The 137628-nt window shown below is 38.3% G+C and overlaps 3 protein-coding genes across 12 annotated transcripts in view; 2 read left to right on the forward strand and 1 right to left on the reverse strand.

The window, feature by feature from the left end:
• The window catches only part of LOC115430987 (uncharacterized), a 13612-nt gene extending 1926 nt beyond the window's left edge, over positions 1–11686 (reverse strand). Inside the window, exons 1-5 of the mRNA XM_030151207.1 lie at positions 11465–11686; positions 9197–9292; positions 8229–8341; positions 3033–3156; positions 693–865 (exon numbers count right to left, since the gene is read on the reverse strand). Of these exons, the coding sequence (XP_030007067.1) occupies positions 693–865; positions 3033–3156; positions 8229–8341; positions 9197–9292; positions 11465–11504 (546 nt within the window). The 5' untranslated portion in view covers positions 11505–11686. The remainder of the gene's footprint in view (positions 1–692; positions 866–3032; positions 3157–8228; positions 8342–9196; positions 9293–11464) is intronic.
• An 11337-nt stretch (positions 11687–23023) lies between these two features.
• usp32 (ubiquitin specific peptidase 32) lies at positions 23024–116654 on the forward strand. 10 transcript variants are annotated; one of them, XM_030152186.1, is made up of 34 exons: positions 23024–23241; positions 51785–51912; positions 64156–64261; positions 67278–67396; positions 71618–71777; positions 87247–87378; positions 87540–87647; positions 87915–88030; positions 89954–90016; positions 90980–91063; positions 91150–91211; positions 91812–91914; positions 93819–94038; positions 94726–94907; positions 98028–98168; positions 100111–100276; positions 102471–102625; positions 102888–102969; positions 103097–103171; positions 103346–103484; positions 103569–103674; positions 104302–104475; positions 105546–105720; positions 105797–105948; positions 106531–106642; positions 107279–107481; positions 108443–108627; positions 109822–109908; positions 109993–110113; positions 111449–111640; positions 111716–111941; positions 112709–113160; positions 113881–113973; positions 116164–116654. In XM_030152186.1, the coding sequence occupies exons 1-34, from the start codon at positions 23184–23186 to the stop codon at positions 116335–116337; spliced, it is 4851 nt and encodes a 1616-aa protein (XP_030008046.1). In that variant the 5' UTR covers positions 23024–23183; the 3' UTR covers positions 116338–116654. The 10 variants fall into 10 exon arrangements, with proteins under 10 accessions (XP_030008046.1, XP_030008048.1, XP_030008047.1 ...); XM_030152188.1 differs by having other exon boundaries at positions 94729–94907; XM_030152187.1 differs by having other exon boundaries at positions 23025–23241; positions 107282–107481.
• Positions 116655–136882: 20228 nt separating this feature from the next.
• LOC115432269 (tyrosine kinase receptor Cad96Ca) overlaps positions 136883–137628 on the forward strand; it is a 35200-nt gene continuing 34454 nt past the window's right edge. The window contains exon 1 of the mRNA XM_030153166.1: positions 136883–136888. The gene's annotated coding sequence lies outside the window, so the exon portion shown is untranslated. The remainder of the gene's footprint in view (positions 136889–137628) is intronic.

Consider the following 137628-nt stretch of genomic DNA (forward strand, 5'->3'; position numbering starts at 1 on the left):
GTTTTTTTGGTGTAAAAAAGTAAAATTACCTGAAAATGTTTACATTACCAAACTCTACTTTTACAAAAAATGTGAATAACCTGAACAAATACGATCAAACGGAAATGTCTTAAGAAAAGTAAATGCAATTTGACCAATATTCTGCCTGTTAATAAATGTTTTATGCGATTGTAACACACGTGTAAATGATAAACTGATAAACCGAGGCAGATTATTGTTAAAATTGCTCATGTTTTTCTTCAGACAATTCAAGTTGTTCATGTTACTCAGATTTTTAAGGAAACTTTGTAGATGTAAACCTGATCATAATATAACTTTACTTTTTTCACTTTTATTATTTGACTGGTCTGGCCCACTGCAGATCAGATTGGACTGAATGTGGAACTGAACTAAAATGAGTTTGACACCCCTGTTGTAGAAGATGACGGTGTTTCCATGGTAACTACAGAGCCTCTGAACGTCCAAATGGGTCATATCTGATGACCATGAAAAGAGGAATAACTGCATTTTACATCCATTATTTACATGTATTGATAGGATCAGTGGATCAACTATTAAACAGTTTACATCAGTAGTTGGTTTTGGTCGACGGTGGCTGTTTGAGTCTTTATGGGTTAAATTGTGAGGAAAATATCCAAGTATTTGTGCTTCGCTGAACTAGAACTTTTGATAAAAATGTGAGAAGCTTGTACCTCTGCTGAGAGGGCCAGCAGGCGGCCGGCCGCCAGCATCACCGTCCCCTGAGTCTGGATCCACAGAGGCACATCCAACCAGTGGGACAGTAAACCCCTCTGGAACCCATAGAGCCACAGTGGGAGGAGGTGCAGACCACTCACCACCCAGAGGCCCAAAGGGGTCCGAAACCCTGACGGCAAAATGTGCTCATCAAAACAGTGTTACACCACAGTAATAACACAACACTGTAACGTTTAGGTTTTATAGTGAATTTGAGTTAAGGTTGTGTGGTATGACGATAGACAGTATAGGTCAGTGGTTCTCAACCTTTTTTGGCTCATGACCCCATTTTAACATCACAAATTTCTGGCGACCCCAGATTTTCAAAACAGAGACGATTTTTTTATTTTTGCTCAAATTAATTTGTTTTTGATCATGTAATAGTTTGCTATACTATGTTTCAAATAAACGTTAATTTTAGAGGACATTTAGTCTATATAATGTCTATTATTATGGACAGAGGCAGTAAATCCAGGTGTAGATTTCTGCACAAAATGAGACTGTGATTTTCCTTGGTCAGGATCTGTCCAGTCAGTCCAGCTGTGATTTACAAGGAGGACAATTAATAGTGAACAAACAAAAGTGAAACTATGAATTATGAAAGAGCTGCAGCATCTGAAACTGACCACAATGAACATTTGACAGATAAACAGAAGCACAGTACCACTGGTAAACAGTACCAGTATGTAGTGTGATCGTCTCTCTCAATTCACCATATATTTTTTATTAGTACTTTTTTTTTTTTTATCAATTACTAGAAATTTCAGGCGACCCCATTTGAATTCCAGGCGACCCCACAAGGGGTCCTGACCCCAAGGTTGAAAAACACTGGTATAGATATACACAACACAGTCAGAATTTTTCTAAAAATGCTGTGGCGACTGGACTTTCCTGTCTGTAATCAATATCTGGCCAAACATCTCTACCTGCTTATGCATAGTAGGTATGAATTTAAGGTTTAGTAATGACACACTGATACAGTAAACACATCAGAGGTACTTTGGGACCTGTTATACAAGTAACATTGTTAAGATACCAACATTATGACTTTCCTATGATAGTTATCCAAAGTATCTCGATACTGGAACTAAAACAATACCACAGCAAAAACCAGGGAAAGTACAGGCATGACAGAATATGGATCTTTTTCAAATAAATAAAAAAAAAGTGAAACATTTATTCTGAGTAAATCTGCTTTTTGGACAGTCTGTTATCATTAATATTCATTTTCTAATTAAATTCCTCTATAAATGCATTCAATAGAGTGCAGAGCTCTGCAGAGGATGTCTGCTGAGTTGAGTCTGTTCAGCTGACCTCGCTTTGCCTAATGCCTACACATTTCCATATTACACAGTTCTTACACATTAGTATAATGCTTTGTCTTATTGTGTATATTTTGGAAATCTCAGATCTCCACAAAGACCATAAAAAGGAGATTTTGTAACAGTTAGGTAGTACGGTCATAGTACTGTTCTAATATTCTGTGCAACACAATGTAGAACTAGGCTTTAAAGCACAGGAGTCAAACATGTGCACAACAACACACCAAAGGTTCTGATCCAGTGGGATGAATTTGTGAAATGCAAAATTACACTGAACATATTAACAATCAAGGATGTTAAAATCATTTTAGGTCACTTCAATCTAAAGTGGATCAGACTAGTAAAATACTATCATAATAACCTATAAATAATGAAAACCACAAATTTTCCTCCTTGTTTTAGTGTAAAAAAAAAAAGTCACATTACATAAAAATGTTTACATTTACAGACTAGCCTTTTACAAAAAATGTGAATAACCTGAACAAATATGAACAACCTGGAAAGTCTTAAGAGAAGTATGTGGTATTTTTTCCTATTACTAAATGTTTTGTGTATTTGTAGATCCACTGTGATCTGTACGTTGTGATGCACATGTGTAAATTATTGACTAAGGCGTAATACTGTTAACATTGCTCTTATTTTTCAGGTTGTTCATATTTGTTCATGTTATGTTCAAGTACAGTTCATAGTAAACATTTTCATTATGGAATTTTACTTCTTCACTTAAAATCATACAGGAAACTTTAGAGTTGAAATTATTTATAAGTTCTTATTCTATTTATATTATTTTACTAGTCCGGCCCACTTTACATCATATTAGGCTGCATGTGGCCCTGAACTAAAATGAGTCTGACACCCCTGCTTTAAAGAAACTAAAACCTGTTTGATATGACTGATGTTGGGATGCAGGAGTTTGCTCCTATCACACAGGCCTGTACTTAGTGCCACTGTGTGTGATGCAGACTTGTGTGTTACCGTTGGACATGATGGCTTGTATGAGTGGAGGACTGGTGCTGAAGCTGTTCTTCCATCTGTCACCTCTGGCGCTGTGGTTACACACAAACACACACCACTCCACCGCAGACACCAGCCAACCCCACTGCAACACAACACAAAGACAACCCCACACACAGTAAATACAGGACTAATACACACTAACTGTGGCACATGTACAGGGAGGGGAAGCAAAATGTACAATATTTTGAGGCAGCGATTGAAAGACAGTGTATGACCAGTTAGTTTACTGAAAGTCATGAGAATTTATTTCCCACAAGAAAATGTCCATAATAGAAAATGTTTTTATTCTATGTGTCCTCCTTCTTTCTCAATAACTGCCTTCACACGCTTCCTGAAACTTGCACAAGTGTTCCTCAAATATTGGGGTGACAACTTCTCCCATTCTTCTTTAATAGTATCTTCCAGACTTTCTGGTAATAGTTTTGCTCATAGTCATTCTCTTCTTTCCATTATAAACAGTCTTTATGGACACTCCAACTATTTTTGAAATCTCCTTTGGTGTGACGAGTGCATTCAGCAAATCACACACTCTTTGACGTTTGCTTTCCTGATTACTCATATGGGCAAAAGTTTCTGAAAAGGTATGGATAATAGTGTTAGGTATGATTATGACATCAGTATATGTTTGGTTTCAAAACAATTGACGTAGTGCCTGCTGAGAATAAACAACTAAATGTTCATTGTAAATTTTGCTTCCCCACCCTGTAGAGGTTAAAAAGCACGAGACATGTTAACGTCAAACGGCTTTTCTGACTCACTGTGATTTTGCAATTTATAAATATCAGTAATCGTATACATTTGTATTTTAGTGTTGCTTGTTGATATTCTAAGCTAAACCAGGTAAAAAGTGATGGAGTATTTTTTTGTACTATTTTTTCACACAAACACTTGATGATGAAACCAGATGTTCTCATTAGAATTGTTAGGAATGTGACTTCTGAATAGTCCTGCTTGGCGTTTGTCATGTTCTGATCATAATGCAACCATAAATAACCATCTTGTTTTGTCATTTTCATGTTGAATAAAAGCTTTTATTGATTTTTATTTAATTAAATCAAAACAAGGAAATCAGAGAATATAAGTGTGTTTTTGCATTGTTATATCTTTTACTTCCTTCTTGTCTGGCCTCATCTTTTACACTGTTTTCTTGTTAGTTTGCCTTTTATGTTTTCTCCATACACATTTTATGAATAATTTAAAATGACAAATATCTGTGTGGTTTTATCAGCATTTACTTGAGACTAAAAATCAGCCTTGAAACTCATTCATTAATTTTGTCCTCCAGAGGGTGGTGGAGGCGCTGCAGCCTCTGTCAGCTACCAACAGGTGAAGGTTCGGTCCAACCTGGACATGTTAGCAGTTCATCACTGGACTGACATATACAGACAAACAACAACTCACTCTCACATTCACACCTACTGGTGAAGTAGATTAACCAGTTAACCTGTTAAAAACATGTCTATGAACGGTGGAAGGAGGCCAGAGTAACTGAGTATTGATTTGACATCATTTATCATGGTTATGATCAATATTGGCTGATATGAACATTTTTATCATGATATAATTTTTGGTCATATAGCTCCAACTTACTTTTGGTGTTCAATATTTAAAGGTGCGGGAGACTTTCGTGACCAATTTTTCATCAAATCTGTCAAACCTCAGTCATATCCTCAGTATCATGAATCTGTACGTCTGTCTGTCATTACTCAGCTGAATCTCTTCCCTCACAGTGAACAGTTTCTTAGTGCCATCCACCATAAACAGACCATGTGTTTACAGAGTTGGGAGGTAACTCGGGCATCTTCGGAATTTTGTCGCAATGTGCATTGTGGGAAGCGAAGGCTCACGCCGCTGCCTGACAGTGGCAGCGCAACCATATGATATTATATGGATGAGAAAAACGCTTGGAAATGGCTGAAACGTGGAAACAGCTGGAGGAATATGCATAGAGGGAAAGGAGCTCCTGCCGTTTCCGCATCGTGTCTTTAGCAGCTGCCGCTGTCAGGTGGCTGCGCGAGCCTCGGTTTCCCACAATGCACGTCACAACAAAATTTTGAAGATGCCCGAGTTACCTTCCAACTCTGTTTGTAAACACATGGTTTGTTTATGGTGGATGGCACTAAGAAATTGTTCACCATGAGGGAAGAGATTCAGGTGAGTAATGACAGACAGACTTACAGATTCATGATTCTGAGGATATGACTGAGGTTTGACAGATCTGATGAAAAATTGGTCATGAAAGTCTCCCGCACCTTTAATAAATGAAATAATACAATTCTCCCAGACTCTGTAGAAGTACTGCTTCCTCCCACCATCCAAACATACACACCACAGTAGATTAACTGGTCAATCGAAATCACCCGCAAGTGTGAATGTGAGTATCAATCATTTGTCTGTATATACATACACATTTAAAAAAACATTTTTATCCACATAGTCAACATCCTAAATTAGTACCATCATGAGAAAATGGGCTACATCTACGCAAGCTAAAGTGAACAGGTCTACAAGTCTACGACTGCACCGTAAGTTTAGTTACTGAAATAAAAACATCACCTGCATCCAGTTTGCAGTTCACTCGTAACAGTTTTATTAAGACATCTGTGGCTGCCTCATAAAACAAATGAGGTGTAATAATGCAAACTAAGCCCAGATTCCGCTACATTAACTTCACATTTCACACCAACAGTCATGTCCATATTAATCTGTCAAAACATATCAGCATATTGGACAGCTGTGGCATAATGACAATGTGCATCCTGTCTGTCATGTTTATTGTTAGTTTTAGTGAACTGTGGGCAATATTGTCACCGCAGTGAACTGAGGGATGGCCTTCTGTCATCTATGGTGGAGGATAGTTCTGTGTATCCTGTGCTAAAAGACGTACTAAAGGAAGCACTGAAACTCCTTTCCTTTGCAGTTGTAGAATATGGACAGCTCACTCTTATCACAGCTGACACTAGGACTATTTGAACCCATCCATGTGTGTAGTCTAATGTGTTTGGGCTGTGACAGATGACGCTGTTCTTACTGCAAAATACTCTATAGTCCTATACAATTAACAATAGAAAAAATAGGACCAATGGCCCTATATCTCACCAGCATGTTCTATCCAGAATCAATACCAGTTGAATTTGCAAGGTTGTCACGTTCTGCTGCTATGTTAAAGTCCTGTGGTTTTGATGCAGGAGCTCAATCTCCCAATAGAAGTGGGTGGTACTTTCACTGGAGGAGAACTCAATTAATTAAATAACAGTCCATATATAACTTCCTGTCAGTGCTCGATAGTAACAATACTTATATCTCTAACCATTTTCATGTTATTAGACATCAAATATCAATTACGAGGGGAACATAACTTCAAAATCAAAAATAGGACCAATAGCCCTGTAGCTTACCGGCCAAATTAAAAGCTTTGAGAAATGTATCCAGATGCCATTTATTATCACCCAGTTCTGTGTATTTATTCTATTACAGAAATAGCCCATGTTTTGGTCATATTCCAATCAGATCTGTAAAAAATTAAATTTCCAACTTGATATCATTGATACTGAGTTATCGCATCGATCCACTTCCTATCTCTTATAATGGGGAAATTTTTCAAAGTCGCACCAAATCCAGAATCAGATCCGGATCCAAATAATTTCACTAACTTTTGTTGACACAGTCATAAAGAAGCTGTATACCAAGTTCGAAGTCAATCGGAATTGTAGTTTCGGAGAAGAAGACGATTGAAATTTTTGTAACGGACGACAGATGACGCTGACGGACGCTACATGACGACAACAGCTTACGGCCTGTTGGCCGGTAAGCTAAAAACAGGACAACAACCTTAAAAAGCTTTTGTTTGTCAATTTCTGGTGTTAAGCTATGGAACAATCTAAGTGAGGAACTCAAGCAAAGTCTAAATATTATCCAGTTTAAGAAAATGTACAAAAATATTGTGTTTAGCAGTTATAATTGATAATTCTCATAACTGACTATTGTCCTTTACTTATTGATATGGCATAGGGATTAGAGGCAGAGAAGCCTATGGGAATGTATATGTGTATGTATGGAACAGTGTATATATGAATTTGTACATGTATATGTAAGTGTATGCGCATGGGTATGTATATGTGCGTATATGCATATATGTGTGTGTATGTATGTACATGTAGGTGTATGTGTATATGATATGTGGATGTGTATATGTACGCATGTGTGCATTTATGTATGTATATGCATGTATGTATGTGTGTGTGGGAGTATATATATATATATATATATATATATATATATATACACACACACACACACACACATATACATACATACATGTGTATATATGTATGTGTATAGATGCATAGATGTGTACGTATATGGGTGTATATGTATGTATATACGTACATATTGTTGGTTTAGACAAAGGGGTCAGAGCTAACAAGTTATGCTTCTTCTCACTCCTTTTCGAATATGACTTTTTTTTTTCTTTTCTTTTTGCGTGTATCATTATTTTATGCTTCCTTGAATTTTCATTTCTATGTTATGTTGTGCAAAGAAGTCAGATAGTAGTAATCAGGAAGCTTGTATCGTATCCATATTCAAATAAATAAATAAATAAATAAATAAATAAATAAATAAATAAATAAATAAATATGGTCCATTATAAGTAAAGGCACATTTTGAATATTTCAAAAACTTGTTAAATATTCAAAAATCTAAAATTTCTGAAAACTTTGAACAAACCAAGGAAGCTACATAAAAAATTTGAAAATAATCCGACCAGTAGTTTCATCAGAGAAGAGGTTTGAAGAAACTGCTAACGAAGACGACAGAGAAGCCAGACACAGCGCCTTCACCACAGCTCATGGCCTATTGGCCGGTGAGATAAGAACAATACAAACTAAACACATGGGCTAAATTTAGTGATCCACAACAGCAAGATGGAAGAGGACAGCAACGGGCATTAAAGATATGCACCTCAAGAATACTTACAGCATTTCATTTCCCACTATGGCCGATTACTTTTCTCTACAACATAAGACTTTTCAAATCTATTGTGAATTAAAAGTTAAAAATCTTTGTTTCATAATATTACGGACCCCTCTAAAGCCTGAAGCGGTAATGCAGTGTGTGCATATGTCATGGGTGGGAATGCTGAAGCCACCAGACCTTAAACAGCAGGCTCCACAGCATGCCTCGGCCCAAGTTGTCCACAACTACATCCAGCCACGCTCCAAACCTGGAGCACTGGTTCAGCCTCCTCGCCAGCCAGCCGTCCACTCCTGCACATGAAAAAACACCACATCCACACTTTGTCTGAATACAAAAACCCCCCACAGGTCAACATTTGTACTTGTTTAGAATTGTAGTTATTTCAACAATGCATTTGTACAATATTTACCTCCGCCAAGGAGGTTATGTTTTTGCCAGGATTTGTTTGTCTGTCTGTCTGTCTGTCTGTCTGTTTGTCTGTCCGTTAGTGTGCAACATAACTCAAAAAGTTATGGACAGATTTGGATGAAATTTTCAGGGTTTGTTGGAAATGGGATAAGGAAGAAATGATTAAATTTTGGTGGTGATCGGGGGTGGGGGGGCCCACAGGGGGGGCCACTGATCAGCCTTGGCGGAGGTCTGCGCTCTCCGAGTGCTTCTAGTATCAGTATTTTATCATTAATGCATACAACAGATACAACGGAGAAGATAAATGGGACTTGATAACTACATTTGGTGTTAATTTAAGTATCCTTTAGACAAATGATCCAGTTTTTAACTACAAATAACACACCGAAAAATACCACATTACAAAGTGAGGGTTCTGTATTCAACAGTCATGCATCATGTTTTGAAATATTACCAAATGTTTGTAGTATCATTGTCCTATGAGAATCACTCAGCTCTCGTGAGCTCAGACAAAAAACAAAACAAATTAAAAAAAAAAAAACAGGTCTGCTTTCAACTCTAAGTGGGTTTTTCACAGTTTGTTCAGTTTAAGGCGCCAGAGAATTTTCTCCCCCCATAAAGTACCAAGTCATCCTTCAGATTTTCACAAACATACATAGATACATTTGGAGATATGCGGTTTTCACTATAAAAGTCCTATATTCTACCAGTGAATAAACAAACCAGTCCTTTGATACCATCAAGCAGGACAGATGATGAGTACAGAGGGACAAATAGTGATGGTGTCTCATATGCAGCCCAGGCAGCCAACACCAGAGCTAATCTGATGTAACCTGAAACAGACAAACAAGGACATTCAGACATTATTACAGCTGTCACATGTATATGCTATTAAACAGAAATAACACATATTCACCACTTAAACCCCAGGATCTGATGTTGTTATGAGGTTTTAGATGTGTTAATGATAGAGCTCATTTCCAAGATGATGACTCAGCATCTCAAAATGATAAGATACTTTAAAAACAATTACTCAGTATCTCAGAAGACTTGGGGCCTCAAACAGTGACCTGGTGTCTTAAAGTAAGCACCTAATGTTTCAAAAATAACATTACAAAATAATATGATTTTTCCACATGAGATACTATCATTTTGAGAAAATCATAATGATCTCATTATTTTGGGGAAAGTATGTTGTTTTGACAAACGTTCATGAGATATTAGATCCTTATTTCACCATACAACGTCTCTGTTTAGGGCACTGTCATTATTTTTCAGATACTAAGTCATTGTTTTCAAAGATAAACTCAATAGAATGGGCTAACCTCTGAAAACAATGACTTGTGTCTAAAACAGTGACTAAAAATAAGGTCCTAGCTAACATCTCAAAAATAACACTTCTAAAAAATAATACGCCCTACTTTCTAAAATTATGAGCTCATGATGCAAATGCATTGAGTAATCAGACCACTTTCATATTTTGGTATGTGTAATGGGAGATATTGTTGATGGGTTTATGTAGTTTAGGGCTTACATATTATACCCTGTATAGTTTAGTCTCTATTTGTTTATGTTTATTTCTGGCAGAATGGTTGCACAATGGTGATATAACCAGTACAAAGGTGCTATAACTAGTTATTCCTTGTTGTATAATTTAATGTGATAAATAACTGATGAAGGAAATATATTTGGTTATGAATCTGACACTGAAATTAAGGAAGGGGCAGGACTAAGCCTTTGCTTCTTTCTGTCCCTTCTCAAACTGTGTTTATGAGTTGATTCATATGTGCACTTCTGTTAAATTTATTGTATTTTATTACTTTTTCAGTGATTAATGACCATTGATGGGTACATATTGGCTAAAATTTGCTTAGAGGTCTTATTTGTGTCTTTGTGCAGAAGAAATCAATCTCAGTGAATCCCCAAAGGAACTTTGTGTTGGTAAATGACAGTTCTGCAAATGGACAGGATTTCAGTTCTGTTCAACATGTTGATGCTCATATGAACTATGTTTTCAGCTCAAAAATGAACAATTTCAGCACAATTAATGCTATATTTTCATGTCACAAATGGACAAGTTCTATTTGAACTGAATTGACCTGAAAAACAAATCTTCTATTCTTTTGGATTCCCCAGTTTTTCTTCCCAGATTCTCTCCTCCATATCACATGTTTTATTTGTACAGGTTCAATCTGGAGTATGGTGCTGATCCATCCTGCTTCTGTTCCACCAATACATACATGAAGAATGGCACACAGCACTGTTTACATCAACAGTTTTACAATAAGAAGCATTTTTATACAGAAAGAACAATTCTATATTGTTCTTTCCTCTTTAGTCTGATGCTAAACTATCCAATAAATAATAGTGCTCCTAGTTTTTGCACAGGGATCATTAGTGTAAACGCTGACATGGCTGCAGAGCATCAGTATGATGGGATCCACAACAACCATGTCACATCCGTCCACTGACACATTTAGTGTTTTTGTGTCAGCTGGGATTGTTTTAGATCCACAATACCAACATTTATGAAGAAGAGCACAATTAGCAATAGTAAGTCTATAAGTTTATTCCTAGTAAAGTACTGGTACTGCCCAGAGCATCATGGGTAATGTCACGTCCGTCCACCAGCAAAAGTTTTCACATCCACGTGCTATTCCAAATCCAATATTTATGAAAATAGAGCTTCCACTGTCAAATAATATCAGTAGTCTGTGCACAAATGGATTAGCATTATTTACACACACTTCTATGCATTTATGACAACTTTTTTTTTTTTTTTGACAGAAATGGACACTCATTTGACCCCCTAAGGAAATTTTAGCCGATATGTAATTGAGTTCTTGCTTTTGTTTTTTTTATTTCAGTTCTTTTTTTCCTTCAAACTTTGAGACAAATAAACAAATAAAATGAAATAAATAATAATGATGACTTTTTGATCAGAGTCAGTTTCCATATGTTCCTCTAAGCTAACATTTCCATGTTTGTTCTCCTGTGCTTCTAACCTGTGATGTTGGCCCAGTACAGCAGAACCTGAGCACCCATCCGGACTGATCCTCACCAATCACATCCCGGGACAGAGATGACGCAACCAGCCGCCTTCCGTCGACGTTGTGTTTTTCAGTGGAGACTAACCCTGCATTTGACCACAGTTTATGGATTTTTGCCCTCGTGTTTTCTTGTCTGTATCACCTCGGGTGTCAAATGCTGTGGTAGTGGTTCCTGTGAGCGTGCGTCCGCCGTCAACTCACTGCTTCCTGGTCTTCAACCAATCAACAGCCGTGTGACGTAAGCGGCTTTTAGATAAAACGTTGACACGCGCACAATAGGTTAATACTGACTGAACTTTCTATTGCATTTATTTATTTATTTATTTATTTATTTTTGTCAGAATTACTATTTTTTTTAATTTATTTACTTTTTTACCATTATTTATATATTATGTTTTGTATTTTTAAATCTATGCATTATTTTCTTAAACTTATAGGTTCAAATGCTTTTTCCTTTTGACATCTTGTTTGTTTAAAATGTTGTACTGTATACTCAAATGTTGTTAATAAAGTTGAAAAAACAAAAAACAAAACAGAACAAAACACGCGCACAAAAGAAGAACGACAGACTCCACTGAAGCAGATTTAACATCACCAAACAGTATGGTACATGTTCAACAACTATGAACACAAAAACAGCTGGTTACACTGGTCTACAGTTTTTAATTTAATTTAATTTAATTTAATTTAACCCTTTGATGCATGAATTATGAGGACCTTACTCAAGAATTTTTTTCCTGAGTGTTTTTATTCCTCTTAAGGCATGAAAAAAACAATGTGATTGAGTTTTTTTTTTTTTTTTTTTTTTTTTTTTAATAAACCTATATTTAATGGAGTTACAAAAATGTCCACTCAACTAGACACCATGGGTTGAATTTTTGAAGCAAAGAAACATGTATTTAAAATGCAATATCAGAAAGTGATATACTGTGTGAAAACTATGAAAGATTTTTTTTTTTAATTTTTTTTTTTTTTTTATTAAATGTAGCTAATCTGATGTTTTCTCACATTTTATCATACTTAAAGGAAAACTGTTAATTTCAGTCTAATAACAACTAGCAATTGATTTACACTCAAACATGTTACTGCAGATCAGGTTAATCAAGAACATCAAAATTACAATAATGGTATGAATCGCAATGTATGAGATGGTGCGTAAGTGTCCACTGTGTCGGCTGATATGGAACTAAAACAACAAAACCCATGAATATACCAGAGAACAGCTGTAGATTAACTGTCCACTGTAGTGACTGCTATGCATAAAAGGGTTAATTTAATTTAATTTAATTTTAACAAATTATCTGCCTCAGAGATTAAATGTGCTAAATCGTATGTTTTAATACATTTTTCTGATTTTTCTCCCTGTTTAAGTCCCTATTAAGTTTTTTTCTTAAGTGATTTATCACCAATTATTATAATATTGTCCTCTGTAGTTTCCTTTTTTTTTCCAATAAAAAGCAGGTATTTTCCTGTATTGTATTTACTGATCATATGGATGTTCATAAAAGGTCAGATTAAAGTTGAAGGTTAACTGAAATAGAGAAAACTGAAGAAAATGTGATCTTTTCAACAAAGATAACAATAACTGAATATAAAACAAACGTGTTCAGCCACTGTTATTGATCCAACTCCATGGGTTTTACTGGTGAATCAGTGTTGTAGAAGATGACAGTGTTTCCACATTCACTACGGAGCCTCTGAACGTCTAAATGAGTAAAATATCTGATGACCATGAATAGATGAATAACTGTATTTCACCAGAATTATTTCAATGTATTGATAGATTTAATGGTTCAGATGCTGTTAAACATTTCAGATCAGTAAATGACTTTGGTTGCCAGTGGCCGCTTGGATGTTTGAGGGTTAAAGTGATGTGTTATTACAGCCATTTATTGGTTTATGTACATTTATACAATAGATTTATAAGTCTTCCATTAGAAAGAACCTGTAAAGTGAATATGTTGTAATGTGTAGACAATGTGGTGAAGTAGATCTTGTAGTTCGGAGGCAAATATTCCCTTTGAGTAAAACTCATTCTCATTAATTCCCAGTATTTCACAATTTGACTCAAGACTGTGTGTTGGAAACTACAGCCAACCAGTACTTTTTTTTTTTTTTTTTTTTTTTAAATACATTCTTATTTATTTTAGTGACCCAAACTTGGTAGAGTTTAACTGCTTTTATTCTGGAGGCATTTTACTTGTGGACCAGTGTTACTATGATCACATGTAGAGACTGATCTGCCACCCTGTGATTGAAAAAATATCTAGCAGAATAACAAATTAACCTATGAACAGTTCAATATTATAATCCATCACCTGAAAACAATTCTTAATTGTCTTTTTGTACATATACTGAAATTTAGAATCTATTAATATAAGTTGCCTGACTTATGAAATTACAAGAATAAAGTGTTGCATCTGAGCACAGAGTTTGAAAAGTGCATGCTGGGATGTCATACTCAAATGTCATTTTAAAGAACTCACATTATCCGGCTACTTCTCCCACCACTGTTATTAGTACAATAATGCATATTGCACAAACCAAAGAAGATATAAACGTAAGAAAAAACTGTGAATTAAAAAACACAAGACCAGTGGTGAAATGTGTGCTTTACAAGTGTTGCAAAGACAAATATATAGTTTTCAACTCAGTATATTTACTTATAGAGAATTTGGAAATACATACCCCTGGGATACACCTGGGGTTCCCATCTGACAAGGAGATAGAGCAATAGTTTTTTTTTTTACTTTAAACAAATAAATACATGTGACAGCGAAGGCGGGGTACACCATGGATGTGTCACCAGTTCATTACAGGGCTTGTGACAACATTTTAAGTGCAAAATATTAAATACAATGTTTTTGTTTTTTTTGTTTTTTAAGTTCATCATTGCTTTTGATGTAACCTAGATTATTAAATGTTTTTTCAAAAATAATTACCATAACTATGATGCAGTCTTAATAATTATTAGATGATAATTCCATCATACCTGGATATTTAGACCTTAGGTTAAATTTAAATAGAGGGACGGACGGACGGACGGACAGACAGACAGACAGACAGACAGACAGACAGACAGACAGATAGACAGATAGATAGATAGATAGATAGATAGATAGAGTAACTAAACTGTAACATGCAAAGTAAAGAGTAATGTTCAGTAGGATGAAGGTGCTAAATGACATTTAAGTGTACTTTTATGTAGTTATTTAGATTGAATCAAAAAAAGATCTAAATATTTTTGATGTATTTAACCCTTTCATGCACACTGGTCATTACAGTGGACAGCTATTCTACAGCTGTTCTCTTGTATATTCATGGATTTTGTTGTTCTTTTTGTTGTTTGTTTTTTTGTTTTTTTACACATATCTTTATTAAAATTTTAAGACACTAATATCTTTTCTGACATGAATTGGTAACATTATGTAGCTCTCTCCTGAGCATAAACCCCCAGAATCACAAGCCCTCCCCATAGTTTTCACACAATTTATCAGTAAATACATGTTTCTGTGCGTCAAAAATTAAATGCATGGTGTCCAGTTCAGTGGACATTTTTGCAACTTCATGAAAAATAGGTTCATAAGAATTTTTCTTTTTTTCATTATTATTATTTTCTTTTCAAATGTATTTTTAAAATTTTTAAAATTATTTTTATTTTATTATTATTTTTTTAATTTACTTTTCAGAAGAAATTTTTCAATCGCATTGTTTCTTTTCATGCCTAAAGAGGAATAAAAACTCAGGAAAAATTTTTGATCAAGGTTCTCATAATTCGTGCATTAAGTCTGGTTTAAGTTGGACTAATTCTGCACCACTGTAATGGGACTAGTACAAATGCTGAACCCAAATGCAAGACCAGAACACAGATGACCAATTGAGAGTGTTTATTAAACACAATCACGGTAGTAAAAACACAGCACAAAATTGTTAACACGTCTATGAAGGCGTGTGATACTGGACTCTTCGTCCGGGCTGTGAACGGAGAATATGGATGGTCAGCACGGCCGAGCCGGAGGATTCCCGTCAACACCCCGACTAGGGCAAAACAGAGGATAGTCAAAAAACAAACCAGGTCATACACAGGAGGACAATTCAGGAGGCAACGGGACATGAGGGAAAGGCTACTCACGGTCAGGGTCCAGGCGAGGGTCGAAACACAAGGTAACACGTTGGAGGCTGAGGTAGTCAGGGATTAGGCAGAATCAGAAGTCGATGTACGAACCAGGTCAGAACCAGACGAGCAGGCAGACGAGGAACAGGCAGGATCGGTGGTCGGAAGGCAAAACGGGTCAAGAACGGGCAGACAGACTGACAGGTATCCAAAAACGCTGGTAAGTGAGCACACAAAGGTAGAACACAAACTGGCAAAGAAACAGGGGAAAACACAGGGTTTAAATACACAAGAGGGAGGGAAGACAATTGGACACAGGTGGAGATAATCAGGGAGGAGTCAGGTAATCAGGAGCAGGTGAAACAATCAAGGAGGGGAAGTAAAGACACCAGACATGACACAAGAGGGAAACTTAACAAAATAAAACAGGAAATGACAGAGAAAACAGAAAAGACAGACACAGTCTGGGAGCAGACATGACAGTACCCCCCCCTCTAGGGGACGGCACCGGACGGCCCAGGAACCTCCGGGTGGCAGCGATGAAAGTCCCGGATCAGGTCCGGGTCCAGGATGTAAGAGGCAGGCACCCAGGAACGCTCTTCAGGGCCGTATCCTTCCCAATCCACCAAGTATTGAAATCCTCTTCCCCGGCGACGGGCCGCTAGGAGCCGGCGTACAGTGTAGGCTGGACCTCCATCAATGATCCGGGGTGGCGGTGGTGGCTGGGTGGGAGGAACTAACCGGCTCTCCTTAGCCGGTTTAACTTGACTCACGTGGAAGGTCGGGTGTATCCTCATGGTCCTAGGTAGCTTCAGACGGACAGAGACAGGATTAATAATTTTTGAGATAGGAAATGGGCCCACGAACCTGGGTGCCAATTTGCGGCTCTCCACCCTCAAGGGAAGATGACGGGTTGACAGCCACACACGTTGGTCGCGCTGGTAGACTGGGGCTGGAGTCCTGTGCCGGTCTGCAGCTGTCTTGTAGACCCCCGAGGCCTTTAACAGAGCTTGTCTGGCGCGAATCCAAGTCCTCTTGCATCTCCTTATCAGCGCCAGAGCTGAGGGGACACTGGCGTCCTTCTCCAGGGCCGGGAACAGAGGAGGTTGATAACCACAAACTACATGAAAAGGAGACAGACCAGAAGAAGCACAGGGCAGCGAGTTGTGGGCATATTCAACCCAGATCAGCTGGCGGCTCCAGGAAGCAGGGTTCTGGGAGGCCAAAACTCTAAGACCGGCCTCCAGCACCTGATTGAGCCGCTCAGTCTGACCGTTGGACTGTGGGTGATAGCCCGAGGACAGACTAACAGATGCCCCAATAAGGGAACAAAAAGCACGCCAAAAACGTGCGACAAACTGAGGACCTCTGTCCGAAACAATGTCTCTGGGAAAACCATGTAATCGACAGACATGATATAACATGGCCTCTGCTGTCTCCTTAGCAGAGGGGAGCTTAGGTAGTGGAACAAAGTGAGCCATCTTCGAAAAACGGTCAACAATGGTCAACACAGTGGTATTTCCATCAGACGGGGGCAGCCCCGTCACAAAGTCTAGTGACACATTAGACCAGGGTCTACTGGGAACAGGTAGAGGGTGTAATTGACCAACCGGAGGTTTATTGGAGGTCTTACACGCAGCACAGACGGGACAGGCAGCGACATACTCCGCCACTTCTTTCTCCAAAGCGGGCCACCAGAAACGCTGTTTAATAACGAAAACAGTCCGCTGAACTCCCGGGTGACATGTCAGCCTGGATGTGTGAGCCCAGTGGATGACCTGCGGGCGGAGGTGATCAGGGACAAACAGACGGTCTGGCGGAACGCCAGCCGGGATATCACAGTCTTGTAAAGCATCAATAACAGATTTCTCAATCTCCCACTGCACCGCCCCCACCACACAGGTCTCAGGGAGGATAGGTCCCGGTTCAGAATCAGAGTTGACGGGCATGAAGAGTCTAGACAGAGCGTCAGGTTTCACATTTTTAGAACCAGGCCGATATGACAGTGAAAAGTTGAATCGTGTAAAGAACAGAGCCCACCTGGCCTGACGGGAGTTGAGTCTCTTAGCCGACCGCAGATACTCTAGGTTTTTGTGATCCGTCCAGATCATGAATGGTATTTCGGTCCCCTCCAGCCAGTGGCGCCATTCCTCCAGGGCCACCTTGATGGCTAGCAACTCCCTGTTGCCGATGTCATAATTACTCTCTGCTTTCGACAGTCTCCTGGAGAGGAAAGCGCACGGGTGAAGTCTGTTGTCCTTTGGGGAGCGTTGCGAAATGACTGCCCCAACCCCCAGATCAGAGGCGTCCACCTCCACAACGAACTGACGAGCTGGATCCGGAACCGACAGAATGGGGGCCGAAGTGAACGCCCTCTTCAGCTTCACAAACGCTGCGTCAGCTTCGGGATTCCATCTGAAAACGGACTTGGGAGAGGTTAGAGCATGCAAAGGGGCAGCCACACTGCTGAACCCCCTAATGAACTTCCTGTAGAAATTAGCGAATCCAAGGAACCTCTGGACATCCTTACGACTGGTGGGCGTGGGCCAATCCCTGACAGCACTGACCTTGTCTGGGTCCATCTGGACACTCCCCTCCGCGATGATGAAACCCAGAAAGGAAACAGACGGGCGGTGAAACTCACACTTCTCAGCTTTTACAAACAGTTGATTCTGGAGCAGTCTTTGGAGCACCTGGCGGACATGCTGGACATGTGACCTCTCATCCGAAGAAAAAATAAGAATGTCATCCAGATACACAAATACAAAAACATTGAGCATGTCACGTAACACATCATTGACTAATGCTTGAAAAACAGCGGGGGCGTTAGTGAGACCAAACGGCATCACTAAGTACTCATAGTGTCCACTTGGGGTGTTAAAGGCAGTCTTCCACTCGTCCCCTTCTCTGATTCTCACCAAGTGATATGCGTTACGGAGGTCTAACTTGGTGAATACTTTGGCCCCGTGTAATAGTTCGAAGGCTGAAGACATGAGGGGTAACGGATATCTATTACGGATGGTAATGTCATTAAGGCCACGATAGTCAATACAAGGGCGTAGCGTCTTATCCTTCTTGTCGACAAAGAAAAACCCTGCCCCAGCTGGAGATGAGGATGGTTGAATCAGGCCGGCCGCCAGGGACTCATCAATATATTTTTTCATAGCAGCCGTCTCCGGACCAGACAGAGAATACAGCCTCCCCTTAGGGGGGCAGGTACCAGGACGCAAATCAATGGCACAGTCATACGGTCTGTGAGGGGGCAGCGCAGTAGCGCGTGACTTATTAAATACCTCTTTAAGGTCGTGATAACACTCAGGTACCTTACTAAGAGCAGGAAACACCGTCTCCAGCTCCTCCGGAGAAATGACAGGAGCCACAGTGACCTGGACTGGCTTGGACAGAGGATCAGGATCCCGGACCCCCTCACGACAGGAGCCACACCTCTCTCCCCAAGCTTGGACCTCCCCCGTTTGCCAGTTAATACAGGGGTTATGGAAAGAAAGCCAGGGGTGACCTAATATGAGAGGGTGAGAGTCAGAGTGGTAAATATGAAAACTGATTTCCTCAGAGTGACCATCTTTGAACCGGACAGTAACTGGTTGAGTCCGTTGAGTCACTCTACAGATAATGTGATTGTCTAAAGCCCTCGCCTCCAGGGGCTTCAGAACCGGGAGCAGACTGAGGTGGAGCTGCTTAGCTAATTCTTCGTCCATAAGATTAGCGTCTGACCCGGAGTCTATCAGGACTGGAAGCTGCAGAGACACAGAGTTAGAGCACACACAGACCAAGGGCTGAACACGAGAGGCGCTGGACACACAGAACGTTCTGCTCAAAAGAGAGTCCTCACCTGCCATCGTTCTAGGCTTCACTGGGCAGTTGCTGACTCGGTGCCCCTCCTGACCACAGTATAGGCACAGACCAGCCACCAGACGGCGATGACGCTCCTCTGCTGACAGACGAGTCCGACCCACTTGCATCGGTTCCACCTTCGAACCCCCGCTGGACTCAGGTACTGGGTGAGGGGGTTCTGAGTGGGGCTTACTCACAGAAGGCTGGCGGTTCCATGATGGTTCTGGCTGCCAAAACGCCGACTGGTCAGAGACCCGAATAGCAGCCTCGATGACCTCATCCAGTGAATGGAGTTCCTGCCGGAGCGCCATCTCACGACCGATAGTGCGGTTAAGACCGCTCTGGAACGCAGAGATCAGAGACTTCTCGTTCCATTCAGATTCTGCTGCCAACGAACGAAACTCACTGACATACTGCCTAATGGGGCGATCTCCCTGCCTCAGCCTCATGAGTCTTTGACCGGCCTGTGGTCCACGGATAGGATGGTCATAAATCCTTTTTAGCTCAGCCATCAAACTCGAGGCTGACTGAGTGATGGGAGACCTTTGTTCATAGGCTGCGTTGAACAGGCTTAAAGGAGGGCCTTCCAACAGGCTAGCAATATATGCAACCTTAGCTGACTCATTAGCAAAACGGCGGGGCTGGGAATCAAAAATGAGCTGCAGTTGCGTACAAAAATTACGGCAAGTATCAGGGTTACCTGTGTACTTAGATGGAGGTGGGATGTTAGGTTCCTCCAAGACTTTAACGGGTGAGACAGAGTTAATGTTCTCGACTGGCGGGACCGGAGCAGAAGCCTGGTTACCAGAATACTGGGAAAACTGAACGGACAGCTGATTCATCTTATCCATTAGGGAGTGCAAAATCTGTTCATGTCCCCTAAGCGTTGCCCCTGGGACCGAACTGCCTCCCGGACCTGGTCTAGGTCTGCTGGGTTCATCTTATTGGCCAGTTTGTACTGTAATGGGACTAGTACAAATGCTGAACCCAAATGCAAGACCAGAACACAGATGACCAATTGAGAGTGTTTATTAAACACAATCACGGTAGTAAAAACACAGCACAAAATTGTTAACACGTCTATGAAGGCGTGTGATACTGGACTCTTCGTCCGGGCTGTGAACGGAGAATATGGATGGTCAGCACGGCCGAGCCGGAGGATTCCCGTCAACACCCCGACTAGGGCAAAACAGAGGATAGTCAAAAAACAAACCAGGTCATACACAGGAGGACAATTCAGGAGGCAACGGGACATGAGGGAAAGGCTACTCACGGTCAGGGTCCAGGCGAGGGTCGAAACACAAGGTAACACGTTGGAGGCTGAGGTAGTCAGGGATTAGGCAGAATCAGAAGTCGATGTACGAACCAGGTCAGAACCAGACGAGCAGGCAGACGAGGAACAGGCAGGATCGGTGGTCGGAAGGCAAAAACGGGTCAAGAACGGGCAGACAGACTGACAGGTATCCAAAAACGCTGGTAAGTGAGCACACAAAGGTAGAACACAAACTGGCAAAGAAACAGGGGAAAACACAGGGTTTAAATACACAAGAGGGAGGGAAGACAATAGGACACAGGTGGAGATAATCAGGGAGGAGTCAGGTAATCAGGAGCAGGTGAAACAATCAAGGAGGGGAAGTAAAGACACCAGACATGACACAAGAGGGAAACTTAACAAAATAAAACAGGAAATGACAGAGAAAACAGAAAAGACAGACACAGTCTGGGAGCAGACATGACAACCACATAGTACTCCTCAATTCCACTGGTCAATAACAAATTTATTGTTGAATTTTTTGAGCTGATTTAGGATAATTTTGGTGCTGAATCCAAAAATCACATTAATTTTGCTCAATCAGGTCAACTTTCTGAACTATGCTACATATTGGCTTTTGAACATTTTTGCTTACATTTATGGGCATTTTCACATCATATGATACAAAATTCTTTCATATTTCTTGCAATAAACGAGTTCTGAAGATTTTACTTTTGCCAATTTATGATTAATGTTTTTTTTTTAATATTACAGGTGAATGAAATGGCTTCAACTAGAAGATCTTGCAAAAATAAGCCTGACGTATTCTGCTACATCTGCGCTGAATACACCATTGTACCTAACAGGAATCCTGTTAGAAAATGATTTTTTTTTCTCTTAAAACCTATTTTGGGTGAGAACTACAGGGTGGGGAAGCAAAATGTACAATGAACATTTCATTGTTTTTTCTCAGCAGGCACTACGTCAATTGTTTTGAAACCAAACATATACTGATGTCATAATCATACCTAACACTATTATCCATACCTTTTCAGAAACTTTTGCCCATATGAGTAATCAGGAAAGCAAACGTCAAAGAGTGTGTGATTTGCTGAATGCACTCGTCACACCAAAGGAGATTTCAGAAATAGTTGGAGTGTCCATAAAGACTGTTTAGAATGGAAAGAAGAGAATGACTATGAGCAAAACTATTACGAGAAAGTCTGGAAGTGGAGGAAGCAACAAAAAACGTACCAAAGCTTTTATTAAAGCTCTCAAATCCAAAATCCTAAAGGATCCAACCAAATCCATGAGAAAAATGGCAATTGAACTTGAGGTAGACAACAAGACTGTTAGAAATGCAGTAAAATATGATTTAAAGTTAAAATTTTACACAAGAACACCAAAACACTTGTTGACAACAGCAACAAATCCAACTTTAGCAATTTTTGGGAATCATGTTTATGGCCGCCTTCTAGCCCAGATCTAAACCCTCTGGATTCTGCTATTTGGGGCGTTTTAGAACATGCTACCAACAGAACATCACACAGCAATGTGGACTTTCTTAAAGATACTATTAAAGAAGAATGGGAGAAGTTGTCACCCCAATATTTGAGGAACACTTGCGCAAGTTTCAGGAAGTGTGTGAAGGCAGTTATTGAGAAAGAAGGAGGACACATAGAATAAAAACATTTTCTATTATGTACATTTTCTTGTGGCAAATAAATTCTCATGACTTTCAATAAACTAATTGGTCATACACTGTCTTTCAATCCCTGCCTCAAAATATTGTACATTTTGCTTCCCCACCCTGTATATAAAAAAATCAACTGATAAAGTCACAAAAATGTAATCAATTTTGTGAGAAGATCAAATTTTTCAAAATCAAATTATCAAAAAAAACCCTGACCTGATTGAGAAAAACAGATGTCATTTTTGGGTTTAGCGGTGCAAAATGGTCCTAATTCAGTTGAAAAAACCTAGACAACTTGCAAAAAACATTTTTTTGTAACCCAGTGTCATTCTACTCTTAGTGTAGTTTGAGATGGTGGCCACAAGATGGGGCTACTGACTTTGGTAAGTTTTGGGCTCAAACGCAGACTCACACAGTTTGTGTGACTGGACAAACACAACATTTATCTGTGGTTTACTGGAACAAAGGGGTGACACACTGCAGCTGTCTGAACACTGGGGTCTAAACCCCAGAGTGCTTCTGTCCTGTGTTTGTGTTTACAGGCGGAGCTGATCAACTGACCTGTAGAGTCCGATCATGTGACAGAATGGAGGCGTCACTGAAAACATCCACCCTTCACCACACACACATACACACACATATACACACACACATACACACCACCAGGAACCCATTTCACAATTAACGGATAAGGCGACAAACACTTGTCAACAACTCAGCTCGGAACGTTTATTTCCTCACATCGCAATGAAATGAGGGGAGCATGGGGGCCAAAGAGTCGAGGATAGGATTCCTGTCGTATGACGAGGCCGTTAAGAGAGGTAAGCCGAAAAGCAACGGGCTAAATCCAGCTTGTGTGCGCTAGCTTAGCCCAGTGTCTGCTCTGAGGCTAGCCCGGTGCAGAGGACCAGGACATGCTGACCACCACTGAAAGTCTACCCATTTAAGTGGCCTTATTTACCACACAAGGCAGACGGCTATCAAAAACCTAAACACGCTCTGTCTGGGACCGCCCGGCTCTAAGGTGGAATTCGGCGTTAGGTTTATTACAAAGGCTAGCTGGATTTTTAGCAAATAGTGAGTTTTAACAATAACTACCTCTGTGTTTTCCCGCAGTCAAATAAAGAATGAAGGATCTCAGAACACCTGAATCCAGCATAGATTTCAGTTTATTAAAGCTTTGTCATTAGTATGCATCTTGTATGTGATTACTGGCCACAAACATACAGTGTTATTAGAGGTGGTTTCTTTTGCTGATAAGGAAGGTCACATAAGTACACATTTGCTGGTTCGTGTTTGGCGTGAGTGACGTTTTGTGTATTGCTATCAAAGCGTTGCTAGTGTTGCTAACAGTGGCTAAAAATAAGGCTGTGCTAGCATGTCAGTATTTATCACAAGTGTTTGCTAACTTTCTGTGGCAGACACTGTGAGCTCTCTATCACCTTAGCTTGCTAACGTTGAGTAATGTCTGTGTTGCTACTAGCTAACTGCTCTGGTAGCCAGACCGCTAACCTAGCTGTCTTGCTACATCTGAGCTCCCAGAAGGGAATGCCTTCAGACCTCTGGGTTTAGCCTCCGTCTGGTGGAGAAAGCCAAGCCATGTGATAAAGGCTAAGGGTAATTATCGGAGTGTGTTTTAGTGGACTGTCAGGTGGCGTACACAGAGGAGCTAGCTATGTGTCAACAGCGGTGAAGGAAGTATTCAGGTCTTTTCTTTTCTATTATTTGTTTATTTCGAACATGCAAAGAAACAAAACAAAACAAAATAAAACATTTAAATGAACAGAATCTGTCTCCAAGCACATACAAGTCTGAATTTTGCATGGTCGAAAAGGAGTAGGAAGAAGTCTAAACTTATTTAATCCAACCCCTCTGTGCTTTTACACCTTTATCACTAACTTAATACAACAATCAAACAATACTATTTTCCTAATTTTAGCATCGAACCACAACAAATACATAATGCAGTAACTGAATTATACACAACAGTATGTTCATGGCAGGACAGTCATACGAACAGACCCAACAATTCAACCATTTTCTTCAATAATTACAGCAGATTTATCAGTACAACATCAAAAACTGGACAAATACTGGACCTCTAAAGCACAGGTGTCAAACATACAGCCCGGGGGCCAAATCCGGCCCCTGGGATGAATTTGTGAAATGCAAAAATTTACACTGAAGATATGAACAATCAAGGATGTTAAAATCATTTTAGGTCATTTCAATCTAAAGTGGATCAGAACCAGTAAAATACTATCATAATAACCTATAAATAATGAAATTTGTCTCTTTGTTTTAGTGTAAAAAAAAAAAAAAGGAAAATTACACAAAAGTGTTCACATTTACAGACCAGCCTTTTACAAAAAATGTGAATATCTGAAATGCCTCAAGAGAAGTATGTGGAATTTTAGTAATATTCTCCCAGTTATTTAATGTTTTGTGTATTTGTAGAGCCACTGTGATCTCTAAGTTGTGATTTACATGTATAAATGATAACTAAGGTGTAATATTGTTAACATTACACTTATTTTACTAAAGAATTTTCAGGTTGTTCAAATTTGTTCATGTTATGTTCAAGTACAATTCGTAGATGTAAACATTTTCATTATGGAATTTACTTTTTGCACTCAAAAGTTTTTATCCTATTATTAAATTATTTTACTGGTCTGGCCCACTTTATATCATATTAGGCTGAATGTGGCCCCTGAACTGAAATGAGTTTGACACCCCTGCTCTAAAGAATCAATTCTTTATATCTTTTTTTAAACTGAATTATGTTTGAAATTTGTTTTATCTCCACACACAATTTGTTCCACAATTTCACTCCACAGATGGTGATACAGAAACTTTTTAACATAGTGCGTACTTTATGAATCTTTAAATTTAACTTTCCCCTTAAATCATAGCCTCCCTCTCTTTCACAAAACATTTCTTGAATATTGCCCGGCAGTAAGTTATTCTTTGCTTTATACATTATATGAATTGTTTTGAATTCCACCAGGTCAATGAGTTTTAAAGTTTTAGATTGTAGAAATAGTGGATTTGTGTCACGAAAACCAACATTGTAAACGATTCTTATTGCTCTTTTTTGCAGTATAAAAAGTCTTTGTAATGAACTTGTGTATGTTCAGGTCTTTTACTGGAATAAATGTAGAAATAACTGAGTGTAAATTCTCTCATACTGTTAATGTCGCAGGTGTAAACTTCCTTTACTAAAAGTAGCGGTAAGTAAAAGTGCCCAATTGTCCATTTCTGGATAATATATAGTATTGGATTATTCGTCAACAGTGTTGTAATTGGTAAATATGTGTGTACTAATATGTGCAGTATTAGAGATCGACCCATGCTTGTCTTTTAAAGGACAGTATAATCATAGATAGGAACATCAAAAACCTTGATGGCAAATATTGGCTGATATTTGCCTGATTTTTGGGGAAATGGTCAGAAGTTAATTATTTTATTTAGCCAGAAATGGGATAATTGCAGAGCTAAATATTTAAGTAGAAGTCATGGATACCTAAATAAACAAATATATGTCACTTGACATCAAAATCAAACCAATTAATCAATGCATCTAAAACTGATTACTAAACTAACTGTAAATAGGTCATCCTGGGTTCAGTCGAAAACGATTTAACTGTTCTGTAATTCCAGCAAAGATGTCCAATATTAACCACTGGCTACTTAACTTAAAGACAAATTCTACATGTATCAATCTATTAAATGCTTTATATTGGTCTATCTCTAGTACGCCTATGTATGTATGTCCAAAGGTGGCTTATTATGGCCAGGCCCCAGCACAACAATAAGAAAATGATAATAATAATAATAATAATAATAATAATAATAATAATAATAATAATAATAATAATAGTAATAATAATAATAATAGTAAGACATGTATACAAATGTACAACACCCTCATCCCTGCAGATAATGTGAAAATAAATCAAAAGATAAAACAATTAGTGTAATCCACGAGGTACTGCTGGGTAGCTTAATTATAATAATACTTTGTCAAAAATAGAAATAGTAAAAAAAAAAGTACAAGTACCTTAAATTTGTACAGGAGTAATTGTACAATCATCGATCTGACTCGTAACGTGATGTGAATGTATGTATTTTCCTTTACATGGAGTTGGGTGCATTTATTATTGTTACACAGTCACATCAGGTCATATGTAGGTATGAGACAGCAGACAAATCTTAGCAGTTTAATTGTTTACAAAGCTTATGTGCTCTGAATGTGAGATGAGGGAAGCATTCATCAGGAAACAGAAGATCTTAGCCTTGATAGCCCTTTAGATCCACCTGTGGTTGGCAACAGCTGAACTTTGTCAGTTTGGATTCTTTGTCCGTCTGTTCCACAGTGAGTAAAGGGCTGGTTCTATAACTTAAGTCTAGCCTTAATTTAGCTCTAAGATCAATCTTATGCAAGTGTTACAGAAAAAACAGAAACTAAATTTGAGTGAAAGAAACTTACCCCACTTAACTTCAGATGAACAAAGACCTTTGTCACTATAGCAACAGTTAGTTACTGTGTTAACTAGTGCCATGAACATGGCTCATAACTTGTGATTTGTTGGTAACATTGTGGCATGGGCCATGAATAGAGAAAGTTTTGGAGACTGTATTAACTTGCTGGAAATATAGAGGGATGAGAAGATTTAAATGTTAATTTCCCCCAGATTAGATTGAAGTTGGGCCAAACAATGGTTTAATCTGCGTTTTCACGTGTTTAGGAAAGTGTTATAGGCCACAGTCTCAGGTTTTTCTGTCCATGCGATTTCTAGATAAAACAAGATCAAATGTTGTTTCCTTCATGAAGTCCATATGTAAATGTGCACTATCAGCAAACAATAACAAAAAGCAACATTTTGAAGGATGTCTGTGTCCATAATTTCTTATAAGATAAGTTAAAATCAAATAAAGTGCAATGACTGGACGCAAAACATATTCACAATTAATATATATAAATATATGTGTGTGTGTGTGTATATATATATATATATATATATATATATATATATATATATATATATATATGACAGTATGACACTTAAAATGTGTGTGTGTGTGTGTGTGTGTGTATATATATATATATATATATATATATATATATATATATATATATGAATGTGTGTGTGTGTGTGTGTTTATGTATGTATATGAATGTGTGTGTGTGTTTATGTATGTATATGTATGTGTGTATATATATATGTATGTATGTATATGTGTGTGTATATATATGTGTATATATATATGTATATATGTGTGTGTGTGTGTATATATATATATATATATATGTATATATATATATATATATATATATATATATATATATATATATATATGTATATATATATATATATATACATACATATAAACATTTGAAGTGTTTACAAGTGACTTGTAAGGGGAGTGACTTTGAACAGGTGGCAGTCAGACGTGCCGTGGGTTGCAAATGTTTTAATTTACCCAGAAGTCAAAGTTAAACTGAACATATTTGCATCATATTAATAGACACTTCCTTTGAAGTTTGATGTAAGTCATCGTCAGAATCCTAAATGGAAGAGAACTGTCATTATGTTCTCCAACTACAGTGTAAGTTATTTTTAGTCTCTTTATTATTATTTTGGTGCAGAGTGCCCAGAACAAGCTGCAGTTTGATGGCTGGAATCGCATGTTTCCAGTATCCACCCCCCGGTGCGGTAATATGGGCATTCCTCGAGCTGATTACCATTCCCACTCTGGTGATCACATGTAACCAAACACATACACACACAGAGGCAGTGGAATTATCCAGCCATCTAGCCTTATCTGACCGGTCACATGGCAGCATTCCTAATTCCCACAGCAGGCTGGTCTGCAGCAATTATGGGGTCGGTTTTCATGGAAGCTCAAGAGTAGGATAGCGGCCTGGAAGCATCTTTTTGGGAAGGTTTTGATCTGTTTCCTTTTATGAGCTCTGGATGATGTAGACTTTCTTCAAGTTGAATTCTGCTGCGCTGATTGCATGCTCTCTGTTTACATCATCTGACTGCAACAAACTGACTGCTAACACATGGTTTGTCTTACATTAGTATTTCTCTCTATAAGAAGGATATTCTAGTTGATTTTAGATTCAAAATAGCATCCCAAGTTCGCATAAATGTTTTTTTTTTTTTTTACATCCTGTACCATGGGCATATTGTTATTGAACAATTACATAAATGCAGAGTTTGATTTAGTATAATGCATATTATTAGATTTTGTAAATGGATAATGTCATTTAGACATGTACATTTTTAAATGTCCTTCCAATGACAAATGTTCCCATAACCTCTTTCATGCTTATTAACTGATCTTAGGTCCTGAGTGCATCATGAAGAAATATGGTTACTTGGAACTTAAAAAAAGGTTTAAGACATTTAACTGGACCAAAATGGCGATGATGAAAATGACTTGTAAGCTACAATGGAACAAAAATGACAAAACTTGTGAAAGACATAACAAGGCTAAAACACACCTGTAGTCTCCTATTTCGTGAATTAGTGCTTATTTACTTTATTTTATTGATGATAAAGCCAGCTACATTAATACTTTAGTTAATTAAAGAAAAAAAGCATTGTGCCCTGAGTTCTTATTCAACATGATAAACAGTGTAAAGGGTTATTTGTCTTTTCAACATCTTCTTTATGGTTGGAATATGACAAATGCTGACCATGCAGCAGAACACTTCAGAAATCTAGATGTATAACACAAAGATTTTCAGACAAAAGATGAAAGAGTTTACTGTATGAATGAGTCTTTGCTCAATTCACTGATTATTAATAGCTATTTTTTGAAAACTGTTTGTTCCATACCAATCAGATGACCTCTGTGATGATCCGTAACATTTTGTCCATAGACTAGCAAATTACAGTGTCGCCTGATAATGTCTCAAACTACATGGTTTATGACAGAAGTGACAGTTCGAGGTGTTTCTAAGTGAAGATGAACACACATTCATTTTTATACCTTATTTTATACCTCTATCAAGGACTGGAATCTTTTGACTTCTGAAAAAATACCTTTTAATAGAATATTTCAACATCTGCATGAGCAACATTAAACAAAATAGCAAGTGAGAAATATTTAAATTTACAGATAGGCCTATTTATTTCAGTAGATTAATGTATTACTTATGAAAAGTAGGTACTAAACACTGTGCATGTATATGTGGGGTGCTGATAATTAGTGGTTGAATGTAGTGATGTTTACGACCCAAACCGTTTCCATGTGTCCATTAGCTAACTTCATGTTCATTTTTCTCCAAGATCATTTGTGTTTCTTGTAAATTTCCCACCTGTGGCCATGCTCTGTGGAAGAATATGCCATCCAAATGACATGTGAAGAGGATGACTTACAATACAATGAAATTAAAGATGGATAGGACAGTCTGAATGAAGTGTCCTATTGTCATATTGCACAGCCCTAGGGAAAAAAAACCCTGCTTCAGATTTCCAGAGGTAAAAGTCCTGTTCGTGTGTTATGTAATCAGAGGTGAACATTGACTTCTTTCCTGGCTAATTATTAGTACAAAAAGTTAAAAGGAACAATATTGTGTGCAGAGTCAAAGTCATTTCCCAGTCTTTATCAGGTAGCATGCAAATGCACAACTGTCAAAGTTTGTGTATTTAAGTTTTGAAGCCGTATAAATAAAATGTTATTGACACTAATATCTGCAGCTATTTCAGTCTCTTGAGTGTTGAGTGGAGCTAATGAGGTTCATTGTATGCGTGTACAAGACGTGTACGACTTTGCTTAACCTTAAGTTTATCATATATGGGTTTATGGTGTATAAGGATTTTCAACAGGCCGTTTTTTACAAAATGCATAATACACAATAGGAAAACTTAGAATATCTAGTGCAATGTTGTGTACAGATAAATTCATAACAAAACTGAGTAATGTTACATTTTCATATGTGTTGTAAATAAATAATAGATTTAGAATGAGCTGATCGCACTGCATGATGGTTTGACTGCACTGAAAAAATGCAGTCGAACTGAAAATCTTTGTCCATGACCCACATATTGCACCATATTCCTGTGAAATTATCTACTGTAATTGTACTTGAGTAATTCTGAGGTTAAGGTTTGCAGAAATGTGTTCTTAAAGGAAATTTACAATAAGGAAATATCATATTCTCTCGAGCAGCTGATTGTAAATATACTAACTTGAGCACATTCATTCAGCTAACTCATCTGTGTCCTCGTGGCAGGTGTGAACTCATCTCTGGTTCTTATGAAGTCTTAGGGCCTGATTTACTAAGATCGCAAATAACGGGCGCAGATTTGCTCACTCGTGCTAAAAAATGCATGTGCTATTGATCTGCGTGTCATGGGTGATCAACTAAGATCGTCTGCACAAATAACGCACAAAGTATTGGAGACCACCCTGTTTAAATGAGGATTTTGCGTGCGCTACTGGTTGTTGTCATGGAGACAGTATGTTGGAAAAACTGTTCTGGGATACAGCAGTACTAATGGCAACAGTGTGCCGGAATGATCCAGACACAAGGAAATGTAACGTTGGAGGAGTTTATTCAGAAGGTATTGCATGACTCCTCCTTGTGACTGGACCCAAATCCTCCCCTAGTTCATCTGGAAGTTCTGTAATGGAACTGCTGGGTAGGCGTTACGTTTCAATTATTTTTTCTTTCGTCATTCCAAAAATGTTGACGCAAGCAGGGCAGATTGGTTCTCTGCGTTGCCTTTGGTTGAGCCTATGCAGTCGCCTCACCACAACTACTGCAGCCAGGTTTGCGCAAAGCTGTGCCAGTTAAAACCTGCCTTTCAGATGTGCTAAATAGACACAAAATCAGCCACCGCAATCAGTTTCAGGTTTGGTAAATCCTATTCCACGCGCTAAATAAATATTTGCATTTACTCCTCTCAATAATTTTGTGCGTTCTGACAGAAACGCCCATATTGCATATTCATCAAGGCAAACATGCTTAATGGGTTGCGTGAACTAGTTTGACCATTTGAGAAACGCAACCCTTGGTGCGTCCTGTTAGTAGATAAGCTTCAACGTGTTTTTGCACAGTCAAGTTTGCGCATGTTTTTACACGTGCAAACCTTTAGTAAATCAGGTTCATAGTGTTGAGTGGTTGTACTGTGTGGAAATTAATTTGTTCAGTGGGAGGCAGCTAACGTCTGCACAGAGAAACCCTGGTTAATCTGTACAGAGTGATAATGTGAATACAGGATAACTCTGTTGACATTATTCTGTGACTCAGCTGTAGAAGTTATACTGCAGGGTGTAATACGTGTGTAATATAGGGTTAAAACTAGAACTAACTGTGGAAAAGTTTCTTTAACTAAAACTTGAGCATTCAAAAAGTTTTGTTTCATTGCCCAGCCCTATAAGTAGAAATACAACTATTTGTTATGCATCAGTATTTGTTCTCCTGTAGACTTTTTATCTCACTGGCTGATGAGCCATGAGCTATTGTGAAGGTGCTGTGTCTGGTATAATCGCCTTCATTATCGTCATCGTTATCTTTGTTAGCAATTTTTTCAAACATCTTCTCTGATGAAACTACTGGTCGGATTCATTTCAATTTTTTTTATGAAGCTTCCTTGGGACAATGTCTACAAAGTTGGTCAACAGTTTTGAGAAATTTAGATTTTTGCATATTTGATGAGTTTTTGAAACGTTAAAAAATTTGCCTTTATTTATAATGGTCCATGTTTTGATGGCTTCTAACATACTCATTGTTATATATATCAATATAGTTACTACTGAGCATTGATAGGAAGTCATATATGGACTTTCATGTCATTTTTTGAGTGCTCCTCCAGTGAAAGTATCATCCACTTCTAGTGGGAGATTGATCTCCTGTATGTAGACCACAGGACTCCTACACAACAGCATAACCTGACAACCTCGCAAATTCAACTTGTTATTGATTCTTGATAGAACATGCAGGTGAGATACAGGGCCATTGGTCCTATTTTTTTTCCCAAGAGAGTCCCAGAAACCTTGACAGAATGACTCTGACACTCAGCCCTGTAGCCACCTGAGGACAGTGCAGCCTTGGATTTCTGCTCCACGTCAGCAGACCTTATCATTGGAGGTGACGGACCGTGCTGTTTTGCATTCTCACCTTGTGTTCCCTGTTTTGTGAACGTTCATGTCCGCTCTCGCTACGATGGTTGTCACATGGAAATAAGTTCATGCGCTATAAATACAGCTGTCTCGACAACCAGCTGTATTCTAATGCAGGCCATATAAAATAACTGGTTTCTAAACTTTCCTGCACCTTTGATATTAATTTTTAATAGTGTATTTTTGCAGCGACTGTTGCATTGTGGATTGTTTGTAGCATTAATGTCTCTAGGCTAGCAAGGATGTCTATTGATAGTGATTCTTCAGAGTCTGACTGCATTTGAAGTGTTCAGTTAATACACCTTAAGCCACAGGAGTTTGTGTAATGTGTTGTTCTACTGCTGATGAAATACAATTGTGCACAGTGCTACAGTGAGCTATGGTGACTGCAGCCATCAGAACACTGATTTCACACATGCTTTGCTGATGCACTGGTGTAACACGCATTAGAGATCTTGATATGTGTAATTTTGATTGATTGTGAGACTGCAGCGGGCCTCTGTCTATAACAAGCCAAGTGAAAGTCAAGCTGTTTAACCCCAGCTACACAGTCAGTTTTAGTATAACTGAATTATTACTCAAACTTATTTTTTCGTAAGGTTTTTGCATCATAAATGATTCATTGTAGAGCTGTACTACAGGCCCTGAAGGCACCACTGTAATAATTATGTGATTTATGTAATTAATTAATAATATTATTTATACTAAAGAAATCGCTTGAGGTACAAATAATTAAAAACCTGTTGTATCCAAATAAATGTACCCTCATATCTATTTTTTAAATTAAGAAACACATTTCATAAAGTTTGTTCATATAGATTATTTTCACAGTGTTTGAGGTATTTCCTTTTTCATTCCTCTCACAGTTAGTTTTGTGGCTCCCAAACTTTTCAGATTTCAACCCAAAAGACGTTTATTCTGGATCTGAGCTTAAAAAATACATCATGAGTTGCCATAGCTCTACATTTTTATTGACCCTCCTACACTTGTACTTTGAACAAACTGTTTCTAAAGCCTCTTCGTGGGACTCGAGGGACTTTTTAAATGTCTCTCATTACGTTTTGATCTTGTTGCGTTTGATATATATATTTTTATATTGTTCCACTTTTTACATTGTCTTTCATTTTTTTTGTGTCTGTTTACATCATTTGCATTTTGTTGCCTGTTTCACAGTTTTCTTATTGAATATTTATATAATTTTCATCCTGTTTCACGTTTTTCCAAATTTTCACCTTATTGCATCCTTCACATTGTTTGTCTTGTTAAATCTTTTCCAACTGATGCCTCCCAGTCTGCATTTTGACGTTCATAAACTCTTCCAGTGGCCCTTTTATTTAATTAGAAAAATGAATTCACATAATATTGCTACACATTTTCCTCTGCCAGTCTCGACCAAATAAAAATAACTTTGCAATTCATTATGTGAAGCAACCCTAACTTTCCAAAACGGTGTATTTGATAATTGGCTTATTGGAGGGATTTGAGCTAACTACAGTGGGTTTAACGATGAAAATATACCAGTAAACACAGCTTGATGAAACAGACAGCTATTATTTATGTCAAATGTGCCCTGTGCAGATTTTGTTTATGAAGCCTAAGAGGCAAACAGAAATTAATTATCTTTGTATTCCAGTGTTCAATTCCAATGAATGGTTCTTTTTCTTCATCAGGTGTACTGTATGTGTATGATAATGTGATGGTGGTATGGGATGAAATGAACAGAAAAAGACTAATTATCAGTTGTGATTCTTTTTATGGGCAAAAAAAAATTGTGATACAGTGATGGTGAAAACCATAGAGTCACAACATTTTCATAGAACTGTTCAGTGAGCTCCCCCATATTTATGGATGGGGGTTAGGCATCCTGAGGAGTCCACGTTCATCAGGGTTTTCCTTTCATTTGTCACTCTCTGTAGTAATGTGCTTTTAAAAATGACTGGAGTGTTGACTTTTCCGTGAGGACTGACTGTAAGCTTTAACAGTTAAGCATCTGATCCGCAGTTGGACAAGCTATTCGGCACTTAATCTGAGAGTTACCCAATCCTTTTGGTCCCAGACTTCTGCCACTGCAGTGAATCAATAACAGTCTAAGACTCTGGAGTAAGAGCTACAAGGGTGTATATTGTCTGCTTCCCTTTACCCTCTGTTCAGCTAGGTGAAGTGAGTCACTCATTAACACACATACCAGTGCACACGGACGATACTGTACTCAGGCCAGTTGTGCTAATACAGACACGTCCTTACTTCAAAAAGCAGCAACCCAGTGTTTTGTTGGATGTGTCTCACGTGTCTTGTCACAGTAGTGTTACAGATGTTGTGCATAGCTGTGGGCCTGCTTTAACCTTATTGTAGTTGCTTTGGTGACTTCTATGTGTGCTGCTGTCACTGCTGCTGTGAGTTATCTGTAATGAAAGAGACCACCGCAAAGTCATGACAGAACTCACATTGGACAAGAGTTTTTTTAAAAAATTATTTATTTTCCTAATCTTGCAGTGTGGTTTTTGATTTCAGTTTAGTTCGAATTTGACAGAAATACATGAATGGTTTGATATTTATTTTGAGGAATTGACTGTAGTTTCAGATTAGGTTTTTTCCCCTCAGCCAACTTCTGGCTTAAGGGGTATTGTAATCGTTTTGTCGTCTGTCTGTCTATCTGCCCGTCCGTCTGTCCATTCAACGACATAATCACATTATCTAAAGAATGCATTGAGATATCTGCACCAAATTAATACTGAGGATGCCTCTTGGCATTGAGCAAAAGCCTATTGAAAATAGGTGACCTTGACCCACTTTTTCAAGGTCAAGTGGCCTTGTACCTTATGCAGTTATAGTATCTGAGTACTTTCAAATATAAATATTTAAGTTTTACACAAAGACAATCTAATCTAAATTATAGGGCAGTAACTTTCAACAGAATCTTACACTATATTTGGCTGAAGGTTATTAAAAGTGTGCAGTATGTTATGTTCTTTGGATTTAGTGTCTGAGGTTTTTGGGTATTATGAGGCTTGATTTGTAGAAATCAAAATGTTTTGACAGCTGTGCTTTCTAATTTTATTTAATTTTTTCAGTTAACAAAAATCGTTTTTCTAAGTCAGATCTGCTATCTGTAGTCACTTGTTTTGGTTTGGTCTTTTAGTTTTCTTTAACTGTAACAACTCTCCACTAAATTTGTCAATACTTAAGTGTTGTTTACATTATCAACAATCTATGATTGTCTTGTATCATAAGGACATACTAGAAGTGTAAGTGTATATTTTAGGTGGAATGTGGAGGTTCCTACCTAACCTGAGGTAACGGTTGTAGTAGCATTATAGGATTTGTTGAATCTATTTCTAAGCAGATCTAGAAAGAAAGTGTTGTTGATGCTTGTCTCATTAAACTGCAGGCTCATGCTGAGCATTTTGATGTCATACCCGCAGGTGAAAAGAGCTTTTTAAGAATAGCACTTCCTGTAAGTCTGTGCCTGGCGCTTCCGTCGACGGCTTGCCATGACTGAAAGGTCACTGGGGGTCATGTGACTTGAGTATTTGTATGCTGCAGTGCTCCAGACGCTTCGGTGCTCCCTCCCTGCTGCTGTGTGTACAGTCTTACTGATAGCAGCAGGGCCCTACTTACTTCATAGGACAGCAAACACTGAATCACAGCTGGAGGCTTTGCCAGCTGCTGCTTTGTTGCCACGTTAATGTAGCAAGGTGGTCTGATGCTAAAAAAGTGCTGTGTGTGTGTGAGAGAGAATACAGATGTATGTGTGTACAGTTTTAGAAGCAGAGAAAAGCTGAGCATGCAACGATTGTTTTAGTCCCAGAGCATGTCTGAAGACTGAGCATATGCCAAGGCAGTGGCAGATATCAGACCCATTGTTTGCTATGGATTTGGTAGCCATTGCATTTAATGCAGCCCCGTGTCCAAGAATACACCCATTGCATCACTGCTTTACAATACACTGAGTGTTCTCCATTATGTGCACGGCTTTGTTTGGCCTCCACAGTTGTACATCTAATGGAAACAATTTAGCTACTATCAGGCAGCTCTGTTTGGTCTTCATGCTGGCACACTAGCACAGGACACATAGTAAACATTTTCTTTATTTACTGTTTGCGTGCTGAGAAGCTGTGCAGGGATGCGTTGCTGTCACAGCCCTGTACACTGTAAATGAGTGAGATGACTGAAACAGAGGTTTGACAAAAGCATCAGAGATCATACAGCTCTTGGAGTAATCCATATATACCGATTGGGTGTACTGATAGGACATTATTAAAACAGTATCAGCAGGAATCGGCTTTGATAGTGGCTAATGGCTAATAACGTGTTTCTCGGGCTTCTCATTTGGAATCACTGACAGTGACAAAAGTTAATAGCTAAAAAAATATTGCAAAATTAATATTCCAATTTGACTTTGTATCAATCAGTGATTACTCCTGTTAGAAACTGCTGTGATCATACAGGCTTTTTCAGAAATTGGTGAATATCACTTGAGAATTCACTAAATGTCATGTAGCAAGAATAATTTTAACCTTTAGATGAAACTCAGGCTGACATTCTTGAATACAATTATGCTGCATTTTCACTATGTGGAACTAGCTTGACTTGACTCGGATACCAAATACTATTCCTGGAGACCGTTTCCATTGTAGGATACTACAGACTTGCCAGTACCTGGTCGTCATAGCAATGTGGTGCGTTACTTCCGTGTTGTCTGCTCAGAGAGTCACTTATAAACTCGCTCGTTGTGTGTGGTCTCGTCAAACTCATGCGGAATTTTTACGTAGGACACCAAAGACTGAATCTGCTGACTGAATGGTGCAGTTTTGCGGGCTGTCATTATGTGGATTAACCTACTGCTATATTTACTGTAAACTTCCATATCTGTTTTTTGTAAAACGGCGGGTCACAGAGATGACCAATCAGTGGTCTGCAGTGTTTACACGTCACGTTTTAGTATCTGTTCCCCAGTCCTGGAACCTCGGTGGAGGTGATACCAAAAAACTAGCACCGGGTACCAGATTCCAGGTCCTTTTTCGTAATGGAAACGGAAAAACGCCGAGTCGAGCCGAGCCAGTACCACGTAGTGGAAACGCGGCATTAGTGTATCGCTTATTGTACTTAGGATGGAGTAAATGAACAGATCACATCTATTTCTTTGTTTGGACACTTTGCTGAACCCAGGCCATAACACTGCCCCCACAGGCTTGTACTGTATTCACTAGGCATGATGAGCAATCACTTCATCTACCTCTCTTCCCACCCTGATATGCCCATCACTCTTCCATTGAAACAGTCCAGTCTTTATGCTCTCTTTCTAACTGATGGCTGTTATACTCCAGCCCTGTAGTATTAAGTATATACCAAGTGTATTCCATCTGTCTGTCGTGTCTGTCCGAGATTTTTGTGCAGTGCACAGTTTGACTGAATTCCATTTTTTTTTTTTTTTGGTGGTTTATGAATTTTTAACAATTTAAACCCAGAAAATTTGTTTGACTGATTTCTCCAGGACTGTTCACCCTGTTCAGCAGACAAAGTGTGATCAGATTTAAAGTCAAGACTTGGACAAAATATTGTTTGTTTTGGTGTGACTGAACTACCCAAAAAGGCAAGTAATTTAGTTGAACCTAGTTTGCAATTGTCTTTAATTCAAAATTCAATATTAGATAATTAAATAGTAAGTGTTGTGCAGTGTTAATAATAAGCTCTGCCTACCTTTTCACTTGTTGAATTGAGAAGGTACTCACGGCATCATTTAGGAAGCCCAGGTAAATGAAATGTATTAAAGGGTGCAGTAATTATCTAAGGGAAGTATTTTACCCATTTGCTTATTTAAGTCCTGGTGATGACTGTTTTTGTGGTTTTTTTTGGCCAGGCAGTGTCGCTTGTGTTGTGTTTTTAGTGCAACGTGTTTCCTCTGCTCAGAGTGCTCTTCATCACAAGCATGGCTCAGTGTTCTGGTCATCTTATTAGTAACTTGTTATTATATTTACACAGAGCCTGGAGCAAAGAGCATGTCAGTGACAGCTCACTATCTTTTCTTATTTCATTACATTGTTGCATCAGTTTTGTTGGCTCCATTTTCATTTAACTTTGATATACATATTCAGAAGTATAAGGCCTACTCTTCATACCAATGAAAAAAAATTAATTTTCTTAACCTGTCGCCTAATTTCTGCAGTGTTATTCATAGTCTGTGTTCCTTTTTTATTGTATATTTTGATAGATGAGTGTTTTGGAGACATTGTGTGTGGCTTTGGAATACCTGTTGGGGAAAATTTGGTTTCTTGCCATTAATTTAGTATAGCTTATTTCTTTATAAAATTTGTGTGTTAAACATATCATATGTCTGTGAGTGCTTTGCAATTCACGTTTATGACACATTGTTAAATATATTGCCTAGTGTTGAAGTGGTGAAAATAGTGTGATAGTTGCTGTGTGTGTGTGTGTGTGTGTGTATATATATATATATATATATATATATATATATATATATATATATATATATATATATATATATGTATATGTATATATGTATATGCATAAATAAATAAATAAAAAAAAAAAATATATATATATATATATATGTATATGTGTGTGTATGTATGTATGTGTGTGTGTGTATATATATATATATATATATATATATATATATATATATATATATATATATATGTATATGTATAAATATAATTCTGCTGGGTGGATACAAACTGTGTCAGTAAGTCAGTCATCTTCTCCGTGCTGTCTGACAGCTGAGTTGATGGAAGGGAATTTCCACCTGAATCTGCCTGCTCCTGCTCTGTGGAATGTCTGTAAAGTCAGGCCTTTGCTTTTCACCTCTTTTTCAGCTATTCAGCACCAGTTACCCCAAATGTCTTCACAAATATGGCATCCAGCACAGAGCTGTTCTGAGTAGTGGGTTAGGTGGCACACAACACATATCTCCATTTGTGCTCCTGGATTTTCTTTTTTCAGTGGCCTTCATTACTCTTTTCAGTCTTGAAACTTACAAACTAACAGAAATTCTATTTTTCGTCACTGTATCTGCTTTGTTTTCGTTAAATGTTGAGCATTAAATGTCAGTCTGGTCATGTTATGCACCCTTCCTCTGCTTATGGTTGAATGGCACCCTGGGGAAGAAATAGCACCCAGTTTATGGCCTTTTGGTGACACAATTTGTTCGATTATAGTTTTGTAGATTCAGAAATTAGAAGTTACTATCTATGTCATGTAGGACTGCAACTAACAGTTACTTTCATTGTTCATTAATTTTTTGGTTATTTCTTCAAATAATTCATTAATTGCTTGGTCTGTAAATTGTCGTAAAATGGTGAAAAGCTGTTTCTCAAAGGCAAGACGACACCGTCATGTTGTTTGACACAATCCTAAGATAGTCAGTTAACTGTCACAGAAGAAGAAAGAAAGCAGAAAATATTAGCATCTAAGAAATTGGAATCAGAGGATTTGATTGTCCTCACTTTTTTGTCTTTTGAAAATGAACCAAACAGATTATTGATTGCAAAAATTGTTGATGGATAATTTAGTAACTGTCAGTACATTTTCTGAATGGTCATTGTAGCTCTAATGTCAAATCGGGCTTGTGCTTTATCTACAAAACTCAAAAGCAACCAGTAATTTAAATTAAATGTTTTTTTTTTTCTTTTACTACCAATAAACAGCTGTTCTTTATAAAGTGTCCTATTAAAATTGTATTAGTTTTAAACTACAGTAGTGGCATAAATGAAAAGAAAAGGACAAATTGTTATCAACAGTCAGTTGTAGCACAGTTAACCATCCACTCGACCACGACGGCCCTAACTGAGGCAGGTTTCATGTCTGATTCTTGTGCTCATTCAGTTTCTTTTCCCATCACACACTGCTTCTCTTCACTGTTGGAGAGTGGGGTTGTTCCTGCTAGAACACCACCCTGCATTAAAGGACAGCTTTGGGGCTGTGTCTTTGGCGTTTGGTCCTTGCTGATGGACGGTTAGCTGAGGATGAGCTGTCAGCAGGCTGTCCATTAACCACTGTAGCACTGTGGAGACTGAGGCTGCACAGGGTTCATGTGAGTGAAGGTTATGCACTCCAGATAATGAGCCCTTCGACCGCGCCCCTTGGCTGCATCTTATTTATGATACATGCACAACATGCTCAGATGCATCACCAAACAGCTGCCATAGACGCTTGATTAATGGATACAATGTGGTTTTCATGCAAAGTCGGTGTTGGCTTGTGCTGTAGCCTGTTAATCATAATCATGTCATTTGATGATCATATTTAGTGTCATGCGGCACCTCGCTGCTATTTTAGGAGTTGTAAATATTGTCCTCATAGATGGTTTGTACAGGTCTGAATGTTTGTGTGAAAGCAGCAGTCTGTTTACAGATGTGGAACTTCTCCAAAACACTGAAAACCAGCTGTGCAACCAGTTTGAGATAAATGAATCCATGTGAGATTCTACAACTGGTGATTCAACAGGCTGAGTGAGTGGAACAAAACTTTAAGTTGCAGCTTGCATACATGCTTAATGTACCTTATACATCAAATGAAATGATGATCATGAAATGTTCTTTATATCAGCCAACACTAACTAGGCTAATAACTTAAACGTACACAAGATGAAGATGAGAAAAATTTCATGACTGGATTGATATTTACTGGAATTTTATTAATTTATTTTATTTTTTTATTTTTTTTTGGATGAGATCTAAAAAACCACCCAGAACATACATAATGCTAAGGAGATCTGTGCTTGGTTTATTAACTGATTGAGCTCTCTGTGTGTCTTTCATAAGTGTGTATCGGCTAAAATTTCCTTAGGGGGTCAAATGAGTGGCCATTTTTGTCAAAAAAAAAAAAAAAGTAAGAAATGCAGAGAACTGTGTTGAAATAATGCTAATCCATTTGTGCACAGACTACTGATATTATTTGACAGTGGAAGCTCTATTTTCATAAATATTGGATTTGGAATGGCACGTGTATGTGAAAACTTTTGCTGGTGGACGAACGTGACATTACCCATGATGCTCTGGTCAGTACCAGTACTTTATTAGGAATAAACTTATAGACTTACTATTGCTAATTCTCCTCTTATTCATAAATGTTAGTATTGTGGATCTAAAACAATCCCAGCTGACACAAAAACACTAAATGTGTCAGTGGACGGATGTGACATGGTTGTTGTGGATCCCATCATACTGATGCTCTGCAGCCATGTCAGCGTTTACACTAATGATCCCTGTGCACAAACTAGGATCATAATTATTTATTCTATAGTTTATCATCAGACTAAAGAGGAAATAACAGTATAGAATTGTTATTTCTTTATAAAAATGCTTGGCGTAACATAAGCAGGATGGATCAGCACCATACTCCATATTGCACCCTGTAAAAATAAAACGTGATATGTCGGGTATAATCTTGTAAGACAAATTGGGGAAACTAAGAAACTAGACTTGGCAACATCACTAATTTGTCAGTTGAATTTAAGGGAGGGGTCCATTTTAACACCCAAATTTGACATGACTGGCTTAACAAAGTGTGATAAGGAACCCAGGTCAATAAGAGAAGTGTGACTAGAAACACTAGGGCCAAAAACCATAACTTCTGATTTATCTTAGTAAAGATTCAGGAAATTCAATGACATCCAAGATTATTCTACACTTTTCATTATAGATATACCAGGCCTAATTCTTTTTTAAGTTAACAGTCGGCCCTATTACATGTTGAACAGTTGAACATTCATCTTTAATGCAAGTGTTTAAGGACTTGGAGATGGGTATTACACACCCCAAAATGTCCATGTGCCGTTTTCAACACTTCAGCTCTAAACTCGGTAGGAACCATAACCTGAAATACAGCTTCACCCATCAAATCACCTTCACATCCACTTACCAATCAACAGCTCATCATGAACAAAATAACCCTGAGCACCATCTCCAATTTGGTCATGTGGCACAATCATTGACGGGGTTGTGTCGTCCGTCCGCCCCCGTCCCCCCCCCCCCCCCCCGAAGGATGGAATTCATGCAGCAGAAGTAGGGATGTTAAAATCAAAGGGGGTTCACAACCCCCCCCCCCCCAAGTACCACACATTTTTTTCAGGCATGAGGGGGTGCCAGTACGCTGATGATGCCGTTAGTGGGGTTGGTTCACGAAAAGGTTAAGAAACCCTGGCGTGGACTGAAAGCCAAGGGTTTTCAAGTGTATGCATGTTATGTTTATCATTTATCATCACATTTTTAGCCTATTTGGATATTTGTGTAACTGATATGACACTAATAAAATGGATATATTGGCAAATAGGCAAATATCCATGTTTCAGAAGTTATGACAAGCAGAAATCTGCTTTTTTGTCTTAAAAATGACAAACAATTGATCCATTTTCTGAATAGGAGCAGATTTTCCAATATCAGAAATGTTTGCTAATCCAGACAGTGAGCTGTTACAACCTTCCATAAGCACAGTTCAGCAGGTTTTTGTGCTCTGTAAGAAAGGAGTTTTGGCTTCAGATAACAGAGGCTTTTAGAGGAGGAAGGAGTTCTACTTATTGTCTTGTGAATCCGTTCGGCTGCTACCTTACATGACACAAGGGTGCTGTGTTTTCTCTTGGTGGAGCTGTGTGGTGTGCTGTGCTGATCCACGTGTGTGATTGGCTGCCCGCAGGGCTGCTGAAGCCTCTGATTCAGCACTTAAGCTATTAATCACTTTCACACAACAGCAAAATAAGCCACCTGCTCATAGATAGGGTGGTCACAATGATGAATTTTTCATTGGTGATTAATTGTTGATTAATATATTTTTTTCCTGCTCATTTCATTTTATTTCATGTCACAGTTATTGTTTATTGTTGAATGTGAATTTAACCCTTATCTTAGTAATAATAATGGATTTTCTATAGTGCTTTTCAAGGCACCCAAAGCACTTTACATCATTGATCTGTTGTTCATTCACTCTCACATTCACACTCTGGTGGTGGTAAACTACATTTGTAGCCACAGCTGCCCTGGGGCATACTGACAGAAGCCTGGCTGCCAGTTTGCGCTGAACAGCCCCGCTAACTACCACCAAACAAAAATCTTGAAATGATTGTAATGATCTGCTTGGTATATGAATAGTAACTCAAATAGACAAAAACAAAGCTGAAGAATCCAGATAGTTTCTTTCTTGTTTTAAACAATTCTATCCTGTTGAGCCATACATTTCACAAGTGTTGTCGTCTTCTGCTTCTATGGTTAAGTAGAAAAGATGACTACCTTTTAATGAGCTAAGGCCAAAACAGGGCATATTCTCGTCATCTACAAAAGCAATCAAGTCCGATTGGAAGTTAAGTAACTCAAGATGAACAGATGATGGTGCTGATTGATGCCTTTAAACTGTGGCAGATGAAGGGTGGTGAGAATGAGTCAAATACAAAAGATGAGCAATGATGTGGAAGTAGGGATAAAAATATGACATTTGTGTTGGATTCATCCAGCTGTTCCTGTTGAGGTGAATGTGACAGATGTACACTTAGACAGGGTTCAAGATTATGTCAGACTGGCTGCTTCTCAGATGTTTTTTTGCTTCAGCATTTCATTCACACCTGGACGCTGACACAGTCCTGCTGTGGTCTGCTGCCCACTGTGGGTGTGATTAATTCAAAGTGCTGGGTCTTGTTGTCTCTTCCATGATGGAGTTGCTAATATTGCTGTGCATCACCACCCAGTTGTTTTAATGGAGCACAGTGGGGGTGATTTGGACAGCTGTTGTACCTGGAGCACAGAAACAAGGGACTGCACATGGATCGGGATAATAATGTTGCTGTTGTTATCCATCATCGATTGCCCATGGATTACTCACTGTTAATGAGTTTTCCTCCTTTCTACTGTGTGGCATCTGTCTGTCCTTAGTAACAAACAGCTGTACCTATGCTTTGCTTTGTGTAAAACCTCCAGTTGACTTTGAGTCTGACTTTTCTCTTTTTTTTTCCTTCCCTTTTCTCCCTGGGAGCCATCATCAGACGCAGCAGTCACTCCTTGTAATTCAATTGTCTCTCTGTAACCATGTGAGCAATATTTGCTTTCCTACTCATACAGGCGTTTAATAACTCCATAACTGCCCTCATTCGTCTTCACAGAGGTGTTGTGTTGAAGATGAACCTCAGAAACAAAGTGACTTTTAATGAGCCCGTAGAGCAACAAAGAGTTGGTGCAAACCATAACTTCATAACAGTGATGATTGATATGATGGAGTTACTGCGCATGTGGTACAGGAAAATGGCCTTTTCTTGTTTGGTCATTGGCAAGGGCAGTTCTGTGTGGACCCTTTGAATCTGCATAAATGCTAGTTTTGTGACATTGCAGTTTATGTGCTCAGTGGACACATTTAGTTTTGCACTTTTAATATCTCGCTAAATAAAATGCTTCATTCACATGTGTACAGTTCTTTTTCTACTTCATTAAACTGGTTTGATATGGAAGACTGGACCCAACTGGTATACCAGATTTTACTACAAGGTTTCTGCTTTCAGTGAAGAGATACAGATGAGCACCCTCTCCACCACACACTGGACAGACAACAGAGCACCTTTTCAAACGGACAGTTACAGCTGTGCTGTGGAACAGACAGATACAGGAAAATATTTTCTGCCACATTTTATTTCACTCTACAATAACTCACTCCCATCTGATGTCTTTGGCCATAAACCTATTTGTACTTAAATGTCATTTTGCACCTTCCAATACTGAGCATTCCAGTTTAGTTTGCACCTTACAGTTTTATTTTGGTACGTTACAGTTAGTATACAGGTTTTTACCCAGATCTTTTTTATACTTCTAATTTATTATATACAGTGTGTAGTGTTTGCTCTTGTGTTCTTTTTTTTTTATTATGTGTCATGCTGTTGCACTGTAATTTCGCAGTTTGGGATAAATAAAGTACATCTATCTATCTATACATCTATCTATCTATCTATCTATCTATCTATCTATCTATCTATCTATCTATCTATCTATCTATCTATCTATACATCCATACATCTTATCCATCCATACAAAAAACTGAGTGAATGAATTGAGACTGTCAGAGCCTGTGAATGACAGTGTAGTGACTCCAACCCTTATGGTGGTAATAATGCACCTCTATACTGATTTGACAACTGCCCATAGGAGGAGGCAGTGGTAAAGTGGCAATGTCTCCAGTGCTGGCATAGCTCCAGTAAGAATGGATATGCAGTTTAATGCGGCATTGTAATCACTTTTGAGACAATTTCTTTTCCTGTTTCCATGCTGCTCATCTACATTTCTTTTGCTCTCCTCTTTTGTCCTATTCAAATCCAATACATTGCAGTGTTGATACAGTGTTAGTTTTCTTTGACACTGCCATATCACATCATTCTCACCTAAAAACATATGAACTTTCTTACTTTCTTCTTAAGTTTAATACGATCTTCATGTTATCTCTTCAGCCCCAGTAAACTCCTTCTGTCTACTTGCAGCTCTATTTGTAACATAATGTAATGTAACATGATTTTCATTAGGTTGACTGTGGTATTGCTCATTTGTCGTGATGGTGTCTACATCAAGTTTCTGATGTAGGACACCATTTAATGTGACACAGACTGTCATAATGATAAATGATGGTGCAGCCAGTCTGAATCACTTTATCCAGTTTAAGCTTGACCGGACCAGCAAAACTGGAAATTGGCGAAACTGTAATGGGGAGAAAAGGTATAAGTATTTACATCACTAAATTAATTATCCTGTTATGTATTCGGTTATGTCACAGCTTTTAGCCAATGCTTTGTCCATGATGGGCTTATTAATAAGAACTCAGCTTTGACTGCTATCATTCCACTTCATTATTAACAGAGGAACTGAAATATGCTTCTGTATGTTTTTTCATAAATAAACAATGTGGACGATACATTGAAATGTTTGATTGTGCAGTTAAGGATTTTTATTGCAGTCAAACTTCTTCCTACAGCCTAAGCTCAGACTTGTTTGTTAGTTGCTATATGACATATCCAGTGATCCTTTAACTTCTGTTTTAGCTTCACTCAAGCCTTCCTTACAGTGTGTAAAGTAGTGTGTATACAGAACAGATACAATGTACCTCTGTGCAGTTCACCTCCACCTTTGCCATGATCTAATCTAAGGGTCTAATAACAGTAGAATCACTATGCTGATAGCTTGCCATCACAGAATCATGTAAATTATCCACTGAAGTGGAGATGTTTTCAACACCAGCCTCCTTACATCATTTCCCATTGCACTTTGCCCCACCTCTTAAATTTGCTTCACAGTGCGTGAACTCAACTGGAGCAAATGATGACGTTTTGAAATGTTATTTAAAGGTGCGGGAGACTTTCGTGACCAGTTTTTCATCAGATCTGTAAAACCTCAGTCATAGCATAAGTGTCACGAATCTGTAAGTCTTTCTGTTATTACTCACCTGAATCTCTTGCATTACGGTGAACAATTTCGAAGTGCCATCCACCATAAATAAAACCATGTGTTTACATTCAGAGCCGGGAGGTAACTCGGGCATCTTCTGAATTTTTTGTCTTGACATGCATTGTGGGAAATGGAGGCTCGTGCTGCCGCTGCAGGGAGGTTCATGCAGCCTCACGCAACTCTCTGACAAACGAGTGGTCTGCAGTGTTTTCACATCACATTTTTAGTATCTCTTCACCCGTTTTGGAATCTCGGCTGAGCAAGTACTAAAAAAATTGTACCGGGAAGTAGATTCCAGGTTCTTTTATGTAATGGAAACACAAAAAGGTTGAGTCAAGCTGGTACCATGTAGTGGAAACGCGGCATTAGTCAAACGTAATATACACCTGAAGGCTGAGGAATGTACAATATTCGAAAGCCCCAGAGGAGTGCAGGCTATGACTCCCACACCAGACACCATCACTGCACCTGCAGCAGCCGGCAGCTCCTCACCTACAGCCAGCTTTGGGGGAGAAGAAATGGCGTCAAAAAAAAACAAAAAAAACAATCAGTGTGGTGCGGGCTCAGCTCTTGCCAGAAACAGCAGATATGTTGGTGTTCCTGAGAAAGAACTGTTGAACATGTGCAGTACAGTTCATGCTAGAGGGAGTGGTTTGTTTTAGTTTGTAATACTTTAGTTTGAAAAATGTTATATATGTTATATTTATTTGAAAGTTATTTGCCCTCCCCCCCACACACTTTTCTCAAGTTTTATGTAATGTTATTTCACTTCTGATGTTGTGAAATATTCGGAATTCAGAAGTTTTTACAATTTTTTTTAATAGACAAAATGACTTTAATCACCACACATACACACAAAAAGTACAGAAAACAGGCATCGTTGTATACCGGTACTGGTTCCCAGGAACCGAGTATTGGTACCATATCGGTTTAAATGTGAAAGGTAGCCCTCATTACCCAGAGGGCCTCTTCTACAAAGACGACTTCTTTAAGAGCAGACTCAGCTGACAGCCAGAAGTGTTTTGACAGTAACCAAACTGAACTGATGTAAGAGACACACATCAGACTGAGCCATGTGAGTGGTTAATGGTTACTGTAGGGAGGAAAAGGTCACTGGGCCAAGAAACGTGTACCTCTGATGGATCTGATTTGAAGGGGCCCTAGAATTGTGTGTGTATACAGGTGTTATTGCTTTACTTTGAAATCATAAACTAAACTGCTAGCATGCATGTGACAGGTGGGACTTTAAATGGATGTATTACTCTTCAATCTCTGCACATCCTGCCTGTCTCATTCATCTTTCCTTACTGATTTAGCTTTTTAGTCATATCAGTGCACTTGAGTATTTTAGCCTAGAGCTATGTCTGGCTGCTTCCTCCTTACCTTTGAAGTCTGAATATACTTTTGTTACATCACAGCTTTGGTCTGGATACAGTTTTCTGCCCTTTCTTTTTCTATGAAAGCAATGAAGTGTAGTAGCCTACTAATGTGGCCTTTAAATAAAGCTCATACCTCTGTATTGGCAGGATCTTCCTTGGTGTGTAATCATTAGTTTGCCTTAAGGTGTTGCCACCCAGCATATGTCTATGGCCACATGGAGTGTGTTGCCCTCTACAGGCTGGTATCAGTATATTTCAAAATCAGACATACCCGATCCAAAGTTAATGTCTGTGTCCTAATAACTAAAGGTTCACTCAGTACTGGACAGTTCCTGCAGCTCGGTCGTAGAAGGCTGCAATTAAGCCATTAACTGTGATTATTTAAATTCTTAAAAGATTCTTCCCAATATCGCTCATCTGTATTAAGAAGCTGATATTTGATGTGTTTGCTGAGTTAATCGATTATTAGAATAATTACTGGCAGTCAACTGCAACAATTAGACAATAAAATAACACATCATACATCCAGTGGTTTCTGCTTAGTGACTTTTACATTAAAATAGCAGTTGTCTGTATTAAGGGACTTTGACTCCAGCCTGGTTTATGCCTGCTTTCAGTTTCCAGATGAAAACTCACTGCAGCACAATGCAGATGATACAGCTGTATCTGGAAAGCTCCATGAGTGTTTGATGTGTTCATAGAGATAATAAAGCGGTGTGCGTTTGACTGCAGCAGCAGAGCAGCAACCAGGTGGGACTCCATCATAGTGTCAGTGCTCTGAGTTTGAGTGGGAGCCTTTAGCGGAGTGTAGCGCAGGACCTAAAGCCCCAGTTTCACTGTGTCTCAGCAGGATCTGCTTTTGTACTCAAGCAAAGGGCATCCACCTAAAACTATCTATTCTTTTGAGCAATTTAACAACAGAATAAAAAGTGTTGGCAATTTTAAATGTCAAGCAAACACACATTAGCATCAGTGTCATTTAGTGCTATGTATATGTTTGATGACATGAATAAATGTAAATAAAAATGTCTTCAGGTTAGATTTTTTTAGGGAACTGTCTGTACAAAGTACAATGTATATGGAGGTTGCCTGCACTTGTTCAAACATCACTAATAGTAGGGGTGTAACGGTGCACTCGTTTGTACTGAACCATTTCGGTTCGAATCGGATGCCTTCGATACAATACAGAGGTATACCGTATAAATACATGTAGCCTATGTGAAGAACGCAAACACTCAGGAAGCAGGGTGGCTGCAAGCAGAACCCATGTGCATGGTTTCCTCTATATACATTCTCAGCGCCGCTGCAAAACACACACAGAAAAAAAAAAAAAAAACACTTGGCTGGGGTGCCAATAAGGAGGGGTAAACATGACAACAGAGAGTATAACAGAGGCGCAGAAGCTGGGTCGGATGTTCAAAGTGTGTTAAGTTTCACTTTGGGTTTCACTGGTTTCCTTCACTTTACCTAAAATGTATCGGAAATGTCTCGAACTGAAGACCCCTGTACCGAAAACATACTGAACCAAAATTTTTCTGTACCGTTACACTCCTAACTAACAGTGACACTGTATGTTGACCCCATGGTGGGTAGGGCATGAAAGGTCATAAACACCAACTGCCTTTTTTATCGGCAATGCAAGGGGTCATTTTCACTCATCTTGAATAAGCAAACGGTGCCGGATTGACGGTTGTAATGAACACCCGCTGTCCAAAGGGAGGCTTTTTCATTGGTTGGCTGGTTTAGCTGATGACCTGCCCCCATGAAGTGCTCTTAAGTCACTGAAATGTTAATGGTGTCTTTGAAATTTTAGTTAAGTGTGTTTTACATGGACCTTAATATTCCATAGATGATTATAATAGCTCAGCCTTACGCAGTTACTACACTCAGAGAGTGGCCTGATCCAGCCCAATTGGAAGGAATTAAAGAGGGGTGTTCAATGCAAAAGAGTAATCCGGTTACTTGGACGGAATGAACATATTCTTTTGCACATCTTTCCCCACATGGTTGTAATTAGTTGGTGTGACAAGTTTCCATTAGGTGGCAGAGTCAAGGCAGAAGCACATCAAAATGGATTTGTGTGATACAAATCTTTTCTTTTGTGGAGACCTTAAAGATTTTGAGATTGGTAAATGCCTTTATGGTCAAGAGGCTTGAAGTGATTGTTCAAACAAGTGTTTGAAAGACGAAATGAAGCTGAAAAAAGACACTAAGTAGAACTGCTTTGTGGATCCAAAATTCTACTTGGAGAAAGTACTTTGTGGCATCTGAAGGCACATCTTACTGGACATTTATTCGAGCTGGAATCTCTTATCAGAATGATTTCAGTTGGGTTGAAGAAATATTATCCCTGTAAGCAGCTCCTGAAGAAAGTCCTTATCAGCAATTAAAAAGTACAAAAGTCCTTTTAGTAGGATTGGTAAAACACAGTGGAGCTGAGATACTGTGGCTGCATTAGCTGATTGGCATCAGCTGTTTGCTTCGTGCTGCATCATTAGCTCGGTCATCAGCTGATCAGACACCAGCTGACTGTCATATCCACTCACGTTCACAACATCACTCTCTTACTCTACCCGCAAGGATATCTCTGCCAAATCTACCAGTATCAGTATTATCATGAAATCCTATTATGTAATGTAGTACTGGTATGAACTGAAGTTTTAGGATCATTCATTACTATTACCTGCAGCGGATTAACGGTTCACATATCAGCTCTTGACTGACCTTGGGGTGGCTTGTTGATCATTTATCTGCAATGTGGAGTTGATCTGTTTTACTCATTAGTCATCTGTGTCCACAGCAGCGATACGGTGTTGATGAGTTTGAAATCATTTACATTTTCCATATTTGACCTAATGAAGTGTAAATACATTAATTTCTGTACTTTACCTTTGTGTAACCAGGTGGGTCAATCATGAACCATTTCTTTTGACGACCTGGCCAAAAGAGAGGAGTCGGATGCAAGACAATAAATTAACACCTAGGGCTGTGACTTATGGCCAAACATGGTGTTGTGAAAAAATGTTCAGTTCCAAGTGAATGATTGAGAAAACAGATGGTTGATTTGTTTGTGAGTTATTTGAAAAAGGCAGACAGAATATTTGGTTTTGTGATTTATTCCTTACATTGTTCAAAATATTTAGTTTGGTTTAACTTTTCTGTGTTTTTTTTTTTTATTTTTTAAACTATTCTTTATTATAAGAACATGATGAACACCCATGCAGTGAGTATTTTACAAATCTAGAGGTAGAATATTCAATACTGTAATGTGCACCAACTAAACTGAAAATTAAAACAAACCCTGAAGACAAAAGAAAAATGTACATCATATAAAGTATAATTATAACAATATAAAATGATAATGTGATCAATATGTGTTAGATAACTGTCTTGATATTCTTGTCTTTCTGTTTTTTCAGTCACTGATGTGGAGTTGAAACGGCTGAAGGATGCCTTCAAAAGAACCAGCGGTCTCTCCTATTATATGACCCAGCAATGCTTTTACAGAGAAGTACTGGGAGATGGAGTTCCCCCTAAAGTAGCAGAGGTAAGCCGTGTCACGCCAAGTGCAGTTAAATCGTAGGACGATTGCCTCTTCTGTTTCAGTGGCAGCCTGCACAGCAGACACCTTTTGACTTTTGCCAAGTTAGTTCTAGTACTAACACAAGTACTAACATCAAACTGAAGCATTAAGCCAAATGAAGATTAGTGCCAATGTGATGAAGTTTGATGTGGAACTAATGACTAGTAGCAGAGGTGGAGATCAGGGGAGCAGGGACACAGAACAGGTTGGTAGATTAATAATAACCTGAAAAGAATTACCATCCAGTCCCCTTACTCGTGTGCCTCTGACAGTCATGAACTGTTTTCTTATATGAAGCCCAGACAGTGTCAGAATGGGCAGACACAACGTTATACTTCTGAGATGCTCTCTGTGGGGTTTGAAGGCATGCAAATGATGGAAACAAAACCACACTAGAACCATAACAGGGCTCAGCAATAAGGCTTGCTGCCCACTTACTTGAGGCAAATAAAATGCCACGTAGGGCAAGTAGCTGTAGAAACTGAAATGGAAGAATAAGCAGATGGTTTTTATAAAGGTGATGATGGAAGTAACTGAGCCATGCACTCAGCTAGAACTTGATCTCTTTTCTTTCCTGTCTCTGTTAAGAGTTGCACATGCAATTAAAGCATGACAATCAGTCTCAGTTTTTGTTAACTGCTGTAACTATATGCAAGCAAATTAAGACAGTTGAGGCAAGTAGATTTCTGAGCCACATGCTTCACCAGGGATGTAGGAGACAGACACTAATGCTAAAACCTATAGTTTCAGTGCAATTGTAGTGAGTTTAATATGGATAACAGGTTTTAGTTATATTTTAAGGAATTGAATGGTGTTGGCCTTTTTTTTTCTAGGTATAATGGGCAACCCCTTTTTTTATTACAGAAAATGGTAGGATGAAAGTATATACATCAGATATGTTTGATTAATCTGCAGTGTGCGTCAGTTCAATTGTCTGTTGTTTTTATTGAGAGACAAGAAAACCCTGATCACTTTACAAGTCCCTTTTATAACTGCTGTTGTCATGTCACAGTGGAACAATAATCCTTTCCAAAGCTTTACTCTATAGACATAGTAATTTTTGGTTTACCCCCATGTACCCACTGAACCAGTGTTTTATGTAAAACACCTCCACTGCAGTAGAGAAAAGGAGTGCAGCGTGGCTGCAGACACCAGATTAAGGGCTGTTTGCAGTTGTTCCGTACAGACAGCAGACACACACCTTCTTCTTGGAGCACATCGCTGTGGTCAGTGTTAGTCATCCTGTCCATCCCCCATCTGCAGCACACACACAAACACTTCTGCAAGTCTTCAATCAACACTGCTGCATGTGTCTTCTCCTTCGTTTCTCTCAGCATCTCTCCTCTTCTTCCTTTGCTTCGGTCACCATGGCAGCAGTTACTGTGGTGACAGCGGTCCAGATGTAAGGTTATCGCTGGTCTGTTCAAACAGAAACAAGGCTGCTGCAGATTCTGACACTTCAAAGAGAGGGAGCCCAATCAGCCAGCCGAGATGCAGAAACGTTCCTGTTTAATGTGCTGAAATCTCAGCAACACACAGCCCAAAACCATATCTTCTTTTGATAATTTGTTTGTACTCTGATGATGGTCTTTCAGAGCAGATACATAATGATTCTATGTATTGGATAAAAATAGAATCAGTGTTTCACATGCAAGACAGCTTAGATTTTGCTGCCCTGCTGTTATCACTGAATTAGGGGAGATTTGCACATCTTCTTTGTAGTCTAGAAGGGATGGATCAAACAGGCCATTTTTCCATGAATCATACCAGTTTAAATTGATGCGGTCTTGTGGTGTCTTATAGATTCAGTTTTAAATGAGTCCATCGCAAAATACACAAAGAAGTTTGTGTAAAATTATATGAAATGATATCAGATGTCCAATCACCTGAAAAGCAAACGATATACTCATGCTGCTTTTGTGCATTTAATCTCTGTTTTGGCTCGTAGCCTTATCCTCATGTCACTTATGAGAAAGACATCTGTAGAACTCATGGAACCATTCAGAGAGAGGATTTTTTTTGTTGGATTTTTTTGTTGCAAAGGTCTGTTCTTATATTAATCTGATGACCAGTCAGTGGTAGGGATGCGCCCCTTGTTGCATTGCCAACAGTCTGACAGATATATGTGAAGCAATTATCAGTGCAATACAGTATCATTTACCGTGAATGTGATTCAGCATAAATTGACTTAGCTAGAGTTAGGTGAATTAATACTTTGGTTTCAAATAAGAATAAATGATTAGTGAGCATTTAAGTGACATTTACCAACAATCAGTATCAACACAAGTTATAGTTAATATTGAGGTTAACCCACTTGATTATCCCTGTATGGAAATTAGGGCTATGCAGTTTACCCATCCTAATACACACAGCACCTAACATTAGCAATAGCAACTAGCATTAGTACTTAGCACATTATGAGCAGTAAGCTGCCTTTGAACTCCAGATCATTATCAGTATCCTGGGTAAGGGCACTGACAGGAGAATTAACTTATATGTACTTGTTTTTGATTTATCATAAATATATATAAATTACACTTACAATTTTATCGCACCTACGATTATGTAGATTGAGTTTCAGAGTGTCAACATTTGAGGGGAGAGGTGCAGGGTTGTTATTATATCTGCCTACTAATAAATATATATTAGAATACATCAGATTTTACTGATGCAGACATGTTAGAAAGGCTGCATCCTGAGTTAATCCCAAATCAAGCATCAGGGTCTTTGCTGCTTACACTGGCATCGGTGCACAAATGCAAATCAGTGAAGCTTACTCATTAATTGCCTAACCTTTTTTTTTTTTTTTTTCAAACATTTCATAGTGAAAACAATTAATTGATTAGTCTTCAGACTAAATGGCAGGAGATGATGAAAACCATCCGTTGCTCTGGGAAAGCACAGGTAGTCAGTGGAGCAGTGAGTCTGTTCTGGAGGTGGAGGCAATTTAGCTACATTTAGCTGACTGTTGTTCAACATTCATTTACAAAGATAAGAGTATGTTTCAAACTGTAGGTGTGACTTTTGTAAATGCAAACTGACTGAATCTTAGACAGAAGATGTGTGCTTTTTACATTTCAGGATTTGAAGTCAAACTGTCCAGCGTCTTTGCCTGACATCTCTCTGGCAGGGAAAAGTCAGCCAGAAGGAAAAGTCCCTGAGTGACGGCTGGGTGGGTGGGGGCAGACTGCTAGCTCTGCATGGCTTAGTTGACCTTCTTTGGGGTTTTCCCAGACGTTCTGGTTGGATTTAGCTGTCAGACACCGAAAATCATGTTCATACATTGGGTGCTGCAATGAGAATGTGTGACGATGTGGTGATTTGGAAAAACACCGACAGAACACAGTATTGTTGACCTGAAATAGTGTGACAGAGACAGTAGCTTTTAAAATGACAATTTCTCTGTTAAAACAGTTTCTGTCTCTTTGTGCTTTTGACATTGTGACAGGTGTCATGCTGCCGTCCCACCAGGGAAATAAAAACACTGTCAGATGGATTGACAGTGGCATAAAAGGCAATGTATTTTTATATCAAATTTCAACATCTTAGACAACAGGTGTAAAACATGCGGCCCGGGGCCAAATCTGGGCCGCCAAAGGGTCCAATCCAGCCCGTGGGATGAATTTGTGAAATACAGAAATTACACTGAAGATATTAACAATCAATGGTGTCAAAATCATTTAAATTCAGGTTCCACATCTCAAGTGGGTCATAGCAGTAAAACATTATCATAATAACCTTTCAGCAATGACAACTGCAAATTTTGTCTTTGTTTTGGTGAAAAAAAATTAAATTACATGAAAATGTTTACATCAACAAACTATACTTTTACAAAAAATGTCAATAACCTGAACAAATATGAATAACCTGAAATGTCTTAAGAGAAATACATGCAATTTCACCAGTATTCTACCTGTTACTAAATGTTGTGTGTAATTGTAATGTAAGTTGTAATGCACATGTGTAAATGATAAACTGATAAACTGAGGCAGAATATATTTAAAATTACTTTTGTTTTTCTCAAGACATTTGAAGTTGTTCATGTTATTCAGATTTTTAAGGAAGCTTTGTAGATGTAAACATTATCATAATATAATTTTACTTTTTTTGCTGTTATCATTTTTACTGGTCCGATCCACTTGAGATCATATTGGGAAGAATGTGGCCCCTGAACTAAAATGAGTTTGACAACCCTGTCTTTAACTGTGTGTGTGGTTTCAAAAACTTGAGAAACTACAGCGACAAAATCCAAATTTAGTGAACTTATTTAAATAGGGCTGTTAAGTATGACAAAAATATCAAGTATTCATATCACAATAGATGAAATTATCTGTAAATCAAATGTATAATTTATCTAAAGTGAACATATTACTTATTAGATTTTGCTAAAGTTTTTAAACATTTTATTTATCCTGTAAGATCTTCCTGGTGTCGGGGTAATTCAGATAAAACCAATTTAAAACCATAACAGGTAAATTCCATGTAATCCATATGAACAAAGGGGGATTTTGTTAAAAAGTTCATTCAGAGAAAGTAAAAAGAGGCTTGCAGTGTTAACCCTTACCCCGTTAGTGGAGCTTTAATCACACCGGTCTACAACTGTTTTAAAGTTATCTGCCTCACAGATTAGATGTGCTAAATCTTACATACTTTAAGAAGATGAACTACAAAATTAATGACAAAAGTGCTGGTTAGCTTGTGTTTTCAATATATTATTACACATATATTGGTTTATGTACATTTATACAATAGATAAATCTTCCACAAGAAGAACCTTTAAAGTGAATGTATTGTAATGTGCAGACAGTGTTTGGAAGTTAATCTTGTAGCTCTGACACAAACTTTCCTTTTGAGTAAAACCCATTCTCACATTAATTCTCAGAATTTCACATTTTGACCCAAGACTATGTCTTGGAAAGTACAGGCAACCAACATTTTGACTTAATTTTTCTTCATTAGTGGCTCAAAATTGTTCTAGTTTCACTGCTTTTATTCTGGAGGCATTTCACTTGTAGACCACTGTTGAAGCGGAAACATGTTTCCTTCATGTCAGTGTCTTAAGGTAGTACCTTTTTAAAGGTCCCCCCAAAGCAGGAAGAGTTTCAAAGGAAATAGTGTTTTGCAGTTGATTCCACGACCAGGGTTTGTAAAAAGACAAAGCAGTTTTGCCAAGCAAAAGTGTACCCTGGGAAGGCATCAAGTAGTGGACCCAGTTGCTGCAGATAAAAGTAGGTACTTAACCTAACAATACCTTGGCTCTAAATAGCAATGTGTATTTTTCTCCTCAAGCTTAGAGAGGACTTTCCACAATACTTTTATGACATGCAGTGGTGAGTGTGTGAGCATTGTGCTGCATGATTTCAGATACTTGATCATATTTGAGTTTTTTACTTTCTCTTTGCACAAAAAAATAGTATTTATAAAATATGAAAAGGTTAATAGAAAACAACCTTCAAAATCAGGTGCCAACAAAATAGGTATCCTACTATATAATACACGTTCCGTGTCTGATCGATTGATGTTGCAGCACAGGAGGGCGTTTATACGGATTTTCCCCAGCCTTCACAGGCCTGATTGCTGCCAAACTTGCCAAATGAATAGAAACATTACCTGACTATCTACTCGGCACAATTTTATGTCTGTATTCAAATGTTGTGAGGTATGCTGGGAGAATTTAGCCTCTCTCTACTTTGAATTCTTCATCCCTGCCGCCATACTCCATTTTCAGAAGTGGTTATTGCTGCCGTTCATGAAATACTATAAACTGATGGTACTGAATAAGCAAACAGCCTAAATGCATAATTGTGTCTGTGAAAATATTCCTTAAATGTCCACTCCCAAATAATGTGAACAAATAACATCATGACAGTTTTTTCCAAAATTGCTGCTGCTCTTGCTGTGTCCATTTACAATAATGGATAGGCACTTTTCACACACAATGGCAGTATGGGTACAATGGCGCTAGTAGGCCTTAAACTGGGAATATGATTTAAAAAAATATCCAAACCAAACATAAGGTACTCTTGAACAGTGTAACTGTGATCTGTGACAAAATAAACAATAGAGCTTCATATAAAATGATAGATGTAACATCCTATATACTTTTTTAAGTCAAGATGAACTATTATGAAAGTATAATTATTACAGGAATATGGGTTTACTGAAATAGATTTTTATAAACAATGACACAATTTAAACATTAAGAACAAGCACTGAACACATGGATCTTCGGTCACATACAATCACAAATACAGTATGTCTTTTTTACTGTACTGTCACGGACTTTTCACTGACCAAGAAGTACTTCCCATAAAGAATAAACTGATATTTACATGTACAAGTGAGTACGAAGCTACATGTAGGAACTTCCCCTTTGAGCTCTGTCATTTCACTGTGTAGTACTACGGCTGTAACGCTCGACCAACGCTGTCCCATTTGAAAAACAGAGCAGAGGTGGAGGTGAATGTCAGCACTGTGTGTAAGACGTGAATGAATCATCAGGCAGCTGCAGGTGTTACCGATTACGTGCCATACTGAATACAAATACTTTAAAACTAGTTCAAATCGCTGACAGATTGAGATTTTTGTGAATGTTTTTTATTGCAGCATTTCAAACACATTTCATCTGAGTGAATAAATCCACACTGGCCTCACTGGTGTGTATTAAATCGAGTGACAGACGATTTGAGTCCCCTATCGAAGATCTGCTGTATTTTTTTTTTGTCTGTGTAAAGAAGGAAGGGCCGATAGGGAAATAGATTTCAATATCAGAAGAACACAAAAAACCATGTTACTGTATACAGCACATGTGGGAAGTTTTGTGACTGATGTATGACACATTTTGACTTCCTTCTTTAAACTTAATTCAAACCACAAGTGATCTGTTCTTGTGTGACTCACCCACACAGCAACGTTTCATCAGCTCAGTGACGGCAGAATCACCTCTCCACAGATGATGAATGAACACAACAACCTCATGTGTTTGCACATCCTGTCCTGCTCTATAGCCTCGGCCCTTGTTGTCTTAATAAGTGCAGCTTGGTTAAATGGCAACAGCACCCCCTAACATGCAAAATAGAAATCACTGAAGAGATCTGTCTTATTGGGAAGTTGGAGAACATATTTTTACTGTAGGAACACAAATCTGCTAAAATTTGCTTAGAGGTCTTATTTATGTCTTTGTGCATAAGAAATGAATCTCAGTGAATCTCCAAAGGAACTTTGTGTTGGTAAATGACAGTTCTGCAAATGTACAGGATTTCAGTTCTGTTCAACATGTTGATGCTCATATGAACTATGTTTTCAGCTCAAAAATGAACAATTTCATCACAATTAATGCTATATTTTCATGTCACAAATGGCCAAGTTCTATTTGAACTGAATTTACCTGAAAAACAAATATTCTGTTCTTTTAGATTCCCCAATTTTTCTTCCCAGATTCTCTCCTACATATCACATGTTTTATTTGTACAGGTTCAATCTGGAGTATGGTGCTGATCCATCCTGCTTCTGTTCCACCAATACATACATGAAGAATGTCACATGTCACTTTTCAAATCAACAGTTTTCTAATAACAAGCATTTTTATAAAGAAATAACAATTTTACATAGTTATTTCCTCTTTAGTCTGATGATAAACTATCCAATAAATAACTCTGATCCTAGTTTGTGCACAGGGATCATTAGTGTAAACGCTGACATGGCTGCAGAGCATCAGTATGATGGGATCCACAACAACCATGTCACATCCGTCCACTGACACATTTAGTGTTTTTGTGTCAGCTGGGATTGTTTTAGATCCACAATACTAACATTTATGAAGAAGAGGGGAATTAGCAATAGTAAGTCTATAAGTTTATTCCTAATAAAGTATTGGTACTGACCAGAGCATCATGGGTAATGTCACGTCCGTCCACCAGCAAAAGTTTTCACATACACATGCTATTCCAAATCCAATATTTATGAAAATAGAGCTTCCACTGTCAAATATCAGTAGTCTGTGCACAAATGGATTAGCATTATTTCCACACAGTTCTCTGCATTTCTTACAACATTTTTTTTTTTTTTTTTTTGACAAAAATGGCCACTCATTTGACCCCCTAAGGAAATTTTGGTCGAAATATATGTCACCTTTTTTTATTTTTTTTTATTGTGATATAAATTAGAGCTGCAACCGTTAACTTATTTTGAACAAACTCAACTTTATTAATAATTGATCATAATTCTATTTTTCCAGCTTCTTAATTGAGAATATTTTTTGATTTATTCAGTCCTCTATGACAGTAAACTGAATATGTTTGAGATGTGGACCAAACAAAAAATTTCAGGACATTATCTTTAGCACTTCATGTCCCATTTTACAGACCAAAAAAATGGTAGACTAATCGACTAGGAAAATAATGATTTAAATACACCCAGGAGGCAGCCTCAACTTTTATTCTAATAAATCTTTGTTTTCAACAAGACAAATTAAAAAAGAGTTCCCTAGATCTAGATCAGGAGTGTGAATCTCATTTCTTCCAGGGGCCACATTCAGCCCAATTTGATCTCAAGTGGGCCGGACCAGTAATGTAATAGGGTCCAATCAAACGGTAACACATGGACACATTTGGTGTTCAACAGTCTCTGTTATGTAAGCAGAGTAACTTACATGCATGTGTTAGACATATTTGAGTAGGTATTTAGAAGCACTTTAACATTATGTGTAACAAAATTTTGGGAGACAAAATTTGTAGGTGAAAAATGTCAAATTACTACTCGGTAACATGTGGACTTGAAATGGACATCAGTTTTTTAAGCTTTATGCAAACATTCAAAACATGTGGTTCTTGACAGAAATTGATATTAAGAAGGACAAAACCTTTTAGATATTGGGTCCATTATGCTGAAAATAAATAGCGGAGTAAAATATTGAAAAGTCTGTTTTATTGACATGAGAGTGTGGTAACACATACACAGGCTGCCATAGTAACACGTGGACGACTCTTTACCATTGTATGCATCACCCAAAATGTATCAAAAGATCATTACTTCTGAAAGTTTCACTCAAATAAAAAACTGGTATTTTTGTGGTAACACATGGACAGGGCCTTTTAAGCAACTCACAAATGTTCAAACTCATAAATATCAATACTATTCACAAAATAATGAAAATCTAATACTTGATACTTAACAGTCATCTATATAATAAACAGACTGAATACATTTAGATGCAATTTTTGGCGTCAAATTCTAACTATATTATTTTTATGTCTGAGGCATGGCTATGGTGTAAAAAGTACAATTGATAAAATTGGTTGTAACTTTTTTTCCTACAAGTGGTGTTTTAAAAAGGATAACAGTTCCATAAAATAGAGAGATCTTTAGCTAAAAATTGAGCCCACTTGATAAATGATGTATGCAAAATTACATTTTCATGTTGATGTTCACTTTTGCCTGATTGGACTCAATAGCATCATAACCTATAAATAATGACAATAATAACCTGAAAAAGATGAAATTTTGTAAGAAAAATATGTTTACCATTTGTACATATGCATTACAAACAATGTTACACAAACATTTGGTAACAGGTGTAATATTGTTAAAGATTTGTAGTTTGGAACTAAAATAAGAACAGTTTCTCATTCAGTTTCTCATTTGCCCATATCATTGTTCTTGGTTGTTCTTTGAGGCTCTACTGGACTAGTTTTGCTTCAAAAGAGCAAAACTAGTTCAGTTGAACCTAGAACTACCAAGAAAAATGGAGTTGTTGTTATTTATATTATTTACTCTAGATCATATCGCTCTGAATGTGGCTCCTGAACCAAAATGAGTTCGACATCCTTGATTGTGAATATCTTCAGTGTAATTTTTGCATTACACAAATTCATCCCGCAGGCCAGATTGGACCTTTTGGCGCGACGATTTTGGCCCCCGGGCCGCATGTTTGACACCCCTGATCTAGATGGTCAGATATCCTTGTCCCCCTCAAGTTCTGTGTCAAGAAGTAAATAACACAAATACACTTGAGTCTAGCATTGTATCAGCATTTCTTGTTTTTTTTTTTTTGTGGAATGAGGTACCTCTGGAAAAATCAATCATTTCTTCTCCATTTACAGTTTTTATGCATGGCATATGTATGGGCTTATCATTTGAATCAGGTGTGTTGGAAGAGGGATACATGCAGGATAGTAGCTCTCGAGGACCAGGGTTGGTGACCCCTGCATTAGACAGTCGTCATGTAGGATAGCTGTTATTTAATAAGTACAATATCAGTTGTGTGTATATATAATGCATAATTAACTCATGAGTTTGGTTAATCATTCATCTTGTTGTAGTTAGTCCAATGAGGAGTCACTGCTGATGTGAGTGCATTGTTTAAACTGTTCTTCCATTCTTGGGGCTCACTGGTGTCAGTTTTATTCATTTCAGCATCTAAATTCACACAGGCACTGATCTGTGATATTGCACCAGTCAGACTTACAGGACACCAGTACAAACGTACAGATCAGTAATTGAAATTGAGAAATCAGGGTTAATAAAAACAATGGAATGATATAAATCAACAATGTCTTCAGCCATCTCGTCTGATAAAAATCACTTCTGTGTCTGTTACACATGTAAAAATGTTAGTTATTAACGGAGAGTGTGGGTTCTTGCAAAGGTAAAGATGAATATTTAGAACACATGCTGTCAGCTCTTGCCACCCACCTGCTGTAAATCCCATGTTTTTGCTCTGTTTGTCACACCACAGTTCCAAAGAGTCAAATATCAGAAACGTTAGTCACATGGAGTTTCTTTCTTTCTTTCTTTCTTTCTTTCTTTCTTTCTTTCTTTCTTTCTTTCTTTCTTTCTTTCTTTCTTTCTTTCTTTCTTTCTTTCTTTCTTTCTTTCTTTCTTTCTTTCTTTCTTTCTTTATCTATCTATCTATCTATCTATCTATCTATCTATCTATCTATCTATCTATCTATCTATCTATCTATCTATCTATCTATCTATCTATCTATCTATCTATCTATCTATCTATCTATCTATCTATCTATCTATCTATCTATCTATCTATCTATCTATCTATCTATCTATCTATCTATCTATCTATCTATCTATCTATCTATCTATCTATCTATCTATCTATCTATCTATCTATCTATCTATCTATCTATCTATCTATCTATCTATCTATCTATCTATCTATCTATCTATCTATCTATCTATCTATCTATCTATCTATCTATCTATCTATCTATCTATCTATCTATCTATCTATCTATCTATCTATCTATCTATCTATCTATCTATCTATCTATCTATCTATCTATCTATCTATCTATCTATCTATCTATCTATCTATCTATCTATCTATCTATCTATCTATCTATCTATCTATCTATCTATCTATCTATCTATCTATCTATCTATCTATCTATCTATCTATCTATCTATCTATCTATCTATCTATCTATCTATCTATCTATCTATCTATCTATCTATCTATCTATCTATCTATCTATCTATCTATCTATCTATCTATCTATTTATTTATTTATTTATTTATTTATTTATTTATTTATTTATTTATTTATATATATATATATATATATATATATATATATATATATATACCCTTTATACCCTTTTAACTCCTTTTTAAACACTCCCATCACTGGGTTCAATCAGGCTGCAAATATGTCCATTGTTGTCTGGTTTGGAGGAAGAAATAAAGAAAGTCATTATGTTTGGACCAAATCACAATTTATGAACCAGCATGTGTAACCGCAAAACACAGTAATCCTGTGATGTGAACTCATTTTGTTCCTTCTCCTGTCAAGGTGTGAGTTATGTTTGGGAAATGGGGCATGTCTTCACATAAAAAAAACAAAAAAACAAAACAATTTCGATTCAGTTTAGTGCTTCATAATGGGCTTCACCTTATTTCGTATTTCTCCATTAGGTTATCTTTATTGCATTGCTGTCTTATTAAATTTCGCTGGGTTTAAATGATACTGGATCCGCTCATTGTGTTCCTTATGAGACACTTTACACTAATATGACTCACTGTTGACTGATGATGGCGTCACTTTAATCTGTTTTGGGTCAACAAGTCAGCAGCTCATCCACACATTTCTGTCTACTGTGGTGAAAATAAATGGAAGTCTGATGACTTGTGCATGAAGCGTTAACACTGACATTGATTTATTCTAACAGTTGTATGTTTTGTGTGCTCAGGTGATCTACACCTCATTCGGAGGCTCGTCCAAAGGGCTGCACTTTAACAATCTGATTGTTGGTCTGGTGCTGCTCACCCGAGGACGCGATGAGGAGAAGGCAAAGTGTAAGTGTTGTTCTCACTGATTAAAGGTGGGGTCCGAGATCTTAGAAAACGGTTCGAGCAAGTTACATTTTGAAAATACTCAGTTCAAAAGTCCAAACCCCTTTCTTCAGACATCCCCCCCGAAGCCACGCCTATAGAGTACTGGCACGCACAATGCTTGTTCCCGAGGGTTCACGAAGCTGCACAGCAACAATTCGCCAGCTGAGGCTCCGGCTTCGTCCCCAGCTCCGTCCTCGTACAGTCCCAACTTGGGCTCCGACGCCAGCTACAGCCCCGACCCCGGCTGAGGCTCTGCCCCCGGCTCGGGCTCCGACTCCGGCTACGGCCTCAGCCCCAGCTCCGACCCCGGCTGAGGCTCTGGCTCGCGGATCCATGTATACCTCATTCAGTCTCCTCCAACCCCCCCGCTCTTCCAGAACAGCCCCAGTTCAGACCTGTATGACTAACGTTACATTTCCTACTGATTTATGTTAGTGACTAAACAGTTTACCAGTGAACTTTCCATCCTGATAGAACTAATATAGCCAAGGTCTGGCCCTGGCTGCGTTTCCTGTACAAGCGCTTCCAGCCTCTGGGAACGCATGATTCATGTTCGAAGAGGGGTACGTGCAGAGGGGGGAGGGGCGAATAGCAGCTGAGTTTGATAGACATATCACCGTTCAGTCATTTCGAGTGGGCGCTCAAAATGATTGGATGGTGTTTTTTCAGTCCTGTTCGTTCCACAGGTGACTAAATTTTTTTTATTTTTGTGTTAGAGCATTTAATTAATTAGTTGTAATCGGGGTGTGAAGGGGATTTTAAGCAATATAGTAAAAAATGCTTCAGGAGAACATCTCAGACCCCACCTTTAAGAGGGAGTTGATGCTGAGACAGATGTAGTTGTTTTCATACCTCCCAATGTTAAATGTTTCAGACTGTGTCTATGTCTTCAGCATCAAGTGTAACGAGTGTTTGTATTGAGTCTCGCATTTGTCTAATATTTAAGTTTGTATGTTTCAGTTGGAAAACATACACAGTTTAGTCAGTAAACTGTATGTTCCTTAGTAACTGAGAAAACAGACTCAAATTAAAATTGTAATGTTGTCTCTAATTATCACAACTTAACTTATACCTCTAATTGTGCTGCCTAAATTTCAAGTAGGGAAAACAAGCAAGCTAAGGTTTAAGATTCAGTAACAAGGGGAATTGTTAGTTGCTACTTCCATTCAAACAGCTGCAACGTTGTACCATAAGGTTTCAAATCGTCAGATCTTTTTATTTGTGATCCTCAATAAAAAAAGGTTTTTGGTAGGTCAAAATGATGCAGAGGAGGGGTCATCCTGATCAGGTGTACCGTGCCTTCAACTTATTCAAACTCTTCATAACCAACATATGTAGCCTGGCCAAAAAAAAGATGTCCTGTGCTGTTGGATTTGATTTTGGCACACAATCACTGCGGCATAATTTTGATAAGCTTGAAAAGAACGCTCCACAGCCCAGTCTTTATTCTCTCTATCAAACTGATGGTTCAGAAAAGAGAAGCTACTCACTGTGTCAGTTAGGGTTAAAGAACTTGTTGAAGCTGAAACGATTATTTCAGTAATTATCCAATTGGAAGGATCAGAGGTCTTTGCAGAAAATCCAGGTGAGGCCTTTTTTGCCAGGCTGTGTATCTAATGAACTGGGATGATAATTTGACTTAAAACACAGTTATCACATTAGTACAGTATGGCTACTGGTTTTATTGCAACTTTAACAGAATAAGGGAACAAAAGCCAAAGTTACTGTGATAGCCACTTCACTGATTGCCTTGTTGACTCCACATCTAAAGGTTAGACACATATAGCAACCTTTGTCAGATGTCCTAAAGGACAAAGAGCATAGTGTGGCAAATGTTTTGGCAAACTACAAGAAAGGTAAACTTGCTTTCTACATTGGTAAAGTAATGTATCTATTTTGTAACAATAATGGCATCATCACATCTGTGTAATGCCTCAACTGCAGTTAAAAATGACTCAAATTCACAGTGAAACTCTTGCTAAGAAACAGTGCTTTCTGCTTTCCATCCATGAAGTCAACCATCAGAATTTTTGAAGGGGTACAACTTGAAAGAGAATTGGTATCATAGGACACTTGGGATGTTAGTTGCGAGGCTGTGTGTCATACTTGAGATTGCTTCATATGATGTGAGGCATGGGAGCTTCATCTCATGCTTTCCACAAGGCCACATTTCCACCAGCACATTCTGAAATATTTGTCCCTTTACTTCCATTCAAGCTGCTGTTACATTCACTTTACTGTCTGTGTAATGAAATTAATTAGAAGTAGTTATTTCTCTATGGAACTTCACCAAGAGTGTCTTGTTAGGACTGTAAATCTTTATTATTATTATTATTATTATTATTATTATTATTATTATTATTATTATTATTATTATTATTATTATGTTGTGGAAATGTTCAACTGATAACCCATACACAAAGAGGAGGAGAGAAAGTTAGAGTTAAAATAAATAAATGGATTTATTGAGAAGTCAATCAAGTCAATTTTTCCACCACAATTATTATTATTATTAGCGGTAGTAGTAGTAGTAGTAGTAGTAGTAATCCAACCCACTCCCTCTGTGTAGAAAAATGGCTCATTCTAAGGCACTGAATGCACAACCATATTGTATTCATTAATTATATTCAATTTCAGTAATCAGATCACCATTAATTCTAATACATCTTACACACTGAACCTTTTAAATATCAGAAAGAATGGAAATGACTAATAGTTTAAGAAACTGTATGAGAATGTAAACAATGTCTCGCACATTTCAACTGTATTTATTTTTTTTACTGAAAAATTTAGGTGGACAAAAAAAATGTAGGTATGAAACCAATGCCCCTTCTGTATTCTGATTCTTGTGGCTGATGTGTTGCAGGAGGTCTCGGCTTTTGCTGTTGAGCCTCTGTTGCATCCAGACGCCTGCTTTCGTGTGATAAAGCTAAAGTGACTTCTGATAATGTATGTGTGTGTGTGCGCGTGTTCACAGACCTCTTCAGCCTGTTTGCCAACGAGCCGAGCGGATATGCCGCCAGGGAAGATATGGAAGCCGTTCTGCAGGTCCTGGATGGAGAAGTCCCATCCTCCCTCAGGAAGTGCTTCACTGAGGTCAGCCTCTTCACACACACCAGTGAAATGTTTGCAGAATAACAGTACATTCTAGACTTAAATTACCCACATTCACTCCTCTGCGTTATAGCTCAGCGTTTTCACATCATTAGAAGGAGTTTGTCACATGCTCATAAAACGGCTATTGTTACGAGTTGCCCAGATGGAGCCAACGCTACAGAGACGATAACAGAGTTTGGCATTACAGAGTGTTATTGTTATAATACAAAAGCACTTTGCAGATCACATCCCACCACAAACAACACTGAAAAAAAAAAAAACACATTACACAGTAACCCCAGGCTGCTCCCACACCATCAGATAACATTAATACAGTATAACTGGCTCAGTGTATCGCTATCATTATTTGAAAACGTCAGTGGGATATATGACCCTTAAAGGGATCGTCCACTAAAATTTTAATGCTTTCAGTCCATATCTACTCACCTAGGCTTCCTAAATATTTTGCTTCCAAACAAAGAATCTTTAAATGGTAGGAATGTTAACGTGTTCTTTTGTTGGAAGCTCCAAGAATAAGTCCGGATTCTTTTTGGTCTCATTTTTATAAATTTAATTATTGACTTGATCTGATCACAAACAAAATGTAACTCAGCTGAGGATCCACACCACAAGCAGGGAAATGAACCCAGACATTCCAATGCACATCACTTTTATCATCCTTGTAACCTGATCTTCAAACTATGGGCTGACCCCCTTGTGCTAGGTGGGTTGGGTCACAGAAAATGGACTGGTGTCATCGGACTCTGAAGTCAAGCAGGTGTAATTCCTCAACTCCATGTAAAACCCCATATTAACAGTTTACCTCTTGTTATTTATGATTGTCTGTGAGCATGTGTATTCAAAAGTGTGCCCAAGGTAAACTCAAGTCCTGTAATCCTAAATCTGTCAGTATAGTATGTGACCAAGATGTGACCTGTCCTAAGAACTTTATGACTGATGAGTGAAACAAAGAAATCCTAATACTGACTAATGCTGATACTAATATGTGATTAAACTTAAGAATTCTACTATCTAGATTAAAATAATATTTCAGGAAGAAGCCAGAGAACCCACAAAGAGGGCAAAGCCTGTGCCAGCCAATTAGGGATGTAACGATTACCGGTATAACGATAAACCGAGGTAAAATTCTTGGCGGTTAGTATTACCGTTTCAATTCTAATTATCATGATAACTGTGTTTGATTATCGCACTTTGAAAACTAATGGTACTGCTCCTTTCCCGGAGAAGCAGCAGGACTCCAGGTGCTATCTATCTATCTATCTGTCCATCTCTGAAAAAGAAACTCAAACAATTCAAACTTGATATGGAAAATGGTCAAACAGTGGCCATAAGGTGACATGTTTAATGCACATTTGTATATTTGATTGTTTACATGTTAATATTTTAATGTTTCTGCCAACAGAAAGTACATTGTGGCTATTATTTAATTAATTAAATAATTAATTAGTTTATTTATTTTTCAAAATACAACTTGGTTAAATTATTTCAGTGTGTGTTTAAGTAGTTTTTGAACATTTTGAGCACAATTTCAACAATATCGCGATAATAATGATAACAGTGTTAATTTGGGTCACAATAACGGTGATATGAAATTTTCATATCATTACATCCTTACAGCCAATGCTGGAATCGAACCCAGGACCTTCTTGCTGTGAGATGAATGTTAAACACTGCACCTCTGCAGCATGTCACTGTCTGAAGACATGCACAATAATAGGTTAATTGATAAATCTGTATCGCCTTTATGTGTAGATGTAAGAGTGAATGGTTGTCCGCTGTCACCCATTGGTAGCCCGGATAGGCTCCAACATCCCTGTGACCCTCTTGAGGATTAGAGGCCCATTTATGCTCAATGTTAAATACACATATGTATACGGATGGCACATTCTGTCCGTCCTCTGTGTTCATTGTATGTGTATTTGTCTGCTTGCAGAGCAGTACCACTGGAAATTGCAGGGACAGTGTTGAGATTATTTCCAGAAATGGCAGAATTTGGCGAAAAGCGACTAACATTCTCAATATCAACATTCATAATACCTCCTCTGTTATTACCATGTTTGTTATTATTGACTGTTTCAATATGCTAGCTCAACTATTTTCAAAAACTGTGGAGGAAATTAACACTGGTTAAGATCTCATTTAGATTGCTACCAGTACTTTTTCATTATCTAAGCTACCTAGAACAACCTCTACTTAAAATAAACATCAAGAATAAACACGAAGTGTATAGTTCCAGAAATAGCTGGAATGTGTGGTTTGGAAACAGAAGGTGGATTTGTCGTATTTAGTCAAGGAGATGCATCCCTCCACCTCTGTGCAGTGGCAGTAGGCGGCCTGTCCACTTGTAATCACAGGGATGTGTCTGCAATGGGAGTTTTAACATTTAACATTCACTGACTTCCCATTCTGCATGCCTGTTTGTGCTACCCTGAAACTACTTTTTCCCCTTCTCTTTTCTTCTTCTATGGGGGTCACAGCTTGGACATGTTCAAATGTGGAACTGGTATTAGATTGACAGCTTTTCTATCAGCTGGGTGCAGTATTCACCTTGAGATGCAGAAGAGTGTGTTTTCCTCTGTCCCTTGTCCTTGAGTAAGATTCCAGCTTCAACACTTGTCACTCATTTTGAGAAGCTGTGTGCTTAAAAAATATCTAACCTTATGTGGAATTGGTAACAATGTGTGGGTGCATACAGTTTCTCAACAACTTTTTATTAATTACACCTATCATTTTTCTATTTATAGCAGCTGTAGTGCTTTCTTGATACATGTCCCAATCAAATGGACAAAATTTGTGTTATATTGTTGGACTAATAAATAATACAAGCCCTGTCATTTTGAAAAAGTCTGGCTGAATGTAGATTAGATAAGATAAGATAACTTGAAAATTAGAGTGCGAGTAACATTTAAGCGCCTTCAATTATGGATGTAATTATAAAAATGGTTGTAAGTCCTCTATAGTTTATCCAATATTTTTGACAAAACTCTTATCATTTCAGCACTTCAACCTCAGTGTGATAGTTTGATGTCAAACACATATTTACAGCTCTGGAAAAGACTTGATGTATCAGTTTTTATAGGTATACTGAGCCGTATTGCTGCCATGTCGGAAACGTAAAAATTGATCAGTATCTTAACACAACAAAAAAAGTTTCACGCTATAATGTGAAAACTTTCTTGTTATACGTGAACATTTTTGCATTATGATGCCATAAATGCCTGCATTGCTGAAATGTGATATTCATACTTAAGGAAATGGTGTATGGAAAACAGATGAATAGAGGAATGTAAATCATTTATTCAGTTTGTTTAATTTCTGTTTAATAGTAGATGAGATTCTGCTGCTTTTGAAGTAGCTAGAGGATAACGTGATTAGTTTGTTCACACTGAGGATGATTTTAATAAGCGCTGGGCAGTGCAGAAGGAAGAGTAAGATGTAACGTGACAATCAGGAAGGACCAGGGATTTATCCTGACAACAGGTCTGTAATCCATCCATGGGCCGCATCCACAGAGCCTCCTGGTCCTTCAGCTGATCGATGACAGATGAACCTGGAGATGATCGGACTCACTCTCCCTTCTGTTCAGTCACATTTGTCATGGTATAGACATATAAAGGAATCAGTTCATGAATTAAACATGTGATATTAAACTTTTCCTTTCAAAATTTCATTAACAACACTGAACCATTAGAAGCTGAACCATTTTGGTTTTGATGGATGACTTGTTAACTTCCACTTCCATCTTCTTCTTGATCAGTCAGACAATACAGTACTCACCCCTCGGTGGAATACTCGTACTCAGGCATCTTGTTTGAAATTTACCTTATATTTTATTACCTTGTATATATATCCTTATATGTTGTATACATTTCTTCTTTCCGTGGAAGAGAGTTGTCGTTTTGTATATTTTTGTACTTCTTTGTAGTTTTGTAAATTGTCAGTATTTTTCAGTTTAATTTTGTGCGATAGTTTTTATGTACAGTCTTTTGTTTGCACTGCTGCTAAACAGAACAGAGCTGACACACCGATTCTCATTGTTCCTCTAACAGTGACAATAAAGATTTATTCGATTCTGTTATTCTATATCCCAGAGGTTTTCAGTGACGTTCACTTCCTGAAAGCTGTTTTTTTTTTGTCCTTTCTTTCTTCCCCAGGCTGTAGGCCTAGCAACAAACTAATTTGGGGTGTGTATCTTGACAGGGTGACAAGGTTAACTATGAGCGCTTCAGGACCTGGCTGCTGCAGAACAAGGAGGCCTTCACGCTGTCAAGATGGCTTCTGTCCGGAGGAGTGTGTGTCACGCTTACAGACGACAGCGACACACCAACTTTCTACCAAACCTTGGCAGGCGTCACACACTGTGAGTCATATTTATACTCAAGACAATTAATGTAATCAGAGTAACTGATGCAGGTATGTGTGCCTCAGCTAAAAAAATGTGCTTTGGACTCATCTTGGAGTGAACTCAAGATGAATTTGTTTTTTCTAACATCTTTGCATCTACAAAAAGGATTTATTTATTCTTTTTAGTTAAATTAAACCATTATTCTTTTATTTTGTGACCAGTGATTTAATATTTTCCTGTAGACTGGTTCCTCCTCTCTAAACTATTTATCCAGCATGCTCTCATCTCTGCTGCTGTCAGTGAACGCTTCTTGCCAAGTCATGTGGGAGGACGCAAAGCTTTAGGCTGCCACTGAGGCTTAAAAGTTTTCTTTTTTTTTTGAGTTATGGAAAAGTTTGTGAAAGGGACAAAAGTTTTTTTCAGAAGTCGAGGAGACACAGTGTGAATAAGATACTAAGCTACAGTAGTAGAGAAACAAATGTAGGAAGGAATTTTTTTTTCTTCTTTTACGTATCTTATTATTTGGGGTCTACTTATTAAGAAGCAGAAAAACCTTACTAAGCTTTTGAAATCTGTGTAATTCTGTTGAACTGAACAGCATCATTTTGAATTGAGTCATAATTGTATTGCATTGGTAGTTGGGAATACACTATGTGCAACCTCACAACAATGGGGATGCACATTTTTAGCAGTGAATAACCTGTTCATCTAACTGACCGGAGGAATGTGATAAAAATCAGTGGAAAAACGTACTACTGGTTAACTACTGTATAATGCTTTTGTTACTCTCAATGAAACATAACGTGTGTGTTGCCAGTAGCTTTACACCACTCATAAACTTGCAGAAAAAATTTTGCAATCAATTTTCACATGAGAAGAGCATTATAGAAGCTAAAGTCTGTCAGAAGTGCTGTTGTACTTCTGTCATTAATGGCAAAATGTAATAAAATCTATTTTAAAACACAATACTCAATCTATCAAGATGACACGTAGGAGAAGTTTGCATCAAGAGCATGTCAAAAGTGGGTAGAAAAAAAGAATCGAAAGTATGAAAGGGGAAACTGTAAGAATAGTGTCTTGGTTGGGATCATAGCCCAGTTCCCTTTGCTGGTTTAGTTTAATAGTTGAGACTCGTCATCTTCAAAAGCAAATATCGCTCAAAAGCTTTGGTAAATTTCGAAGACTCCATGTAGAATTTTTTCCTTGAATATTGTGAGGACTTAATAACCTATACATAAGGCTTCATGAACCTGCAGGTACGCTTCACTTATCATCATCAGTGGCAGCGAAGACCCAAGGAAATGACTGACAGGCTCGACTTATCACCTCGATTCATTCTCACTTCATCCTTGACTGAATTTTCCTTTTCTATAATTCCATCTCAGTTGCACTCAGCCCGGCTTCTCTCCTCTTCACTCTGCCTTCTGTACACATTTCCTGTGTCACAACCATTTCACCTCAGAATATCAGGGTTAGGACAGAGAATCAGAATATGTGAAACTCCTATAGACAATAATGACTAAATTGTTGCCATTATATTGTGTAATCACCTTGTTGTTTACACCTCTTAAACTAGAGACACTGACTGAAAGGATAATTTTTCAAATAGTTTTTTTTAAAAAAGCAACAGCCAGGTACTTGAACATATGAACAATAAAAAGGGGTTTGTTTGACTTAATCATTCCTCTAGTAAAGAGTTAGGAAGGTCAAAATCAAGTCCATTTTTGGTACAAAAACATATTTTAATTTTCTCAAATGGAAGTTATAATGTTTTATTTCCCCTGATAGTACTTCTTTTTTGACAGGATTTCCCTTTATTACACACGACAAGTATATTGGATGTTGTTGTCACCTCTAACAGTGAAAGCACACTAGGCAGTGACGTTTCATTGGCCAAGAGTAAAAGGAATGATTACAGTTAATATTACCTGTTCACAGGGGCACATGACTGTTATTCTGTGACACTGCTGACACACTGTGTTTTAGTTAGTGGTAGAGAATAAGATGATTTTAGCTTCTCTTTTTTCTTACCTCCGCCAAGGAGGTTATGTTTTTGCCACCGTTGGTTCGTCTGTCTGTCTGTCCGTGTGCAAGATAACTCAAAAAGTTATGGATGGATTTGGATGAAAAATGATTAAATTTTGGTGGTGATTTTGGGGGGGGGGGGGGGGCGTTAGGCACTGATGTGCCTTGGCAGAGGTCTGCTTTTCTAGTTTTATACTGTTTTGCTATTGCTAATTCATGTATTCTGAAAACTGTTTTTGTTTTCATTTTAGTCCACTAATTGTTTCTGTTTTCAGGATAATAATCCTGACACAGCAAATCCTCTTTCACTGTCCATTGAGACCTGACTGTTGTTCTAGGTTATCTTCATGAAATTATGAACCTATCCTTTTTACAAAAACATATAGTGACACCTGAATTTAAAGTTAAAGGTCATGTAAATTTAGCCACACTTAATTTTACTAATTGAGACCAGAGGGTTGGAAAGAACCTGTTTTGTCCAGAGAAGCCGGACTCTACCTTTAATCTGCCTGCTCCCAGCTTATCCTCTTAACTTTGTGTCTCTGTGTGTGTATGTGCCGAAGAGAGAGTGATTGACACACCTGCTTCATGACTAGAACGCCAGCTCAAAAGCTCGAGTCATGTCAGGGTTAGCACAGGGAATGCTCTGCTAACATACTAGCCTCCCACGCTGTCAAAATATTCAGAGACTGGAAATCCTAGAGTCCAGAGGCCTTTCAGACAGGATGACATAGTTTCTGATGTCGAGGAGTTGACTATGGTTCACACTGGCTGTGGCAGCACCTCTCTAAGGATGTTCCCTGGATAATGGTATGGTATCTCTGCTGCCACTCGGAGAAAGTCGCACCTCTAGGTGGGTAACGGACCAGGACTCTAGCCATAGAGAAAGAAACAGCATGAGCAGTTTACACTGTTGTTTAATATGAATGTAGCTCAGGGCTGCAGCTCTTACTTCTGGAATATTGTAAGAATTTGTTCATATTTGGAGCCAGTTTGCTGAGTTGACACATTTTAATTGTAACTCAAAGAAAGACTTAATCTGATTAGATAGTCATAAATTTAATCATAACAAGAAACAGAATAGTTGTATGGCTAAAACTTGCAAGGTAATGAAAAAAAAAAACAGTTTTCATCAACTGCTGTCTCAGATGTGCTTTCTTCAGGACAGACACTGGTAGAGATTTAGTGATCATGGAGACGAATAACTGAGAGTTGAAAATGAAATAAATATGTAACAGGGCCTTGTGATTTGTTGAAAGTCATAATGCCATTTAAAAAAAAAAAATATGAAAATGACTCCCAGAAAAATTAACCATTGACTGTATTAATGGCATCCATGTGTTATGCTGGTATTACATTTTAAGTTACTTTCACATTTGCTTTTAAACCCATGTGTAAACAGGGCCTTTGTTTTAAGATAATTCTGAAGTTGACATTTAGATAAAGGTATGATAATGGAATTGATGTTTGAATCCACTTGATTGGTTTTCAAAGAAAATTCACAAAATCACATTTAGATGTGTTTACTCAAACCTGTGTACTTAAACTAACAACAAAACATACAGCTCAGAAAATGGTAAAAATGTAGTGACTTACACAATACCTCCTCTGTTCAGTGTCACTTAATCTAAAATAAAATATTTCTTTCTATTTTAGCATTTTGGTCTCCCTAAATCTGCTTATATCTAAATCATAATTTGCAGTAAAAATAATAATTTTGATGTTAAAATGTCAAAAAACGGTAAGAGTTGGAAGTGCCTTCAGAAATAAGTTTATCCAAATGAAAACTTCAGCATGGTCTTATGCAAAGGCCCTGTTTAATATGTAAAGGTATAAATCAATATAAAATTGTCTTTGAGTATAACACCAGTATAATCCCTGGATGACATAAACATCCATCAAACTTCTATCTAAAAATACAGTCAGTGATTCTTTTTTCCTCACATTCATTCTCATGTAATTTTTTTATTTGAATGCGCTAATATGTACTCTTGTGGTCCAGCTTTAAATTATAGCTCAATTAATAGAATTTAGGCACAAATGTCTGCAGTATCAGGCTTTGATTGATAACTCACTCGCTGATGAGTTACACTTTAACATCTTAATTAAAATTTAGTTTTTCCTTCATAAACAAGCTCATTAAATTAATTTGTTGTACAAATGTTTTAAGTTTACTGTGTCAGCAAGCTAGCATTTAACATTAACATGCCTGTCATCCCACCTCTGTCCTTTTGGTGAAATATTGTCACTTCTGGCCAAAATGCCGACATGGCATGTGGGTGTCATCACAGTAGCTTTTTCTACAGTTTATTTTTGGGCTGATTTTCCCACTTATCTAGATAAATAGATGATAGATATATAGATACTTTATTTCATCCTAGTGGGAAATTCACAAGCACACTAAAGTCACACAGCTGCTGGAAAGGCTGCCGCTCACAGCAGCACCGGAAACACAAGTGTATACTTTTTGTATTGAAGCTGCTAATGCCATCAGTTTGCCAGACAGCATAAATATTACAATGCCGTGAATCACCAGGCTCATCAGGCTTGTGATGGAGAGGGTCAGGGAGCATAAGACATCATTTTCACATATGGATTGGCCACCAGAGAGTACATCAGTCAATCAAATTTTATTTATATAGCGCCAAATCATAACAAAAGTTATCTCATGACACTTTACATGTAGAACTGATCGAAACCAGACTCTCAAGCTAATTTACAGAACCCAACAGAATCCTCCAGGAGCAATCACTTGGTGACAGAGGCGAGGAAAAGCTTCCTTTTAACAGGCAGAAACGCGAGTAGAGGGGGCACATGGATGCACAGCAAACTGAACTAGATAAAAACTGTTAAAAAGTAGAACTGGAGCTAGTATAATTACCAATAACTACAACAAAGTGTTAATAGTACTACTACAAATACAAACGTTAACTGTGGATATACGACTACTGCAACAGGTAGTACAAATAATAGAAACCTCTACCATCTAAGACACAGGTGTCAAACATGCGGCCCTCGGGCCAAATCCGGCCCACCAAAGGGTCCAATGATGAATTTGTGAAATGCAAAAATTACACTGAAGATATTAACAACCAATGGTGTCAAAATCATCTCATTTCAGGTTCCACATACAGACACAAACAGTCCAATTAGATTTCAAGTGGGTCAGACCAGTAAAATATTATCATGATAACCTGTAAATAATGACAACCCCAAATTTTCTCTTTGTTTTTTGGTGTAAAAAAGTAAAATTACATGAAAATGTTTACATTACCAAACTATACTTTTACAAAAAATGTGAATAACCTGAACAAATGGAAATGTCTTAAGAAAAGTAAATGCAATTTGACCAATATTCTGCCTGTTACTTAATGTTTTGTGCGATTGTAACGCACATGTGTAAATGATAAGCTAATAAACCGAGGCAGAATATTGTTAAAATTGCACTTTTTTTTCTTAAGACAATTCAAGTTGTTCATGTTATTCAGATTTTTAAGGAAACTTTGTAGATGTAAACCTGATCATAATATAACTGTACTTTTTTCACTGTTAATATGTTACTGGTCCGGCCCACTTGAGATCAAATTGGGCTGAATGTGGCCCCTGAAAGAAAATGAATTTGACAGCCCTGATCTAAGACCTGAACCCCACTGACAATCTTTGGGATGTGTTTGGAGAAGACTTTACCCAGTGGTCCACCTGTCCCATCAGCACTGCCTAATCAGTGTTTGGCATGAAGGATGCTGCAGGGAATGGAACCTGTTCTCAAAACTAAAGGTGGCCCACTGAAATATTACATGCTGACTTTTTTGTGATTTATTTTTTATTTTTTATTTTTTTTTTAGGCTGGGCAGTGTATGCCCTCAGTCATCACCAGTGTACTTGCCAGTTGGAATATTCTCCAAATGTAGATTATTTCTTGAAGCAGTTTTTTGGCAGGTATAGACAGGATTTCATGGAGGTGGCTGCCCTACATGTACAGCTACACAGGTCATAAAGTTCAGTCTTGATCTTCTGTATCTAAATGCAGGCACACATCCAGAACTTTAAACTTATTTACCTCTAATGCATTTAGACATAGATAAGATCCTTCAGCGTTTGGCTGAGTGGGCAGCCATGCTCAAAGTTTAAAGTCTGCCATCATAACAGAAAGCCTGAATCCAAACATAAACGACAACACCATTCCCTGGAGAACGACACCAATGTTTGTAGAAGCAGTCGTCAGTCTGGAGATGGATGGGAGAGGTGGAGGAGGCGATCCATAGTCAGGGTAATGAGTTTTATAGATTAGCAGTCTGACAGTAGCTCAGCTGTCATGGGGGGGATGTTCAGCATGAGGAGCACACATTTATTTTCCATCTTGTCTTGCAGGGCCGATAATGTACAGAAAGACTGCTGTCGTTCCTTCCATTCAGTCCCATTGAAAGCTTTTACAGGCCTTGCCATTGCGGAGTGTGTGTGTGCTTGTTTTATGACTATTGCTAAGGAAATGTTCTCTAGTTCTGGTTGTGTTAGGAGTGTCTGGCTGAGTTTTGAGATGGAAACATAGTTATGGCTCTCGGCTGACGCCCGCCTTAGTCCATAGTCTTCTATAATTTATCAGCTGTGTGTTATTTCCTCCATAGAATTTCCATATAGTCACTCTCATGTTCTAAATCATTGATTTCTTACTCGGTTCTACACACTTAGAACTGCCTTTTAGTTTTAACTTAAAACATCAAAGCCTGGAAGGAGAGCAGAGTAGCAGCAGTAAATGGGTACAGTTTGTGGACCTAATGTAAACCAGCATCCTCCTACTGTAGTTAACAACAATGAACGCTAAACTAGGAGTGGAAAAAAATGTATTCATTACCTAAAATGAAAATAGTTCTTCATAAAAGTTTCAACTCTTGAGTGAAAATTGTCACATGAACTAAAATAAAACTAAACTGACTCAACAGTCATTTGTGACTGGTTGTAACTGTTGGCAATCTTTTCAATCTGTGATATTTTCAATATTACAAATACTATAAATACTTCAAAGGAAGTAAAACCAGCAGTAGTCTGGCTGACTTGAGGTACTTTGCCAGAACAAGCATGAATATTTCCATTGCACAGTGGCAGGATTATCATTTTTCTTCTTCTATCTGTACATTATCATTTGGAAAATCCCCTCACTATGCAGAAGAACAACAACCTCTGAGCTGCAGCGACAGCCTGGAAATTGCAAGTTTTGATAAAAACATACATCTTTTTTGTAGATTTAGTCACACCGCAATGCACTTTGACAAGCATTATACCGGCTAAAATTTGCTTAGAGGTCTTATTTCTGTCTTTGTGCATAAGAAATCAATCTCAGTGAATCCCCAAAGGAACTTTGTGTTGGTAAATGACAGTTCTGCAAATGTACAGGATTTCAGTTCTGTTCAACATGTTGATGCTCATATGAACTATTTTTTCAGCTCAAAAATGTCCAGTTTCATCACAATTAATGCTATATTTTCATGTCACAATTGGCCAAGTTATATTTGAACTGAATTTACCTAAAAAACAAATATTCGATTCTTTTAGATTCCCCAGTTTTTCTTCCCAGATTCTATCCTACATGTCACATGTTTTATTTGTACAGGTTCAATCTGGAGTATGGTGCTGATCCATCCTGCTTCTGTTCCACCAATACATACATGAAGAATGGCACACAGCACTTTTGAAATCAACAGTTTTCTAATAATAAGCATTTTTATAAAGAAATAACAATTCTATATTGTTCTTTCCTCTTTAGTCTGATGCTAAACTATCCAATAAATAATAGTGCTCCTAGTTTTTGCACAGGGATCATTAGTGTAAATGCTGACATGGCTGCAGAGCATCAGTATGATGGGATCCACAACAACCATGTCACATCCGTCCACTGACACATTTAGTGTTTTTGTGTCAGCTGGGATTGTTTTAGATCCACAATACTAACATTTATGAAGAAGAGCAGAATTATCAATAGTAAGTCTATAAGTTTATTCCTAATAAAGTACTGGCACTGACCAGAGCATCATGGGTAATGTCACGTCCGTCCACTGTCACGTCCGTTCACCAGCAAAAGTTTTCACATACACATACTATTCAAAATCCAATATTTCTGAAAATAGAGCTTCCACTATCAGTAGTCTGTGCACAAATGGATTAGCATTATTTCAGCACAGTTCTATGCATTTATGACAACTTTTTTTTTTGACAAAAATGGCCACTCATTTGACCCCTTAAGGAAATTTTAGCCGATACTAAAACAACTTCTTTCCTGAACCTATTTTGCAAATGCTGTATTGCAGCATTCTTTGCTCAGCATCAGAGAACTAGTCAAACAACCCACAAATCTTTTATTTCTATTCCAGGCCAATAGTGGTGGGTGCCTGACCTAGCTACAGATGTAACATAGTACTAACAAAGAGTGATGAGTGGTAATTTACAATGTAGTTAATCTAATTAGGTTAATAAAAACTCTTTCATTTGCTTCAAGGTAGGATAGTAACTAACATTATTAGGCATCAAGGACTATTAATGTTGACTATTCATTATAATTCAATTATATTCTAACTTTGCTACTTTCAGTAGTGATGTACCATTTGATACCCTACTGTACACCACATCATAGAAACTTGGGTTGTGTGTTTTTGGTATTTGGTATTTCCATACATGATCACGATATAGGGGTGATTTTTCAGTTTATTGTGTTGTATTGTGTTAGACTTAAATGTAATTTTAGGAAAACTGTCATAGTGTAAGAAAATACCATATAATACCATAGAGGCATCTGAAGATAAATTAAGTTTATAGTTATTTTTAATACACTTGATACAGACACACCAGTAATGTTTTCACAACAGAGACATGTTATTTTGTATCTAACTTTGTACATAAAGCTGTGCACTAACATAGAAAACAAACGCTAGCATACATTCTGAATGTAGCTCTCAGCCATATTTGATACCCTGCACTCTTTCATCTTATGTTTTTCAAAATACAAAAAAAACTGAAAAAAATGCACTTATAAATTTACTGAATATAGACTGAAATGGAAAACCAAACCAATAGACAAAAAATAAGAAATACTAGAGGATTCACATGTCTGCATGTGGACAATGCGGAATCAGGAGGTGAGAGACGACACTTGGACAGTGTTTTTACTCCAGACTACACAAGCAACCAGTCATCATCACAACTGACGGGAAAGTGTGACGAATAGCTGCTAAAAGTGAGCTTTCAGGAAGCTTATTTTAATAGCCTGATTGGGAAGCCACTGTGTTTTTGCCAGGAACTGACTGACATTTGATTGTCTGTGTTTTGACACCTGTCATATGTATGGGATCCATGCCAAAGGCTCACTGGCCAACTGCTGAATCCTATTACCTTAAGAGAGGATTAGCTTGTTGAGGCTGGATCATTGACCCTGGCAGAGCCTTCATATGCTATATTGGTCTGATCTGAACTTGGTTACAAGTAGAGTCGAATGCTTTTCTACATAGAGGCCATTGCATAAACCCCCCTTGGGTTTGATCACCTTCTTTACTTGTTTACAAGTATAATTTGTTTATTAGTAGGTCACAACAACAAGTGATCACATGTTATCAGATTATGCAATCTACTGTGTGCATCATACAGTACGGCTGTTTCCAGAAGCCCTCAAATTACATGTCCTTTTTAAATAATAATATCATTTTTAAAAACAGCCATCTGAATTTTACAAAATCTGAAATATTTTATTAATTCGTCAGTTAAAACCTAGTTGAATGTCTTCACTAAGCTTTCAGATGAGCTTTTCCAACACTGAAAGCTGATGGAGGCAATGGCACTAATTGAGTCATGTTAAGGATATTAATATGATTTAATATATAATGTTAAAGACTAATGAAAAATCAGATAGCCCATAGGTGTACTGTATATTACGAGTGCTTCATATGTGTAGTGCTGCTGCATGAGCACACCAGAAAAAGTGAACAAATAGAAATGTATGTGTATATTTTACAAACTTGAAGGATCAATCGTCACTAAAGCGTGTGCCATGCAAGAGGGCAAATAAAACAAGCACAAAGATCAACATTGTTGTAGTGGTATGTAAGGTGTATTGCTTGATTCAAAGCGTCAACTCATGCACTGAGTCTAAGCAATGACAACATTATACTTTAAAAGCTGCTGGTTACGTTTGGGCTGCACAGTGAGTGTTACATTACATCAGTCGATTAAACTAAAAATTAAAGCTTGTGCTGTGTTTAAGACTGTAAGATTGTTCATTTGCATATAGAGCAGAAAAGTGAGACCCAACTGGCGACAGATTCTAAGGCCAGGAGTGGACAGATGCACTTACAGCCGTCCACATGTGATCAGATCACAAAAACAGTATTAATATAATTAATGCCAGTTCTGAACAGTTCCTGGGATTGATATATAGCTGAATAAGCCAATAGCTATGATGCCATATGAGAAACTTTTTCTACTTTTTTTGTTCAATTAGAAGCATCTGAAGCTAAATTAATTAAATCACACCACAAAATTAACTATCTACCACAAATCTAATGATAAGACTCTAACAGTCTTTGAGCACAGAACACTTTAACGGTGTTGTGTTCTTTTCAGGAGGTAGAGACGCAGTAGTGCTATCAGGCTGAACACCACAGGAAGTCCATTCTTCAGTGATGCAGGGTGTGATTTCCAGGGATGTGACTGTTGTACTCCATACTCCCACACCATCCCACCAGTCACCCACTGTACATGAACACAGGCCTCCTTTCCCCACATGTGTCCAAACATCCCTGCACTTCAGTACTTTATTACTTAGTATTCATTTTGGGAGGTACTTTCAAAGTTTTTCTTGATTACTATATGTTAGGGCTGCACGATTAATCAATTTTAAATCGAAATCGGATTTTTTAATTAGGACGATTTTTAAAAAAGGGAAATCGTAAAATCGATTTCATCCCTCTCGTGCCTCCGGGCCGCGCGCTTACAGGCTCCCGTAGGCTCCTCCTCCTATCAGTGACAGCGGTCTGTCACAGAAGTCCGTGCAATGATCGGACTTTAAATGTGTTAATGAGCCCACAGTACTTATAGCAATGTAAGCCGTGGCTTCACGCATGGATCCCGCAACTGAAATAGAACTGCATGTGGATCACTCATCTTCCGTTGTCCCGGATCCGTACCGTACTGTCTTCTTCTGATGCGGGTCCGGGTCTCGGGGCCATCAGCCTCAGCAGAGGAGCCCACACAGCCCCCTGCCCACACACATCCACCAGCTCCACACATAGAATCCCTCCAGTGTGTCCTGGGTCGGTCTGTTCCACGCACAGATCCCCCAGTTTAAATAGAACCGCATGTGGATCACTCATATGAACCTGGTCCACGCACGCACGACTGATGCCTGTCACTGACTTACACTGGGATCACTTCTGTGGGCCAGATACCCAGGGAAAAATAAAAAAATAATAAAATAATATATATATATATATATATATATATATATATATATTTTTTTTTTTTTTTTTTTATAATTAATTTAGTCCTCTTACTTGCTAAATTTTTCATTCACAAATGTAAGTTCTGTAACACAAAACCAAATATTATTTATTTTTGAAAGATGTTGAACTTTATTTAAAGCTGTTAGATAAATCTGGAAACAAAAAGGCAGGTATAAAAAACATAAGTATTTGCTCTTATTTGGACATTGTATTATAGAGTATTCCCCCTGGCAAACTTATGTTATTTTCTTGCTGTATACATTGTTTGCATACTCTACTTCATTCAATAAAGATTTAATTAAGAAAAAATAAACTTCTGTGGGTTCATCACGTGATACCATCACAGATTTGAGGTCAGAGCAGTGCCTTGCATTGTGGGCTGCTCACGAAAACGACATGCTGACTTCTGTTGTCTTTTGTAGTTTTACCCAAAAATCGAAATCAAAATGGAAAATCGAGTTTTTAGAGGAAAAAATCGGGATTTTTTTTTTTTTTTGCCAAAATCGTGCAGCCCTACTATACGTATACTAAAATGTATCCATTATTACTATACTGTACTGTATCCATTAATCTTATTTTATATAATAATGCAGTTGATGTTGAAGTTCATTTTTTTCAAAGGGATATTGCATATTAATAAACACAATATGTGATAATATGCAAGATTATAGCCAAGGCTAATTTCCATCTGTAGTCCCTACATAAAATGCCAAATAATGCACTTGTAAATGGAGCATGGTTGTGGGATTTAGACTTTTGGTTCAAAAAATAAGCCATTTATAGCAGAAGGGCCATTTTCCCACTCTTGTATCAGCTACATAATGAAGTAAAAACAATAAAAAACAAATAAATTATTAAATTACACAGTAATGAACAAATGAGGGCAGTAATGTGTAGGTGTTCTCTGGAAAGAAGGTATCATTAATGTTAATTCTAATTGTTCTGCCGGTGTGTTTTCTCCTGTGCCAAATAACAATGCCCACTGGGTTTTTAATAATGTATTTTTATCTGTAGTTCACAAGGGTTAGCTGTGCCTTTTTAAAAGAAAAGAAATCTCTGCATGTCTCTGGTCTTCGGAAAATATTACAGTATTGGTGCAGGCTACAAGCTGGATTTTGAATATTTGTGTTTGATTTATTACCTGGCGGTACAGACAGATACAAATGAACAGAGTGCAAAGTTTTCAGCGTGTATTTGGGTTTTTCTTAGTGTTGTAGACACATGAAACTAATTGAAAACAGTAAGGCCATTTCAAACACCTTGAAAATAACACTTCATTATATTCACACATTCTGCATCTATTCACATACTCAACAGCAAAAAAAATAAAAACACAGCAGTAAGAAATTAACAGTAAGCAGCTGTCTGACTAGCTTGTCTTTACAAATAAAAAAAAGAATAATACAGATTAAAATAGATTTTAAGAAAACAAGTCATATCTAGTTCTTAGTTTAAGACTCTAACTCATAGTCTTTTGTCGTAGAACACGTATCTGCGTCATCACTGGAATAAAGTTTGACTAGTATTACTTCCCCACCTAAGAATCATCATATCAAAGATGGTTGTTGCCAAATCCATAACAGGGATCACCATCTACAAATTGTCTGGTAAAAGCTGAGTTACAGCTCCAGATGCTTTGGGAAATTATAGGCCAATACCAAATGCAGTAGAACCTCGCCATATGTGTTTGATTCATTCCATGACTGAGCTTGTTTTGCGATTTACTCATTTTACAAATCAACTTTACCAATTGAAATTAATTGAAATATAACTGATCCATTCCAGCCCCCCAAAAAACACTCAAAAACTTCCCAAACATCCTTTTTTATGGGTTTTTAAAACAGAAAAAGTGCAGTTAGAAAGAACATAACAAATATAAAAACATAACAAAAGAATGCAAAAGAAATAAGCTGGTTTTATATGAAGATAATTTTGTGTCTTTATTATACAAGCGAAGGGAAAAAAGGCAAACAAAAAATACAGTTTTGAAACAAAAAAATCAAGATTTGAAAACAAAAATTAAGGTTTCAACATTTTTAAACATAATAAAATCGATTGTGTTTTCATTTTCTTTGATGTAAATCTGAAACTTCTGCTTGCAGGTCAAAATGTTTTGTCATTTTAAAGGTTTTGTTTGCAAGGTCAGAGGTTTTGCACCCCATAAATCTTTTGCAAATCAAAAAGTTTTGCTTTCAAGTTCAAGTGGTACTTACTTCCAGGTCAGAATCATTTGTGAGTAGAAAAGTTTTGCATGTCAAAAACTTTTGCTTGCAAGTTCAACTGAACAAGATGGGCGGGATGCACACGAGCAGAAGGGGTGGATTTCTATTGGTAGCTTGCTTCAGATTGACAGTGTGGTTGGTGCCTGGTCCTCTGGCCCACTTGAACACGGTGGGAGCCGGGGGATGTGCTCCGGTGCACGGGCACCAGAGCCCAGGCACCAGAGAGCCAGCATACAGCTGGGGTGCACCGGACACGGAGCCCGGCTGTAAGCTCATAGCTGGGGCTCAGCGACGGGCCGGGTCGAGCTCCACGTCTGGCTCATAGGTGGGAGGGAGTCCCAGTAAGCTGGTGCCCAGTGCCTGAGCTCTGGTGCCCGGTGTGCTGGAACACATTCCACCGTGTTCAAGTGGACCAGAGGACCAGGCACCAACCACACTGTCAGTCCAAAGCAAGCTACCAGTAGAAATCCACCCCTTCTGCTCGTGTAGATCCCATCTATCATGTTAGGTTGAACTTGCTAGCAAAAGTTTTTGCTTAGCAAGATTTTGACATGCAAAACTTTTCTAACCACAAACAATTTTGACCTTGAAGTAAGTACCACTTGAACTTGCAAGCAAAACTTTCTAATTTGCAAAAGATTTAGACGTGCAAAACCTTTGAACTTGCAAACAGAACCTTTAAAATGACAAAACATTTTGGCCTGCAAGCAGAAGTTTTAGATTTGAAATGAAAGAAAATGAGAACACAATCAATTTTGTGAAGCTTAAAAAACTTGAAACCTTAATTTTTGTTTTCAGATCTTGATTTTTTTGTTTCAATACTGTATTTCTTGTCTGCCTTTTTTCCCTTTGCTTGCATAATAAAGACACAAAATTATCCTCATAGTTTTATTAACTTATTCACCTAAAGTTGAAACAGGTAGGAAGAGGAGGAGGATTATTGTTTGAAAGAAGAATCTCCTTCCAATGAAATACCAAGGAGAACAATCTCTGGTGTTTACTGTTGTGTGAGATCTCATGATCGTGTTTTCTTGCGACGTTGCCTCAACAAGATGAACATGTGAACTGAACGAGCAGAGGCTGCTCCTGTTGGAGGAGCATGTGTGAGCTCAGAGCTGACTAGTGGCGGCTAGTATGAAGCTCACTCGTACTGCGGATTTTCACTCATATTTCAAGACAAAAATACTCAGGAGCTGCAGCTCATAAAGCAAATTACTCGTACAATGGTGCACTCATACTGCAAAGCTCTACTGCATTTAAAATAATACTTCGGCCCATACATGATGCTGATCCTATACTCATGTTATTTTCTGTGGATGTTTTGCTGTTGTTGTAATTTGTTCTAAGTCAAGGAAGACACATTTGTAATTATTTAAAACATTTGTTTTAAAGTCTTTAAGACCTTCATCACATTTTGTGAATGACCACAAATACAATCATAGAGGTTTATGGGACAACCTTAAAGGAATCACAACAGATAAATCTGCCCCTGCCATCGATGAAGATGATGACCAATGTTCAACCCTATGGATAGCATTTTCATATTCAGTGATTTTTAAACTATGCTGTTATTGTTTTTGTCTTCCAAAACATTAGGACACTGCTGCTTCCTGGTATTTTGTAGATTGTATCATCAAAACTTAAAGATCTTCAGTGAGAAATGAACTCAGACCGATAAATGAATAATCAGTGTCTAAACAGGTCTGCAGCCGTGTGTTTATTTCTCTGACCGGTTTCCCGTTTCATCTCATACAGTGGAGGAGTCGGACATTATAGACTTGGAGAAGCGTTACTGGCTGCTCAAAGCCCAGTCCAGAACCGGACGCTTTGACTTGGAAACCTTCGTCCCGCTCGTGTCTCCTCCCATCCATGCCTCACTGAGTGAAGGTAGGACAGTGTTCCTCCATTATTTATCATCACTGGTCTAGTCATGTGTGTTATTCTCGCAGTTCCTATACTTTACAAACATGGGCCTTAGATGGTATTTGGGCTTTGAACAATTTTCTTCATTTAGTGTAAATTGTATGTTTGCTGTTGATGTTTTTAAGGATTGTTTCACGCTTTCGATGAGAATCGGGACAATCACATTGACTTCAAGGAGATCTCATGTGGACTGTCTGCATGCTGCAGGGGGCCCGTTGCTGAAAGACAGAAATGTAAGGCATCCTGTGGTTTTAAATCTCTACCTAATCATACCCAGCCTTTATATCGTGGGAGGTGCAGTCTTGTATTGAGAGTCTAAATCGTTGTATAATCCTGCCTGCACAGTTGTTGGCTTAATCTGAATTTTCATTGATGCTTGAAATGAAATTTGCCCGAAAAGAAAAGGTAATGTGTTAACAGCATGTTGTTTGAAAGAAGGCTGGTTGGTATGGAAACAGGTGTTGAGATTCTCACTTCTTAACCATGCATTTTTATCTTAGTCTGTTTCAAAGTTTTCGATGTGGACCGTGATGGGGTTCTGTCTCGTGATGAGCTCCATGAAATGGTGGTGGCCTTGCTGGAGGTGTGGAAGGACAATCGCACAGACACACTCCCCGTAAGTCCGCACACATAGATACAGAAACCCGATCAGTGTGGAGGTAGTAGGGGTGTGTATTGGCAAAAATCTGGCAATACGATACATATCACAATACTAGGATCACGGTACGATATATCACGATATATCATGATATATCATGATACTGTTAAAAAAGCGTTTTTTTGTTTATTTCTTTTTTTTTTTTAAGATTATTTTCTGGAAGAATTGAATTACACCAGAAATATGTACAAATACTAAACACATTTTTATTTGATCAGAACAGGGTCTAATGTTATATCACAAAATTTTTCTAATTCTCCTAGTTTCCGAAGGAACTAAAATCTGCCACTCTCAGACAGTAAAAAGTGTTTTTAGGATGCTTCAAATAACCATTATTTAATAAAACAGTGTTAAATTATAATAAATAAAATATAAACAAAAAAGAAAAACAAAAATGAACCTCTGTTATATCTGCATTTGAATATATACTTAAAAATATCGATACAGTACTTTTTAATATCAATACAGTATTGTGAAATGAAATATCATGATATATTGCAGAACCAATATTTTCTTACGCCCCTAGGAGGTAGAGGAGTTTTCTTATTCAGTGTAAGGCTCTGTGAGGTTGCTTGGCTTCAAAACACCTTATTGACCCTACAGGACCTAATTATATCCTGCATCTCATTAGTAGACTCTTAGCAGGCCTCAAGACCGAAAGTCTGCCAAGTGCAACTAAACAAAGAGTGACATTATGACCTTGAAAATTAACTGGTAGGTCAAGATGAAGAGAACTATTCAACAACTGTGTCACCTGTAAAATGCATAATCCTCACCCATTTGTCTTCAGAGATGGCCTATTCTACACTGAATGGGCTATCCTGTTTCCATGTTTCAGATATGATTAAATTGTCTGACATTATCTCATTCCATTTATTGCAAAGATTAGGGCCAAAGTATTCTGTAGAAGTATTCCACACTCTTTTCCTCTAGTGCTGTGAGCGATAGAACAGCCCCTTTCCCTTTTCTACTCCATTCAGAACGCAGTGTCTGTCCATAAATGTGTTCATGGAAACTGATAATTTTAAGGGAGTTTTGAATGGACAACAAAATGCAGTACAACAAAATAATAAAAAACTCTTTCGTACTGTAGTGTAGGTGCTGCTCTTACATGAATGTAATTGTTGGCACATTTCAGAAACATCTAAATGTAAGAAAATGACCATTATTAAAAAAAACAACAACCAAAAAACCAAACTAATTTGTATTGAATGTAATATAAATATAATTATACAAGTTTTACTTCAGGATAAATTTCTGCTGGGAAAGTGGGTAGTTACAAGTTAAAGAGACCCAAATTTAATTGACTTTGAGTGCAGGAAAAGAGACTAAACTGGGAAGACCATGGAGACACTGGTTCTGGTCAGCTGTGTAAAAATGAGGAGACTTTCTTTTATTTACTTTACGTTTTTTTAACAAGGACACTGTAATACATATATTGGACCAGAAATGGCAAAGAGCTCATGTTCATCTGTAGTCCCTACTGAGCATTATAGACAGAAAAAAATTAACTGATGGCAAACTGTCCTCAGACAACCCAAACTGTGTCTTCAAGCTCAGTAATGAAGCCCCTGGTACTGACAAGCTAAAAAGGATTTGGAAAAAGTGGCAAAAAATTGGCCCTTTTGGCTCTTTTTTTTGGTCAGGGTTCCTTCAAGCACTGAAACTAGAATACCATGTTGTTTTGCAGTGTTGACTTAAAAGCAGAAAGGGCAGATACTGATGATCATCTATACTGATGACCATCTCTTATTTATGTTTTTTCTGTCGATGCTACATCAAGTACTAGCTTTGGTTTTGTCCCGTGATCCTCTTGATAACAACAGAATGATATGTGTTTGTTACTGTTGCATCATGCAGTTCTATTTGATGTCCTTTCAGGAGCTGCAGAGTAGTGTGTCAGACATCGTAGAGGGCATATTGAAGATGCATGACACAACCAAGGTGAGGCTTCAGCTTGAGCACAAAGTGAATCTAAAAAGATTAACATTGCTTATACCAAATTAGTGTACTGTGTTTACTCTGTAAACATTATCACACATTTCCAAAAATTTGAAACAGAATTTGAATTTGTGAATTCACATTATACCAAATTATTAGAATAACATTAGTGGGATTTGTTTTAAAGATCATTCCCGGTGCTGGTATAATTCTCTCCTCTTAAATCTTCTAAGTTTCTCATCAAGAGTCCCATACTAGTTTTACTATACAGAACAAGAAAATAGGGAAATATGTGCCTAGTATAAAAAATACACAATAAATCAGAACTAAACGGCTTCTACAGGCAAAAGTCAGTATTTAGTGCAATCCAAGTTTGGAGAGAGTTAGGGATAGCTCCTGTATATTTAACATCATGCCTCCTCTCTCTTACCGTTGGTTCTTTTATGTTCGATGCTTTGTGCCTGTAATTTAAATACAGAACAGTAAGTTCATCATTTTAAATTTGAATCACTTACTGAAAGTGAGACAGGTCATTTGAAATGTATGGGTTCTGTCGGGCAATACCACTTTTTTAAAAAAAATTTTCTCAGAGCTTGTAGGATCATTTACTTCCTGAAAAGTCCAAAAGTGTTACTCCCATTTTAAAGTTTAGATTGTATGTAGTGTTAACATTAACTGAAATATGTTTCTGTTTATCACTGTTAAACCGGTCTGATGTTGAAAAGTAAAAGATTAGGTTCCAGTGTCATCTCAAAATACTAGTGATAATATGCATATTAAATGTTCAGGGGATCTTAACCTTTTAAGGCAAAGACAAAACAAGTATGTGAGCAGCTTGAGCTTTCTATGAGGCACTACCATAGCTAAAGCTAAATATCCTTCTTGTCAGGGTATCATAGAAGATTGTATATTATGAAATATTTTGGCTGCTTATACACTGACACTTTTTTTCTGACCTCTCACCAGTTGGGTCACCTGACCCTAGAGGACTACCAGATCTGGAGTGTGAAAAGTGCTTTGGCCAATGAGTTCTTAAACCTGCTTTTCCAGGTTGGTACAACCACAGAGTCTGTATGGACTAATAAATGTGATGACTTGTTTGTTTTCTGAACTGTTACACCTTTGTCTGGATGCAGGTTTGTCACATAGTCCTGGGGCTCAGGCCTGCTACTCCTGAGGAGGAGGGACAAATCATCAGGTATCTGCATGCCCTTTATTAAAGACTGCAGCATTACTTAAGCTCAGTTCACATCGAAGATTCACAATGAGACCAGAGAGTAGACTGTCTGTCTGATGGCCTCGCCTGCATCTCAACTCGTCCGCTCACCAGTGACTGGTTTTAGGATGGAAGACACTTCAGCTGTGTCATTTAGCTGTGTTTATCCCTCCACTGATCATCCAAGTCAATGAAATTAATCAGTAAATCTTTAGACATCAAAGTCTTTAAAAAACAAAAGTTGGTGATTAAAGGTGCATTTTTGGGCCACTTTCAACTACTCCTTAGTACTTTGAGTTGAGAAGTTGGGTATGAGCCAGTGATTGCTGTTGATGCCAAGTTCTGACACTGATAGTTTGTAAAACGTCCGTATCAGCACTAGTTAATCCGCTAAAACGTCTACTAATGGAAACATTAAGCCATCTTGTCAAGATGCTTTGTAAACTTATAGGTTCTTAGAACCACACCAGTGGTGCAATGCAAGTGAATGTTTGGTCTAAACAGGGCTTTACATTAGTTTGTGAAGAATGGAATGCTGAATCTAAAGACTGATCACCATTTTTGCTTTGCGTTCATCTGTAGGGGTTGGCTAGAGAGGGAGAGCAGACATGGGCTGCAGCAAGGCCAAAACTGGTTCCTCATCTCCATGCTGTGGTGGCAGCAGTGGAAGGACTATGTCAAATACGTAAGTGACACAAAACAGTGATATTATTGATGCTAAAATGACACTGTGGGTATTATGTGTGTTGATGGTGGTTTAGTAACGGTGCTAGTTTCTTTTAAGCCTGGAGGGAGAAGCAGCGTTCATCTGTAATGTCATTTCAACCAATTTACCCAGAAGTTTCCTGTAATCCATCAGCTGCTGTCTTCAAAGTTTAATTGCAACTAAGTGTGGGAATGATGAATCTGATCTCCTACTAAAACATGAAGTGACCTGTCAGATGTTGCCATATGTTGTCACATGCTAATTTGCATATTTCTGGCATTATTGCCTATCTTTTTACATATATACAAGATTTTAAAATACAAAACAGTGAAGATAGCTTTGTCATCAGTTTTAGGTGGTGTGTAGGATATGCATAATTATGTCTTGTCTTCTAAGTCTGCCTCATAATGCAGAATGATTTTCTGAGGGCTGAGGTAGTCCAGGCCATTCCCAGCCTGGACATTGTACTTGGATGTGACACAACTTCACTCATAACACCTCCCAGTATGTGAAAGAGTACTCATGTTGGACCCGTAATACTTGTTTGTTATCATGTGATAGAAAAGCTGGACAATCTCTATCGTATTTCTTCTAATTGTTTGTGATGATCAAATCCAGTAGTAGGGTAATTGGCTTTAGTTGTTAAAGTGTAAGATGGAAGATTTGCTTGTGCCTACAATAGGCTTCTGCTGGAAGATGGTTCTTGTTTGATGTTAACAATTCATTACTAAGCTAACAATTGTCTTAGTTGTCTACATCCATGGTAACAGCTACATTATCCTGATTACTCTATAGAGGTATTGTGTCCATCTTTCACAGAAAGTCGTTATGTTCCCTCAAGTTCTTCTTTGCCTCTCCTCTGCTCCCCTTTAACAGTATTCAATGTAAATTAAAGCTGTGCTGCCTTCCAGACACCACGTAAATACCGGATTACTTTGTATTATTTTGTTTTGTTTTCTATCCGTCTACTGTAATATATGGTCTAACAATTTAACAGTTTTGTGTATCAGTTATTTGCTTTCAATGTGTGTTGCGTTAAATGCTGCTTTTTCAGTTTTTCAGTTTTTTTTCTCCTGTGTTAAACGTTTTCTCTTGTAAAAGCTGTGACTGTTGCATTACTGTTGGTTGGGTCAATATATAATTGTGGGACTTTTTGAGTTACCTCTACAGGGTGACATAGTTGACAGGTATAGTTGACATTTTTGATGTTTTCAGGCCTAAAATCAGCATAACCGTACCACCACATGACATTTTTACAGAAAGATTCTTCTAAATATCATATATCAATCAAATTTATTTTATTTTTTATTTATATAGCCCCACATTATAACAAAAGTTATATCATGACACTTTACATATGGAGCTGGTCGAAACCAGACTCTGAGGGGTAAAGCAATGAATAAATCTGGAACTGAACATTAAATTATGACTGGAAAAAATATCCAAATAATATGATTAATCAAGGTTTTGATTTCTAAAAAATATCACAACTTTTAGATTATTCCCCTGGAGATGTTTTTTGCTCAGCAAAAACTGAAAATGCAAACTGTTTACTCCTTGTATTATATTAATTGTGAATGTGTATGAGTATTATTGAATCAAGCATTGAGCCAGAAAACAATGGATTAAAATCAGAAATTAACACAAGATAGACAGATAGATGGAGATAGATGCATAGATAGATGGATGCAAACCTTCAGAAACATGGAAGGAAGGAGTCTTCTCAACACACAGTTCTGCAAAGTACTGGACCTGGACCTACCAAAGTGCCAGTGCTGTCCTCAGGCTGTTCTTCAGCATGCACATTAGTTTCTGAGGGGCAGCTTTAAGGACAGTATGAGTGACACCACATTAACCTTAGCTGTCACTTCACACGCTCACAGGACAGTGCCTCCTGTTGTCTCCCTGTGCAGGAGCATAAGGGCATCGTGGTGGAGCAGCCATCCATCTTGAGTTCCCTGCGAACCCCGATGGCAACAGCCACAGTAGAGCCAGCACCTCCAGACAGACTGGGAGGACTGGGAGGAGCCCACAGTCCTGTCAGCCCCACTGAGGAGAGGTCACCTGATGCTGTGTCCAGTGCCTCCGAGGCCACAGAGTCTGGTCAGTCTTCATCCATTATGTCTAATTAGATGGGTTATCAAGGCCTAATGAACTTCTGATCTTCTGTTCTGTCACATCATGCATCTAACGCTACTTTATGTGTTTCTTTATTTCATTTAGTGTATTTTTTTAACTGATACACATACAAAATACATTAAGAACACATTCCCCCTCAAACTAAATAAATTTATAGTTTATCCTCGTTTCATATTTGTGATAATGTCAGATGAACTTGCTTAATTTTGTGTGACCCCGTACCGTATAACGTATTCAGCATCCAGGATTTGAAGGTGTAGAGTAAAAATCAGTTCTTTCTTTGATTGCTTATAATTTGAAACTTGTGAGAATGTTCAGGAAATGTTTGCTTCATATGACCCATGTCAGATTTGCTATTTTTAGCCATATATTATGAGACAGGGCAGTTTCTCTAATTTAGTGATTGTGATTTCTATTGTTTTTTTTCCCTTTTACAATTGTATAACTTGTGCAGGCTGGCATTCTGGTTTTAGTTGTGATTATTTAAATTTAATTGTACAGCAGCAAAAAGAATCTCATTATATGATATAATCTGCACAGTTCACAAGAAAAACAGTGTCATGTTTTTTGGAGGTAAAACTTCCTTCTCAGATGTCAGAACTGACACTTTCTAGCTGACATTTTGTGTGTTTTGTCTGTTTGCTCTCCCAGCAGCCCTGAGTCCACAGGTAGCTCCCTCAGCAGCAGAGAGCTGTTTTGCCCGTCAGCACAACGTGTCAGACAACAACAATCAGTGTTTTTCTGGAGCCAACGGTCACCTCCCCTCGCAGCTGGCCGCACAAAGACCTGGAGCCATCGACAACCAGCCGCTGGTCAACACCGACCCCATGAAGGCAAGGATGTGCATGTGTTTACTATTACTGAAAAAACAGACTGTCAAACACAGACTCCACATGAGTGTCATGGTTCATAATTATATCACATCAAGTGTCATTTTAGTCACTGTTAGATCCTCTGCCCTCTGAGGCTCACACAGGTTTTTTGTTGTGTTTATTTTTATTATTTTTTATTTTGTTTATTTATTTTTCATTTTTAAAATTTTTTTATTGTGTTTGCCTGTGTAAAAGAATATTTAGGCTGAATTTGTTACTGAATACAGAGCAGCAGATGATTTGGATTTGATTTGATTGATTGATGTATTTATTTATTTCGAACATGCAAAGAAACAAAATAAAACAAAACAAAATAAAACATTTAAATGGACAGAATCTATCTCCAAGCACATACAAATCTGAATTTTGCATGGTCGAAAAAGAGTAGGAAGAAGTATGAACTTATTTAATCCAACCCCTCAGTGCTTTTACACCTTTATCACTAACTTAATACAACAATCAAACAATACTATTTTCCTAATTTTAGCATCGAACCACAACAAATACATAATGCAGTAACTGAATTATACACAACAGTATGTTCATGGCAGGACAGTCATACGAACAGACTCAACAATTCAACCATTTTCTTCAATAATTACAGCAGATTTATCAGTACAACATCACCCATAAACAAACAGGCCTCATTGTCATTATTAAGTGCTGTACCCCTCAAGAATCAATTTTTTTAAATCTTTTTTTAAACTGAATTATGTTTGATATTTGTTTTATCTCCACACACAATTTGTTCCACAATTTTACTCCACAGATGGTGATACAGAAACTTTTTAACGTAATGCGTACTTTATGAATCTTTAAATTTAACTTTCCCTTTAAATCATAGCCTCCCTCTCTTTCACAAACCATTTCTTGGCAGTAAGTTATTCTGTGCTTTATACATTATTTGAATAGTTTTGAATTCCACAAGGTCAATGAGTTTTAAAGTTTTAGAGAAATAACGCTGGTCTACAATTTTTTAGAAATGATTTGCTTCAGAGATTAAATGTGCTAAATGTTACGTATTTTAAAAAGATTAATTGGAAAATAAATGACAAAAGTGCCGGTTTGCTGATGGTTTCAACGTATATGATAAAGTGTTATTACACATATATATTGGTTTATGTGCATTTATATAATAGTTTTATAAATCTTCCACTAAATAGAACCTGTAAAGTGAATGTATTTTTAATGTGCAGACAGTGTTTTAAAGTAGATCTTGTAGCTCTGAGACAAATATTCCTTTTGAGTCAAACCCATTCTCTCATTAATTCTTGAATTTCACATTTTGACCCAAGGCTGTATCTTGGAAAGTTCAGCCAACCAGCATTTTTGACTGGATTTTTCTTTATCAGTGACTCTCATGTGGTAAAATTTCATTACTTCTATTCTGGAAGCATTTCCCTTGTAGACCAGTGTAATCATGTAAGTAAATAAGGCTTATTTGATATAGAATGTGTCATAGTATGGTCTCAAAGTGTTACATGATACTAAATTATCAAATGGTAATATAAATAAATGACAAGAAAAACTGTAAAACACAACAATGCACACAAACAGGTGCATGGTCACTGAAGTTCTGTCTTCAGTTGTCTGGATGACAGGTTGTATTCTACTGGAATAGAGGCAGGTATTTCAGTCCCGTGGTGGCAGGATGGGCTCTGTCTTCCCTTTTAATAAAAACATTAGGTTAAAGGTGAACACTTTATTTTCCCTGTAGGGACATTCACTCTCTGCATTTTACCAATCCTGTTACACAGACAGTACTCAGTATCACCATTAGCAAATCGCATATAGCGCACACAAGGAGCAGTGAGCTACCATGAAAGGTGCTTGGTGACCAACTCCAGATCTTCATCAACACCATGGTCAGGAGCACTGACATGAGAATTAACTTATGTGTATCTGTTCTTAATTATCTCTATCTCATATCTTTAAATTATCTGTTTGTTGTATGTATTTGTATGTATACTGTTTTAAAGTCCCCCTTGCCATGTGAAAGAATATCATCCAGGCAGTGAATATATGTAGCTTATCTTAGCTTAAACATTAGAAACAAATGAGCCATTTTTAATGCTTTGATAGATAGATGGATGGATACATACATACATACTTTATTCATCCCAGAGGGAAATTTACACTTTCCAGCGGTATCCACAAACTTAAAAAAAAAAAAAGTGTAATGGTAAAAATAGTAAAAAAAAAACACAGTCAGAGCAAAGGTCACTCACTGGAATATTTTGCTAGATTTAACTTAACTTTGAGAGGTTTCATATTGTTCCAAGGTTTGCTTTGGTGTGGAACATTACAACAGCCTAGTTTGACAAAGGTCATCTGTGGCAGACATTCTCTTTCACTGGAAAAAATCTAAATCTGATTTTTTTTGCTTGAATTAAGCAAAAAAAATAAAAAATCTTGAATTAAGCAAAAAAAAGTCTGCCTATGGAACATGTGAAAATTATCTTGGTAAGATTTCTTGAAACAAGTTTTCAAGATCTATTGTCTAAAAATAAGTTCCGATATCTCACTGAAAAGTTACTCTTTAGGTGATTGTGTCTTATTTTAAGTGTGATGAGATATTTTGACTTGAAATCAGAAAAATGCACTTGGCAAGATTTAGATTTTTGCAGTGTTGGATTTGCTTTCTAAACTCAACTCATCTGTTCACAGGGATCAAAAGGTGACGCGGAGATCAAAAGACAATACATTAATAAGTTAGATGTGATCCAGATCTTTGAAAGATGAAGTCAAACTTTTGCTTGCTTACTTCTGAGTTTTCAGCCTGTAGTACAAAAATACAACAATGTGTGAGAAGATTGCCATTATCTATTTCAGAGCTCATGTTTGACATATAAATGATCTGAGACTAATTAGGAAGCACTCCTCCTCCGCTGGCAAACAGTCATGGACCAGATGGTGCTTCCTTATTCTTTTGTCTTATCTCTGCATTCGACTTTAATGACGGCAGCCTGCCAGCGTGTGCAAAGCATGAGGACACTGTCTCTGTCTATTATCTTTAATTCAATCTGGCAGAATAGTGTCTTTTGAGCTCATATCCGAATGGTGACCTTTGTACCCCTGCAGGCTCCGACGTTAACCTTGGAAGGTGGCAGGCTGAAGCGCTCCTTGCAGCTGGTGCCTGGTAGAGACTTTGAGACGGTGCCAGAGCCGGTGTGGCGGGCCCTCTACCACTGGTACGGTGCCAACCTCGGCCTACCGCGACCGGTGAGTTAGACCACGCACAGTGTCCCCATCATAGAAAACTTTCAATCAATCAATCAATTAATCTTTATTTATATAGCACTTTTCATACATTAAGGATGCAGCACAAACTTTGAACAGGGTTCCCACGGGGTCTTAAAAAGTCTTAAAAGTCTTGAATTTACAAACCTGCATTCAGTATGTTAAAAAGGTCTTTATAGGTATTCAATTTGATATGGTGGGTCTTAAGTTATGTTTCCACAATTCTGTTCGCTGTTTTGTGTTTAAATGCGTCTGTTAAATGTCCACATTGCAAAGAAAGTAACATCAGTCTACTCAGTTCCACCCATTCCACCCTGATAATTTATAGTGAAATTAGGAACCAATTATTGTTAACTTTGCACCCGCTGATGAGAAATGACCTGTAATGGTGGGAATCAAGGCATTGAGTAAATAAATATATTTTCCTAAGTTCTAAGAGTCACAAATTTTTGGCAGTATGACGGTGAAATAGGCGTTACATTCTGTTCTAAGTAGTTTTAAAAAGGTTGTAATTTAACTTGTAGAAACGTGTAGGAACCCTACCTGAAGAACAATGTTCTCATCACACCAGACTATTAAGAGCCGAGTGTGGACTTAAAAACATGAATCACTCTTAACTTTCTCCAGTTTTCATTTGTCACAAGACTGAAAGAACTGAGTGATTTTTACAGGAAGGGTTTATAGACACATGACTTAAATCATTTACAAAAACAAGACAGTGCAAGTTTATTTATATAGCATACTTCCTACCATCCTAAAGGTAATTCAAACAAATTGAAGTTCAATACAAGATACAGAATATATCAAAAGATTAGAAGATTAAAAAAAGAATACAGAGTGCGTTAAGATAAAAGGAAATATGATGAAGGAAAGAATCGTTCAAATAATTAAGAAGTATAGTGCTCCAGAATTACAATGGAATAAGACATACAGTGCAATAAGAAATAATTAAGACTTAGTTTTAGTGTATGGGGTGAATATCATGTCGTTTATCGAAGAAGTCTCAGACCTGAGCTGTGAGACAACACTGCCAGAAATAACACACAAGCTCACAGTTGTGTATAAAGATCTTTTAGAACTGATTTGGCAACACACACATTTTGTAGAACTATCTGCAATTCCAATGCAAAAGTTCATCTGCAAAAGAAGCTTAACATTTCAGAAGTTCTCTGTGCACCAGGTTTTCAGATCACCACTTCAAACCCAGAAAACAAAATTCAACACCAGGAGAGGAATAAAACTTATTAGATATGTTGGAGTAACACTGCTAAGAGGGTGCTGCACTTTTGAGGAATAAATCAAACCATAATGCAGGTCTTAAACACCTTTTTTTATTATTGAATTTGAGGGTTTTCAGACACTGAGTTTCAACCTTTTTAAAGATTTCTTTCAATTTTCATGACATGATATTCACCCAGTAAGAGTGAGCAAAAACAAACACTACTTACATTCATGTTTAAGATGATGTGATTATTCAAGTAAGCTTCTAAAAGTCAGCAGGACAAAAAAGTGGAATCAGCATCAAACAATATCATTCAGTTTTTTTCAAAGACAAAACAAAGGCAGTCTATCATGACATATGTCTTATATTGTGCTGTATTAGCAAGCTAAGTGTGTGAAAACATTTTTTTGTAGACATACCAATTGATAAATTACCTTTGCTGTGAAAAGTTGTGACCCTGATATCCTTGGATGATATGAACAGTCAAAGTGACAGGAAAAGTATTCACTCACCAAATAAATATATCTTAAAAAAACAGTGACATAAAAGAGTGAAAATACACATCAGGCAGAAGGAGATTAAAGAGAAGAAATATACTTCCTGTATGTTCCTTTTTTCCTGGAAACTTGTGATCTTAACTTGGTAAAAGTTTTTTTGTATAACCTTGCAATGACTTGACACCCCCCACCCCCACTTTTGCAGGTAATCATTGAGAGCAAGACGGGCCAACCCGAGCTGGAGCTGTTCCCCCGGTACCTGCTCTTCCTCCGCCAGCAGCCCGCCACCCGCTCCCCTCAGTCCAACATCTGGGTCAATATGGGTATGACCAGCCTGCGAATGTTTCCACCGTATTTCCCCCCACCAAGAGGTAACGTAAGCCTGCAGCAAGAGTGGAGCAAGCTGTCGACAAAAGCTTCACTGAACAGCCCTGCATCCCCTTTTTAATCCTCACTGAGTGGACTGATCAACCCGGGCAGTGCTCTCGAGTGGGCTGTGGAATGAATGAACAGCTCACGAAGAATGACTGCTGACCTCTCTAAAAGTTCCAGAATTCAAACCTTTTCTATCTGCACAGACCTTAAGACTCAGGGATTAGTTTTGACAGCGCTTCTTAAAGTATAAAGTTATGATCCAAACCAATGCTGATGCCAAAAGAAAAAACTCAACTGCTAAATGCGTCTCAGTCTAAACATATTTATCAGCTCAGAACTATGTGATGCGAGCTTTGTGTTATGATGTATAATATTCATCATGAAAATGCTGCTGACAAAGTGTAGCTAAAGGGAAGTCCCTTGAGAACTATACACTGCACCTTCACTGGCTTTTTTTGTTCATATTCAGTAGAGACACTAAAATGACAATCATTTGCCAGTGGTTGGTATAACGGTGTTACTGTCGCTGTACAACAGACATGACCAGCAACTACAATGAGATGTTGGACAGTGATCAGAGCTGTGTGTGTTATGGATTTCATGATTCATCTCAGTTCCAGCAGTGCAGACACAAAGAAGGTGTGTTTCCTCCAGTCTCACAGGAATTCTTAGACTTCTTGATCCAGTCACCAAAGACTTGTCACAGTTATGTAACGAGAATTACTGAAGTGATAGTTAAGATTTTTAGAAGAAAGGTTACATGAGGTACTTGTCTGTAATCAGTATATTATCTTATAATATATGACCGTCAGTATGGCCCCTTTATAGAGAAGTGGTTTGGGGTGGTTTCTTCTCTCTCTCTCTCTCTCTCTCTCTCTCTCTCTCTCTCTCTCTCTCTCTCTCTCTCTCTCTCTCTATCTCTCTCTATGTAGGTATGTGTATTATTATTATTATGTACATATATACATATAAAATGTATGCCATGTCATAAATATTCTGTGTTGGAAATATGTTCACCACCTGACTTACTGCCAAATAGTCATGGAATGAATCCAAAGCTCAGGACTTGAGTTGCCCTTCATAGTTGGCACACTTAACTGTCACCTCCATCACCAAAATGGAAGGCAGCTGCTTGAATACAGATATAATGTAGTTTCTATAGGCTGTCAGCTAATGAAGCCATTTAATTTCAGTCCCTTTCACTTTTCTCACAAATGAAATGCTATATATAGGTCCATTAAATATATTCTTATTTAACTGTAGCTGGATTTCATCCCTGTGTTTATTATCCGTTTGCTTTTGGTCTAAATGCACATAATGGATGACTATAAACAGAAAGTGCCTCTCTGCAAAAACTTCAACAAGATGACAAAGCAAAAAGTAGGAACTCAAACAGTCTCCCCAATCAGGCTGGCATCAGCACTCAACATGAGAGCACTGCTCTCAATCAGGGTATGGTATCAGGTTTCTGTCCACAGCGCAGACCTGAGTCCCAGAGGAGCTGTGGCCTCTGTCGTGACTCATACTCTGTCTGAGTAACACCTTGTCATTGCTGGGCAATGTACCTCCTCTGGGCATGAGTCTAATGTCTAATATGGATGTGATCATGCATCATTTCCCACATAATGTCTTCCTGATAGCCTGCACTATTGTCAGTGCACTAGTTTTGTGGTGTAACTGAATAACAAGGCTGTGTGGATAGAAAACAGTCACATGGAAATCAGATATTCAAATCACATTGATCAGTTTGAAATCAATCTCAGCTAATTGATGTTCTTAAAATGTCATTTAACAGGACTAATATTGATTGGTTTGTATTTGATTTAATCCTATCTTGAGTCCACTAAATACACTAAGTTGATTGACCAATCAAATCTGCCCTTTTCTTGCTGCTTCCTTACAACTAATCCTCAGTAAACAGAATATTAAATGGGCTTTGTGGGTGCACGACATGTCCTGTTGTGATTGTTTGCATCTGTGAGCCTGCAAAGAAGACAATAGAAGTAAAAAAAATATAGAAACAAATCAGATTTCAAGCAAACAAGTGATTATTTTAATTGTATTTTAAAACACAAGGACTTCTAAATGAGTTTAAATCCAGAGAAAAAGACACTGAATATGAGATTAACTGCAGAGTGTTTGAGTTACTTGCTGAAATCACCTTGTCTCTCTCTTTGTGTGCCCTAGCAGGAAGTGTGCCATCCCCCAATGCCCCTCTGAAGAGGGTGTTGGCATACACAGGCTGCTTCAGCCGCATGGGCACCATCAAAGACATCCACCTGTACCTGTCCCAGAGGCTCCGCATCAAGGAAGAAGACATGAGACTGTGGCTGTACAACAGTGAGGTGAGAAGCTCAGCTGGACACACAGCTCCACTGGAACACACACATCTGCCATGTAACACACTGACTTAGGTTCATGTCTGACTTTAATCGGATACCAAGTATAGGTCAGTAAGTATTTCATCAGTGTCACTAACTTAATCTGGGACAGGGGTAGAAGGAGGTCAGTAGGGGTCCCCCTGAGTAGCTATATACTGTAGCTATACTGAGCATAGTCTTAATCAGAAGCTCCACTGATGATTCAACATGTTTCACGTTCCCGCAGAACTACCTCACCCTCCTGGACGATGAAGATCACACACTTGAAAGTCTGAAGATTCATGATGAGCAGCAGCTAGTGATTGAAGGTATAAAATGCCTCTCTGTCTCTTCATAAATCGTAGAAGCCTGAACAGAAACTGACACTGACAGATAATTTAACTCAAATCTAAGAAAAAATGGTCCACTGAGGGAATCCTTTTCTCTTCTTCTCAGTCAGGAACAAAGACATGAGCTGGCCTGAGGAAATGTCATTTATCGCGAACAGCAGTAAGATGGACAGACACAAAGGTACGCTGAAACTCTGGAGGTCTGAAAACATGGATGTCACCATCTTTAACTACTTACAAAAGAGTTGTCCTGGTCAATCAGTCAAACAATCAAATTTTATGTAGCACCAAATCATAACAAAAGTTATCTCATGACACACTGGTCCAACTCATTTGTCCTTATTTTTCACCGCAGTCCCGACAGAGAAAGGAGCCACTGGCCTTAGTAACCTTGGCAACACCTGCTTCATGAACTCCAGTATCCAGTGTGTGAGCAACACCAAGCCTCTGACAGACTACTTCATCTCAGGGAGACACCTCTACGAGCTCAACAGGTGCCAGTTTACCGTCAGCAAACGGTCCAAATACTGCAATTATGAATTCTCCTGAATTCTTGATAACAAACTGGTACTTTACAGAACCAACCCCATTGGGATGCGAGGTCACATGGCCAAGTGTTACGGTGATCTGGTGATGGAGCTATGGAGTGGAACGCAGAAGAATGTAGCTCCGCTCAAACTCAGGGTGGGCAACTTTGTTAAATACCCCTTCTATAGATGAAGCAATAAGTTTAAAAGGTGCATTATCATTTTAGTGGTATTGTTAGTTTCCACAGCATAGTTTTATGATTTTATGATGTAATACATAAGAAGGGATTAACACAGACCAAATAAAAATCCATCCATAATTTCAGAAAAATGCTTGAAGTGGTTTTTGAAAGATATTTTTTAAAATTGTGCTGTAATGTACATTTAAGAAATTACATGGAGTGAAAAACATAGCTGGTACTTGTGTAACATTTGTGCTGCAAGTGTAAACTCAAATTATTCCTCTGTGTCATCTGTGAAAAAAACATCACAGCCATTTTAGATGGAAAACAGTGATGGAATGTCCCAATATGTAGGACCTCTTCTTCTGCTCAGTTTAATACCGTAGTGCATATTTGGCCTCTGCCACCACCTTCTGATGACACTACACAGTCTTGCTCTTTACTTTTTACCAGTCGATGGAAATTACCCTAATTCACATTTACTTATATTAGCTTTATTGCAATAATTCAAAAGTGTACTGCAATTACTCGACAGTTAAACGGCTTTTGTCCATTTAAAAACACTTTAATCATGTAAAGAAATGTTGTTACTCCTTCCTCAGTGGACAATAGCAAAGTACGCCCCACGCTTTAACGGGTTCCAGCAGCAGGACTCCCAGGAGCTGCTGGCCTTTCTGCTGGACGGACTCCACGAAGATCTGAACAGAGTCCACGAGAAGCCATACGTGGAGCTGAAGGACAGTGATGGCCGTCCTGACTGGGAGGTGGCTTCTGAGGTCAGTGTTAAGTCCACTGTTACCATACTGTTATGGCAAATGCTCTGGAATGGGCTCACAATCCCAATTCAGACACTTCAATGCACCAGAGCCATGGTTAAGATGGTCAGTAAACACCTATGCTGCAACAAGTCAATGTGTGTCTGACATGAAAATGTATATTCAGGTAATGAGTAATTGTGTTAAAATTTTAATAATGATGTGATTTGAAACAGCCAGTGACAGACAATTTGGTACAACAGTGGCCAGGAAAGGCCTGGTCCTTCAGGGGCAAAGATGGATCGATGATCAATAATTTGTCCTCAGATATGTGGGGAAAGTAGTGAAAAGTTTAAAAGTAATGCTATTCAAATAAAGTATTGTAGGATTTGGACATGTCACCAGCTAGAGTGCAGCACAGAATAAAAAGATGAATGAATCTGGAGGAAAGGGCATTGGAACAAGCTGAACACACTCAGATGTAATAAATAAAACAACTGTCATTTATCTGTAAGTGATAGAATCAGGTTCAGGATTACTATGGCAGACTTATATCAGTTGCTGCAGTACATGGATACATCCACAAATGCAGGATCAGCCTTTCCTGCGCAAAAAGAACACTTCATTTTAACACATTTGACTTCTGTTAGGCATTTGTAACTATTATTAAGTGGAAATGTGTTGTGTGGCCTGCCACGCATTGTCTTACATTCATACCTGCACTGAAATACGCACATCCTTAGCATGTTTATTTGTTTGTTCTGCTTTCATGACGTGGTTTCAGAAAGGAGGAAAAGGAGAAGTTTTGTCATTTTGATGCGTGTCCAAGCAGTGACTGAAATTAGGACAACAGAGTGGTTTAACACTGGGGTTGTAATGTAGCACATGGCATCGTTCTGAATAGAAGAGAGAGCAGTCGATGGCCTCCAGTCTAACAGCTAAGCACTCCTCTAAGTCACTGAACAGTCTGTATTGATGTTTGTTTTCTGTTTGTCTTGAAGGCAGGGATTTACAGGACTAGTGTTGTGTGATCACACCACTCTGCTCATGTGTTTGTGTGTTTTGTGTGTGTGCGTTGCTCCACCCTAAAGGCATGGGAGAACCATCTACGCAGGAACCGCTCCATCGTGGTGGATCTGTTCCACGGTCAGCTCAAATCCCAGGTCAAGTGTAAGACCTGCGGCCACATCAGCGCTCGCTTCGACCCCTTCAACTTCCTCTCCCTGCCTCTGCCCATGGACAGCTCCATGCATCTGGAGATCACAGGTAAGGAGGAGGACGACGACACGGGGAAAAGGCTTTAAAAGACAAGGCTGAGTCATGTTATGTGTTGTGTTTACAGTCATCAAACTGGATGGATCTACCCCTGTTCGATATGGCCTGAGGTTAAATATGGATGAGAAGTACACTGGGCTGAAGAAACAGCTGAGTGAACTGTGCAGCTTGAAGCCTGAACAAATCCTACTGGCTGAGGTTCATACCTCCAACATCAAGGTACTCACCCTTCCAACTAAAAAAAAATGTGGCACGCTTTCTCCAGTTCAGGCCTCTTGTCTCTTCTCCTGTTTCCTGTCTCTGTCCACTGTAAATGTCCAGCAGGGACTGTCAGGAGAACTATGTTTGTTTTTAGGTGCTGATGAAGATCTGGAGTTGGTCCCAGCACCTTCAATGGCAGCTCACTGCTCCTAATGTGCTAATGCTAATTGCTAATGTTAATGCTAGGTACTGTGTGTGCATTGGAATAGGTAAAACACAGAGACCAGTTGTCCCTGCAGGAACAGTAAAGCAAGTTATCCTTTAACCATTACCAGCATTCTACAGCTAAAATTCAGCATTTCTATTTTATGTTCAAAATAATTAAGGAAATGCCAAGTGAGCAGGTGAGAAGGGGCTGTGAATAGACTTAAATGTGGCAAAAAAAATAGAAACAGAAATTAAATAATCATAATTGTAGTATGATATATCATTCAGCACTGTGATGTTCCTGCATAGACCATGTGAATTGCCTCGTTCTTTTCTTTGGTGTAGCGTGTAATGCAAAAACCTCCCTGTGACCTCCTTTTGTTTGGTGTTCAGAACTTCCCTCAGGACAACCAGAAGGTCCGCCTATCTGTCAACGGTTTCCTGTGTGCTTTTGAGGTCCCAGTGCCGGGTTCACCTACATCACTTACTTCACCCACCCTGACCGGTAAGCCTGGCCTAGTCACACTTCGTACATTAATCCCCATGGGTTAAAGCCACGTGTGTGAGCAGCCAGTCACTGGGTCAAGCTTCTTACAAGTTTATAGAAGATCTGAAATGCCTGATTTAAAACAAAATGTAATTATCATGTTAGCCTTACTTTAATAAACCTGCATTAACTTCTGTCTTTATCAAATGTGTTTCTGTTTATTGACAACATGGTAACAAAGCTGCAAAATTAAGCCAACATGGCACGTGTAACCACTAACACAAACTGTCCATCCTGATCCGAATTTATGAGAGCATACTCAGCTAGTATGTGGTGAATGGGGGGTAACTACTTGAAACACTAGGTTAAAGTAGTTTCTTAGTGTCTATTGAAAATAATGACTACCTCTTGTGCAAGAAATTCGGTGCTTATGGTATAAAGTCCTATAAATTGCACAAGAATTCAGAAACACATAAAGCCCCTGTCAAAAGCCACCAGTAAACACTTGTATCATCACATTGGAAGTATGACCAAAGATCCCAACATGACGGGATATGAAGTAGATTTTAAGTTGCATTCATAGTAGTCTTTTTAAAGTGTCATATTTAAACTGAAGCTTGCAGAAACCCTGGCATGTGCTCTCCTATCCCTCGATAGATATCACTCCAATAGCCAACGGCTCAGCTGCTAATGGGCACCTGGGAAATCAGCCCATCCTTATCCCCAACGGCGGACCCAACACCATGGTGCCATGCAGCCCAGACACGCCGCTGCCCAACGGGGTCGCCAACGGACACGTCACACCAGTGCAGGAGAGCCCATTCATTGGGTACATCATTGCCATGCACAGGAAGATGGTGAGATCTCTACATCTGATTTCCACTTTTTCAGAATATGTACGGACTAGGGCATTTACTGAAAAGTCGGTTTGTTGACACGTCGACGTCTGTGGCACAAGGCGACGTTACTTTGGAGGAGTCACCTAGTCGTGTGTTATTCTCTCTCTCCCTTCCATCACCCAACAGCACGCAAGCCGTCATTCAGCGCATGTCGATACTTTCATCTTTATACATGAAAACATGGAGTGCAGTGAGCGGTAGTGATGAGCGGATCAGCTGACTCGGGTCGGGTCGGTGCGAGTCCAAAAAATATCACTTCATTTGCGGGGCGGGTCAAAAAATTCCACAAATCGGGTTAAAAAAAAAACAAAACACCTGCGCATCACTAGTGCAAGGCCAAGACTGAAGGAAGAAGATGACTCAGAGTGGGAACTAAACTGACTGTGATCTAGAAAAACTGTTGTCTCAGTAATGTTCTGTGAACCGTGCAAGCACCACCAAGACTGAATAATATTTTGGACAGCCAGTGTGGTTTGTTCAGTTCATTTATTTCATGAAGATGATGCGCTCTTTTCTCTCACATGCTGTGTGTCTTTTCTGCCGCTGTCTTAACCTCTTCTCACTTTATGTTATTCAGTTAAATTTAAAAGAAAATTCCAGGTGTTAGCCTATGTTTTGGTTTGGTTAAATGTCTGAGAAGGACTGTTGATGCTTGTGTCTTTCCAGTATTTTATTCTGCTCTTTACTGTATATTGTTAATGTTCCAGTGAACGTTAGTACAGGTTGTTCATTGTTGAACAGCTGTGTGTCTGTGTTGTTCCTTCGCTGTCAATGTGATGTCATCATACGGCAAGTCGACTCGACTTCGACTTTATTGACAAATAAGTCGATCTGAAAAAATCTGGAGTCACTAATGCCCTAGTCTGGACTCTCAGCACAATTTACATGCTTTACATTTACATGTTTTCTTCCCCTTCAGATGCGCACAGAGCTCTACTTCCTGTCAGCTCAGAAGAACAGGCCCAGTCTTTTCGGGATGCCGCTCATCGTTCCCTGCACTGTCCACACTAGTAAGAAGGACCTGTACGACGCTGTATGGATCCAGGTGTCCCGACTGGCCAGCCCATTGCCACCACAAGAAGCCAGCAACCACGCCCAGGACTGGTACGCTGCCAGGCCTGTCCGTCACACAAATAACTCTTGGATGTATTGTTGAATGAGCTAAGAAGTGGACACAGGTTGTTTTATTTTATTGGAGCTCAACAAGCAGTGTCCTCCACTTCTACTTTAGCACCAGGCTAGGCCAAACACATCCTTTCTGTTTTAGATAAAAATATGGATTCTTATCTGATGGTTGGCATAGGTTCTTTAAACAGCTGACAGAGATCGAAATGGAGAGATTAAAGGCCTCTGATTGAATGTGATCCAAACCCAATTTAGTCTCGCCCTGCACAGAAAGATATCTGCCTGATGAGTGGGGTAAGGTGGAAAATTTGCTGCTGCTTGATTCTTTTTCAGGCTTCATGCAGAAGATAGGGAAATAACTGTCACCCACAAATCATCATTTACATGAGGCCTATTGACATGATGAATTAGAACTGAAACGATTAATCGATTAGGTGCTTGAAGCCAATGCAAAAATTCACGATTCGATTAATCGACTCGAATTGATTGAGAGGAAATATTCTATTGCAGTTTTCCTGAATTGAAGCTTCTTTGTGCGTCACAATAAGCGTCCGTGTGAAACACAATAGTGGAACCAATGTTTAGCAGCAGAGAAATGAAGGAAACAAAGCTTTGATTCAGGAGAATTGTGGTTGAATGATTTTTTTGGATCACTTTGAGTTGATTAATCATTTCAGCTCTAGAGTGAATAGAGATTTTTCTGTTTGCCGTAATAATACACTTACACAGTCCTTTGTATCAGCATTAATATCTCCCAGTGGATTTTAAAATGAGTATTTGTGGAGATGCAGTAGTTAATAAAGAATCCTGGGAATTTTCTCCTATCACTCTGTTTTGAGGGCCAGGTAATCTCTTGATCCTCCAAAGAAATTAGACAGTGACACCCTACCTTACACAGGAGGACACAGAACACAGGATGGTAGGAGCAAGTGGAGAATTGGGATTGAGCCAGTGATGCTGATTAGGAGCGCTTTGTGCTGATCAGTATCAGTTATCTAGAACCTGATCCATATCCAGGTGTTAATTTTACCTCCAGCCAAATCACTCCATGCCACTAAATTTAAAACAATCACTGCTATCTAGTAAATCTCTGCACTATAATGACGTTATAATGACGGGCATGACAAACGCTCACAATGCTAATTACTTATCTGGTTTTTTTTTGACCTGCAGTGATGACAGTATGGGTTACCAGTACCCCTTCACTTTACGGGTTGTGGGTAAGGATGGCAACTCTTGTGCATGGTGCCCCTGGTACAGGTATGACTAAATTCTGCATTTTCATTTGATTGTCATAGTTTTTTCCAAGACAAGGTTTGGATCACAATGACTGTGTGTTTGCAGGTTCTGCAGAGGCTGTACAGTAGAGTGTACAGAGGACAGAGCGTCTGTGGGAAATGCATACATCGCTGTGGACTGGGACCCCACCGCTCTTCACCTTCGGTACCAGACCTCCCAGGAGAGGGTGAGACATGCACACCTCCTCTCCACTGGCACATTTCCTCCTGAGTCCTACTGACATTTAAGCTGGCTGCTTTTCTAATCCAATCTGCCCACACATTCAGGAGCAGGGTTTGAATCAATGCAGTGCACTCGGTCCTTGTATAATTGTGCAGGTTTGCAGATAAGCACTTGGACAGATTGCTGCAGTTCTGAGTGTGTCCACGTAGGGGCACTATAGAGTTGCTTAATGGTCAGTCCAGTCTCAGAGCAAACTAACAGTGAGTCTGAGATTCAGGCTCTGAAAATGGCAACATAAGATGGGCTGTTTTTATCAGCCAGTTTATCACTGTGTGCCAAGCTGAAAATACAAACATATTTGTAAATCTGCCTGTTTTAGGTAAAAGATGTTAGTGTCTTAGTTGCAGTAAATTATGTATATATCCTGTTCCACCCCTTCTTAGTGCTGTAACTGCATTTTAACTTTAGAAATATGGCTTATATACCATGCAGTTATTAGCAGAACCTGTACAGACAGCTGATTTGTCACTTTATACACAAGTGGAAATCAGTGAACTAGGTTTGTGTGACATGCTGTGACATTTATTTCATCACTTTATCTTTTTTCATCTTTGGAACGATGCTTGGTGTTTGTCCACATGACATATAACACATATATGTGACATAAGAGGGTCGTTCTGAACAGGAGAAGGATTCTGACCAGCAGAGAGAAAATGAGGCGGTGGTACCTGAAAGATCGTCTCCTTTTGTCTCACAGTCATGGTTTTAGTATGAATGAAATGAAACTCTGACACAGATCAGAAAAATCTACTTAGAGAATGAAGCCACAGATCAGCCCCCACAACAGACTCAAACAACAGTAGTGTCATCTACCGGCCACACAAGAATCATGTCAAACAGAGACAGTCGCAAATTAGGCTTTGATTCATTTAGTTTGAAACCATAGTCAAAAAGTGTTTTCTATTTACCTTTTTTAATTTTCAACATTGATACTTTGGATTTTGAAATGTTCACCTGAAAATTAAAAAAGAATCACATACAAGTAAGGGAACATGAAATGGGTTTTTCCTTGTGGTCATTCATTCATTTATCCAGTCATGCATTCATTTTACAGAAAATGTGCTAAATCTTGTTTTGTATGTGTGGGGATGTGAAATGACTTGTATGGGGATAAATGTTGGGCTGTATCACACAGACTTATAGTGAAGCGTGCAGAAATGTTCAATATCTGTGATACCTGCTTCAGCTCTTCCCATTAATTTTTCCCTGTTGATCAGAACAGGCTGCTGGTAATGTGTTGCTGTTGTGCAGTGTAATGAGCCTCTTGGTTTTCCTGCAGATTGTGGAGGAGCACTGCAGTGTGGAGCAGTCCCGCCGGGCCCAGGCTGAGCCCATCAGTCTGGACAGCTGTCTGAAGGCCTTCACCAGCGAGGAGGAGCTGGGAGAGGACGAGCTCTACTACTGCTCCAAGTGCAAGACCCACCGGCTGGCCACAAAGAAGCTGGACCTGTGGAGGCTGCCGCCCATCCTGGTCAGTACTGCCTCACTGAGCTCAGCGGGGATCCTACATTAACACCGTATGTAACTGTTTGTGCTGCCTTTCCAGATCGTCCATCTGAAGCGCTTCCAGTTTGTGAACGGTCGCTGGATCAAGTCTCAGAAGATTGTCAAGTTTCCGCGGGAGAATTTTGACCCCAGCGCCTTCCTGGCTCCCAGAGACCTGGAGCAGCACTGCCTCCACTCCCGCAGCGAGAGCGAAGATCTGCTGAGGGTCGGTGAGGACAACCTGTCCTCCATCTCTGCCCCGGCAGGATTCTGCAACCTTCCCAAAGGTACCGATTTATTTGTGGAAGTCACTCCTACAGTCAATTACAACTTTAAACCATTAAGGATGAATGACTATATTACTATATAATCTATATCTACAACTTAGACTATAACCCACCACTCAGTTAGGAACAGATTTATCTCCATCTGCGATAGAAACACACAATTTGCAGTGAAATCTGACTCAGATTTGCATGAATCTAAGCGCTTAGTAAAATTAAAAAGTTGTTTTGAGTCAAATAAGTGGAACTTGTTTGATGTCACTCCTGGTTTTAGAATACTGGTATTATTTTTAGTGGTTATTTGCATGAGGTTATCCATTTTACGGCCGAAAAAATGGAAACCGGAAATATATCCTCCCATGATAACACAAAAATGTAGGCACCAAATGACCAGATGGACTCAAGCACAAAGAAATAGATTTTTCAAATGTACTGTTAGGGAGAACTGACCAGAACTGTAGTCTTGTGACCATGAGTTTCCATGTATAGTGTTATGTCTTTACTCTGACAAACCAATGACCTCTGTTCATTTTGAGCTGTCTAAGCCCCTAACACACTCAACTGAATATAGTATCATAAGAAAAGTTGCACTGCACACTAGCTTCATTCTTTGAGCGATTGGAAACATTTCCATCTACTTTTGTTTAGCTCAGCTAGTACTTAAAGTGTTTGGAAGAAAATTACAAAGTTCTACTGCAGGCATTAATGAGCAGAGGAGCTCACAGCGCAGTTACAGAGGAAGTGTCTTTAACTCTGTGGTTTCTTAACAGCTTCCCCTGCCTCGAGCAGGAAGTCAGCACCTTCTCTCAGCCGGACTAGCAGCCCCTCCGGTAGCCCTAAGACCGGCAGCGGGGGCCGCAGGCCCGGTAGACTGCGCCTCCCCCAGTTGGGCAGCAGACACCGCCTCTCCAACAGCAAGGAGAACCTGGACGGGGTGGCCAACCCTGAGGCTGATCCGCGGGACAGCACACCACAGGCAGACACAGAGGCCAGCGCAGCGGCCGGGTCGGGCCCCCCTGTGTCAGCAGACGCACCGGGCTCAGAGTCCTCCTGTGGTACAGAGGCGTCCAGCAGCCACTGTGACGTGGTTCTGATGAACGGCGACAGCAACGGACTGGGCTCCGACTGCAGCACAGAGGGCAGCACGGACCCTGACAGCTCACTGCTGCAGCACAGAGACAACATGTGTCTGGACGCCATCTACAACCTCTATGCAATATCAGTGAGTAGCATTAGGCTTTACAGACAGGCTTTTCCTGCTGTAGAAAAGGTTTGAATTAGGGATGTAAACAATTAATTGACTAACGATTAATTGTTGATAAGAATTTGCTCGATTAAATTATTAATTGTCGGTTAATTGCCCTTTTCCGCCCGTCCACACCTGTCTGAAGGCTGACTGTTTGTCCACGCTGCAACGCCGTGGCTGGGATAGCCGGTCAATGAACCGGATCATGGCGTTAGAGTTAGAATGTCTGTATGGACATGGAGACAAACACAGACCGACCGTCTGTTTGTGGGAGCAGTGCACCCCCCACCCCCCCCGAATAAATACACGCACAAATGTGGTGTCGGTATCGGAGCGTTTTCCCTGGAGGTTGGTGTAGTCACCGGCGAAAGGCACACGCATGCACCCCCCGACCCCCACCCACCCCCATTACACACCACCACATCAACAGATGAATTCCACAGGAAACACTGACTGTTTCCAATGGTTCAATAAATCAGTCATTAAGGAATATGACATGCTTTTTTCATGAAGTGTATAATCAATATTTAGCTTTTATTCTTATAGACTGTATTGAAAAAGAAATTCAGGTTCTCAGGAAAATCGCCACTTATCAATTAATCGTGTATCGATCGATAAGGGCAACCAACTAATGATTAATGAATTAATCGATAATTTGCATCCCTAGTTTGAATCATTTTCCTCTTTCCTCTCCAGTGCCATTCAGGAATCATGGGAGGTGGCCACTATGTGACATATGCCAAAAACCCCAATGAGAAGTGGTACTGTTACAATGACAGCAGCTGCAAGGTAAGAAGCAGGACACTTCCATGCACTTTAAGAGCATCCTACTGTATAACACACGTTCTGTGTCCCATCGATGTTCCATCACAGGAGGGCGTTTGTACAGGTTTTCCTCAGCCTTCACAGACCCGATCACTGCCAAACTCACCAAATGAATAGAAACATGACCTGACTGTCTACTAGGCACAATTTTATGTCCATATTCAAATGTTGTGAGGTATGCTGGGAGATTTTAGCCTCTCTCTACTTTGAATTCTTCATCCCTGCTGCCATACTCCATTTTCAGAAGTGGTTCTGCTGCCGTTCATGACATTTCTCCTGCTAGCAGACAATGCTACAGTGTGAAGGCTGCAGTTCACTACTGCTGTAGGAATGTAATCATGCTTCACAGGCCAAACAAATAAATGCTTTTCCCTTCATGCCTCACATGTTGGCTCAAATTATCACCTGCACAATGCAGGATTAAATGGTAGTTTACAAATGGATAGTGGTGGCAGACAAGTTCTACTTATCATGCTATCGTACAATGGCACCACGGGTACAATGCCACTACTGTCTTCAAATAACTGTGTTTGAAAACTGTCCAAAATACTACAATATCAAAGAGGAGGAGGAAGTAGACTAGCACCTGTATGAACAATGCAGTGTGACTGTAGTTCCCAGCTTTACTCTATACATAGACTTTCAGTAAGGTGATTCAATAAGATGTGTGTTTTTATGCATCCCAAAGCATTTAATCAGAAACAGAAACATTCAAAGGAAGGAAAGGAAGTTTCTAATGTGTGGGCAGGACATAACTAAAATTTCTCAGTTAACAGCCTACAGAATGATGTTCTCTGTAGAGGCTGGAGGTTGCATTTTCTGGGAAAAGTCAAAGACGTGTCATGTATCAAATTCATCACTGTCAGAGAAAAGCACAAGAAAAATAACTACAGGCTTGAAAACTCCCTTTGAGAAGCCAAAGCAGAACAGCCCATCTGCACTGCTCTGTTTTCACAGTATGTTCACATGGTCTAAAACAGTTAAAAGTCCAATACTTGAAGTTAGATTTTAGAAAGTCTTAAATTTTGATGACATCTTAAAAATAGACTGGATTATGAAAGTAACTTTGCTTTTACAAAGTCATAAATGAAATTTCATTGAGATCTAGTGCAAGACCACCACATTTAGCTTTTGGTTGATGCTGGTTGAAAATGATGAATTCAGTCGTTTTAAGCATGCTTCACCATGTACCTTCATAAGCTTGATCTTTTTTCTTTACAAAGGCATTAGAGTTGCCGGGGAAATCAGAAAAAAAACTAAAGTTCCTGGAGGCCACATATTGCTTTTGTAAAAAAAAAAAAAAGGTGTCTAAAAATACTTCTGTATTGGGTAAAGCAAAATATGTGTTGGATTCTAAAGCAATGAGAATGTGATATTGTTCACTTATTCTGCCATATTTGAGTTATTGTGTTGAAGTATGGGCCAACACATATGAGGAACACAAAGCCATTGTTTTTATGACAGAAAAGAGCAATAAGAATCATGTATAATATTAATTTCAGGGAACATACAAATGAGTTGTTCATTAAATCAGGATTGTTTCAGTTTACAGAGTTAGCTGAATTAAGGACATTGCTGATTGTGTTTAGAGCGAGAAACAAACTTTTGCTAATTTGCAGAGATTATTTGTTTTAGTATCACAGGATGAAGAACATAGGAGGTTTGATTTGAAATAGAAAAGGGTTCAGACTAATGTGAAGTAAATGTGTGTTTGTGTTGTGGGTGTCAGGATGTGGAATTCTTTGACTATGGAAGAGAAGAGCTGTACAAATATTTTTTAGTTTAAGAGGTTGTATAAGGAGAGAATAGAGAAGTTTTATAAAAGCATGGAATGAAATAATTTAACTTATGGATTTTGGATTTGTTTTATTTTCAGTGACTATCATGTAAACTGTTTACTGTAATAACTGTAACGGCAACTTATCTGATGGAAGCAGATGTTTGAAGAAAGGGGCAGGGATTACAAGTTTTCTTCATCCTGCTCCTTTCCAATCATTTCGGTTGGAATGAATAAATAAGTGAAATAAATGAAATGAAATGAAACCAGCTCAGAATGTCAGTAACCACCCAGTGTCGTAATAACATAGCTTTCGAACTGCATTCAGAATGAATGTAAGACGACCCTGTTTAATCCAACTCCACTGTCATTTACAGGAAGTGCACTCTGAGGAGATTGACACTGACTCCGCCTACATCCTGTTTTATGAGCAGCAGGGTGTCAATTACTCCCAGTTCCTGCCAAAGATCGATGGCAAGAAGATGGCCGACACCAGTAGCATGGACGAAGACTTTGAGTCCGACTACAAGAAGTACTGTGTCCTCCAGTGATCACATGTTGTCTTCCCATCAGCCAGCACTATGCCCGCTCGCCGCTTCTTCTTCTTCCTGCTTTTGTCGGCAGGCAGCACCAGACGCTCGGATAACTTTGATCACTACTCACAAACTGCAAAAGGCCGGAGTGGGACTGTGGCCTCTTTGCCCTTAGGGAAGTGTCGCAGCACTTTTTACACTTGATCGTGACCATGAATTGGACGGTTTGCCCTGTCAACGATGAAGCCCCGGTGAAAAGCACTAAACTGGTGCACTTTGCTGAGCCTGACGAAACAAAGAAAACCCTCAAGTCATTTCTTCCCCTTTGTGAACAGCCATCACCATAACACACATGTAATATATACTCTCTCATTTCTGAATGTACGCCAGTGTGGCCAAGTCATGAAATGATGTGGCATTGTTATTGTGAATTTATCACTTGAACGTTCACAGCTGTTTGTTAACATGTGATCCTGAATATCTGCAAGAGAATGAAGACCACAGATTTAATGGCAGCTGGGATGTGAGGCCAACATATGGATCCGACTGTCTTTTAAATGCCAAGTGAAAACAAAGCCCATGAGTTTTGGAGCCTGTCTCCCAGGTGAAGTTAAGATGGTGTCAAAAAAGGGCTGGGCGATGTAGGCCAAAGTGGTATGAAGAAATGTTCATATCAGTCCATACTGTTCATTATCACCATAAATGCCAAATTATCATTTCATTTAAGTGCAAACGCTGATTTTTGGTTCTGAGTGAAAGTTGTAGAAGCAGGGAATTATTTGTGGTTTTTAAATTATTTGTAAAAGACATAACAAACAGATGTAAAGACTCAGCAAGATGGACGTGATATTTTAGACCGTGAGATAAAAATGATGTGAATGACTCAACCAGACAAAGTGACATAAAAGATGCAATGAGACAAAACCAAGGAGAAAAAAGACTCGGAGGTAAAAAAGACAGAAAAATCTTGATGAAAGTGACATAAAAGACGCTATGAGACAGAAACCATGCAAAAATATTCAACAAGACATAAGCAATGGAGTGAGATGAGAATGATGTCAATGATTCAAACAAAACAATGTAAAAGGTTTGTCAAAGATGAAATGGACGAGCATGGGGACGTTTAGAAGATGTGGAATTATAGTGATTAAACCTGTTTTCTGCTCCAGGACACAGAAGGTAGACTTAAATTAATTAAGAGTGCAAAGCACCGAACAAGTGTTTCGCTGAATAAATAAATCCTAAAAATAAATGTATATTGCAGCAGTGATATTTATCACAAAGTACAATTCTGTCCATTGTTTTATCGCCCAGCCTTCGAATCTAACCTGTTTGGTTTAAGGTTAGGATCCAACAGATGGACACGGGGTTGGATACTCCTGACCACTTTTAAAAACGGTTCTCCAAGGTTTTATTTGCGCTTCTCTTCAGCATAGTGTCACTAGTCAACAAAAATATATATATATCTCATATGCTACCTCATCCATTCCCTGTCGGCCAACTGTTCCTAAACATCCTGTGACAGTATTAATAATAAGAAGAAATGCTTCCTAATAGGAGACCTGGTGGACACATTTCAGCAAAACATTTCTCTTCCCCTGTCAGGAATTCATGCCTGATGACGACATGAAACGAGGCATTTCTGCCGAACTGTTTTCTTTCACAGCTGCCAAATATCAGTGGTGATTTGTGCAATGTTGACCAGCAAGTACCCACAATTCTCTGCAACTCAACCAGTTCGAGTAAGAATCTGGATTAGTTTAGAGCAGGTGCCATTATTTCAAAAGAGAAAAAGTTTTTTTTAATTACACAGATGCATTATTTTACAAAGGATTTATTTTATTGTGGGGTTTTTTAATATTATTTTTTCAATTTTGTTGTTAAAAAGCTGAGGGGAGAGTTATCAGAGTTACAGCCAGAGGTTTATGTCCTTAACACTGTCACAGCCTTTCACATACTGTTCATGCCCCAGAGATGAAATCAAAACAAATGGACAAAAATGGGGATTTCATAGACCACAAAGACCCCAGGTTCAGTCTGTAATGAGGGAACACTGCTACAGCCATGTATTAAGGACTCTGTCGGCTAAAAGAAAAATGTGAGTCGTGGGAAAAAAGTAAATGGATCAGAAATGTGAAAATTCTCTGAGATCCTAAAATCGTACATTTATGAGATAAAAAACAAAAAATAGTCTGAGATTAAATCTCAAATGTACAAAAAATGCAGATATTATGTCAAAGTTCAAGCCATGAATTTTCAAGAAAAAAAGCCGTATTGTTTCTGACATATGTGATGAGTAATCACATTTACAGTCACATATTCATGAGAAGGATAAAAAAAACTAGATTACAGGAAAAAAAAAACTCGAAAGAATGAATTCTCTGCAACAAAGTCACAAATTTACAAAATATCAAAAAACTTGGACATTTATGGGACAGAATTGTATGTTCACTGACACAAAGTTGGCAAAAAGTCAGAAAAAAACACAGTTTGGAACTTGGAAAAAATAATGTTTTAGTGACTTTAATCTTTGAGATTTTAGTTTTTTCCCCCCCTTAGTCTTTTTTTTTCCTGCAGTGGCTCTAATACAGCCATAATGCACATCAAATACAGTATGTGAAATAAAAGGGTCTTGAAGGTGACTCCTGCATAATTGCCAAATTTTATGGAACTTTTAAGGTGATATTACACATGTATGGTACACATAAATATGTGTTCACAAACTACAAACTGGTGAAATACCAAAATTAAATCCTCTCTCACTAGTGAATAACTTGTGGTAATTTCTGGAAGGGCCCTAAAGTGTAACTGTAAAGGCACTGCGTTACCTTGGTCAGTTTAAGCTAATTATCTGGACCGCTGGCGTATTTCACATCATTTCTTTACAAATGTGTTTTTATTTTCCAGTATATGAAAGACAGAATATTCACTTCGAGCTGTGTATTCAAGATTTCTCTTGAAACTCAAGAGAAACTCACTTACTCTGGCAAATATTGAGTGGTTTTAGAGAAAGCATTAGAGCTGATACCTGATGTAAATGTCCTGTTTGTGTGTAACCAAAGCTTCAGTTACTGTACATGTGAAAGTGCACAGCGCTGAGTCCAGCACTCGACCCATCCCTGTCGTCGTCCTGTTTTCATGCAGACTTTCCTGTTGGTCCTTTAGGCTGAAGGACTGCTCGCTGGTGTTGCGGTTGCTTTGGTATCCGCTGCATGTGTAGCAGTGCGGTTGTGGACAGTCTCCTCTTTTCAGGGGCTCGGTCTAATCACTGTGAACAGACTGCCAGACGTTTAGCGGCTCCTGAACACTTTCTGCCACTATGTCTTCTAGATCACAGGGAGATGCATCTGTGTTCACGTGTTTTTTCTTTTTAGCTGCTGTATTTATGAAGAGGAGCCGGTCATTCCGGATGTTTTGGAGAAATTTGTCACTGAATGGAACTTTATTTTCCTTTGAGAGTACGTTTGTTGAACAAATGGAAATGTACAGATGAGTGCTATTTATGTTGGCTTCTTGCTCAGCTTCTTCGTCCTCCCTCCCTTTGCTTTCCATCCACTGTAGACCATCTCCGTTTGTGTCTGTGCTTGAAACATCATCACACGGCTCAAAGGGAAAGTGTCCTGAAGACCCCTCATTACATTTGCTTAATTTGAAGGTGCAATAGCTGTCAAGTCATGCCCCCCCCCCCCCCCCCCCCCCTTTTCTGGCTGGTGAATGTGCCCTGTAACAAGCTACTCCTACTAGCAAAATAGACATTAAATGTTAGCACAAATTTTGTAACCTAGATTGAAACTAAACGGAGCTTGGACGCTGAAACGGGCTTCATTTCAGACTTGTTTCCTGTAAAACCACAGGGCTGAAACATTTAGCCCTTCTTTCCTCTTCGAGCCCCACCTCACAAAACTAGTTGGGAGTGTCGGCAGGCAGTGCAATCTACTACTGAGCTGTCGGTGTGTGTAGCCTCTTTTTATTTAATTCGTTTCTGTCCGATCTGAACCAGACGTGTTAATTTAATGAACCTTTTGTAAGGGTGTTTGTTGAAAGAAAGTGACATTGCACTGACATGAAAAGCATGTACATAGAATAATGTGTTTTGTAAATAAGCCAATGAAAGCTATGTATTTGAATATGAACTGTACAAAATCCTGTACTTGTAGTTGTATATGGAGTGATACTGTTGATCTTAACAAATACCCAAGCAACAATTAAATTCTGCAGAGGAAACGATAAGACAGCGTCGTCACGTGTTTATTTGTATCTTTCATACAGAGTTGGCTTGAGTCACTACTCTGTAAGTTCCATAAATATGTTTAAAAGAAGTAGAACAACAGTTATTTACCATCGCAGACATTACACCAGTCTACAAGTTGTTTTGTTTTTTAGAAAATACATGTCTCAGAGATTAAGTGTGCAAAATTTTACATACTTTAAAAAGATGAAATGGAAAATAAATCACAGATGTGCTGGTTAGCTCCTGTTTTCAGTGTATATGAAAATGTGTTATTATGTTATTAGCACAGGCTCTTCTTTATGTGTATCAGGACCGGTAATATGGGAGGGTGTGTGTGTGTGTGTGTGTGTGTGTGTGTGTACTGACTTATATGTAAAGCACTGTTGAGCCACATTATGTAATAAATTCCCATTATGTAATAAAAGTTCAAAATGTAATAAGAATATCACGTCATCTTGTAATAAAGCCGCATTATGTCATAAACTGACACATTTTGTAATAAACTACCTCAGTGCATTATGTAGTAAATTTTTTCGCATTATGTAGTAAGTTACTGCAATTTGAGAAATTTATTACAGAATGCACTTGACACATTTTTATTTTCAGGAAAATGTAATGTGCTAAAGTAATCTTTAAACTGTGTGGTTAAAGTTCTGATTACATTACCTGTAGCTCCTGTGACTAATTTCTTCTAAATTGCTCTGAAATTATATTAATTTGGATTGTTATTACATCATGAACCATGTTATTACATTTTTTAAAATAAAAATGTGTCAAGTGCATTTTGTAATAAATTTCTCAAATTGTAATAACTTACTACATAATGTGAAAAAATTTACTATATAATGCATTGACGTAGTTTATTACAAAATGCGTCAGTTTATTACATAATGTGGCTTTATTACAAGATGACGTGACCTTATTACATTTTGAACTTTCATTACATAATGGGAATTTATTACATAATGCGGCTCAACAAGCACTTTGTTCGACATTTCACTGTATGAAAAGTGCTATATAAATAAAGACTGATTAATTATACATATATTGGTTTATGTACATTTATAGAATAGATTTCTAAATCTTCCACTAGACAGAATTCTGTAAAGTGAATGTATTTGAAGTAGATCTGAGACAAACATTCCTTTTGAGTAAATCCATTCTGTCATTATTTCTCAGAATTTCACATTTTGACCCACGACTGTATCTTGGAAACTCCAGTCAGCCAGTGTCTTTGACTTCTTTATTAGTGACTCAAACTTGGTAAAGTTTCACTACTTTTATTCTGGAGGCATTTTACATGTAGATCAGTGTTAGTTTAAGGATCCGCTGCTGGCAGCCATCCATGGTGATCCTCCAACTAGAACAGTGGTTCCCAAACTGTTTTAGCTCCTGACCCCATTTTAACATCACACATTTCTGGGCGACCCCAGACGTTCAAACTGAGACATTTTTTGGATAAAATTAACGTTTTTGATCGTGTAATAGTTTACTATACTATGTTGCAAATTAATGTCAATTTTCGACAACATTTAGTCTGTATAATGTGTATTCTTGGACAGAGGCAGTAAATCCAGGTGTAGATTACTGCATAAAAGGGAGAATGGGATTTTCCTTGGTCAGGATCTGTCCAGTCAGTCCAGCTGTGATTTACAAGGAGGACAATTAATACTGAACAAACAAGAACTGAAACTGTGAATTATGAAAGAGCTGCAGCATCTGAAACTGACCACAGTGAACATTTGACACAGAAACAGAACCACAGTGCTGCAGTTTCACACACAGTTTGTCTGTTATGGACTGGGATTGTCTCTGTCAACTCATCCTATATTTTTTTATTAGTAAGTTTTTATTTTTATCCATTACAAGAAATTTCAGGCGACCCCATTTGAATTCCAGGCGACCCTACGTGGGGTCCCGACCCCAAGGTTGAAAAACACTGAACTAGAACCATAGGGACCTGAGTAGAACCTCACAGGGTAGTTGGACCAGTGGATTCTACAGTATTTGTAGAAACGTATGTTTATTATGTTTATGTTTACGCATTTGGCAGACGCTTTTTTCCAAAGCGACTTACAGGGTAAAACCAATCAAATCACTCAATCAATCAAAATTTTATTTATATAGCACCAGATCACAAAAAAAAAGTTATCTCTTGACATTTTATATATAGAGTTGGTCCAAACCAGACTCTAAGTCAATCTACAGAAACCCAACAGAATCCTCCTGGAGCAAACACTTGTGACTGGTGACAGTGGAAGGAAAAACTTCCCTTTAACAGCAGAAACCTGGAGCAGACCCAGACTCCTGGAGGATGGACGACTGACTGACCAGTTGGGGTTAAAGAGAGAGAGTAAAGAAAGGAAAAAGAGAGAGCGATAGAGATAGAGACTGGGGAGAGGGGAGAAGGGGGGAGTAGGGGAGACACATGGAAGCGGTTGAGGATAAGTGAGTGGTGATGATGAGGGCAGGGAAGAGGCCGGACCACCGCAGCAGGTCCAGAGATAATCCTGGAAGAATCTGTGGTTGTCCTGGGAAAAACCTTATTAGAATATTTAAAATGGAATGTTTGAAAGTGCTAGGATAGGAGGTGCTCTGGAAGAGCTGGGTCTTCAGGAGCTTCTTGAAGATAGGCAGGGACTCTGTTCTTGTAGCACTTGGTAGAGCGTTCCACCAACGTGGAACGACCCATGAAAAGCCTGGATTGTCTTGTACAAGGTCTGGGGACCACCAGACTACGTTCCCCAGACGAGCGGAGTGGTCGTGGGGCGACATAAGCTTTTATTAGTGCACCTAAGTAGACAGGAGCAGACCCACGGAGAATTTTGTAGGCTAGGATTAAGGATTTGAATTTGATGTGGGCAGCTATGGGTAGACCAGTGGAACTCAGTGAGTAAGGGGGTGACATGTGCCCTTTAGGGTGAGTAAGGGGGTGACATGTGCCCTTTTAAGGTGAGTAAGGGGGTGACATGTGCCCTTTTAGGGTGAGTAAGGGGGTGACATGTGCCCTTTTAGGGTGAGTAAGGGGGTGACATGTGCCCTTTTAAGGTGAGTAAGGGGGTGACATGTGCCCTTTTAGGCTGATTGAAGACCAGACGCGCTGCTGCATTCTGGACCATCTGTAGTGGTTGGACAACACAAGCTGGGAGGCCCGTTAGAAGAGCGTTGCAGTAGTCAAGGCGGGAGATAACCATAGTCTGCATCAGGAGCTGGGTGGAGATAACCATAGTCTGCATCAGGAGCTGGGTGGAGATAACCATAGTCTGCACCAGGAGCTGGGTGGAGATAACCACAGTCTGCACCAGGAGCTGGGTGGAGATAACCACAGTCTGCACCAGGAGCTGGGTGGATAACCATAGTCTGCACCAGGAGCTGGGTGGAGATAACCACAGTCTGCACCAGGAGCTGGGTGGAGATAACCACAGTCTGCACCAGGAGCTGGGTGGAGATAACCATAGTCTGCACCAGGAGCTGGGTGGAGATAACCACAGTCTGCACCAGGAGCTGGGTGGAGATAACCACAGTCTGCACCAGGAGCTGGGTGGCCTGTTGGGTTAGGTATGGCCTGATCTTTCTTAGGTTGAACAGAGTGAAATGGCATGATCGGGTGACAGAAGCAACATGATCTGTGAAGGTCAACTGATTATCAATCATGACTCCCAAGTTACGTACTGCACTGGTAGGCCAGAGGTATGGAGTCAATAGTGATGGAGATGTCCTGCTGTATGGTTGGCTTAGCTGGGAAGTATGTATGCCTGCACTTCTATAACAACAAACGGAGTACAGCTGAACGGCTGAATTTCAACTAAAGATGAGCTGTAACATGTTCTCTGCAGGTGGACAACCACAATAAACTGTTATCCAAAAAATATTTACTTTAAATACTTTACGTTTGTAGCAGAAATCTTTGATAATCTGACCTCTTTGGGGTTTAAAAGCTCAGGAGGGGGGTGAATTCCTTTTTCTTTCTTTTCTGCTTTGTGATGTGTCTAATGTTTGTTCTGGAAAATTTTGAAAATCTTTAAATAAAATATTTAAAAAAAAAAAAAAAAAAAAAAGTTTGTTGGCAGAGACCATCAGAAAACTGAACCTGAAATGAGCCTTTTGGGTTTTGTGGGTTTGTGACGTTGTAACCACACAGTCACCAAACTAAACCAGTTCTCCAGGACCAACCAGACCGACCAGAACCAGCAAAGTCTTGGGGGCCTTCATGATGGTATCCATGGCACCGACAGGAAAGAGGTGTGAGGCCGAATGTGCTGGATTACACATAAACCATCAGACACTGAAGCGGTCTGTGGATCAGGACTGAAAACAGTTCAGACACGCTCCGATCATCTGTCAAATACTGAACTGAAATCAAACACACATCAGTGGTATCAGCGGTAACCTTTGATGTTTTAGATTTTAGAGAGCTTAAAGCAGCGTAAGACTTTCATCACAATTTTTTTCAAATTTGTAAAAACCCCAGTGACAGATGATCACTCATCCATCAGTGTGTCTGTGCTTCTGCACTTCCCTCACGGTGAACAACTTTAACCCTTTCATCCATGAATTATGGAACCTTTGTCAATACATTTTTCTTGAGTGTTTTTGTTCGTCTTCAGGCATGAATAAAACAATGCAATCAAGCCTTTTTTTTTTTTTTTTTTTTTTTTTAAGGAGTTACAAAATGTCCACTTGGCCGGAGATCATGCATTTAATTTTTGAAGCAAAGAAACGTGTATTTAAAACCTAATATCAGAAAGTGATATGGGAAAAATAGGCAATAAGAACGTTTTAATGCTGCTAATCAAATGTTTTCTCACATTTTAACATACTCGAATACTATTTATTATTTACTCCATGGAGATAATATACAAAAAAACCAAAAACTTTCTGTGGAAAAAAACCAACAACTGTTAATTACAGTCTAATAACAATTAACAATTTCTTTCCACCCAAACATGTCACTGCAGATCAGGTTTATCAAGAACAGCAAAGTTACAGTAATGGACTGAATTGCAGTTTATGGGATGATGCATGAGCGTCCACTGTGTCGGCTGATGTGGAACTAAACAACAAAAGCCATGAATATACAAGAGAACAGCTGGAGAAGGACTGACCACTGGAGTGACCACAGTGCATGAAAGGGTTAAAGATGACTCCATCATAAACACAGTCCACTTGTTTACATGAGAAACCGAAATGTCCCTGGGCCTTTTCGGAAATTTTGTCGCAAAGTGCATTGTGGGAATGGGAATTCCAAGCAGCAGCCATTTCTCTGTCTCTTTGTGAGTGTTGAACCCAGATGTGGACTTCACCTCCATCCACCGACTAGACTCATTCTGTTAAACAACCCTGTGGACTGGAGACTTTTATGTTGTAGCGATCCGGCTTTTGCTTGGTCACCATTCCCACAATGCACTTTGTGACATAATTTCCGAAAAGGCCCAAGTGATGCTTTGGTTTGTTATGTAAACAAGTGGACTGTGTTTATGATGGGATCATCTTCAATCCGTGTATCATTTGTTCATTCATTTTTCAATTTAAAACCAATAATGAAAAAACAAAAAGACCACTCGTTTTTTTGTTTTTCATTTTCAAAACCTCAATGAAAAACCGATAACAGTTCATTTTTCCATTTCCCAATTTTGTGCTCAAATGAAAAATGGAAATAACGGAAAACGAACATTTCATCCGATTTTGCTATTTTCAATATAGTTAAGTTGTCTGACCCAGAAGTAGTCATTACTAGGGAAAAAATAAACAAACGGAATTTTCCGAATTAACGAGATACTGTTTTTCTGAAAAAAATTAAATTCGGCTCTGTTTTTCTGAATTAATTAATTCAGAAAAATTAATTGAATTAATTTTTTTTTATTATTATTTTTATTATTTTTTTTTTTATTATTAAAATATTATTATTTTATTATTATTTTTCCGAATTAATTTTTTTCTGTGAATGCAATACGCTTCCGTACGTATCAAACAGCTGCTTAATTATAGCAAAATATTCCTCCAGTCCGGCCATGATTCCATTTGTTTATTTTTTCCATAGTAATGACTATTTCCGGGTCAGACAACTTAACTATATTGAAAATAGCTAAATTGAATGAAACAGTCGTTATCCGTTTTTTTCCATTTTCATTTGAGCACAAAATTGGGAAATGGAAAAAAACACCGTTTTCAGTTTTTCATTCTGGTTTTGAAAATGAAAACACAAAAATCGAGTTGTTTTTTTGTTTTTTTGATTTTTGGTTTTAAATTGAAAAACGAATGAAGGAATGATACACGGATTATTTTCGATATCACTGGAGTTTTACAAATTTGAAAAAATTGTGATGAAAGTCATGCGCTGCTTTAATGCTTCAAAAACCTGCTCAGGTTTTCGCTGTGCTTTCTTTCTCTTTGGCCCCATAATGCTACATGTTGATGTTTGTGGGAAGTGTCTGACCGTAGTTTAGGGTTCATTTCAGCCCCCGTTCCAAAGGTGAAACAGAAAGCATCTCATGTGCAGCTGCTGATCTTCATTTCCTGTTGTGATAGACACCTGTGATAAGGTTCCAACTGAAACAACACAGACAGGCCAAAAGTTCACACAATACATGCTTTCATTTTAGATGGGCTTCAGTATTTTAATCAAACTGTGAAGAGAAGAACTCAGAGGAAGCTTTGAACAATGGCAGGTAACGACCAGTATCCAGGTGAACCCTGTGAACAAACAAAACCTATGAATTCACAGATGATTCTCCTGTTTTTTATCTTGTCCAGAAGGTGAATCTCAGACCTGGCTTGTGTACACTCTCAGTGGAGCCCTCATCTTCATGATTCTGCTTTTCATCCTGGTGGGGATCATATTTCTGAAAAAGTAAGTAGAATTACACATATGTTTTTTACCCTAGGGTATAGCAGTCAGCTCTGCATGTGTGTGTGGCTTTGGCTTCATAATAAAGATGAGGGTTTGCCAGTTGTCTGTTCCATGTTTACTGAACAACAAAGCCTTTGCTTTGTAAATGGGACAAAACCAAAGTGTGTCAGACCGGTTTGAACTGTTCCAGTCAAACAACAAGGGCCGTTCAAGCTCAAGCACAGGCCAAGAGTGGTGACAGAGGCCTGCTGCCTGGCAGACGTCCAGACTAAAGGACTGGATGAATGACTGAAAATGAATGAGAAACTATTACTTTGTTCAGTTTAGGTATTTTTTTCATGTTAAAAAAAAAAAAAAAGCCATGTTCTGACTTTAAATAGTGCAAACATGCTATTTTAATTATTCTTATTTTATTTATTTATTTATTATTTTATAAGGCATTGAGTTTAGAGAATGTTTACACACTCCTCTGTTTACGTTGGTCTAAACGGGGCTTGTGCGTTTGGCGTTTTGCTTCTCTGTAAGTTTTTTTTTGGCAGATTTAAGTACATGGTTGTGGAGTCTAATGCTGCACTTCCACTGTGTGCTTCACTCAGTTGGACTCAGCCTTTCTGCATTTCCATGACAGAAAACAACCTGGAATCTGGTACCTGGTACTACATTTTTAGAACGTGCTTGGCCGAGGTTCCAAAACAGGTGAAGAGATACTAAAATGTGACGTGTAAACTGCAGACCACTGATCCGTCGGATTTTCTCCGTAGTGATTTTACATGAAACAGCTGTGGTGCTGCACCTTTTCCTCAGCCCCGTTCTTCCACACCATGCACGTGCATTTTATGAACAGTGCTGTTTCTTGCAGGTATCGCTCTTTCATGCATGCCATTCAAGCGCTGCAGGGGAACAAGCTGTTCCAGAACGTTACTGCTCAAATGGAACCCTCTGTTAAGAAGAAGGAGTCCGAAGAACAGAAGAAGGACGGCTCCCGGAAGCTGTGGAAAGGTCAAGAGAAGAACCAGAAAAATCACTGAAAGAACTCACACGTTTCCAAAAGGACATTATCTTTAATGTCATACACGTGTGAGAAAACAAAAAAAAGTCTGGAATTAAGGTCACAAACTTGTGAAAAATTAAAAAAAAAACAAGAAGACAATTAACCCTTTCATGCATATTAGTCACTCCAGTGCACAGCTGTTCTACAACTGTTCACTGTATATTCACAGGTTCTGTGGTTTTAGTGGCAGAATCAGCCAACGCAGCGGACGCTTACCCTGGAAAAAATCTAAATCTTACCAAATGCATTTGTCTCATTTCCAGTCAAAATATCTCATCACACTTGAAATAAAACATGATCACCTGAAGAGTAACTTTTCAGTGAGACATAAGAATGCATTTTTAGACAATAGATCTGAAAATCTTAGTTTAAGAAATCTTACCAAGATAATTTGCACTTGTTCCATTGGCAGATTTTTTTTTTCTTAATTCAAGATTTTTTTGGTTAATTCAAGTTATAAAACTGATTTTTTTTTTTTTGTTAATTCAAGATTTTTTTTATTTTTTTTTGCTTAATTCAATTTTTTTTTTTTTTTTTTTGGCTTAATTCAAGATTTTTTTTTTTGCTTAATTCCAGTAAAAATCTGCCATTGGAACAGGTGAAAATTCTTGATAAGATTTCTTCCTTTTTACCGTGTTACATGCAGATTTCTATATGTGCAGGTCAAATAAAATGTTTTTTATCTGAAAAATTGTTTATCTTTATCTAAGGAAGTGTTTATTTTTTAAATAGGCCCAAAGTGCTTCCAAACTTGCTTCATAACGTTAGTCTACATTAATGTTTTTAGGGACCAGTTTCAGAAAAGCACCCAAATATCTAGTATAATTTTTTTCTTTTTTTTTTTCACGTGTTTTGAGAGGGGCATTTTTTCCAGTGTACGCACCATCCCATACACTGCAATTCATACCATTACTGTAACTTTGCTGTTCTTGATAAACCTGATCTGCACTAACATGTTTGAGTAAATCAACTGTTCATTGTTTGACTGGAATCAGCAGGGTTTTTTTTTTTGCATATTATCTCATCATGAAGTGAGTAATAACTAGTATCAGAATATGTTAAAATGTGAGAAAACATCAGATTAGCTGTATCAAAACTGTTTTTATTTCATTGTTTTCATATCACTTTCTAATATTGGGTTTTAATACATGTTTCTTTGCTTCAAGAATAAAATGCATGGTGTAGCTGAGTGGACATTTTTGAAAATCCATGAAAAAAAACAAAAAACTTGATTGTTTTGCTTTTTCATGCCTGAGGAGGAATAAAAACACTCAAGAAAAAATCTTGACAAAGGTTCTCATAATTCAAGCATGAAAGGGTTAAACTGAAAATCTGAAAATTCTCATCCTACATTTACAAAAGGAAAAACTGGTGTCTTTACTCCTTTGTCCTTGAAATATGACCATATTAAGTATTTTATCTTGTTTATTTACTTTTTACGTGCAGTAGCAGGTAAATATACGTCTTCATAACATATAAAATCTGATGTGTTGAAGGTGGCTTCTGTATGACCGCCACGTCTGCGTGGAATGAAGAAGGTGGTATTACACATATATGGTACACAGAAGGATGTGTTGAACGATTTACAACCACCTGAAAAAATACTTCAGATATATCATGTTTAGTTTGAAAATAAATTCTGTTCATGTCTGTAAAGGACCTCATGTGTAACTAAAAAAACACTGAAATCTACCTTGGTCGTCTTAAGCTCTTTGTGTGAATCACTGGAATATTTGGCTCATTTCTCTGTAAATGTATTTTTGTTTCCAGTGTATGAAAGATACAATATTAATGTAGAGCTGTTATTAAAAAACATTTAAGAAAAAAACATAACAGCAGTAAACTGTTACAGTGACAGTCTGATCAGTAGGCCTATAAGGCCTATCTGTTGTACTCACCGAGGCCTGCCCACCAAATTTTAATTTTTTATTTTCTACTAGAGAGGGTAGAAGAGGAGGACTGCCTCAATTACAAATGACACACTGACCTCAAATGGAGTGTCTTAACAGTTATAAGTCATTTGAGCACCATGCCTTTACTTTTAGCAGTCCTCCGATTCTTTGCATCACTATATACAGACCACCCCCACTCTAGTTCTTTTATCAGCAATTCTCTGACCTTTTATCAATCATTCACACTTCTTATAGCAGGATTTTAATAACTGGTGATTTTAATTTACACGTTGATGATTCCTCGGATCCAATATCCAGAGAGTTTTTAAACCTTCTAAATTGTCTTGATTTTAAGCAGCACGTCACACAGCCAACTCACACCAGAGGACACACTCTGGACCTGGTCATAACCCATGGCCTGTCCATCAGTGTGTCCTCTGTTGTCGACCTGGCTGTGTCCGACCACTACTGTGTATTTTTTAACATCACCAGTTTTAACCAGGAGGAGGCCCCGGTGAGAACAGTGAGGAGGCGCTATCTAACTTCTGAAGTGGCTGCAAATTTTATTGAGATTTTACAAAGAACTCCTGCTAAAATTTGACCTGCGTCCTGTGATTTTATCGTTGATCATTTTAACAGTACACTGAAGTCAACTCTGGACTCAGTGGCTCCACTAATAACTAAAACAATAAATAGAAAACCTACACCCCCATGGAGAAAGAACGATGAAATCAATAAACTGAAAAGAGAATGCAGGAGTGCTGAGAGAAGATGGAGAAAGAGCAAACTGACCGTGCATTACGAGATTTTACGTCAACAACTCCAAACCTACAATAACGCAGTCAAAAAGGCACGAATTTCCCATTTCTCACAACTCATCACCAACCATAGAGACAATCCCCGGTTCCTCTTCTCCACTTTTAATATTTTAACAGGCACTGATTTTAATAAAGATATTAAGACACCAACAGATGATATTTGAAAACTTTGCAGACCACTTCAGAACTAAAATCAAGGACATCAGATCCAGCCTTTTATCCCAGAAAGTTTTGTCTGTTAACACACCTGGACTGTTTAGATCCAATTCCTACATCACTTTTAAAGACATTTTATGGCTTCTTTGAGGAACACATTTTAAACATCATGAATTGCTCTCTTCAGACGGGTGTCTTCCCCACCGCCTTTAAAATGGCGGTGGTGAAGCCCCTTCTGAAGAAGAGCAACTCAGACCCCAACATTCTTAATAATTACCGACCTGTATCCAACTTACCGTTTTTGAGTAAAATTTTAGAAAAACTGGTTTTTAACCAAGTTACTGACTTTTTAATCAGAAATAACATTTTAGAGAAACATCAGTCTGGTTTTAGGAGGAACCACAGTACCGAGACAGCACTTTTAAAGATTTTAAACGACATCAGGTGGAATTTTGATAATAAAAAGCTCACAGTGCTGGTTCTACTGGATCTAAGCGCCGCTTTTGATACGGTAGACCATCACGTTTTATTAAATAGACTCAGACACCTAGTCGGCTTCTCCGGTAGTGTTTTTAACTGGTTTTGTTCTTATCTCACAGACCGATGCTTTTATGTAAGTATGGATACATGTTCCTCAGGAACACATAAAATTGGATGTGGGGTTCCCAAGGTTCAATTTTAGGTGCACTTCTTTTTAATCTGTACATGCTTCCCCTTGGGGACGTCATCAGGAGACACGGCATCAGCTTCCATAGTTATGCTGATGATACACAGCTATACATCGCCGTGTCTCCTGATGACACAGGGCCAATTGATGCCCTTTTTAACTGCATTGTAGACATCAAGTCATGGATGGCAGAGAATTTCCTACAGCTCAACCAGGACAAAACTGAGGTTTTAGTTATAGGTCCTGAAGGCCAGAGGGAGAAACTTTTACCAAAACTAAAAGATCTTAAACCAACACAATCAGTAAAAAATCTGGGCGTGATTTTTGACTCTGAGCTGAATTTTATCCCACATATCAAAATATAACAAAAACAGGTTTTTATCACCTTAAGAACATAGCCAGAGTCCAACCGTTTCTCTCAGGCCAGTACGGAGGTGCTAATGCATGCTTTTATTTCTTGTCGCTTAGATTACTGTAATGCCCTGCTCTGGTCTTCCCAAAAAGAGTACTTTAAATCTCCAATTATTACAAAACTCAGCCGCACGCGTGCTGACAAGGACCAGAGGGCGGGAGCACATTACACCGGTTTTAGAGTCGCTGCATTGGCTCCCCGTACGCTTCAGGATCGATTTTAAGGTTCTCTTGCTGGTTTTTAAATGTCTTAACGGCCTTGCGCCCTCCTATTTATCTGATCTGCTTTTACCATATCAACCCTCGCGGACCCTGAGGTCCTCCGGCACTGGCCTTTTAACCATACCAAAACCCAGAACAAAAACCCACGGTGAGGCAGCATTTAGCCACTATGGCCCCCACCTGTGGAACAGCCTGCCGGAGCGCCTCAGGACTGCACAGACTGTTGGTATTTTTAAAAGAAGATTAAAGACACACCTTTTAATCAGGCTTTTAACTAATTTTTTAAACTCTTCTGTCTTATTTTGTTTTATTTATCACTGATACTTTATCTATTCTATTTTATTTATAATCGTACGTATTTTACTCTTGGTACTGTATTTATTTTATTTATTCTTAGTCCTATGTTCTGCTTTTAGTCTTTAGCTTTTAACACCAGTGTTTCCTCAGGGGGGTCCTCCACTGGGAGCTGTGTCTGGTCTGCTAGTGGGGGTACTGTCCTTGGTTCCCTTTGGCCCGGCCGGCTGGGGTCCTCCCTTCGATGTGGGGGTCCACCTGTCTGTCAGAGTCGGGGGGCCTGGGTGCTGGTCCCCCGATGGCACGGCCTGCGGCTCCTCCCAGTGTGGACGGCCCCAAAGGGGGCGTTTCCTTGATCCTCAGTGCCATGCCATGTCTCCCTGTTGTGTGCGTGTGTAAGTGTGTTGGCGTGTGTGTGTGTGTGTGCGTGTCTAGTATGGAGGGTGGGAGGGAGGGGTTTTCTTTGTAATTGTTTTTCTGTTTTTATTGTGTAATTGTTTTTAATTCTGTAAAGCACTTTGTGTTGCATCTGTGCATGAAAAGCGCTTTATAAATAAAGGTTGATTGATTGATTGATATAAGGTCCTGGTTTGGTTCCTTCACTGACATACTGAAGGATTCTGACTTTACTGAGATGAAACCACACTGTAAAAAATGACTGTAGAATTAACACCACAAAGTTGTAAAATTGCAGCATAGAAAAACTGTAAGTGACAGTACAATGCAAAGTTGTTTATTTGAAAATATTTTTGTGTTAACGATTGAATCAAATATAGCTGTAGTTTTTACAGGAAGAGTATGTGAACAAAAGCAGATTTGTATGTAGAAATGATGGATTTGTATTGTTTTTAGAAAATAAAACTGTAAATTGAAAAACAATGTGGTGCCGTTTAAACTGCAAAGACCATAATGTTGAAATAACAGCGTATTTGCTTTTTTATATATATAAAAAAAGTTATAAAAAAGTAAACATTTAACAATTTAACATTTTAAACTTGGTAAATGAATGGGTTGGTAGAGTTGGTAGAGCGGCTCGTCCAATAACCAAAGGGTTCCAATCCTGGCTCTGACTGTCCATATGTCCAAGTGTCCATGGAAGACACTGGACCCTAAACTGGTCCCAGTTGGACCTGGTGGATTTGGAAAGAGCTGTGGACACCATGAAGGAGGAGAAAATGAGCTAAAGAAGTGCAGAACATTTACCATTTAAATCCACTGTTAAATCTACACGTTTAAACTGTTAAATCTACATGTTTAAACTGTTAAATCTACATGTTTAAACTGTTAAATCTACATGTTGAAACTGTTCAATCTACAGGTTTAAACTGTTCAATCTACAGGTTTAAACTGTTCAATCTACATGTTTAAACTGTTCAATCTACATGTTGAAACTGTTCAATCTACATGTTGAAACTGTTCAATCTACATGTTTAAACTGTTAAATCTACATGTTGAAACTGTTAAATCTACATGTTTAAACTGTTCAATCTACATGTTTAAAATGTTCAATCGACATGTTTAAAATGTTCAATCGACATGTTTAAAATGTTCAATCGACATGTTTAAACTGTTAAATCTACATGTTTAAACTGTTCAATCTACATGTTTAAACTGTTCAATCTACATGTTTAAACTGTTAAATCTACATGTTTAAACTGTTAAATCTACATGTTTAAAATGTTCAATCTACATGTTTAAACTGTTAAATCTACATGTTTAAAATGTTCAATCGACATGTTTAAAATGTTCAATCGACATGTTTAAACTGTTAAATCTACATGTTTAAACTGTTCAATCTACATGTTGAAACTGTTAAATCTACACGTTTAAACTGTTCAATCTACACGTTTAAACTGTTCAATCTACACGTTGAAACTGTTCAATCTACATGTTTAAACTGTTAAATCTACATGTTTAAACTGTTCAATCTACATGTTGAAACTGTTCAATCTACATGTTTAAACTGTTAAATCTACATGTTTAAACTGTTCAATCTACATGTTTAAACTGTTCAATCTACATGTTTAAACTGTTAAATCGACATGTTTAAACTGTTTAATCGACATGTTTAAACTGTTAAATCTACATGTTTAAACTGTTTAATCGACATGTTTAAACTGTTAAATCGACATGTTACTCCATAAATATGTTCACAGTTGGATGTGTTTTTTACAGTATTGTTCTGGAAACCACAGCTGCCAGTTTTTTTTTCTGTAAAAACAGGATTTTTTTTTTACAGTACATGTAACAGCTTGTAGAACAGTATTTGTTGGATCTGATAACATCTGAAATGTGAGGACACAAAGGCTGGAAAGCATGGGTTTAACATTAACTGTGTGTTGTATTTTATAAGCTTATGATATTATCTGTTGTGTAAAATTTTACTCTAAAAAAGTGCAGTAAACAGTCCAACATTTACCTGTGACCTGTATTGGAGTAGAAGCATCGAGTGTCATAAAATACTCAAGTAAAGTACTGTACCGAGAACGTTAAACCCAGTACTTGTGTAACAGTAGTTTGTTGTGTGCCACCGTTCCACTGTAAGAAATGAAGGATGTTCAGCGCTGTAGTCAGTGCGTTCAATACAGACGGTGAACATCACAGCTCACAGCTGAGACAGCTGGTGTTTGTCTGGTCTTTCTTGGAACAGCATAGCAGAACGTCTGCCTGCAGAGGAAAGAGGAAACCACACACACACACACAGTACCTACACACTGCACATTCCCCAAAGTGAACATGAAACAACTTTTCTACCCCACTCCCTCTTCTGTAATCAGGTATGAACTTAATTTTAACTCTGCACTGAGCAAATGTGAAAGCATGCACTGTAAGCACGGATAAGTAGAGTTTACTCAAAACATTTGAGGCAAGTGATTGCACTTAAATGATTTGAGTAATGATCAACTAATCAATTGGTTTAAGTAGGTTCGACTTTAATGCTAAAAGTATTGAACTTAAACTATTAAGTAGAAAACACTAAAAGACAAGTTATTTGTACTTTAAATCTGTTGTAAAATCAGCCCCACTATCCAACCATTCACTCAGCATTGTAGCTTACACTGACTAATGTTCTCAGTTGCAGCCAGATTAATTTATCATTGATTAAACACTTTTTTTTTTAAGATAATCAAAGTTAAAATCCTATTCCTGACCAAAATAGTTATGAAATTATTCAACTTAACATATTGTAGCATGAAGGGAAGTTAGCTCAAAGACATTTGCCAGTAGAGGGAGTGCTTTTAATTTGACAAGACATTAGGATTACCATTGTATAATAATATACTTAGATGAACAGTAAAGTCATAGTTCTTCCTCTGGCTCTGACTCATGGTGCAGCTCTACAAAAATACACAAACAAACACAAAAAGGCCAATAAACACTGCCATACACACATTAAATCCAAATGAACACTAACACCACAACCCCGCTGAACCCCTGCACAGAAAAAGAACACATTTTCAACAACATGCCCAATACCCACAATGCAATCCTGAAGTTACTAGTAATTGCTAAAAATTAAAACTTACTAATGAAAATTGACATTATAAAGTCTAAATGTTGTCTAAAATTAACGTTTATTTGCAAAATAGTATAGCAAACTATTACACAACCACAAACAAATGAATTTTAGTCAAATAAAGTGCCTGTTTTGAATGTCTGGGGTCGCCTGAAATTTCTAATAATTTATTTAAAAAAATAAAAAAAATAAAACTTACTAATAAAAGTTTACATTATATAGCCTAAATGTTGCCTAAAATTAATGTTTATTTGCAACGTGGTATAGCAAACTATTACACGATCAAAAACAAATTAATTTTAGCCAAAAAAATGTCTCTGTTTTGAATGTCTGGGGTCGCCTGAAATTTGTGACGTTAAAATGGAGTCATGAGTCAAAAAGGTTGGAACCACTGGTTTAATGGTTTGGCCAAACCACTGTAAATGTTCCCCGTTGTCTCATTTTGTTCGGTCAGTTTTTTGTCAGTTTGTGTGATACCTCAGTTTGTGTTCTCAGCCTTAGTTGCTATTATTTTGAGCACAGTTCTGTTATGTTGACCTCTTTTATATGTTTACTTGTTAAAACTATCGTTTGTAATCCTTTTTTGAATAATGCTGGGTAAATAAAACCCACATATGAAACTTTAGTCCTGTCTCCTGGTCGTCTTACTGCTAGGTCCCTAACAATGCTTCTCAAAAAATGTAGCAAATCCCCCCAAATAATTTTTCCACAATGAAGAAAAATAACCCCAAAAGAAAAAAACCCTGACTTTACAAATTCAGTGCATTTCATTTCAGTTTTATTTGTAGAGCCCTATATCACAAACAAGGTTGTCTCACAGGGCTTTACAGAAATAGTTGAATATGAAAAATAAACAACAGTCAGATAAAACAGTAGATGAAGGGAACGGGTTAATGTCGTGGGCATCCCCCGTCCTCAGACCCTCCTTCTACAAAAACCCAGTGGGAAAAGAGAACTTCAGGGAGAACCACAGGAAGGACACATCCACTCTCCAAGGTTCAAATAGTTTTGGATTTTTCACTATACTTTAGTTTTATTTAGTTTGACATTTTTTTCCCTCCAATTTAGTTCATTTTAATTAGTTTTTAGAGCAGGTTTGCTAGTTTTATTAGTTTTTGTATTTTCTAAATGCTTAGTTTTAGTTTAGTTTTAGGGTTTTTTAAAAATATTTTTTTACTCTTCTTCGCCGTTGTATTCAAA

This window comes from Sphaeramia orbicularis, chromosome 13, assembly GCF_902148855.1.
Source record: "Sphaeramia orbicularis chromosome 13, fSphaOr1.1, whole genome shotgun sequence".
NCBI lineage: Eukaryota > Metazoa > Chordata > Actinopteri > Kurtiformes > Apogonidae > Sphaeramia > Sphaeramia orbicularis.

Excerpts from the sequence above, each read along its gene's own strand:
- usp32 (XM_030152186.1), top strand. The coding sequence starts at position 23,184 with ATGGGGGCCAAAGAGTCGAGGATAGGATTCCTGTCGTATGACGAGGCC. Across the intron at positions 105,949-106,530 it reads TTCATACCTCCAACATCAAG|AACTTCCCTCAGGACAACCA; the intron begins GTACTCACCCTT and ends TTTGGTGTTCAG. Across the intron at positions 111,641-111,715 it reads GGAGGCTGCCGCCCATCCTG|ATCGTCCATCTGAAGCGCTT; the intron begins GTCAGTACTGCC and ends CTGCCTTTCCAG.